The sequence below is a fragment of the Macrobrachium rosenbergii genome, chromosome 31 (genome assembly GCF_040412425.1).
Source record: "Macrobrachium rosenbergii isolate ZJJX-2024 chromosome 31, ASM4041242v1, whole genome shotgun sequence".
In the NCBI taxonomy this organism is placed as follows: Eukaryota; Metazoa; Arthropoda; class Malacostraca; order Decapoda; family Palaemonidae; genus Macrobrachium; species Macrobrachium rosenbergii.
Genome location: NC_089771.1, coordinates 26483358 through 26604370, shown reverse-complemented (window position 1 = coordinate 26604370; position 121013 = coordinate 26483358). Strand labels below are relative to the sequence as shown.

Here is a 121013-nt window from a genome sequence, read left to right as displayed (position 1 = left end):
CAACTCCAGCGGTGAGATATAAGAAAATAGGTCACACTATAATTTTCACAATATAAAATAATAAAACTTTGTCTCTGAACACTTTTGAGGAGATTCACCATATCCGAGATATTAATGATTATCTAATCGGCATCCTCAAATCTTACTGGAGTTAGTTCGAAAATGAGGTTTTTACTGTAATGTTTCTCAGAAAGAGTGTAATGTTTCTCAGAAAAACTAGTTCCCCATGGAATGATTTTCGATTTTGACTTATAAGGTTAGACAATACCTGTCCCCAACCCCTCCATAGCTAATATGGCAAAATTGTGGGTGTTTCCTCATCATAAGAAGTGGTCTAAAACGCTTTAAATATGAAAAATATTGCATTTTTGTAATTTTGACACTTTATGCATACGGAAGTTCTTCTGGATTCTGTGTGAAGTACAGTGCCTCACTTTTCTTTCTGTCACATACTACCTGGCGTTTGTGAAGTGATGGGTTTGTATCCAAAGAAAAATAAATTTTGATTTCACAAGTCGTTTTTTTATTTTTTCCAGAGTCTTACAAGCAGTCTTATGGCAGCCATTCGGAAATGCCAATGATAAAGGCAGGTGGAAGTAGCAAAAACAGAGTTGGAAGACCAAAGGCATGATGGTATTAAGAAAGAAGATTGACCTGAGTTATAGGGCACCATCTAGTCTGACCAGCTGAGGCTGGACACCATCCTGGATTGAATGTAATTTCTTTTTCGATAGTCTTATTTGCTTTTTTAATTTGACAGTTTTCTCATAATTGTTTGAAGTATTTTGTTCCTGTAAGAATACAAATCATCATTTTTATGAATACTGTGTACCTTCAGTTAAAGCTGGTCCAATCTTTGAAACTTGGTAAGAGGGACTTTAATCAGCAGGCAAGAGTGAGGGGGTTGGAGTAGTATCCACTCACTTGACTATCCTCATTCTCTTTTTCTTTGGTAACACAGTTGTTAAAATGTTTTTGCCGCTGGACATCCCTTAACATGGGTATTGATTTGATTTCTTTCTCTAACAAGTTATTGACAACTTTTGTTTCCTTTTGACTTTAATTGTAATTGTTCTACAATTAATGATGACTGATTCTCCCAGAAGGAAGATGAGGTACAGCGCTACCATTTCCCCTCTCTTCATCCTTACTGGGCATTCTTCTTCCCAGCTAGAAAGGAAGTGCTTATGCTTCTATCCCTCACTTGTTATAATAACGTTGCTCCCCTCTCCCTACTGGAGTACCCAAGGAACTGCGCAATCTTAGGGTAGTTATGAGTAACTGATTCCTATGTTTGGAAAGGAATCATGACCTGCTTTCAGCTCAGAACTTGGCAACTTTAGTGGCATTTTTGGTTTAATTACAGAAGCTGGTCATCTGGAACATATATAATTCATAATGTATTTCCTTGAAATCTTGTTTTGATATAGCAGCTAGTTTATTGTGTACATTATTAATTTTTTCTCCTGATCATTCAGTTATTTATTACCTGGTATCTCATTGACATAGTACTAAAATATAAGATTTTCAGTTTGAGAATAAAACTTTTCAAAGACTAGTAATAGTCAGGGGGCATGGTAGAGAGAAATGATATCATAGGGGAAATTTCAGAAGTTCCATATATAGATGAGGTAATAATCAAAGGGTGATATAGGTGGCTTTGCCCCCCTTGGAGTATAGTATGTGATAGTACTATTAGCCATGCTCTGGTTAGTAGAAGAACTGGATAGTTCAGACCTACATGGATGTAAGCTATGGGACAGGAAGCTTGAGAAGAGTGGAAACTTGTGAAAGTGAAAGCACAGGAAAGACAAGATTATCAGAATTTCAGAGGGCCCTTTTGTGCCATACAGCATTCAAAATGGTGATGATGATTATCATCACACTATTAACGTATTTGCATCAGTGATCCTAGTACAGTAGTTATAATGCTGGTAATTAATAATAAATTAAACAATTTTTCATGCTAAGTTCCCACCCCCCAACACTGCTAATCTAATTCCAAAGGCACAAGGGAGTGTGGCAGCTAGCTCAAAGTTACTGGTAACCTGCTATTTTTAAATAGTAGTGGAGCATTAGTTATTTTACTGAACGTGAGATTGGTGTCATTACAAATAATGGGTGTGTATGAGAAAATTAATTTTGTTCCTAGAAAAAAATGTTTTCCATTTATCAGCTGTCAATTTCTACTCAATTTCAGGTGGGTATTGGGAATGACAGAACTTTGTTTGCAAAAGAACCTGGAACTGTCGTCATGACCACAGAAAAGTTAAATCCTAACTGGAATAATAAGGAAATCAAGAGATTTTATTCTGAATATCAAGATGGCAGTATTCCAATTTACAAAACTTATTTCCACGTCTTGCCAAAGCCTCAGCATAAAAATTTCAAGCTTGTTGACCAAATTTAATTATAAGTATGCAAGTTAGCCATTGTGCATATATGTGTATATTACAGTGATTTAATAAATTGTCATAGTTAATGTGTTTTCTTTTGTCCATTATCTAGTGCTAAGTGTGTTAGTTTATTGTATTTGCTTTTTACTAATATGCATGCACCTTTCAAGTTGCCACCATGAATATCTTGAAGGAGATATGCTTCCTAGTATACAATAGATTTATCTTGACCTTGTGAATTACCAAAGGAAGAGCCCCAAATCTTTTAATACTGTAATCAGATCTTAAAAACATCATTCAAAGAGTAATGAGCACTGTTTGTTGCCTTGCTCTCCTTTATGATTATTTGTCAATCAGTTTTATATTTACAATTTCTATTGGAAAAGCTAAACATTTTTTAATATAAAATGGGGGCAAATACCCCGTTATTCACCCCACAACCCCCCAAACTCCACTGTGACTGGCGTTGTTCTCATTTTCCGTATTTTCTTGCTGTGACTTCATCATCTTCCTTATCACTTTTCTTACCTTGTGCTTTTGCAGTCAAGATTCAATTGACCAGCAGTAATAACAGCCCATGGCAAAACAAAAGTTTGACAGAGTTGATTTACACCAAAGATCGGCATATAGCCCTTTTCTATTTGCACTTGGTATGGATGTAGTGAGTGAAGGGATCAGGAATTAAAGTCTTTGGCAACTGTTATATACAAAAGATCTGGTTATTACAGCAGAGACTGACAGAAGGGCGAGAGTGATAGGAATCTCTTGAATGGAGGTTGGGGTTAGTTATGAAAGTAAATGTGAGGTTTTGGTTAGCAAGCAGGAAGGGGATAGATTATGTATACAAGAAAGAAGTGGCCTAGATCTAAAACTGGAAGAGAATTTAAAGTGCTATACTTAAGCTCAGGATGGAGGGTGTGAAGCTAACAACAAGAGCATCTTTGGGGAAATGGAGGAATGTGGTATGGTCAGTGTGTGATTTAAGTATGCCAAATAAACCAGACATTGCACCATAATCAGACCAGTGATATGTATGATTCAGAAACAAGGTTATTGAGAAGGAAGGAGGAACAGAAGCTGGAGCAAATTAGTGTAGGATCAACTAAGAAACCATTGTGGACAGTGCAACAATATGAAATAAATAAAATATAGAAACAGAAGGATTGAGAAAATATATAAAAAAAAAAATGAAAAAGATGAAAATTTATGAAGAGACTGGAAGGACTCGGAGGAGGAAGGAGATGAAGAAACTAAGGTTCATAAAAGTTTCCAGTAAAAATTAATATATGTATTAAAGAGCTTGAAGCAAAGGATGCTAGTACAGATTATAGTGAAGGTCAGGCGGAACATGGTCCTGAAGGCAAACTTCAGGGGGAAGTACGAGTATGAACTGTGCGATCTCTACAGAGCTGAAGAAGGCAACATTTAACATTTATTCTCTGCTGGGAGTTAAAGAAAATAAATGGTCAGGGCATAGCCTTAGAGACTAAAATATCTTAACAGAGAACTGGGGTAATGTATAAGACTAGTAATGAGTTCAGAATTATGTTAATCTGGAGAGCGCTGGCTGTTAAAGCTAAAACTAGGTACTACCTTAGTAACGTTAAAGCAAAAGGAGGTAAAAGTAAAATGGAACGGTGTTAACTATCAGTGAAATTGCTAGTAGGGTAGTAACTTGTTCATCTTCATAAAAATCAAGCGTAAAAGTGTAACTCTTCGGGAGTGGTGGACAGGCAAAGAAACGAGCAGGTAAAGGAATTTTTGCCTAACGAAAAGTGTAACTTTAATTACAGATCCAGGCGGTTAGGATAGTGTTTCGGCCGACCATGACGTCTCCATGGGTTTTCTTCGTGAGAGACTTCAATGGAATTAGACTAAAACAGACCTGATTTTAATCATTTTACTTTATGGTAAACAAATAACATTCACATCACATATTTCTTCATTCACAGGCATCAATTATCTATATTGTGTCTCTGAAAACATCGCCATTGTAATTCACTCATTCATAGTTTTATACAGGTCACAATTGATGCTCTCCACGACTGAATAAAGAAACATGTGGATCTATAATAAATGTGTGACATTCGTTCTAAATACCCCATAAAGTAAAATGACCAAACTGCGACTCACTTGGCTGGCAAAACGCTCTTAGGCGCTGACTAAGCGTTTGGCGGACTCTCGTCGAAGAAAACGGGAAGTCACCAAAGAAAAACGTACTGCGGAGACTTCCAGTAAGAAGTCAATGGCGCCGCCCAACACTAAACTGGCGCTGAATTGGTGACTTTACAAATACTCGCCCCACATCAGGCCTGAGTCAGGATATCCCGCATCGCGGGCCGCTCACTAAAGCTGCCGCCGTTTGCGTGCGCCGGGGTGGTCCGCCAGACGCGGACCTGGGACGTACGCCGACGAGAGTCAGCAGGAGGACATTATTGCCAAACGCTGGCCACTCACCTCAGCGCACAAAAAAGTTCCTCCTCGAGCTTGCTCCCTGCCATCGCCAGCGTTTTTTGGAGAAACCCACGCCACGACCTCGAGCCAAGACTGAGTCGGGCCGAGTCGAGATCTCGCTAATGGCCTCAGGGGCACTCCGGGGTCAACTCGCACTGAAGGTAAAGGTGTCGCAGCAGAAACGAGCCTGTCGAGGACCTCGCTGGCGGCACAACACCTGCTTATTACAGATCCAGCGGCTTTGCGGCCACTCGGCCGGTCGCGGCCGACTGACGCCCGGCCGTCGCCAGACAATGACCAAGTTGACTGTGGTCCCGAGGTCGAAACAATCAATGGTTCCGGATACAGTGAACGCCTGCCGCCCTGCTCGTTACAATACGAAACAGGGTGGCAGAGACACCGCCACATAGATACAGTCTTGAAAGCCTGTGAATCCGCGAAACATCTCCGTGATACACAATGTGACAGTCTTCAAGTCATAAATACCAGAAAGGAAAAATGACAAAAATGCCGTGACGGCCGCCGCAACCCCATCTTAGGCGGCTGACTAATTTAGCTTGGGAAGAAAACACCAATTCCCGTCACCAAAGAAAACAAGTTTCAGCGGAGACTCCATGAGCTTGTTGTTTTTCTTTGTTGACTTCCCGGCTCAGCACGCCGAAACACTATCCTGGCGCCATTATGTATGACTTTTCTTCAAAGCATCACCACTGTACTCTTCGAGGGTAGATGGACAAGGGCGTTCACTGATAATATACCTCAACAGGGCCATTGTCTCACAAGTCTGAATTTTTGGCCTGGATTTAATAAATCAGAAAACCTTTAATGGTTTCTTTGAATAGTAACACTCAAATTATTGAAGACTAAAGCAAGTCAATATAAAGATGTTTTGTAGGGTGATATTAAAAAGATTATAAGAAACAATAAATAACAAGGAAAGTGAATGTCATAAAGAGTGGTAATAAAAAACGAAGGTAAAAAGCTGGGAAATCGATTTGAAATTAGAGTTGTGCACCTACAACCCTAATAGTATAGAGAAAGACGAATAGAGGAGAGAGTAGAGTGCACGCAACTGTGTTTGTGGTCATAGATCCCAAGAACTTCAACCAAATCCAGGCGACATTTTAAAGAAGATCCTACGAGTGTCAAAAGTTTTAAAATCGTGAACGTGCGCGGAACTGTGTTCTTGGAGTAATCGGGAACCATATGTTTTTAGTGATAAGAGACTTTAAATAATGTCTAAATGTTGTCGCAGGCGTCTACTTTGACATAGAAGTTATTTAAAAGACATAGGTATGTAGAATTTATATATATTAACTTGTTTATTAAGTAAAATATGGCGGCTTGTCACCCAAATTCCTTAGCTCACGTAGCCGACCGTGCATTATTTTTTTTAATAATTAAAAAAAATTATATACTTTAATTTTTTTCTTTAATTTTAGAGATACACTTCAGACTCACAACGGGATCGAACCCTGGTCTTGATAGGCTCTTTTAAGAGTAAGCCTTCGACAATTGCTTGCTACACCCGCTAGGATATTATCATTGCTACTAGCCTAGCCTATAGGATAACTAAACTTAAATGCAGGCCTAGGGTAGGTAGGCTTAGGGTATTTTTAGGCTAAATTTTTCAGCTCTATGATGTAGGCCTATTCTACATTGCTGATTAGGCTTCTGGTAGTTTTATCGGCACATTTGTTTCTAAAGGAGTAAAAATCGTAGGCCTACTCTTTAGTCGTAGGCTATGTAGGCTAGGAGTAATCAGTAAAGGTACAAGATTAGTCATGGGCTATTTTCCAAGACACAGCGACCAAAAATTCACCTAAATTCCAAATTCTTGGCTGGCATAAAAGCGAAGAAAAGACATTTCAACAAGGACGCCGCCTAGGCTAACATCTTTTAAGGTAGCCTAACTTTACTAAGGGCGTCATGCCCTGGCCTGGCCGATGGCAGGCCGAACCCATCCTCCTTTATTTTAACATGGATACATAGTAATCTTCCTTCCCCTTGACTGATAAAACTGAAGACTAGACTGCAGCCTGGTTCCTGCTTGTCACCGACCGGAATACTTAATGTTTTGGGTTTATGTGCGTGTGTATGTTTAAATCATGTGGTAAGTATAGACAAAATAAGGGGATTACTGGCGGATTGGGGAGTGTTCTTGGAGAGGCAGTCTGCACAGATAGCCCCATTTAAACTGTGGATAAGTATTCGAAATTAGATTTGTTTCCATAAAAATTTTTGTACATAAGTAATTTGCTGTATTTTATTTACAGGATAAGAAAAACATGGCTCGTGGGGCAGGAAGGAAAGCAGAGTCTGCAAATGGCCCAGCAAAGACTAGAGGTGATTAAATAATCACATATTTAGCCATTATTTTTATGAAAATTTAAATAGAAACATTGAAAATAGGAAGAATTAAAGTCCAGTGGAAAAAATATTACCACATTAATTAACTTCAACTGTAAATGAGAACTAAGTTTTTGAAGTATTTTATTAACCTTTTGAGATTTTGAGGTTGTCTGAAATTTGCATGGTAAAACACACTTCTGGCTTATTGCTTATGAGGTTGATTTTTTAAATGACTTACCTTAGCAACATTAAAGTATGTGACATATTTTTTTTCATAGGTTGTGTAATTCAGCAATGTTTTGAATTGTATTTGTAATGAAAAAATATAAAAAACTTATTATAATACTCAAAAAACATTTTTTTTCATAAAAGTTACTGTCGTTACATTTTTATGTTACCAATTTGCTTTCTAAAAATATATGATTTTACATACTAATGATAAATTATATTTTCATATTTCTTGCAGTGTCTCAAAGGTCTAGAAATCATCTATCAAGAGAAATTAGCAAACCGCACCAAGATGAAGAAAGTGAACGTAAAGCTACAACTGAGAAAGAAAAGATACCCTTAAACTACAACAGTGTAAATCATAAGCCAGGAAATAGTCATTTACCTCCTGAGAATAAGCAACATAATAAAGAAGTGGGTCTCTCTCCAACAAAATGTGATAAAAAAATGAGGTATGAGTCATCGTGTACTCTAACTAGGAAGTCACAGGTTTTGAACGCTGAGAATAAATTAATTGTGAAGTCACAAATATCTAAAAAGTGTGATACTTTGTCTCAGGTACATTCCAAACCAAGAATAGTCTCAAAAGAATGTAGTAGTGAACCAAAACCAAAATGTGATTCAGACTTTGTGACGAACAGTGGACAGAAGTGTTTCTTTGGTATAGACAATTCAACATTAGTCTTGGAAATGATGTTGCATGCAAACACTATACTTTATGGATTATTGTCTATATCAACCAACCATTTTACAAAGGTAAGTTTGCTAGTGTACTTTGTTCTGTAATTTTCTTTTTTACTTATCTGTATTTGCAAATCTTTTTTTTTTTTGTTTTATTACAAACCCATCACTTTGGTAGCTGTAAATTTCACTAGCCCATTTTCCAGACATACTTTTAGAAGAGTTCCCACCTTGCCGTCTGCTATTGGGTTCTAAGGCTTCCTAACAGTTGTAAAATTGCTCCAAGTGTATCTGCGAGTATAAATGCACCCGTTTGTGTTTTATCTTTGGTGATAGTTTATACTTAAATTTTTTTCATTTATAGGCTAAAATAAGTGTGAAGGTATTTTGCATTGAGGTTGTTGGGTAACGGTTTATTAGCTGTTAATGTTAGTATATTCTTTTGTTTTGAATTGGCATTCTGTTCACTGTTGCATAATAATTAGGAAGGCGTAGGTCTCTGTTTTCATATCAACTCCTCTCAGGTATGTTTAGTGTTTAGCCTTGTAGGCCACTGTTTCTTTCTGACTTTGGGAGGTTATCAAATGAGTGTGCTTGTTGTGCGGTGAGGGGAATGGTCCCTAGTGCTCAGGAGGAACTTCTCGGTGTCTCAGGTACTGATGGCAAGTGTGTGGTGACACCAAATCACCTTTACCTCTTTCTGTGTTTGAGACGTCACCCACAAATCTTTGGATATTGTCTGCTGAGGGCCTGTGGTGGTTGCTCAACATGTGTAACTGTCCAAGCGCAGTTAGGACAGAACAACATTTACAGTGGTGAAAGAGCAGTTGAAAGAAAGATGACAAGAGAGGAAAGCATTACTAGCTATACCTTAAATAAGTAAACTTAGACCCAAGACTGTGGAGGGCCAAGGTACACAGGTTGTAGCACAATTCAAGGGTAAAGAACATTGATGTATTGTAACTATTCAACATACTGTAAACAGAGGTAACCTAACTCCCGTAAGATAGCAGCACAGATTTTTCCATGGTTATAGAAAACAAAATTCCTTCAAGGTTCTGACTATGTCAAAATATTTATACTGTAATAAGAAAATACTACTCGTACATTTTTACAACATGTTAGTTATCTTATGATGTTAAATCTAATGCTTACAATTTCTTTACAGGTTGGATTCAAACTGCCAGTAGCTGTGGATCCATTCATGGTGAAAATCTTTTATACACTTTTGTTAGGATTTTTAGCAGATTTTATATCACCACTCTCAGCACTTTTAATCCCCCAAGTGACTTGCCTTGTTACGGGACTTTTACTTAGTCTTCAAGTCTTCCCACAGTACATGGCATTCATTGCTGTTTACCTACCTCAGTTGAATTCAGGACTGATAGGTGAGTTTTTGTCAAATTCATGAAGGCATTACTATTATACGTATAAGATATCTCTTTTCAGACAAGATACTACTTGCATAAATAAATCTACATACAGTGCTGTACAGTATCTGTAATCGTACTAATGGCAGTAACTCTTTGGTTTTATTTCCCACTCCAGTTGTATGCAAATAATTAATCATTTGTGGTCTGTGATGTTCCAAGGATCACCTAAAAAGTTTATTGACATCAGTAAGTGGTTTATCGACATTGGTAAGTGGGTTATCGACATCGGTAAGTGGTTTCTTGGCACCGATAACTGGTTAACAGTGCTATTAAGTGGTTTATCAGCTCTTACGGCTTTGTAAATGCCATTTATTACCATAATTGTTGTGATGTTCCAGTTAACGACGATTTTCAGTTATTGGCGCTCAGCCGAGAACAGAACCCCACTGTTAACTGGAGATTGTCTGTAGTTTAAACAGATCAGTGAGTTATTTTATTTAGTTCTCACATGGTTTGGCCAAAGAATTTTTTTTATTAATTTTTAAGTTTGTTATATTTTTTAAATTAAAGCTTATAGAAAAAATTGGATCTGAGTATCTGCTCATTCACAAAGTGCCGCATGAGTTACAACTTTATATTTTGAAGGAATTGATTCATCTATATATTTAGAAAGTAATGCATTTGCATGAGAAAACTTACATTATTTTGAAAAATTATTTATTAGTATATTTGAAATTTCTGTACATTATTTCATAAAATAAGTTATACAGTAGATGCTTAACTTTCATTTTCCTCATTTTTAAAAATAATTTATCATAAGCCATATCTTAATCTGACTTCAAGCTAGATTAAATTGAAGTTCATTGAAAGTATGAAAGTAGCTAGATCAGCTGGTAGTAATAATGTGAATATATGTAAAAAAGTTTATGGTTCTATACAAACAAATTGAGTGTTTGCAGCACATAAATTGTTCCATCTTTCTGACCCCACATTTTTTTGTGGTCGTAGTAATAAGTCAGCTTATTTAGCCATTTCTAACCACAATACCTGCAATTGAAACCATGTGTACAATACTCCAGTTGAGAATTGTTCCAGTTATGCACTCATGGTTAAAGGTTTAAGACATGTGATTGATCAAAAGTGAACCTTCTTGTGTCTTTAAAGTTTTAGATCTTTTCATATTAAAATTGGTCAGATTCACTTGATTCTCAAGCAGTAACTGCTGTGATTATTAGTATCCTAAGTGTCATTCTTCCATAATTATGTTTCTAAATGTGATTGTGTATATATTGTATGAAAATAAATTTACATTATTTTTGTGTAATTGCAAATCTTTTTACTGGACAATGCTTTTTTTTTTATTACTTTTAATTGTTCTTCAGAATTTGTTTTTCATGTTGATCTTTAGTACCACTAAGCAAATGATTGAAATAGCATGTAAGTGTGTTAGATATATACAAAGATACTCTTAAGGAAAATGGTTTAGGCCTCCATGTATTTTAGAGAATTAGACCATTAGAGTAACCCAGTAAATGGTTTTGTTCTTATTTTCAGGAACACAATTGCTAATGAAGCTCTCAAAACCATCAGAAAGTTTTGCTGCTGGTTTATCAAGGATAAATTGTTTTTACTGCCTAACAGACCTCTTTAGTCCGTGGCTGTTAAAGGTTGTCACTCGGAATATTGGGTAGGTAATGTCAGTACTGTGTCAGATGTTTTTCATTTGGTAAAATTCAATGTTGACACATTATGGACTGAGAGAGGAACTTTAATAAATAACAATACAATAATATTTTAACATGAATGTACAATTAGTATCATATGTCGTAGTTAGTTAAGTAAAAAAAAATGTTATTGGCATTAGTCTAGAATGGCATGAGGTGCTTCAATAAGCTCTGATCATAGATCTTCTTGTTCAGGTGGTAAATACAGAATTTTTTTAGGGCACTCATCATCATCTTTATTGTTTTGGTAGGTTTTCTCTTGCAGGGGTCATGTGAGTTACTTCTAGTGTATATCCCTTGCTACTTCTTCACAAGTTCTGAATTGGGCCAAGTCCTTATCTATAATATTTCCGCATGATCGTCTGGGTATTCATGGTGTTTATCTTGCCACTACCATGGCTATCACTTCTCAGATTCTATTCCTTCATTTCCATCATGTGCCCAAGCCTTCTTAATTTAATTTCCAGGCTCTTAACAACAATGATTCTCAGCATATTGTGGTCTCATCTCTCCAGAATCTTCTCCATTTTCTTTAAAAGCACCCGTATTTACACTGCATAAAGAAACACAGATCATATGTGCTATAAATTTTTATTTTGTTCATCTTTGGGATACTCTTATTTACAGGACTAGTTATCCAGTTATCTAGTTCTGCTCTCTCTGCATTATTGCTTACTCTCTTTTATTGCCCTCTCAATACCAACCTCACAATCATGTGTATTGCCTAGGTAACAGAAATGTCTTATCTCTGTCAAGGTCTGCTCTCTTTCTTCATTGGATAATCCTTATCCACACTTTGACCAGTTGCTGGGTATCAAAAATCCTGTACTCCATTTAAACTTTGCAGTTCTGAAATAATCCTGTGATACTGTCTTGTACAACATACTTAGTATTGCGTAAGCCTCTTCACATCTCCTGCAGTATCCAGTTAGTAATTTTTTGGATTTCATCTTTGTTACTTCCTTTTTAGTCACTGTAATGTGGATTCAGCTCAGTTATTTTTATTTTTCACTTTTCTTTTTTGCTCTTCCCCATTCTTTAAGCATTTTCTAAGACCTATCCTTTGATTATTTGGTTAAGGTCATACAGAAGCATCAGTGTCTCAGCTGGGACCCTCCTTTACACAAATAAACCCAAAGATAATAGAATGAGAGGTAGATGATGATTAACCCAGATCTTTCTTGAGGCAGAAAGGCCATTTAGCATGGTGAAATCCAAAGATATCTTTCAGCATTAGCATCATACCTTGAAGATCATACCAGTAAAACAGTATTTACATAAAAATCCAAATTATATATCAAATCTTGTCATAAATATTTTCCTCTAGACTTGAGTGTACACCTGCATCTCAACTAAAAACTCTTTTGAATACTTAAAAGAAAAAAAGCTTTTCTTATCAGCATCATGAAAAACTCCAGTATAGAACATGAAATCCTCAGTAGCCTGCATTTCATTGCCAATGTCTTCAACTTTCAGAGCCAGCAATCTGAGAAAGTATGAAGCACAGTTTGATTAATTTCTTTATAAAAAAAAAAAGGCTTCTACTCTCTTTGTAAAAAATGGTTCTATGTTTACCGTATGATCAGTGTGCTGTGAGCCATTACAAAACTGTAACAAGCTCCAGTAATTTTCAATAACTAAGCTAGCTCAGTAATTATTTCAGAATTATTCTTATTTTATATTATAGATGGTTGAAGAGACCACTTTGCATTTTTCTTTCAGTTTTCTAAGCTTTGATCCTGAATGTTAGCTCAAAGGGGCACAACCATGCATGAAAAAATTGGCACATACTGTACTTGCACTATATGGAGGCAAAGTGTTGTCCTATTTCAACCTAAAGCAAAGTGCGTTCCTATTGTACTGCTTTGTTTAGGATGATTTTGTTTGTGAGTCAAGTAGATAGAGGCTTACAGTATGACATCACAATAACACCATTCCTCAGATTGGTTGGACTGAGCTACAAGCAACGCTGAACTTGGTTAGTATTTCAGAGTGTTCAGAAATGCCCAAATCCTCAGAATTATCAGCTTTTGTAGGAAATGTGATTGAGACCTTCCAAATTATCAGTCCTTCCAGTCCATCGTATGTAAATTATTGTATAGGCACTAAAAACCAGAAAATAGTAGTACTGTAATATTAAATTAAAGATGCATGATTTCAGTAGGAAGTGTATACTACAGTACACATAACAGGTTTAATTTTTGTCTTCTTATGACCTTCAGGTTGCCATTGCATAGTAATTTTAAGTAGCAATATAAGAAGAGGTGTTAGTGTTTATTAGCTGTAATTTGTATGTAACCTGCTTTGGTAAGCTAGGACTCCGCAATATTGCTTGGTTTTGAGTAAATTAATAGACATCCATAATACTTTATTGCCTTGAATTACTGATATCAAAATGTCATGAACTGTACAAAACCCATTATGTACTCAAATATGTACTGTTGGTATTTGATAGTATTTTATGTACTGGGCATATGTAAAAGAAAATTAAAACTTGTGTAGCATATATTTGATACTGTATTGAAATTTGTAAAGAGATATAAAATCAGTTGTGGTGCATGTACATCTACAGTATGTAGATTACTGTAGGGTAAATTTGATTTTGAATATAGAAATTTTCCCTGAAAGATCATTCACATCTTTGTTAAAAATATATACAATTAGTGTGTAAACCTCTTACTTTACTTATGCAATAGTGCTCATAGGATTGGTGGTTAACCAAGAGATCAAAACCATTCACAGTAGAAGAGCATGTGTCATTCTACCGAATCAGTATTTCATCTATTAGGGAACTTCCCCACCCCCCCATTCACCATGTGACAACACATCTATCTGTTTGGGTTATGCTGGAGACTAGATGTTATTTGTCAGTGGTGATATTGTATCCTGCATTCGGTAGGAGATACAGAATTCCATTCTTCTTAATCCTCATAACTGGCACCCTTGGAACCAAAGGGTTGCTGATGATTTGAATCTGCTGATTGCATGAGAGAGATCCCTCTGAAAACAATAGGCTAGACTTACACATAGACTCTTATTGTACCAAGTGTCCTCCTTCCAGCTCTGTGATCAGACCTGTTGTGTGACTTTAATTCACCAAGGCTCTATTTGTATGATGACTTACTTAGTAGAACCCCCTCCCCAGACCTTGTAGTATGGATATTCCTTTGGAATAAAGATATACAAGCTCAGCTTTGATCAAGAATGACTCTTGGTTAACAGGAAGGTCTAATAGCACTAATTCTTGAGTAAAAGGTTTTGTTGTTTCCTGACAAGCCTGTTACTTCTTCATAGCCTGTTCATGCATCTAAGCAAATTTCCAGGCATTCTAGTCCCAAAAAGAAGAAAACCTGATACTCGTAGGTTTGTGCTTGTACATCTGTTTAAGTCAGATTTAGAGAGGTAGGAAACCTCACAAGTTATGTGTGCATGCATGTGTGTGTATGTGTGTGTGTGTACTCATAATCTTTCCATGTTTGAAAAGCTGTGGATTGCCTGTTGAATACCTTTTAATTTGTGCTGAAGTTTTCATCTTTTTTGGTGTCATTGATTTTCAGTGAGTTTTTTTCCAGTGACCATAACAAGCTCCACCAGCTGTTATGTGTGTGTGTGTGTGTGAGTGTGTGTGTTACTGCTTTCTGTTGTAAGTGATGTTTCTTGCGGAAGAGTAATTGTGTATGTTGTGTATGTGGTATTTTGCTGAAATATTTTCTTGTTAGGTTGAAGTATTACAGTACTGTAGGATACCTTTTTCCAGGATGCTTTGCACAGGGGCGTAGACGTTGTAAGTAAGACTTGTGGAACTCTCTTGATGAGCTTTGATAGATCCCATTATTTGTGCAGTACAATATTTGTAGGGATCAAGTATGTATGCCTTACCTAACTTTTGTCATTCTTCAGATTGGTCTATGACTTGGTGGAATTTCAAACTTAGTAAGAAAAGATGTCACCCCTTGTTGGATGACACTACTAGCGAGTCTTTTGATGTCATGCTCATTGGCTTTTTTTTAACCTCTTGGGACCTGGTGGAATCAGATGCACATGTGTCCTACAGGGAGTAGCATAGTTTCTTCTTCTGGGATTGGAGTGTCTGGGGATTCACCAAGCTGCAAAAACAGGCTACATGGAAGCAATGGCTTTATATTGAAAACGTGTTTATTTGCAAACAATTTGATATTTTTCAAGCTTCAAAAATACCAAATTGTTTTACAAAATTTAAGGTTATTCAGATTTAAAATGTTAAGTTACATAGAATATGTTACACTAATTAATAATTGTTTTTATCAGGTTTACTCTTAGCTATCAGATAATGACTTTTAGCAGTTTCCTGGTTTTGGTTGGTGTACTGTACCTGTTCCATACTAACCATAGGAAAGAAGCTTGTAAGTACTGTATACTACTAGTTAACAAGATCTGGATTACTTCACTTCAGAACTCTGGTTAATTCATGTGCCATAACAACATCAAATTGCATTTACTGTGCTTGTTTAAGGATTGTATGCCCTTAACCTGTTTTATACGAATCCTAACGTAGTGCTATTTCCATGTTCAGTGATCTCCATGGAAATTCTTTCCCTTCTACTTTTATGGGATAATATTGGTTACTTGGAATTGCTAGTGTGTTATATTTTGGTTTATGGAGTATCAGTTGTATTGGGGCTTACAACCATGAAGTAGTAAAAAGATTACTTAAGCATGTCTATTTTTCAGAGTGAAGTAAACCAGAATCCATTAACAAAGTGGATAGTGTTTTCTAACGTAAGAGGAGCCCCTTTGACACTATGAATTTGAGAGACAAGAAAACTTACAATAGTTTCTTTTCACGTCTGACTTTTGTTTTGCATTTACTAAGGGTGCTATCTTTTTGTTAGTATGTAATAACATCATTTGCATGGTGAATCCCAAACACAGAAATAAAGCATAGAGATTTGTAAAAAATCAGTATAACAAATTCTGCCTTTTTGTAGGATATGTAGTCCCTTCAACTTCCAGGTTTATTACCTTTGCTCTCTTCTCACATGGGTGTCTAACCTCTTCAGCTTTTTCTTGAATCCTTTGGGAAAGTTGTAAGTGTCCCGAAATTTCCGTCATGGGTTCTGTTTAATTCAGGACATGATTATTTTAACCACCGATTCCTCATGGTGATGGATCATGCTTACTGGTTAACAGCTGTATTAGTTATATTAGATTTTGGGTTAGTGACAACTTCTCCACAATGCATTTGTATTTAACAGGTAGTTTTGTATAAGACCAACATGCACGCCTCCATTGCCGTAATCAACATGCTGAAAAACAAACTTACATTGTGGTAATTTATTATTAATCAATAAATGAATTAGAGCAAAAGGAAAATCAAGCAAATTAGGATGCTTCAATTTGGGAATATCACAAATGAGAGAAAATGTAGAGAGTGACTGAAGAAGAATAAAATGCATTTGTGGAAAGGTGAACACTTGTGCTAACTCTGGATTGTGGATCGTTTTATGAGCTGTTCAGAAGAAAACTCATGTTGAGTTCATTAATCAGGTTCAACAGACTCTGTAATGACAAACTAGCCATTGTGAAGGGCATCAAAATTGAGGGTTTCAAGATTTTAAACTTTCCACTTATTGTTTAATTATTTTTACACATGAAAGCCTCCTCTGTTTGCTAATTCTTTTCTTAATGTCACAGATCACCATCATGAGATGAGTTTCTTCAAGTCACTTCTTATCAAATTATTCTTCAGTATCCCAGTGGCTCTCTTGTTACCAAGATTTCAATGTAAGTAATTTGAAAGTAATTTGTTGATTCCAAGGAATCAACAGGAGCACGAGATTTGCTGGCTAACTGTACCAGAGTAAAGTATTGTTTCCATATTGTTAAAAAAAGTAATTGAAAGCTTAAAGAAAGTCAAGGAAGGTATACACTGAGATTTTTCATATATTTGGAAAAGAAAATCAGGGAAGGTATACACTACGAAATTTTGTCATATATTTGGAAGTTAATCATCCTTTCAAGGGGTTAATGAGACAATTACTTGTTCACACTTTGCACCCAATTCGTTACCTTGCTTTGGGATACAGTAGCCATAGCAAAATGCTAAGCTTATCAATGTTGTTGTATACTTGGCCCTCCAAATTCTTAGCTTTGGTCATTTATGCCTTTGTCATCAACAATTAAATGAAGAAATAATGTTTTGGTTGTTTGTGGCTGTTTTAATAGTTGTAATATTTTTGTTGTATGAATTTTAATCTTTATTTCAATTTTATTTTGTTTTGTTTGGGGCTCCAAGTTTGTGTCCTCGTTTTACAAAGTGCTGCTGGCCAATAAAATGTACTTGCTATGAATATGATTGTAGTGATGAAAATATACTGTACAGACATTTTGTATATATACATGCTCTCACTCTGCTGTCTTTTTTACGTCGATGCATAATTTTAGGAGGTAAACTAGTTTGTAGGGATTGTTCAGTAAATTCTGGGAAGGATTATGGTAGGGATTGTTCAGTAAAGTCTGGGAGGGATTATGTATGACTGTTGAACAAGAATAATTGCAACATGAATACTGAACTGTTCCTTGCTCTTTCAGATTTACTAAGGAGAGTTGGAAACCAAAATACTTTTGGATTGGTGACAGCTGCAGTACTGATTGTTCAACAAGTAGTGCTTGTTCCTCCATTGCAGTCCCTTTACAATTGTCGGAAAGTTGTCTGTGTCTCAGCTGCTGTGCTTGCCTTACTTTTTCTGTTACTGGTAATTACTTTTTGTAGTTTTAACTTATATAGGTTACGTTATAATTCATTCAAGGGTCTAGTTATCTATTTCAGTACTGCTTCATAGATTTTGATCATACGAGGAATTTTGCTAATTTAATCTCATGAGTAATAATCTTACTACTGCGTAAAGAATCAATGCCACTGCTTTACTATATGTTGTGGGTTAACACTCAGTATAATGAAGAGGATGAATGAGGTAATAATGCCCATTTTTAAAGGCATATAGGGTACCAAGAAGAAATGCCTGGCTATAATTTGTCATAGAGGAAGTTATGATATTAAAAAATTTGTGTATTAGACCACTTATTCTTTTATCATCTGATTTAGCATTCACATTAATCTAGATTCAACTTAATGTATTTTTTGGCATATTGTATAAAGTTTTTTTAAATCCATGTGCATATAATTTTAAATGAGTTGACCATCTGAAGCTGCAAGTATAGTACTTTTCTACAGGCGCTGTCCCTATAAACTGAACACCAGTGTAGGAATTGGCAAATGTAGCCCCATAATGGGGATCCCAGTACTAAAACATTTATCTGGAAATATAGGTGTCCTCTTTGGGTGATGAAGGGGACCTTCTTCGTTAATGCCTCTAGTAGTGCCTTCAGAGATATTCCAGGGACGTGTAAAGGAATGATTGACTGTATACATCCCAGAAATATCCCTGAAAACCCTGCTAGAGCACATGCACCTAGCAGGCTCCTTCCACCACCAGAAAAGACATCTGTACTACTGTTTTTAAAGAGTGGCAGTGGTATTGCATTAAGGTTCCTATCTGCCAATGTCTGCATGGGCATTGTTGAAGAAAAGATTTTTAACAGGATCACCCTTCCTTTACCACTAGTACATAGATGATATCTTTCTGAGTGGGAACATTGGAAACGATCTTAAAATATTACACTGGACCTTTGGAGTGCTTTGTATTTTCACTTGTGAACAAAACACTAACAGTATTGTACCATTCCTGGATGTCTGTGTGCAGCAGACACAATCCAGGTATGCCGCTTCCTTCCTTGTATTCCATCTCCTACAAGTACAGTACTGCTTGCTCCTAAGGGATCAATGTTCATTTGGTATAGGAAGAAGTAATTACTTGGTTTTGAACTCTTCTTGAAGTATCTTGAATGTTATCAGTGGAATTACACTTTTTGTACATTTTATTAAAGCTTGTACTGTCTTAGTACTGGTAGTCATGGTGTGCCATGCCACCATTGGTGAAGAGGTTACAAATTCATTTGCATCTTCACTGTTCATTCTTGGCACTGTCAAAATGTGGTCAGGAGGGTTTGCATTCTGGTTTTTCCATGCAGAAGACACATACCTGAAATAAGCACCTTGCTTTAAATCCTGTGGTTTTGGACTGTCCCTTTTATAAGTTATTGAAGACTCAGCATCTTAACCTCTCGTCTAAGTATGAATTTGGTGTGTGTGATTAATGGGGTTGTGATGAAATAAACTATGTTTTTACAACACAAAACTAGTTTTTAGAACATCCCCATTCATCATATAGTGCACACATGCCTCCTAGATCCTTGAATCATAGTTTCCTTAAAATGAGCCTGCTGTTTATTAATAAATAAATACATATAACTTTTTAAAACACAGTATGGCCTACTGTATTTAATTAATAGGTTTGTATGGAAATACTTGTCTTGTGTTATTAAAATATATTACATGTTGACTTACCTTTATTTTCGTTTTTAACATATGCACATTCTATCCTCTGGGAGCTTGCTTGGAAAGTTAATTTTTTTCTAGGCATCTTCAATAGGAATATTTGCTTATTTTGAATAGTAATAGTAATAATAACAGGGGCAATTAAAAATTAAATTGCTTGTTCCATCCACTCTTGCATTAAAATAAAAATACAAACAGATACAGTATATGATTAAAAATAAGGTTTCACCCATTTATACCAATTTATCCAATATGACTATATGAAAAGGTCATAATAATTTGTAAAAATCTGTAATATTTCCTTTAGCTTCCTGTTGCTGTACTTGTATTTTTCTTAGCCCATAATAAAGAAAACTTAATAATAATGTACTAGGAAGTCATTATTATGTATATTTTCTGTCACAATCTTAAACTGAAAATTGCAAATAGAATGATGAATTACAGAATGTTTAGCTTGAACATATTGTCTCTTTCATGTTGTCAGCTACCAGAACAACAGTAAATCTCAGTCATTCACTCCTGTGCCTTGAACTTATGAATCCAGCTACCAATAAAATATAGTAAAGAATGCTACAATATTAACCATGTTTTAGGCCAATTAATTTTGCACTTTTTATTATACTTAAATGCTTCAAATATGTGGAATAAAATGGAAACTCAAACCACTAATTTGAAATAACTTTCTTTTTCAGATGGTCACGGAAATATATGTTGGCCTTATTTTGCTCATCATGATTTATGGAATAGCTGGTGTTGTACAAAATTTTGTTGTTTCATTGTTTGTGAACTCTTATCCAGGTATGTCAGGCATTTTATTAGCTACAAATCTAATTCTTTACTTAGGTGTTAGATATTTTACTGCACAAATTACTGAAGGAATGTCATCCAACTGTTTTACGGAAGAAGAATGTTTGAATTTAACTTCATCCACAAAGAATTTGATGAATGGTAGTTTTTTCAAGAATCTATCAAGTTGGTTTATCAGAAACGAAGTATTTGATTCTGAGAATGTAGTCATGAATATGGTATACTTGATGAGCAGCATATCAAGTGCTGCTCTCTTTTTAATTACAAAGTATATTTAATGTACCTTCTATATCTAAAAATGGTTTGAAAAGTACATACAGTTAGTCTCTAGTATTTGTGGGAGGTAGATTCTGGGATTATGTGAACGGTTGTAATCATAATTAATCAGCTTCATGTAGTCATGTAGTCTGTAGTCCTTTAGTCTAAATAGTCTTGAGTAGTTATGTTAATGGTAACATGAGTTATTGCTCTATCAATTTGAGCATAGTTTTTATTAAATTTGATGAACTATATTATACTACATATTTCTTGATTAATGGACATGAAATATGCCCATTATTACTGAAGAAAAAGCAAACCTGCAAATACTCAGGGATATTTATAGTATAAGGATTGACCAAGAATCACAAGAAAAAATTTTATATATTCCTTTGTTTTGAAATTATATACAGTACATTTAATTCACATACAATATTGATAGCATTCCAACTGCACAGTTACATGGTTTCATATACTGAGAATATTTTGTTTATATTCCTTTTTTGTAATGAGTTCTACAACACTGCATGGCGTGGTGTGGGGTTAGCACAAAAGTAATGTGGGGATCAATTATACTGTGCCCTACATACGAATACTTATCAAGTGATATTCTTATCCAAATACATTGTATCTTTTTGTTTGAACTTACAGTTTTGAAGATATACTTAAGGGTTTGTACAGGGAAAGGTATGCTTTAAAGACTGTGACAAAGGTAATGAAATTTAGTCATGAACTTTGATCTCAAACAACAGTATTTTAACCCTTTGAGGTTTGTGGTGGTCCCAAGGTCATCCATAGCAATGCACTCTGACTGGTTATGGACACAACAATGTTTTCCTTTTATTGCTTGTTGTGAATGATTTTCACAGTATAAAGTTGTTTTTAACATCTCAGAGGGTTAATTTGTGATATGTTTAATGATATAGTATTATGTTGAATAGTGTGATCATAAAAGTTATTAGCCTTAGTATATTACACATGCTTTTATCTGGTAAAGGTACAGAAAATAAACATTTGCAAGCTTATGAAATTTAGAAGTGCTTATCAGCTGTAAGAGGGCAGTGGCCATGCAAACCAAATTTTGTCACAAAAAGGGGGACTTGTTATACAATGAAAATTGCTTTATGTGAACATTATTAAAATAGTTTTACCAGACCACTGAGCTGATTACCAGCTCTCATAGTGCTGGCCTTTATGTGAACAAAAAAGGATAAGTTGGAATTCTTTGAGAGATAAGATTAACTTGCAAGTAGAACAAGCATTCATAGAGACAATTTTAATTTCAAATTCACCAAAATACAGGAAAATATAAGGGATTTTTCTGTCACTGAACACTTTCTGTTAATGACCATGAGCAACTTTGTCATACTTCATTGTAATCCTTGGATATATTGTATTAAGTACTTCCGAAATATAATTTTCTTTTAATTGCACTAATATGGTAGGTCCAAGGAGATTTATAAAATTGCAAAGCTACCCCAAAACCCAAGCCCAGCCTTGCAGTTAGCTACCCTATTCACAGTAAGTTAATGGGAATAATTCCTGCCTTGTATGGTACTGTTATTGCTCCTGCTTCCCATAATACTGATGCGTCAGTGTGGGTTCCTGATCATGCTGCTATTCAGTGGTATCGTCCAATTGTATTGCTTCATCTGCTTTACTAGTTCTGATTTTTGGGTCAGGTTCTCTCTTGTACTATCTGTGCTTCTGCCTTGGATATGGATTCACCTCATCCTACTGGCATTTATGCTCCAGTTTACTAACTTTTCTAATAAGCACTTCACTTTGGTAGTGTCCATTACTCCAGTGTCTGCTGTTGATTCCTTCATATCAGTATCACCTGCTTCTTTGAGTAGTTTGCCCTGACTCTCAACTATTTTTGACTTCTGCAGTGCAACCATTACAGATCACTTCACCTGTGGTGTATGTCCTCGTTTCCTGCCATCACACACACTGAAGATGGCTCTAGCATATTACTGCAGACTCAGTCACTCTGTCACCAAGTGTGTTTTTTCACCCTCCTAAAGTGTCAGATATTCTCTTGTGCACTGCTTCTCCAGGGTCTCCCTCAATTAGCATTTCTTCTGCAGTTAGTATGCAGGTGGAAATTTACATTCCAGTGACCCTCAGTATTTTAAAGGATTGCAAGCAAGTAGACAAAATATAGACAAGAATTTTAGGAGGACATATAAGTGCTACAGCTACGAGGGTATCTTAGTAGGAGACCTAAAATGGCACACTGGAACTGAATGATGATAAGCAGGCAATGCTACCGGAAATATACACCAACAATAACCTCCTCCTTGGGAATTTGAATTATCGATCACTGAAACAACAGGCCAATGTTTAACACCCAGAGGAGAGCAACTTAATGAATCTAGAGGATACTCTAGTACTTTGGCTATCAGTTTCACCCCTTCCTGCCCATCAGCAATAATTCAAACAATTGTAGTACTTTACCGTGTTAAACTAACTTCTGTTTCGTTTTTCATTATTTTAGGTTGAAATGTTTGAAAACATAGTACCACATGTATGTATGTATGCTGTGGGGGCTGGAGCCTATTCTAGTTTGATCAGTTTTCCTATTGAATAGCATACCTATTAGTCTGTTGCATGAAGGCCCATCTCTCAACACCCACCAAAGGTATTCCTATAAAAGTTAAACTGGTTTGTAAGCTACAAGTTAGACAGTGGTCTCTCATTTCCCCTTTCTGAATTACTCATTTGACTACATAGATTAGTTCTGCACTCACAGGTAATTTACAACAGTTTTGAATAGCCTATTTATTTTATGCTCCTTCTGCAGATAAAAGCACTTGTAGAATATGCATTTGTATGTTAAGAAATATAAGACTTATTCAATGTCATAAACATCATTATATATGTATATAGAGTAGTGTGTTAGCTTTGAGGTAAGTAACATGTAGCATTTTTTAATATATCCTTTTTTGTGTGATATAAAGTTGTAAGGCCACAAAATGAATAAACTCATCTGATGAGTTCTGTAGCAGTATTTGAAGTGTTAATAAACTTTATTTTAGCACTTTTTTATAGCAGTCTGCATTGTTTTTATAAACAATGCCACATTTTTATTTTGACTATATAATTTTTTAAAATCTGTACAGTGTCATTTAAATGCAATAATAGATATTACTTCAAAAAGGTTAAATCTGGTGAACTCTTTTGGGCCATTATTATTTAGTCTTGCTGCAAAAATCTTCAGAACTTCGAGACGTAAAGATGTGATATAAGTAATACTACTGTTTCACATGTGAACTTTTATAAATAAAACTCTTTTTACATAACTCCATGCATGTAAGTTTTATTAACTAACAAAATTTCATAAAATTTGTACATCTATTAATTGCATTATTCCCAACTGTACAAAAAATATTATAAAACATATGCTAAAGCATAAAAACAACAAAATATACAAACAGCTTAAGACCTTCAACAACATTACATTAACAAGCATATTAAACTATCACATGAATCTCTTATTAACTGCATATATTATATAACTAAAAAATGTTTTCTATTGAAAGTGTTACTTTTATAATTACTTACTCAAGTTAAATATTTTCATGCAGTTTTTGCTTTAATACTCTTGATGCAGTTTTTGCTTAAATACTCTTCTGTGCAGACTTGATGAAATCCCTGGGGAGCAGAACACATTATTACATTATACCCTGAAAGGATATGCTTGACTAAATTATATACTAATTATTGAATGAACATGTTAGCCTTATCCTTCACTGTTGGATAAAATTAGTCATAAAAAATGTCCATTGTTTCATAAACTCATCATTCATAACTAGCCATAACTCACAGTATCATATCCCCAGATGCATTGCTTCTGAAGTGAGAACAGCTAGAAAATCAACCAATGTGTGACAATATGTGCATGCACACCTTTGACTTATAGGTAGAGGGAGACAGCCAGCCTCATTCATTTTTGTAAGATACACCAGACATGAGAGCTCTCCCTGGCTTTGTCAAGTTTGGAAAATAAATCTCTCATTTCATTCCTCTTTTAACTCTCAGTTTATTCATCTTTTCTTCTAGCAAATATTTTGCTGACTACTACTGTTCAAAACTCAACATGAGCTTTGGTACTATCACCAAGGTGGAGAGATCTAGATGAGAAAAAAAGCTGAGTAATAGCATTTTACTGCAGAGACTGAGAGGAGTTTGTCTCAACGAAGGTGGATGAGGAAGTCTGTGTTTTGCTGAACAGATGACCCTTCTACAACACCAACCACACAAGATGGCTCACTTTTCTTGTACACATTTGTGGAGGAACAACAGAAGTAGCCAGACTATCTCCCTCACAGCTCTGCAAGAAAGGCATCTCTCTCACAAGTATGCTGAATAACCTCTACACATGAAGCTGAAGGGAACATTGCCCTATGGAGCCTCTGAATGTGTGAATGACACAGAAGAGTGGACCAAGGAAGACTCTCTCTTGGAGCTTCGACCAAGAAAGTCAGAACATCTGAGCGCCACTTGGCTTGAGGCCAATGAGGAACCACCAGGGTCAAACTGAGTAGGGGGGGTGATGATCACTTGATCATCCTGCAAATCAGGCTGAAAGACAGGAAGGGCTAGATCTCTGACTTTCCCAGGGGTGTTGGAAAGCATCTACTATTACCCACAGATCTGGCAATGGAGAACGGAAAATTAGAAGCTTTCTGTTCAGTCTGATGGTGAACAGGTCAAGCATCAGGGACTCCCTGAGTCAGGACAACCTTTCTGCAGTGCAGGGATGCAGAGACCATTCCATCCCTCAAAACCTGGCCCTGACAACTGAGCTGGTCTACCAGACATTCCTCCTGCCTGGAATGTACCTGGCTGGCAGCTTGATGATGTAGTGAATCACCTACTTGTGGATCTGCACTATTAAAGAGGAAGAGGCATCATCCCTCCTTGCTTGTTGATATATGCCACTGCAGTTATGTATGCCCTCATCACTAGCCATGCTGCCTGCACCTCCAAAATTTTTGGAGAAAAGGTGTGTCCTATGCCCACACTTCTGAAACAGCACCAACATTCCTTCTATGCATCTGTGAAGAGAAGTGAGGTCCTGAAGAAGATTAAGTATACCTTAGTTTAACCAGACCACTGAGCTGATTAACAGCTCTCCTAGGGCTGGCCCAAAGGATTAGATTTAGTTAGCTGACCTGTGTTCCTTCAGCTGCCAATGAAGCAACCTTAGGTGGTTCCACTCATGTAGCATGTGTTCCAAGGATGACAGATAACCATGTAGCATGTGTTCCAAGGATGACAGATAACCAAGGAGCACCTGCCAAAGCCAAGCTGGTTGTTTCTCCTTTCTCTCTTTCCTTCCTTCCTGACTGTGGCTGGGGGAGGAGGACATCATGGTTCAGAAGACTCACCTTCCTTTTGAGAAGAAGATTGGGCTACTTTAGAAGGTGTCTTAACAGCCCTAGACATTGTAGACTTAGCCACACCTAAGGGCTTGGCTGCTGATGTCTTTGCTCCTGCAATAGGTCTGGACACTGCACAGTGGATTACCAGTCCCAGGACTCCGTTCTCCTCTCCTTTGACACCTTCACATTATTTCTTAGGTCATGAATGAGCGAAATAATCTCTTGACAGTGCTAGATGGGGTTCTGGAGGAACTGAGCTGTCCAGACCCATAATATCTCCCAAGAGCACGAGCTGTATCTTCTGCTTCTGTTCCCTAGCTCATTCGTGATCTTTTGGTGTTTGGTTGGAACTCATACCATGATTTCCACCATGAAACCCAACATTCACACCTTCCAAATGGTGTTTGGATCTGGAATCTATTGCCCTAGCACCCTCTCTACTTGGTAATGGCCTAGCTAGTGGAAGGTGCATGGAAACAAGCACATGCACTGCTTGGCCCACTCACTCCTGAGCACACAACAAACCATGAGCACTAAAAGAGGAAGACCTCGTGGGAAATCTATTCCTAGAATGACAGTGCTTGATACCTGCATGCTCCAGAGATTGCACATGCCTTGAGCAAGCTGGCAGTGCTGGCTTACCCAAGTATGCCCTAAATGAGGCACAAGGGGAAGAGCCTAACCTGTTACCTGTGCACTTATAGTCCGGAGACATCACACACACACACCAAATGAACAGTTGCACACACTCTTAAATATATTTAAAGGTATGAGGGGAGGGGGTGACCCAAGCAACCAAGTTCACTTGGTCCCAAGACTTAGCTTGCACAGAGCAAGTGAAAATAGCTGTTTCATCAACAGGTGATCCCTACGGACAATACCTGGAAGGGTCGGGAGCAGTCCTCTTGTCTAAGGACAGTATGCTGGTGCAGGGTGGCGAGTACCCTCCTTACCAGAGGCTGAATGATCACCTGTAGGTGACTGAAAAAACCCCTGCTTTCCTTCAAGAAGGGATAGCACTTACATGAAGTTTGTTGGGACTTATAGCAAGAGACCTTAGACTTCCCCTTCTTCTTCCTCCTACAAGAGGAAGGGATCAGTAATTTCCTCATCCACTTGTAAACACTCCTCTACCTTTGTTAGAATGTCTCATGACATTTTAGTACCATTATTATTACTAAAAAGTAGTTAAATGAGACCATTAGGTCATACTGATAAGACTCATATGGTACAACAAAGAATTTGTTTTTAATAAAATGAGAACTGAGAATGGAACCAGGAAAAGTTAAATTAATTAGACTGCTATGTGAGAAGAAACCAATGGAAATACTGTGGATGAGAAGTGCAAGGCAGAATGCTATGCAGCTGGGGCCAGAAGAAGGTGAACAGAAAGAACCATTTCAGTGTGCCATGCAAGGAACACAGTAAGGGCGAAGCAGTACACAGACCCAATCCTATAAGCAAAAAAGTGTCCAAGAGAATCTTTACAATCTGGGCATGTTTATTTTACTCTAGGATATTTTACAAAACTCTACAAAATCAAGTTTACATTAGCCAGAATTCTCTAGTTACCTGTTAACTGCTGCACTCAGCTTGACCAATCAAGAACCTTTTCTATGATTATTAAAATTATCAAATGGTATTGTCCAGATGAAATATTAAATAAAATTACAACTTGTCAGAATTTGCTTACCTTATAATTGATGTCAGTTCTGGAGCTTTTGCAATATGGTTGTGACCATACCCCAACTCTGCTTCAAACTCTATGAAACTAATGGGATGTTCAGGAGATCTTCCATTCTGGCCAGCTTCGTGTAACTAAAAGACATAAACACTAAATGTGTTCACAGCATATTTCATGAATGGGATTGAATTTAACAATATAGTAAAATCTGTGGTATACAGTAGTCTTTTCAATTAATATATATATAACTGAGACTTTGTTACAGATCCTCACCTGATTGGAAGGGTAGGTTTAGAGAATGGAAAGTAAAAATGCCACTTTCCAGAATGAATTTTTTTAAATATAATTACCTCCAGTCAGTGAACTGTGATAACAGTTAAGAAAATATCTCCTTAGCAATAAGGGTTTTATAAAATTCCTTTACCATTTTATGATTTATGTATATAACTTTCACCATACGATCATGAGAAATAGTGAGATATTAGATCGAAATACCACAAGATGAAGAAAGCTGATTATAAGAATGAAAAAAATTATATCCTCCAGAATATAAATAAACAGGTAAGACATTCCTTATCAAATCTTTGAACAGTCTGAGGAACGTAATCTGCACACATACAATAAAAAAAGAATGAATTGCAATTGACATTAAACTGAACAGACCTTATGGCACGGATGCACTACCCACTTGTCATAGACTCATTCTTCTTCCTTCAGGTAAGGTGTCAGGGAAACATTTCCTCAGAAACAAAGTGGCACCACAGGTTAAGGCTTTGTTATTGAACAAAACAGGTTTTACTCAAGGGAAAAAGCTTAACAACTCGCACTTAAATGAATAATCTACGCAATAACTTTTTAAACTAACATGATACAGGCATGACAATAAAGCAAAACGAATATAAAAAAGAAAGATGAAATGCAATTTTGCAAGTCAATGGAGTAAATATGAGAGCAACATGTTTCTCTAAAACCTAAAATTCAAATAATATTTGTCATATTCAACTGCACTGAACCATGAAATATTAGGGCATATGCAATAAGTTACAATTTTCTTACCTTTTTACCAAGATCAAATGGAATAACTAGGTCGTCATGTGCGTGAAGAATGATAAGTGGAGCTGTAATTTTAGTTATATGCACATCACTCTGGAACTGGACATCGATATCCTTAAGTGGTTCCACAAATGCCCAATCAAAATATGGTAAGCCTCGAAAGAGCTGCAAAAGAAAACAGCACCTACATTAGAAAAAAATTAGACAAGTAAAGTTATTGAATTTCCCAAATATATCAGATAAAATATATTTGTCAAAATATATTTTGACAATTACTACAGTGTTCCATTAGCCACAATCCCTATTCATATCCTTATGTATATAACCTACCATACTGTTGAAGCAAATTTGATGAGAACTAATACTAAAAGGTGACAGGCAAGTGGAAAATCTGGAAACCCCAGAGTAGCCTAGAACCCCATGGGAAGGAATAAAATATGAAGTACAGTGCTTGTTTCACTTTTCATCCTAATAGTAAATGTGTATCTTCTGTCAATTTTAATCTTGCCAATTATCATTTCTGAATATATTATTCATGCTAGATATCATTTGTAAATATTATTATTCATGCTAATTATCATTTCTCAAAATATAAAAAATTTGCTCAAAATCTATGTAAAATTCCATGACTAGTGTAGCCTATGATAAGCTACGCTAGCAGGAGTAGAGCAGGCCCATCCAACATTCAACTGCGTCACTATTCATGCTCTTCAGTTCAGTTAACTTTATACAATTAGCAGGCAGGAGTAATTTATAACAAAAACAGTTGAAGCTTATGGTAAAATAAAGGAATCTTGACAGCCTTAGAATGCACAAATGATACAGTTTTAATTTGCAAAATACCACATGAGTTACAAAGCTTGCTTAATAAAAGGCATCAGAAATCTAGAGAGATGGCACTAGACAGACAGAAATAAAGAGTATGCACAAGGGGGTGAAAGAACACAAGATGGAGAGAGGATTAATGAGGTTAAGTTCCAAAATATTTAAAAACAAACAATGTTACCCAATACAGATTCTCTTGATTTGGAATTTAAAGAAAATACTAAAAAAAGCAAATCAGAACAGCAGGCTAGATAAGTTTTGGAAATCATAAGATGGAAATTTCATACAAAAGTTAGATTATACATTAGCCTATTACAATCTGGTATTGTTGTATGGACATAAATCATGGTATGACAATGTAACTACATCTAAAAATTTTGTCAGTTTGAAAAAGCAGCTTTATGAAGAATATTAGAAGTCAGATGGCAGAGAGTAAATGATACCTAAGATGAAATTACAGAAGCCTCATATCTAGGTGACATAATGATGAAAGGGGAGATGGAGAACATTTTGACACATCCTTCGCACCACCCTGGGAAGAATAGTATGTGACAGTGTCAGCTGGCCTTCCCTGGCCACCAGAAGTAGTTGGAAGACCCAGACCTATTTGAATGAGAACTATGAGATGGGAGACTGGAGATGGACAGAGATTTGTGGAAGTGCTGGCACAGGAGAGATATAATTTGTGAAATTTAACAAAACTCTCTGCACTGCATGGCATTGAAGGTAATGACGAAAAAGCTCTTCATAACACTACTGCAATCTCTCTAACACTTTAATTTATATGTTCCTTTCCGAAAGGCACCTGCCTTCATACAGGTACAAATGAACGGCAGAAGCTGGTAAGCAGTGTAGCAAAAATCAGAGCTGGTGAGTTAAGAGTGTTTAATTGTTGAATAATCTACCAGACTGTTGTACATTTTATTTAACAAAAGTCAACACCAGATAAATGGAACTTTACAGTTAAAGGCAGAAGTATTTTTGTTTAATCTTTTATCAGAGGGAGATAGAAGATTTGGAAAAACTGTAAGGTCAAGGGTAGGTGTAGTTTTCTTTACCAAACAGTGATTAATTCTGCTTATAAAAAATAACTGATAAAGGATCTGTCCTAAATGACCCGGTAGTAATTTGTGGTAATCTCAATACAAAAAAATGACCCTTCCCCATCAATATGACAAAAGCAAAACCATAAGTTTAGCGTTCTTTTAAAAGAAAGAATCCTCACATATAAGTATATATAAAAACTCTTTAGTATCAAATATATCACATGTAACAACAAAGAAGGAAAATACTCAATACCCAAGATTTCACACAAAAATAAAGGAAAGGATACTTCAATTTTACACAAGCTACACATTTAACACTACTGTACTGTGATGTTTTTTATACAAATATTTTCTAATATAGTCAGTAACCCCTCAAACAAGTGCATTGGGTTTAAGAAAGATAACTAATGTAATTGCCAAGCCTTTTCGCGATGCAATGTATGTCGATCCTCAAAAAATATATTACCATTGCCATGGGATGACGACGAACTTCTTCTGGAATACTGTTGAATGGTGCTTCCAAGATTACACCACCTGGACATTTTTGTTCCTGACACAACTCAGATACTGAATGGCATGCTACTCTGAAAGAATATGAGTGAACTTGATAAAAATATACATGGAACAGTGTATCAGAATTAATACAGTATACCTATCTGTATTTTCAATAGTTATATGCCTGCTCTAAAACTATACTTTTTCAAATACCATGCGCAGAAAAACTTACCCTGTACCAAGAGAGTGTCCCCATACAAATATTAAACTAGCCTTCGTGTAGTTCAGTAAATACTGGAAAATTACTTTGGCATCTGTCACCAAACCAGTTTCGGTTGGAATAACTGATGATGAATCAGCATATCCTGTAAGACAGAAAATTGTGTAAAATGCTACACTGATCCTATTAGTTACATTTAAGAGACCTTGTGAATACTAATAAGAACTGGGTATTTTTCAATGTAAACTGTTGAAAACAAAAATCTTTATCTGAAAATTTCATGGAATCAGTCTGGTTACACAAATTACAATTCTAATTAGATCAATAAAAATATCATGTCACAACAACCCATCAGACAAAAAAGTGGCCCCCATTCATGATCTGAAAGTTTCTAGACAATCTTATATAGTCTAACTGCATTATTGTAGTTTTTCAATCAGTAACCCCTCTACAATTTCCACTAATGCATCCAAGAGGGTGTGAATACACCCAAATTGCAAGAAAAAGGCATTGTGAAAAGGCTAGTGGTATTAAGCAGGCATTACACCTCCTCAGGGACTGCAAGTGATCCATGTCAGCATTCACACAGGTAGGAAGGGTATATCCATTTGCACCTATAAATTTTATTTGCACCTATGCCATTCAGTGCAATTCAGCACATATCTACGGTTGCACTGAGAAAAACAAAATAAAGGTCATAGTGTGGGTAGAAGTACAAATGATTGAGAGATTGCTGGTTTGACTGAACCCCCTGACTAGAACAAGAAAAAATAACAATACAAGAGCTAATTCCCAAAATAGCCTCCAACTTTGCACAAATTATCACTCAAACTACTAGTCTTACTTACCACGATAGTCAAAAGTAATAATGTGATATCCCATTTTTCTCAACACATTATAGAGCTTGACTCGTCGCTCTTGTCCTCTTGAACCTTTATTTCCGTGCATATAAAATATCACAGGTTGATCATGTCTAAGTGTGTCTTCAAACCATTTTGCTTTCTTCTCTGATGAAACATCAGGAACAGAGTGAACCAAAGACTCTGGCAAAATATGCCTGCAATTAAAAGTTAACAATAACAAGGGTACCAAAGATGACATTTCAAAACTGTTTTTAATAGTACAAAAGTTTATTCACACTAACACAATCATATAAAATACCTTATTCACTGTCAGCATGGTTCCCAGACTCACCAGCCTTTTGTTTGTCAGACAGAAGTACACCTACTTCACATGCTCCCTGGATTTTCCTGTAGGCATCAGTCAACACAGTTTGGATTATTATTATTGTGCACACCATGAAAATCCTTCCCACAGTAAATGCACACTTCTCGCTCACCTTTTACTTTTCTTTGACAAGATGTATTTTAGTTATATTCCTGATAAGGAAAGCATCACCGAGATGATGGAATGTATGGCCCTATTTTGGTTTCGTGCAAATCAAAAATTAGTATCATTGCTGACAAGGGCATAGCATACCAATTACTGTACTCTTTAAATTTTTCTCTTCCCCTCAATATCATTTTGGCTTTTAGATTCCTTTACCTATTTTTCTTCAGAAAAATTTATTTATTCATCACAGAAAATGACAGCTGCTGTGATACAGTTTTGTGGGTGCAGCTCACTTATTACCACTGATTTCCTCCAGACCTTTCAATCTACTGCTCCTGGATGGTATCTGTGCCTCTATTAAAAGGATTCCATTACCTGGTTCGTTGCCTAAAGAATGAAATACTTATCTATGGATTTCAAAGATGCCACTGTCTTCAATATTGGCATTAACTAATTTCAACATTAATCATAAGAAGCTGGCTTGTAGAATCCATTACTTTAATCTTTTTTTTTAACATTCTTCTCCGTCAAAAATGTTCATCCTTTGTCCTGATCCTGACTGAACTGGCTTAGGAGGAAGATATAAGGTCCTTGTTGCTAACAATGAGCCCTTTCCTTTAACTCTGTACTCTTAAGCATGTTGTCATTTTTTATACTTGAAGTAGACTCCAGTGTTGGGGTTATATCATGAGGTCCAGGGAGTACTTCAGTCATTATCCTTTTAAGCTAAATCCTTAGTCGGGGTTGTTGTTTTTGACGAACCTGTCCAAAGTGTTCCCAATACTCTCTGAATAGGGACCTAGACAACATTAAAAAAGATAACACAAACTCTTTATGAAATTCACTCTCCACCAATGGTACTAATAAGTTCACAAGGGATAGCATCTACATAATTTGAGTGGCACTACTGTTTACAAGAAAGAATATGTCTAATGATGTGAAAAATATACAGCTCAAGAATATGAGGGTATTCCCAAAACATTAGATGAATTCTTTTGGCAACACTGAAAAACACTGGTAATGATAAATTACAATAATAACTCTAGATCTATAGTTAATTAAAAAAAATTTGATTCAGCCACAATTTCTGATGCTATTTTAAAGGACAGTTCTTCAAAACTTAGAAATAAAGAAAGACCAAAAATGAAAATGAAGCTCCTATATCACAGTTAAGAAGGTTAGAGTTTATAAAAGAATAGTGCTTTTCTTGATATGCAGTTATCTGTTTCCTGTAACACCCAATTCATGAACTATAGTACAGTCATTCATCATGAACTGTAATCAGTTTGAAATATTTTTTGTCTAATGCTGTCAGTAAACAAAAAAAACGTTTAATATGCACAAATCAGGATAAAACATATAACTTGTACAGATTATGCCTTATGAAATGCTGCAAAAAAATTAATGTACTGTATATACAAGTGGATAAATAGGCAGAAAAATATCTCGGGCCTTCACTACATACTGTATTCTGAAAAGGTATCAGTAGCTTACCATACACCCACGGAAATATTTTCCTCAGTTTCTACATAAAAGTTTCGTGTGCCAGGCAGCCCAACGTCCTCTGGTTCACTAAAGTCTACATCATCTTGAACTGAAATTTGAGACACCAATTTATAATTAATAAATCTCTCATATTTCCTGAATTAATAACATTGTCAATAACTTAAAATATTTTAATGTTGGGCTATAACAAGCATATGTAGAACAGGTGGGATACAAGAACTTGGGGGTAATCGTATATGCTGGCAAATTAGGTAGGTATTTGTTTATAACAAATAAATAAGGATATTTCACCACCATAATAAAAATTATAACTTAAAATGTACAGTACTTTAATAAAATTCCAAAAACAAAACATGTACACTGTGGCAGTACTTAGTTTTAATTCTATACTTTTCTCAGTCCTTTTCCAAATTTAGTAAAATAAATTTATTTTTTCCTTGTTTATTTTATGACAATTACTACAAAAACTATCACTTGTGACTTTTTGTGGACACAATCAAGAATTTTTTAATTTTTCAGTTTATATTATTCTATAAATTTTATAAACAATTTGCAAATTAAGTACATAGATTCACAAACAAATTCCACTACACAAAGCATCAGAAGTAGGAAGATGATAAACTTACCACTATTAAGGAATATAAAATATCTTTGTATTCCAGGAGAATATCGATACACAACTGGAATTATGACAAATAACACAAATAACAGAACTAATGTTCCAATTACTGCTACCCTCAGCCATCTGAAAATAGAATGATACAAGCAATAGCATAAGTTTTCTTAAGAATAAAATTGTGAATTAAAAGAATACTTTCAACAACAGTACAGTATACAGTACCATAATTGGAAATAAAATATACTGTATTCTAAGGTCTTGAGTCACTAGTGTTCATGTTTAATATGTAAAGCTATAGGAAACTGAAATCTGTGAATGAACTAGATGCAAATTTAATGTTGGTGGAATTGTGTCAAGATAGTGAGGGTAATTACCTACTACTGTTACTAATGCTTACTTTATATCAACGGCACTAGAAATCACTGTTATTGCAGTACTCCAAAGCAATAAGTGTTCTTATACAGAGAAAATTGCGCATCCTGATCTGCAACAAACTTTAACCCTCATATGAGTGCAGTGACTTTGATACATTACACAAAGAGGGATGATTAGTATTACAATTGGTGTACTTTATAAAAATATTCAAGGTACTGTGGCTAAAAAAAAACGATCTTGCAACATACTGTAAAATGGTGCTGGGAACTCACAAACCTGTAAAATTTTCCTCTTCTGCCTGATCGATGACGAAATCTTAATCGAGAAAAAAACCCAGCCATAGGCTCCTGAGTTCCAGAGCCAGAAAGAAATCCCGTTTCCTCGTCCTCTCGGTTGGCTGAGAAAATAAAAGCACGAATACTGTGCTAATACTTTCAGTACATCCACACTTCCTATTTTAATTTGATTTAACTAGATTTCCTGGAGCAGAGTATTCTTCACACAAAAACTAGCCAACTGTTTTTTATGCATATTTTGAGTGAGAAAAAAAACTGGTGGATAACCAATATTCTACCAATATCAAGCATCATAAGCATCACAGAACAAGATTTTATATTAGATATATATCAGATATTATCAGAAATTCATAATTCCCAACTAGGCTTCAGTCATCAGTATGTAATTTCTGTATTCTTTGACAGGCAGCACTATGCTAGCATACAGTTTACCATCGGCCTTTTTAACTACCCAAAACTAATTCATAAAACATAAAATGTCAATATTCAAAACTGATACCTCATAGTGAATAATGAGCAGCTGATCAACCAATTACTGTGAATTAAAACACAAACTGTCCTAAGTTCCAGTATTTGTCATATGGGCTTCATCATGTTTTGTCCCAAACATGTTTTTAAGACTATCGACTATCCAAGGCTAGTATAGAGTAGCCTACACAGCATTGGTAAAATTTTACTTTAAACCATTATTGTATTTTACATGTGAAAATATAATTTTTTAACTATTCTAATGTGTGCTTCGGGTAAAACCGAAGAATACCACCGCAGCCTGATTCCCGCCAGTCACCAACTGGAATATTTACCTCCATTTGTTTATGCTCTTGATTATCCTTATGTCTTCTGTTTATGTTTATGATATTTACTGTCTTTCATTTATGCTTCTACCTTCATCCCCAGGTGCTGGCACCAGACACAGTAGCCATGGTAATTACTGAAACTACAGGGGTGCAGTAGTACTCTTCAGTTTTACAGTATTTTGGACCTGAAAATATAATATTTCTGTTCTAATGTGTGCTTTGAATGAATCTGATGTTCGTTTCATCAGCAAATGGCCTAGCCATACACACCTAACCTAAACTAGGGTAGCCTATGAGATCCTTAGCCTATTGAATACTATAAGTTTGAAAATATTTAATAAATTTACCATATTCTAATGAGAAATATCAATGGGATTAAATTTCTTGTAATTCACTCATTTCCCCACCCCCAAAACTCATACGTCCCCATTTCCCATTGTGGTCCGCCGAAAAATAAGATAGGATATAGGTTACCCTAAGGGTGGGTTCCACTATCTCCCAAAGTACTCATTTTCTAACAAAACAAATGTCAGGGACATTGAAAACACATTCATATACAGGAAAAATATATTTCAAGTCTTAAATCTAATAGCATAATGGTTTAAAGTAAAATAACACACGTAACCGACACTACAAAAGACTATGTCTTCAAAACAATTGTTTATCTTAAGACTTACTTGCTTCACCCTTGTGTGTATCTGCCATCCAAACGGTGCAAAAGGTTACTGTTGGCCGTTTCCTTATTTACTTTAGCCGATTAACTTCATGGATGACAAGATTACTTTAACTACAGTACAAGGCGGGGATACAATACTGTGAAGTGTCAGTCTCAAAGTAGTAGTAGTAGTAGCAGGACGTTCCCTATGCAACGGCTCCCTCCTTCGTTTTGGTTTACCATCGATTGAGTTCGTTTACCTTTATTGTGTTAGTGGTATTGTACACTTTTGATAAATTCCTTTTTAACTTTAGTTTCTTTTCTAGAAAGATCTGTGAAAAGTACTGTAATATAGTAAATATTAGTTAATTTCCATCTTTCTCATTTGCCAGATGCACAAAACAAAATCTGTTCTTTGCATTGTAGTGTGGGACAAAGTAGAAAATGTAAAGAATTTAATTTACTTCTTTACAGTGTTTGCATTCTTCAGCCTTTGTTATAGATTTTAATTTACTTCTTCACAAGGTTTAGATTCTTCATTGTTACAGATTTTCACTTATTTCTTTACAGCATTTGGATTCTTCATTCTTTGTTACAATCTTAATTTTCCCCTTCACAGTATTTAAATTCTTGCTCCTTTTATCTTTTCCTATTTTTTTAGTGGGTTCAGTCATGCTCTGCTAATCACAGTCTTTTTGGTGTCATTATATCGTTTCCTCTCTTACGCTTTCCTTACTGTGTGTATATATATAATGAATACTGTGTAACAGGAAAATTAAAACAATGATCAGATTACCATTAATTTTGAATAGTAGCATGAGTCTGTGATGGTACCTCACTTCGCATTTGCAGGAAGCCCCCTTTACCTACATTTTCTATGAATTCCATTTTCTATGCACATTAAGGTACACTGTTGTATCATTAACCAATCATGCAGTATTATGTAGTGCTGAGAATGTGAAAATTCAATTGCTTCTTGTTTCTGATTGTGTAGGGTGTTTGTAGTGCAAAGTCCTAGGGCCCTCATTCTGACATGAAAGTCATTATTGGTACTATTATTCTTTATAGTAGATCTACACCTTTTGCTGGAGGGGAGAATATAAAGAGGGGACCTATACATTTTATGTTGGTTTTTGCAGGGAAACACTCACCACCTCAACAATTATGTTGCTCCCCAAAAGAGGTCATTCATGGTCAGATGCTTATGATCTGAAATATGTTTTTGTATGGCTCTGTTGTTTTGTTAGGATTGTGGTCACTTCTTTAAGATTGTCATGAAGTGGCAAACATAGCTTTAATTTATGGGCTTGATTTCTTTGGTCCTACAGGGGAAATACAGTTCCTTATTGCAAAGGGACTATCTGGTTGGGGCAGCTGAAGGTTGTCAGTGAGTCTTTCTCATAGGACACCTTCAGTTCCACTCTGTTAATTATCCTATGACTAGCATTTGCTTCCTGACTGTAAGCTGTACCAAAGTCCAATTCATGGTAGACTGATATACTTCATTTGACAGCCTCTTTTAATATTCTGGGTTTGTGAGCAAATAACTAACATTTTTTTTTTAACTCTACACACCCTCCCTTCCCACTAGGCCTACCTCCCAGGAGGTACTGTTGGAGGCCAAGATGGTGGAGGTTCTCACCTTCCCCACCTACAAGGGCAGCCAGATGAGAGGACAATGTCTGCCAAGTATAATAAAAAGGGCTCTAAATTCAAAACACAGACACTTATTCCAAATAAATTTTATTTGTAGCCTTGCTACACACACACGCACACACACACATATTACTGGAAATGTCCAATAGAAAATTTAATTTAATGTTCATAATTGCTTTATTCCAGATTGGAGACAGTTGTTTATTGCTTGACAAAAAAAAAAAGACAGAAAATGACAAAGGCTATTGTAACAATAAATGAGGTAGCTATTCCAAAATACAGACCTCCCATTTTTCAAAAAGTAGTTTACAGTTCACTTCCTTATCTGTATCCTAAGGAACCCTAAGAATAATAATAATTCTTTGCACTTAAAGCAAAATAATACATTTCAGTAATAGAACCGATAACTTATCTCCGCTCACGATAGCGACGTTCACGACTTCTTTCTCTTCGATCGCGAGTTCTTTGAAGAAATTCGTCCACACTGCGATCGTAAGGCTGTAAAAAGAATAAATAGGATATAAAACAGCTTCCTCATCTGTCAGCTTTTTTAATAAACGCAAAAGAAGCAACAGGAGTACAGTACTGTACAGGACTAGTATCTAGGTGTTATCTTTTTGCTATAAAAAAAACATTTACTTACATCAGCAGATGGTCTTTTTTCAGAACGTGATCGAGAAGATGATGGATATTCAGGTAATGGAGGTCCATCATAATATCTTGGTGGACCAATCGGATCAAATGGAGGCTGTAAAGATTATTCAAATTAAATCAAGACAGAAATGGGCCTAATTTACAATATAAATTATCACAGGCTCACACCCGAAAGCATCTCCCAAGTTTCAAAGAATGAAAATTTATTATCTTACCCAAAAAACCACAGCTAAGTTTTATTGTTCTTTATTTAATATAAATATGTGAAACCTCATAAACTTGAAAATGCCACTCTAATTAAACATGAACTCACTGATGCTAACATAATAAGGAATATATAAATATATCCATACATATGATACTTATGCATATTCTTTTTCTTTCTTACCGGAGGCGGAAACGCCATAGGAGGTAGATTACTGGGAGCTCGTGTGTGAAATTCTCGCATTTCTCTCATGAAATCTTGATATGTCTGAAAAGAAAAGCAAATCACAAACAATAAAACTTGCTTTGATAGGCATAAATTCTTATAAATTACTCTGTTCAAAATCAGTACTATTTATCCAACCCATGAATAAATAATACACATTATAAAATTCAGCAATGAAAGAGTAAGATTATAATCATCGTATGTAATGAGGTAGCCAATACACCATCTGCCTGCCCAGACTATATAAAATCAGTGCAGAGTAAAGACACATTCCACAGAAAATGTAGAATGAATGAGAAAAAGGTTACTACAGCAAATACTAGTGCCAATAACTATGCTTTTGCAAAATATTGTAGCTGAAGTATAATATTTCAAGTGAGGTATACTCATCTGAACTGAATACAGTACTGTATTCAGTTCAGTCCTGTGCTGCAACTGCTTTATTTATCAATAACCTTACAGTAATCCTGACTTACACCTCACCATAAACAGTAATACAGTACTGTATAGCATAATAGCATAAATAAGAGCTAAGTAAATTATAAAGAAACAAAATGGTTTCCACCAATACAAGCAAAGTTGCAAGAAGCACAGACCCTCTCAACTTTATTAGTCATTCCTAATTTAACTTTAAATGTATGGTGTGAGAACTCACTCTGCTTCAATACTCACCATCTTATGACTACTGTTACCATTGTATGAACTTTCCCGACGCTGTACAGTTCGGTACTGTGGTGATCTTTCCCTTGCCCTTTCACGTGTGTATGTGGCTGGAAAAATGTAATTTCATGTACAAACTCTTATCAAATGATAAAGTTTAGTATCATTACCTATATACTCATGATAAAACATGAGGAAATATCAAAACAAAATTAAAACTATTAAAAAATGAGACTTAGGCAGTACAAGGTACAGACAGATACTCATAATGAATTATCTTCATTAGAAGCAAAAATTACATGACCAACATTTTGGCAGGGATTTTAAGAGGCTGTACAAACGAATTCATATTGTAACATGGAATACAAGAGTTAAAACTTATAAAACCACAATCAAAATCAATGCTTATGGATGGATACAATGACAAAATCCCTTTTTTTTTAACCAGATCCAGCTACACCGGAGAGATTTTCCCCATTCGTAAAGACTGGAAGGTTGGTTCCATATATGAACAAATCACTTTCATATCAAAACAAAATTTTCTAAATATATTCCTTTGAAAGTTTCATGCTTTCTCTGATATTTTAGGATCAAATGCGAGATAAAATTAGAATTAATAAATGCTTGGGTGTAAGAAAATGGTTATCTTAAGGGGTACAGAAACAAACAAGAGTAAAATGTATGACAAAACAAGTATGAACTAGGAAACGGTATACTGCAGTACTTTGAACTGTTAGTACTGTACAGTACATGAAAAGTTAATGTTTACTGTATGTACATATGTCGACACATATTACAGCTTTATTTCTGTATCCCTCAGTTTCTTAACACAAATTTAAAACAAGGAACAAATAAAAAGGGTTGGACACTCACTGATAAACTTACTTGGCTTCTCCGTTCTTCCTCTTACATTCTGTGGTCCTCTCAACCGCTTTACTCTTGGCCCAAAATCTTCACCTTCGTATCTGCGCCGTCTACTTCCTCCTCGGCTGTTTAAGAGGAAAGGAAAGGGGCAAAGTATAGAATCTAAAATCAGTGGTAATGAAGACATAAATTACAGTAAATACAAGAAACTAAAAAAAAAATATTACTTATTATAGGGAAATCAAGAGTTCACTACAAGTACTAGCTTATTAAAATAAAACATTCTTGTTAGTAAACAAACTGCCTAGATAACTGAAAAGTGATTCTGGGCCCAAAGAGGAGGGGGGAGGGGGTGAAGAAAAAACTCTTGGTCTTAGCAAAATTACAAAAAAAGCAACTCATCATACTCAAAAGTAATCCTCCCATTAACTTATGAAGCTCCAAAAACCTGTGTCGAACAAAGTACAGCACAACTACTCCTTCCTGTGAACAGAACCTAACAGAGAATTTGTAAAGACAGTATTAAAAAAGTACATATCAAATCAAAAGCAACCTTTGAAATCTACGTCTACAATGCATACAACAAAACATGACATGAACTGGCAAGCTGTAGAATATATCTTACCAAGCCAATGACTACAAATGTCTTGAAAAGCTTCCCAACTTAGTGGCAATTAACCTCACTGAACTACATATTCTGTTTGACTGAAACTGAGAGACCTATTATAGGCTGTCACTCATTATACACCAATTAACCTTCAAAGCATTCAGAAAGACTCTAGTAGTTGTTGTCTACTGTATATCGTCTACCCAAAATGATATGGAAATTAAGGTTTGGTGCAGGTACTGTACTTTTATTAAATCTTAAAAATCAAGTTATCCTCAAATAAGTTATACCCCATACAAAAAAAAAGCTAAGGAACATTCAACACACACACGCACACACACACACACACTCACACAACTGCTAGAGAAACATGGTATGAGAACTAAACAAGTGCCTCTAGTGAAACTTGCCAAATATTTGAAAATTTTTCATTGCATACTAATGATCATTTGACATATGCCCTAACTATGACAAGAAGTTATTTGAGAGCATGCATCATTCAAAACTGATTAAGCGTTACCATATACATATATGATACATAACAAGGTGAGTGTAGGCAAACTAAGCACAGCTAGTATAAATGCATTTCTTTGTGACACAACAAATATAGTATTATTGTAAAATAAAAGACTAAATTAGGATTTTATATTTTGCATATTACTGTAAATTATACACCAGTCCCAAATAAATACAATGGTACAACTTAATTCAAAATGTGGTGGAATTCCAATAAAGTTTTATAAAGAATTCACTTGTTCTTGTTATCAATTAGATACAAAGACTGCTTTATTATGAAAACTGCCAAGCTAGGAAAGGGACAAAGAATGTTAACTATGGATGAGATCAACAAGCAACAATTTATTATTGATCCTGCAAGAATAATATAAGCCTATCAGTGCACTTCATGGAAAATCATAAAAGGTGTCACTGGCAACAGACCTGGGCAAACTTAATATTGTACTGATGTTTTTGAGGTAGCCACAGCAAAAGTAGACAAGCTGTTTCTCAGACAAAAAACATTAGGTTTAGGCAGTCTATAGAGCCTCTTCTAAGTTCTACCAAATAGGGTGATGATTGTGTTGGAATGAATGACAGAATTTCATAGGACTGTACTGACAAAAAGAAAAAATGCTATGAGTATTCCTGACACTATCTTTGCATGTATTTTTCCTGACAATCCAAGATTTCAGTAACCAAATGCTTGCAGCTACTTACAGCTTCACACCAAGAAAGCAACTCAAAACAGCATCTTCGAAACAAATCACAACTTATTGATTCAGCTACAATTGTTAAAATGTCAGTACTGTATTTATGGTAGAACAACATACCTATACATAAACTCATAGAAATCACTAAAATCCCTACCAGATTAGGCACTGTTGGTTGTCTTATTATGGCAGAAAATGTTGACCACGATGCAACTGTTTTCATGGGAAGAAGCTTTGAAAAATAAACAAACACATTTCTTGATCTGAATAACAAGTGTCATCATGCTTGTACAGCAAACTTAATAATTTTAATTTTGAGACCATTACTGTTTGAATACCCTGGAAATTAAATGTCCAGTTTATACATAATCATATTATAACATTCTTTTTCTTAACCTACGAGAGGTATGTAGTCAAAACTGCACAAAAAACCTACACACAGAGAGTATCAGATTGACTAGTATTCTCATCCTTACTGGATTGTCAGGTTTTCTTATTATGGTAAAAGGGATTTTGACAAAGGAAAAATCTATTTCTGGGGGAAGACCTGTGTCACCCAGTGAAATTGGTTCCAATTAGCACATTTCTAGGTATAAGATTGCTATATATACCAGAGAAAAAAGCTATGTAGAATGCTGGAGTTACTACCTCCAGTTCGATCATCTCAACAGATGTCGATATATACCAGGGGTGAGCTATTACGCTTCCACAGGCCTTCGTCCAATAGACTTCTCAATTCTCAAAGACCCAAATTGGATGAGCCGTTACACACTTGTAACCCAGAATACTCATTTCAAGGATTTTTTCCACTTCTCTATCTTGTGTTTTCTTCCTAAATTCTTATCTGGGCTTAGATCTCATCTATACCCTTTCTACAGATCTGAGCTTCCTACCAACTGACATCATTCTACTTGCAGTGTACAATATATGTACACAACTTCAACTTGTTGTTCCTCTTTATTTCTCATTTACTATATCAAAATGCTTTTCTACCTGTGAACACCAGCTTTCTCAACTACTTCCCCATATAATTTTCTAAGGGCCTCTTTCATTTTCTTTTAAAACATCCATGTCACCTTGTACAAAGTTAGCTGCTTCCTAAAGCAACGTCTTATTTGCATTAAGTTTAGCAATCTTTTGCTGCTTTACCTAGGCTGTTTCTAAGGTTTTTTTTCAGCCTTCTCAATTCCATACTCACAGTCTAATGTCTGCAAGGTATCAGAAATGTTCTGCCTTTATTAGGTTTTCTTTTTCTTCACAAGGACTGCTAAGCCATTACAAACAAGGAAAACTCCTTGCTCCATTTAAACTTTGCCATCTTGAGCAACTATGACACCATCTATGACATTTGATACATGAAGTAATCCTGCATTTACCCCTAAAATTCTTTCCCAGACTGCAAATGGCCACTTTCTAGAATGCACCTTCATCTTTAATTCTTTCCAGCTACCATAACCTAATTTTAATCATATTCATTCAATGGGTCTCCTTTTCTTAATCCTTTTGTACCTCCCTCCATTTTGATGACACAATAGAGGCTGGTCCTTGATAGGCACCAACATTATTTTAAAATCTTCTCATATCCCTGCCAATGTTTCATTAATCTTGTCAAGGACATCATCACCTGCTCAGTAGCCTCTGCCTTTCTAATGCCCACCTAATACTTGTCCTGGTGCTCTGTTGAATCATTTTTTTACAATCCACAAACGTATGGCATAACTTGACTCGTCCTTCTCACAAATTACCTCTTGTGCTTGCATCATGAATACTGCTGCTACTGTGGTCAACTTTCGTGGTACAGAACCAAATTATTGTTAATAATAACAATTATTAAAAATATTTCTTCCAATAACTTTCCTCAACTTTTGTTATACAAAGCTTTAGCTATTGTATTCTAATATATTGCTATAGTGATGTGCAACCATTTTCCCTTTCTGTGGCAATATTGTCGGGCTTCTACATCTTCTGGCCACGAATCCTTCAAACAGTTTCCATAAATAATAGTAGACTCTCCAATGACCAATTTTCCAAAGATCCCGGAGTCTTATCACCTTCAACTTAATTCATGTAACCTCATCTTGTGTCTCATATTAACAGTGTCCAGCCCATATTAATTCTCCTCATTTAGTAGTTTATAAAAATACTGTTTCCATCATTATATTTCTCCCTCCAGTTTCCCTGTCCCCATCTGTTATATACTTTAGCTCTTCCACACTGTTTCTTCTAACTTTCCTCATTCACTTTAATCTTCTAACCATTATTTTATTCCCACTGTTGGGTTAAGATTATAATTCTATTCCTTCCACACCTTCCTCTTTGCAAGTTCCAGTGAATCTGAGTTCAGTCAATTGCAAATGTTTATTAAAAATGTGGGGTTTTTCATTTAAGATTCCACAAGAAAAGCGGACGACTTTAATCGGACTGCTGTCATAGATTTAGATATTTGCCAATTTTTACTGTTTACATGTTGAGTGTAGCTATCATCACCTGGATTATTATGATTTTTATTACTAAATAGTTTAATCAAACACTAAGTTGACTATTTTCACTGTAACGAAGCTAGACCTAAAGGTCTTAATAAATATCTTTTAGTTGCAGACCAGACAGTCACAAAGAATGTTTGTTAGTGACCTGCAATCTGGTACTTGGTCATTGGGTTATTCATTAAGTATTCATTAGGTTACTCATTAAATATGAGTTAAAAGTGTGACAAATAAAAAAAACATTGAAAAACAACAAAATCTAACACTGGATTCAATCATTTGGGTGGAGGCAAATGACAATCCTGAAGGTAACCCTCGCTGATTTCAATGATAAAAAAAATTATTTCCTCCAATTCTCAACCATTGAATTCCAATGACAAATTTACGCCATCTGGAAAAAATGAAAAATTAATTTATGATATTCTGTGTATAAAGCATCCTTTGCATGATGTACACATCTTTACACATTTTGTTTGTGAAATCCCACCCAAAATAAATTTTCTATTACAAAAAATATTTTTATAATAACCGCTCAGAGCACTACTACTAAGATGGTACACAACAGACCGTCTACAGAAGATGGCAGAAAATCAAAATACCAAGAAAATAGAAACCAAACCAAGAAAATAGAAACCCAACTATCCAACAGGAAAAAAAAATACCAATAAAAAGAACATCAATGAGAATTTGAACCCAAACCATGAATACAAAGACAGACCATCAACTATAAAAGAAAATACAGAAAGACACTGCTACACCTCAAGACCCATATACCAGACTGACTACCAAAAATAGTCTTATTACTTTACCTTTCCATTAATTACAAGTTACTTTTCTGTCTATTCTAAACAACTTATTCCCAAGTCCCCATGACCTTAATGTTCTTAGTTGGAAATGCTGGAAAATGAGAGGTGCACAGTAGCTTCCGAAGCACACTGCAACTTATATGGATTAAACCATGACACTGCACCATCTAAATGAGCTTGTTTGTCAATTTTTCTTATTATTATTATATTATTCACATTGGTTTGTGATCCATGGTTTCTATTTCATAATATTAGAAACCAGTTATTTGGACCTAAACAGATGGTCTCTTGTTTGTCAATTTTTCTTAAGTTATATTTTAACATAGATCTCTCACATTCACAATTGATCCATGATCCCCTTTTCTTGCTGAGAGAAACCAGATTTGCTAAACAGCAGCACCATTATACAAGTCTCCTTGTATTTTGATAATTTACTTGTGGCAATGTTTCACATAAAGAGACCTCCAACTGAATCAGCACTTCAGTTACAGAGTTCATTCTTCTAAAACCACTCTGGACAGTTAAGAATTACCTTCACTTTTGATGAGTCTTCTGTCTTCCACTGACCATGTTTTCCTTGTTCTTACACTGACAAGATGTCAATGCAACTGGCCACTATAGATTAGCTAGTTCCTAGCCTACCAGATAACTGGTATCACACCATATTCTATTGACAATATTCAAAGGACACTGTCCTCAAACATATTTTCATGCCAATTGTAATTTTATCAGGACTTGGGGCTGTGTCATTGCTGAAATGAACTCTTTTCTGGTAAAGGGAAGGTTGTAAAATTCCTCTTTTCTCTTGTAAACACTCAAGTTTCCTGTTCTCGATTGTACTCAGGACTGGTGTCCTGAGTCCAATTCAGACTTCCAATATGCCGGAAAAGTGATCAACCACAGCATTAATCACCTCAAGTGCACTAGTCAGGCATTTTTGCAAATGCCTGACTAGATTTGGAGTATAACTGCCTGTTTTAATTCCTCCAAAAAGCAGATGATGGAGTTCTACTCTTTAGTGAAGAAATAACAGGATGACAAGACAGATGCCTATCTGCCTTTATTGCACAATGGAATTTTAATCTACATTTCTATTATGTAAATATACCGTATTCACCCCTGTATGCCATCTACGACATCAAGTCAGAACCCTTCTGTACCTCTGTACAAGTTTATAAGTTCTAATAACCACCACGGTACTGTTCAGCTTTGGAACAGATCTGAAGTTTTGGGGATATATTTGACTCTGTGTGAAAGGTAAGAGTATGTCAATGGAACTGTCTAAGCTTCCCTTAACACTTGAAACTTTTTCCTGTCTGCTTTTTGATGATTAAATTTTGATGACCTTTGAAAGGATGGGCTACTGATAATGGTAATAATACCTGCTACATGGTTACTTGTAATGTATGCCAGTCATCCAATGTTTTCCAGTTAAAAGCAATGTGCAATTGAAAGCTGCAAGTGCAGGTCTGAATATGAAAATGTGTGGGCTCTTACTGGATTAAAGAGTCCAACATCCTCTCTTTCTACACCTATAATCAATGTCTACCGTTCAAATCTAGGAGTAGGAGGAATGGCTATGATAGTTGATGAAATACCTCAACTAAATCACCATCTAAAACATTACCATTTGAAAAAAATACAGGGGCAAAAAGTATATGTTTTCCTTTATCAGTTTGTATAGCCCCGTCTGCAGAGAAATAAATACACTAATAGACATGTGGGGTGCACCACAGAGGATTTATTACCGACTCCCACTATGACTCCACGTATGTTGATCATAACAATTCTAAAGGTTTTATAATCACTAGGCCGAAGAATATTTGTTCTCCTGTATACAAACAATTATGGGAAAATTCATAGATGAGTAGTTTTTACTCGTTCATTCTTAGCCCTCAAACTCTGACTGTCCACTGCAAGACAAGAGAGAGCATATTACCTCACTTACTGAGGACTTGACATGAAGTTTTCTCATAAAAATTTTCAGGTTTGTCAGGATTCCCTGATGTCTTTGGGGAAGGTCTTGGTAGGTTGGGTTTTGTATCCATCTTGGTGTCTTGTGATTTCACTATTGAGGGAAATGGTGGACCTTGACAGGGATTTCTGAGATATTTAAGTCTGATGTTTTATCTACCTTGTTTGATGACAGCACGTCCTAACTAATTGATGCACGTACTCTGACACTTCTTGTTGATGAAGGGGGAAGAGAAGGAGGTCCTCCTCTTTTTTTTTAGTAAAGGTTGGAGAGCTATTAAGAGTATGCACATTCTTCATGACTGGTGCATCTAAAAGCTTTCTAAAAGAAGGATCCTTCTGTAAATCAGGCAGAGACACTGCCTGAGATAACAACCTGGGGCTGCCTATCTGAGATGGGGAAGATTCTGCAGAGTGAGCCAGCATAACTGTGCTAAGGGACATGGCTTCTATTATGAGGCAGACTATTTGCCTTGAAAGCTTTTTAAAAAGTCTAGGTAGCGTCATATTTCTTACCAAACGTCTAGTATCATTAAATTTTAAGGCCTTAACATAATTTTTTGCTTGTTTAAAAGTCTTCCCACATTTACACGTTTTGCATCTGACTTTTGAAGAGCGGTTTCTATTTGATACTGCAGACACTACCTGCTATTGGTTTTTGATTCAGGCTACATTTAGAGAATTTTGTAATATATGTATAAACTTCATGTTCTGGAGCAGAACAATTATCCAACACTTTTACTTTTGCATACCCAAGAAGGATGTCCAAATCAGCAGCAGTTGTAGCACTGCAGAGATTTTTGTTTGATGAGGTACGCTGGTATTCCCTCATTTTCAATATGTATGTGGGATATTACATTTGATATTATATTATGTGTGGGCGATCATTGTAGTTATAGAGACTCATTCCACACTTCCTAAGGGCACATATCTATTATTTCCTCACTAAAATCAAACAGGTTCCTATTGAAGATCACCAATGTTTCATAGCAAACATTCAAATGTGGTACAGTATCTACCAAAATATCTATATGTGCATTAGCATGTAGGACCAACTTTTATTTTGCATGAATAAAGACTGATTTCTTCCTTAGTCAAGAAACTTCTCTGTGGTCTATTGTGCCTTCTTTCTTCTGTATATGCCTGACAAATTTAAAGTAACCATAGTCACCTCCTCTTGCTGCTGCAATACTTCACATTAGTGGCTCGGCTATTCTTTCAGGTATCAATTTTATTTTGGGGGTCAACCAATTAATTTTCAGCCCATTAAGTTGGGTGATACGTGTCTTTCTAAAAGCTGCATTTCATGTGTCTCCATTACCACTGTTGATTTTCATTTCTGAAATATTGCAGCTTACATTACAATGATCCTCATGATTACTAAAGAGATCCAATTTGTATTTCTGATATTTTTTCATTATATTTTAAATTCATTCATGTTTGTTCTAAATGTCATTCATACACTTTTGTAAAGGCAATCAACAGGTATTTGATGGACATGAACTTTTGCACATCTTATCTCAGCAACAATTTTCTACTGGGTCTGAGTTATCCTTTAGAGCCAAAAATTGTCAACCATAGGAGGAAACTGACATGGTGTCTAGAGAAGACACTACTAGCCTTTCATGAAACTCATTCCTCATCAGACACCAGTAAGAGCCAACTGCCAGTGTCCACTCCCAAGCCTACAGCAAATGGATAGTTACAACATAATTATGCAAAACTCACTTGAAGGAACTGAGAGCACTACACAAACACAATCTTCCCCACTGTAATCAACAGTGTTTCATGAATGTGATAATCCATACTCTAATCATCTTGGCAGGCAAACTGGACAGAATGCTAGAATCCCATCCCTGAGATCTCGATATGACTAGTATACTGATAACTATCAGACTCCAATATTATTGAGTTTGATATTGAATTTAGTACCCCCAGCAATGGTATCCTTTCTTGATAATCGGCACAGTTAAAGAGGAAGTTAGAGTGGTTGGGCAGCAAGATGAAAGCAAGTTGATAAAATCTGAAAGAGGTTAAAGTAATAATGAGGCATAGATAAAGAGTATGGGGGGGGGGCATTTAGAACTGAACATATTCTATAATGAAGCTATGTGACTTAAACATGCCATTCTCTCATTGAGAAGATTCTGACACTGTGAGAAACATTGATAACTTCTTCATGGTAATAACAAACAATTGATAACTTCTCGGTAGCAGCAAACAGCATCTCACAGGCCAATGCTACAACTAATTAGCATACAATACAAAATCCAGCCACACTAACTACTCCCTACTTCCAGGATAGAACCCCAGGAGAGGACATCAAGTAAATTAACCCTTCTCAACCAAGAAGAATTCAGCTAAAATACATATCTGCTTTCCATTTAACCCCTATGTTTAAATACCACTGTTCTTACATGTTTGCTTTTAGGTGCTTAGATAATGACAAGGTTAAGGCAAGACATTAGTTGTAGAATATATTCAAGCTGTGGTTTTTTTACTTTCCCCAAAGACAACTTGTTGCCATAATAATTAGCAGTCCTTTTAATAAATTTTGCCTGAAGGAAAGGTTACCATCAAAAAATAATATTAGCTTCGAAGCAAGCCCTCTTTGTGAATTTTACTGAAGCTACTGTAATTGATACTTCAGTACAATTTTGTTTACTGTATACTGAATCTTTTCTATTTTTCCAATGATTATCCTTTTTTCAAGACAAGATTAAATAACATTTGAAAGTTTTCTGAAAAAATAATTTCACAGGTCACTGAGGCCGCTAAACTAAATCATTCTAACATAATGTGGCAAAAAAAGCAGCATACAGTAGTTATGGGATAAAGATTCCAAAAAATATCTTATTTAAAACTCCAAAATATTTAAATAGTTAAATTTTTCTTCCTTTTAAAACTTGGTACTGAAATTTTCAACTCTGTGATCACTGTTACTATTCATGCAGCTACAAAATCTTTCTGGTCTTCATCAGCTAAACTTAGTGACCAGGGGTATCAGACAACCTTCACAAACAGGACCACAGAGCCCTCCACCCTTTACAAAAAGCTTCAAGTTAGTACAGTGTGACCAATCCCTAATCTGCAAAGAATTACACCTTCTGATCATGCCATATTCCTGTATTTCCAAGAATGGGAATAATTTACAATTTCTTTCAATTGCTGATTTCCTAGTGCCAAACTCAAGTTCCATACATCTGAAACTACTGAGCAAATTACTGTGTACATGTTTTTCATATATCGAGAACAAATTTTTCTCCTGCTATATCTATCACCATGTCCATGTACTTCATGCTTAGGCATGAACTCTGACCTCTCCCAGTTTATCATGATCCTCTGTTTGTGACAAAATGCAAGGAGGCAGTCTCTGTTCCAGAGTAACTGTACCTCAGACAATGCTAGAACTACCCATCCGTCCAGGTAATGCAGCCAGCATATACCTTGCGAACAAGATCAAACTAACAACAGGGGAACACTTTCATGAATCCAAAGTACAGGTAAAGAGCCCTGTTGCAAATAAAGAAGTGCTTCCTGAAGAACTGATGGACGAGTTCCTAGAATTATGCATCCTTTAGATCCAAGAAGTCACTCTCTCTCTTATGGAATCGAACACAGATGTGCTGTTCCCATCTTTAACCAGGTATGTATGACGTACTAGTTCAAAGGGGTGATATTGATGACCAGTCTCCAGATGTCAGTTGCCTTCTCTAACAGAGACTGACTGTAAAAAACTGTTAAGTGGTTGTCTACATCTTCCAATACAATATTCTCCACGTAGCTTGCCTGATCTTCTGGGTAGCAGACAACCTTCTGATTCACAGCTCAGATCTCTAACATGACCCAAGGCACCACAAAGCAAGCAGTATCTGGATGCACTGCCGAGTACACTAGCAACATGGTGGGCAGATAGAAGGAAAAGTGGATACTGGCAGTCCCCGGTTATCAGTGGAGGTTCCATCCCTGACAGCAAGATGATAACTGTAAATTGCCAATAACTGCAAAATCAGCAATAGCAGTGCCAATCCCCCTGTTATTGGCGCCGATAACTGGGGATCGGTACAGAAAATCCAGTTATCATCGTTGCTAGACAAGCGCCTAAAACCAGAGCGCCAATAACCGAGGCTGCCGATAAATGGGGACTGCCTGTATTTCCCCAAAATCATTAAGCTCATAATGAATGGGCTCTGAAAGAGATGATTTCTTGGGTCCTACCAGATCCTCCAAAACAAAAGATGGATCTTTTTCCACAAGAGAGAGACTCGACACATCAGTCTGTCTTGGTGAGTGCTCTCAGACCAACAACACAAACAATTGGACCTAACAGTACCCACTGCTCTAAAGACTGGCTTGCAACTGCTCAAAATCATGATCTACATGCCAACAGACTTTTACCGGTACAGGCAGTCCCAGGTTATCAGTGATCCGGTTTTATGGAGCTTGTCTAGCGACGAAAATCGGCAATTTTCGGCACCAAAAATCACCGATTTCCGCTTATTGGCGCCGATAATTGGGTATTTGTGCCAATACATACCTAATAGAGGTGCCAATAACGGAAATTCAGCGATTTTCGGCACTTTTTGGTTACTGTCATGCCGTCAGAATGAAAACCCCCCCTCCAATAACCGGGGACTGCCTGTATATGTCTAGTCAAAACCAAGCTAAAATAAAGATGAGTGCTTGTGTATGCTACTTCATATACACACAATCTTGACAAACTAGGAACACTACAAATGTCTACATGATCACACATACAACTCACCATTTTTTATCAGATACTCAACAGTACAATAATATGGTGACCTAACTTGAGTGGACCTTCCATTGGATGCACATGATCTAGGGATCATGTATACATATACAGCGAGTTATGGACGAACCCAACATCACCTGAGGGTTTACACAATTATAAACATACAGACTGATATGATACCCAACAGTATGGTACAGTGGTGGTCTCCTGTCTGCATACGCACACTCTGGGGATCATACATGCACCAAGATAGAAGGCAGTATTGCCTCTCCCCTACATACCTCAGCAGAAAAGGGGAAGCAACGAAAAAGTCGCTGAGTTTTGGAAGTAAAAGGGGTGACTGGTTCACAACCACACTAAAGAGAACCCTGTGTCCACACTATCTAAAGCAAACACTGAATCACATGCAAGAAATGCAACTGCCAACCCCCAAAATAAGGAAGGCATTCTGTCAAAGTCCAACAGAGGTTCTTATGAGAGAGCTACCAAGACCTGTTCTTCTTCTTGTTTGTGAATGTTTCATCATGTAATGGCCATATCCACAAGATGTCCAGCTCTCATTCCTTAGCAAATCAGGGGAGCAATCATTACTCTTTTTATCTTTCACACAAGCCCAGATAAAAAAGGGAGGGTTGAAGTCCACAAGGACAGCTACCACAAAACACACGCCGCCAAAACAAGTTATGATATGGCCCACTGGAAAAACCTCATTGAGGAAAGCAACCTTGACTGAAGAAGAAGAAAAAGAAGAACAACAACAGCAAAGAAGAAGAAAGAATGAAGAAGGCACAAGAAGGAAGAAGGCAAAAGAAGAAAGAAGAACTACATTAATGTGGGCTAAATTTCCATGCATTTTATTTTTTCTATTTTTAATACAATGTCTTTTTCTTTGTTATCTTGGAGTTCCTTATATCCTCCGAAACTGGGTTGTCTGTACCATCATCTACCTTTTCTGTTAAGGTGGTCATCTAATTAAGGTATTTGAAGGAACTATGCTAGCAAGCCAAGATATCTTACACTTAACAGAGGTATCAGCCAGCCTATCCCAAGTAGCTTTGCATGAGATGTGGTTTAAGCAAGGAACTCTCTTACTATGAATGAGCTGCCTCCCTTAAAGTAGGTGTGCAATGATCAGTGGCATAAAAACCCCTCTTACTGTTAGTGTTGATGTCTGCATCTCAAAACCATCTACAAATATAAAAGCCTTGGAACTGGATCACCAGCACCCCTTTCATAAAAGATTGAAGTTGGCACTCAAAGAGGTCTGGCAGAAGTCAGGGCATCAAGTTCAATGAAGAGTCAGGTTTAAAGTCATCACTAAAATTCATTTAAAGAACAAACGGGGAAAATTGAAAAAGAGGATCAACAGAGGCCAAGCCTTTGTCTAGGTGCCATGAACTGGCCTTAATGGTACAGCAGTACCTTGCAGGGTTGCACAAAAACCCTATCATCATTGCCTAGTTCTTCCTCCCCCTAGGACAAAATTATATATCCTGTCAAATATCTAGAAAGTTACAAATAAAACTGGGATTTTTCCCCTTACCCCAACCCAGCAGAGCCCCATAACTACCACATAATTCATAGAGGGCCCTTGATAACTGCCTCTGCATCCTCAGTGTGCATTATATATACTGTACAGTACTGTATGTCTTGGGGCTTATGCTATTCCCTAGCATCAAAGGAATCTTCAAAACTCACAAGTTTCAAAAACACTTCTCCATCAACTGCATATACCATTAGCAATTCTGAATCTATCTACACCTCTGGAGGTTATATGGGTTTACAAAAACAAACCACCAATCATAAGTTAACCCCATGATTCACTGTGTCAGACCACTCACCAATCAATACCCAGCAATTGAGAAACCTAGGATAAGTACAGTAAACCTGCTGTATTAAGATTCTCCCCCATGGTTCATGTGGACTCACGTTAGCTGGGTTTCTCTGTGGAACATATCTAGCCATCATTCGGAGAAAATTCTGCATTAGCGGTATTTTTCACTAGAAATATTCAATAATTACTGTTTCTCATATAATTTTCATGAATAAATGCACTTTTTGTGATACAACTATTAAAATACCCAGGTATAAAGCATTTTACAGGGTTTTTCTTGGTTTAAGCTATCAAAATGGGCAGTTCTAGTGTTTTTAGAGGTTTTAAGCATTGTGGATTTGACCGCCCGCAAAGGGTGGTGGGACGATCCCCGCTAATATGGGAGTTCACTATATGCCAGATGCACTTAAAAATGACTCTCCCCATTAATCAAGTGTTTGTACAAGCCTAACTTTCAATGTGTTCACTGTGATCATGTCTTACTGCAAAAGGATGATACACTGTCCTGTTGTAATGTTTGTTTTTTCTAAAATTAAAAAGAAAAATTTCTGATTGTGTTTTTAACCAATTTATGAAATAGTGGCGAGCTTTTACTGAAAAATTCGGTTTAATACAGTAAACCCCCATTTCGTGTTCTCATGGTTGCGGACTCACATTTGGGCTTCTCTGTAGAACATATCTAGCCATTTTTACGGGAAAATTCTCCCATTCGCGTGTATTTTTCACTGAGAAATATTCACTAATTACTGTATTCTCTTATAATTTTCATGAATATATGCACTTTTTGTGATAAAACTATTAAAAATACTCAGGTATAAGCAATTTTCAGAGGTTTTCTTGGTTTTAAGCTATCAAAATGGGCATGTTCTAAAGTGTTTTTTTAGAGGGGTTTTGGCATTCGCGGATTTGAATTCCTGTTCGCGGGGTGTGGGGCGCATCACCGAACACGGGGTTCACTGTATAAAGCTTAATTCTCCTGAAATAGTAATTATCTTCAATGAAACTTGCATTAATGAAGGTCTCTTAACATGAGACTGAGGTCCCTTGCGGCATCATGAAACAGTGGCCACAGAAATCCTTACCGAAGCCCTGACCAACTAAGAGCAACAAAAAAGCTAATGGAAATTTAACAGATATCACTACAGTATACGAAGGACTGTGAAATGGCTACCCTCTTCATCATTAGCAATATTGAACACTGTACTCATTTCATCTTGATGCCATCCATAAAGAAATAGAGTACTGTACAGTACAGGCAGTCCCCGGTTATCAGTGGGGGTTCCATTTTGACGGCGTGATGTTAACCGAAAATTGCCGATCACCAAAAATTGGCGATTTTCGGGGTTTTTTTGGCAATTTTCAGCGTTTATCGGTGCCAAAAAGCACTGAAAATTGCAGATCTTCAGTTATCGGTGCCTCTGTTAGGTATGTATCGGCGCCAATACCCAATTATTGACACTGATAAGCGGAAATAGGCAATTTTCGGTGAAGAAAATTGCAGATTTTCGTCACTAGACAAGCACTGTTAAACCAGATCGCTGATAACCGGGGACTGCCTGTATTTACATTTTTTAACAAAGAAATAAAACAAAGGCATTTAGCTTCAAAATGACACCATTACTTGCATTATACCAAGAATGATAAAACTGCACCAAGCAATTAAAAAAAAGTTATGCCTAAAAGTCTCGTTTTAAGGTTAAGTAGTTGTTGGGTATCTTGTCTGGATGATTATAATGCTACTGTTTGAACGGACTGTACCATATAAATTAAAGGGGATAATATACATAGATTGGAAAACATCAGTAATAAGTTCCAAAACATGTTATTTATAGCAATGTCCAATAAGAATACAAAAGACCATTTGTTAATTCAACCTTTGTAAATAAAAACATACATTCTCCTTCAGTAATGGAAAGATTACCCAGAAGAATTCTAAAAAAAAAACCTACGCACCCTATAAACGACCAATAATGATGCTAACATCATCACTGTCATAAACTTGTGTAAAACAATGTAGGCGACCTTTTTTACTATTAATTTTTAAGGAATATTGTCATAACATTGAAAAAGACTTACTTTGAAACAATTTAAGGTGAGGTATGACTGCACTCAGATTGCAGTTTCAATTAATAGTGAAGTGACGGAAGAGGATTACGTTATAGTGAAGAGGTAGACTTTGGAGTAAAACAATTGTTCCTTTGGTGACACACTGGATTATGGGGGTGAAATTTAATGGGCATTAGTAAAGAACAGCCTCAGTCTCAGTGGAGCAAAACTGCTGGACCACTGGTAAATATGATAATCCCACTGGCAAACAAAACTTTTTTCTTTTTTTAAATATGATCATCCCATTGGCGAACAAAACTTTTTTTACAAGCTCGAAAGACCACCACTTTACTATACTGTACAGCAGACATATGGGTAATTACATGGAAAAGAGAAATTCAGAGAGGATGAACAGCAACTATACGTCTTGTGTTCCATAGCTGGAGGGCAATGGGAAGTTAGTATGTACTGTAGAAAAGGAAGTGTTTCAGAAACATATGGTAGTATCCAAATTTGAAAAGTAGATTGAGATATCAGAGATCATGATGGCTGGAGTAAGTGACAAGACAGAGAGTAGCAATTAGTGGAGTGACAGATATGTAAAAAATAGGCCACTGACCAGTGGCAAGGCTCAAATGATTACGATCAATGGCATAGAAAGGGACCTACACCAAAATGGAATTCAGGCAAAAAAAAAAGAAAGACATGAGAATGGAGACACCCAATCTAATGCTGACCATAAAAGGAAGATACTGCCCTGTAATTTCTGACATTTTCTGGTTACTACCAACCAGACTTTCCCATGAGATTTGTCAAGGGAAAGGCTCTTATGGCAAAGCTGCATGTTTCACTGTTAGCCTACCCTAAAAGCTACCTACATCAAAATGATAAATAGCATCTAATCTAAAAATTTCTAAGATGAATGGGTGTTTTGCTCAAACCTTCCAACATCAGCAACGTAGAAAAAATATTACTTTTTCTTGAAATGCCACTAATATTGATGCTGGCCCAACCACCCTTATATATAGGGAAAGCTTCTACAAAGAAACTCCCTAATATGTGCTGGCCCAAAACTTTATGCATGGATGTGCCTAAAAAGGAATATCTAATATCTTCCCCTTCCCTAGGTGATATCAACTAAAAGTTAATTTCTTGCAACTGCCATGGAGGAACTGGTGAATGTCTGAATGACAACAGAGTCTGCTATACTTAATTTATCTGGAATCTTTGCTCTTACAGGAATGGGGCATGGGATTTGGAATGATCTCTGTAACAGGCCACAAAAAAAAACTCTGATCTTTCTTTGACAGCAGTTAAAGATCTATGAACCTTATTCAGCTACATACTATTGTACTCTGGTAGTGAAACTCCAGAAGCAGCTGAAGGACAAGCACCTGCTAGTCCAGCCTGTGGAGAGGCAGAATTGTCAGCAGACGATGGCATTGGATCAGCATTCATCAGTCCAGTTTCCACAGACGCAGCTGCACTAACAACTGTTAGTGTTCTCACATTTAGTGATGGATGTCTCACTGCTGAAACCTCTCAAGTCTTTGGCACTCTTTAGCTAGATACTTGGTTTCTACCATTAAGATAATACTTGGTCTGACAGACCTAGCATTTAAATTTATTCATTCATGTCTAGTGGTAGTCTTAAGTAAATCATTTGCATCTCCACTTTAATTGTTCCTACTTGCATTGTTAAATCCAGTACTTCTTACATGGTCTTGTCTCTCAATCTTATTGTCTGAATTCCTTTCTCAAACTAGTAAATACTCCACTTGTTTAAAGATGAAGAGTGACCCTCATTGCCATATGAACCATGGTCTTCCTCCACAATTTACAAATGCTGAAGGTTTGCTATGTAAAGGTATTTTTACCTACATGATATATAAGTGTATGCCCTAAATTTCTGGCAGTAGAAGCCCCTGGGTCTTTAAATATATTTTTTTGTGAATCTGTGCCATACAACATAGAAATGCTCTGGCAGTCTTTGTGTCCAGTGTCAAGATGAGATTTGGTTGAGGCAAACTGGCATAACTTTCTTTTCTTTCTCATTTTCAATCTTCATTAACCCTTGATCTTCAAATTATTGTTGGTTTCTTCTTGGATTAGTTCATAAGCTAAGGGGTATAAACCAATTTCTTGTAGAGATGAAATTACGTGGTGTGCAATCAACTGTGACTCCACCAAGAGAAGATAAAACCAATAATTCTGAGCTTCTTTCTGGTGATCCCACTTCCATCAGCCATTTATTTCTAGTTTGAGGATATATTTCCAATTGTCGTGACATTTAATTGTACCTCGGTTGATTTCAAGGATATCTACGTTGCCATCATTCAAGTTTGACACTTGTGTATTCAGTATACAGAGAGGGTACAGAGACCCCATGAAGTAATTTATATTCAATCTTCTTTTACTTGTAATCATATGATTCAAAAATTATACTATAAGCAGTCCCCAGTCAACAGCGGGGATTCCACCCGAGTTGAGTGCCGCTAACTGACAATCGCCGATAATTATGGTAACAAATGGCATTTACAACGTTGTAAGCACCAATAAACCGCTTATCGGCGCCAATAAACCACGTTACTGATGCCAATAAACTGCTTACCAACGCCAATAACCTGCTTACTGACGCTGAAAATCACTTACAGTTACTGAAAATCTGGTTAATGACAACGTTAGCCAGGCGCCGTAAAACTGGAACGCCATTAACCGATGCCACTGATAAGTGAGGACTGCCTGTAGTCGAACCACAGAGGAAAGGAAGAAGTTGTTATTATTTAATCCTTTGCTTCATTTTCAGTCACTGCTAATGTTGATCTGTTGTCCAAAGGCTCAAGGGACTAAATCTTTCGTGAGGCATTTTCACAAGTAAAAACTGAGGGGAAAAACTTCTTTAAAATAATACCCGTACTGTCAAAGGGTATCACAGGACTTTCACAAGGTTGACTTCACCACTACTAGGCACTGAATCCAAAATGTCTAGCCCCTACAACACCTAGAAGTAATGGCACCTACATAATATGAGTGGCCTAACCAAATTGCCAAGACCAACACTTTTTCACAAATACTGTACAATCATCATCCCTCCAATTACATTGGCGGACAAACAGGACAGAAAGCCAGGTGTTCCACCTTATACATTAATCCAGCCTTGAGGTTTGTTCTGCCTGAAGGGTAACAATATTACAAAAAGAGATATTAATACCACTTGGGAGATTATCAGAGATTATCAATCAGTAGACACTCCCATCATAGTCATTTTTGGTCCAAATGCCTGTATTATCAATACCAGTAGACTGACAAAGTATACTGTATGACCTAAAAAACAAAAAGTCATCATAATTTTATACAGGCTCCCAGTTAATGGCGGGCTCAAATATGAAGGGCTTGTCTAAATGTGTAAATAATGGGTATTGGCTACTACCTCTGTACATGCAGAAACCACCGTGCTTTTGGTTAGGCGATTTTCAGACATCATACCCTCAGAATGGATAACTGACTACCTAAGTATTCAAAAGCAGAGGAGAGAAAGAAAAGAAATGTAGGTCAGTGACCAAGATCTAGAAAAGCCCAGAAAATGGACTAGTAAACAAGTTAGTTACTGCAGACCTATAAATAGCAGGATGGAGACCTGTATGAAAGCCCAGAAATCTTGAAAACAAGGACAAACGAATACTTAAGCCTCCAAAAACTCCAGGCAGAGAGGTAGGACAACTCTAACCCCATAAAGGGAAAAGCTGATGTAAATTAATTAAACCTCATAAGGGGAAAAGCTGATGTATAAATTAATTAATGATGATGATGATGAATGGTTAGGTAGTGACCAGAGAATAGCCAAAGTACTGTTTATATTTCTGTATAAAAAATGTCAAATTCTTTTACTATTAAAAACTTATAATTTTGTTTAGGTTAAATGTGTCACACTTCATGTAAGTTAAATTTGCCACATGCTAAATACTGCTCTGTACAATTTGACACAGCCTTTGCACCTAATTCAACTCTCAAGGTCCAAGATTGGGCTTTTGGCCAACAATAAGTGGAAAAATTAATGTACAATTTTTATGAAAACTTCACTTCACCAAAAAAAACTACAGTATATAATGTAAAAAATGCTTTTCACCATAAAATTAATAAAAAGTTGCTTTACTTATTCTAATCATACTAAACTTAAGTATCAGAAAAGAGGACAACTTACTGCTTATGTCCAAACACTCACATGATGCTACATTACTCCTCAATCCATTTCAAAACACAAACATGACACAATAAGTTGGGGCAGAAAGAAGAGCAATGCTACTATGACTAATTGGCTTTTATTGAAAACCATCTTTTGTGTTGTAAAGACATTTTTTACAATCCCATCAATCTTAAGCTACCTGAATAATAATTTAGGAAGAGGGATGAAATGGTGCCACCTAAAGTGGACAATGATCTGGAAACAAGAAACAAATAAAAAAGATCGTACATATATCAATCCTTCCATTCCAAAAGTGTTGATTAGTAGAATAAAGTCTGGAGGTTGTAAGACAGTTGTCTAAGAAGCCAGAATTTAACAGTGGTTTGTAGTCAATACAAAAAGGATTCAGACACCAAATACCCAATCTATCACAAAGAATGAGAGTGCCACTGCCTCTGTCATACCCAAGGCCAGTGCCAAATAACTTACGATGAAACTTAGAAACATGGCCCACCATTAAGGCCAGTCCCAAAGAAAATACATCCAAAAGTATTGGTACTTCCAAGTGCCAGCCCAAAGGATGGAAATGAAACCAAGGTTACACTTAACAGCTACTGAAAAGGACTGCACTTTGTAGCCTTAATTCTCAAACACAAAAACATCAAAGGAGTACGAATGCCAGTCACTAATTCAATGCAGATTAAGTTTCAAGACTTCAAACAAGACAAAAAACAAAAGGCAAGACTGTGAAATCCAGCACATATGAAGAATGCCACTTGGCCATGGAGTCTGCTAGAAAGGAAAAGCTCACAAAGGATCAGTTCTTAATACTGTATAAGTCCTACAAGCAGTGATCCTTGTCTTGGCTATAAGAATGTAAACCTCAGTAAAAAAAAGCAAGCGGAAGCTCTAATAAAGATGATTGGGCGCTCTACCTTTCTCAGCAAAAAAAAAAAAAAAAAAAAAAGCCCAGCCCAAAGCATCATCATTCCCTTGAGAAGCAGGGTGGGTGGGTGGGGGGGGGGGGGGATTTGAACTTTAATGGAAACCATCACTGTTACAGGAGGCAATGGAGGACATGAACTGTGAAAGCTTCACCTCCTGTCTGAGAGAAGGGCCATATTTTGTCACAATATTACACTTGTGTCCCTAGTAAATTAAGTGTAAATTATTCTTGTACATACATTATTGTGCTGGCCTTAGTAGCACTACAACAATAAGCTTATAAAACTGAATTCACAGGTAGAGTTCTCCCTATTTTCTGAGTTTTTGCAAGCCTAAGCTGAGAAATTATGCTGAGGTGACAGTGAATTGTCCTTGATTATGGGAATAAGAAACTAAGTAAAAGATTTAAAAAACACCCTCAATCATCAACAAGGAATCTATAGTCTTAACATGTACAATGGCAGCAAGAACTTACACAGGTATTTTCAGCCCTAAATCCTGATTCGCAATCATTAACAGCCATTCAGACTCAAGTTTGAATAAATATATCTCAAATATTTATGAATCAGAAAGAAAACAAAATACCATGACATGAGATGCAAGAGGGATAGGAGTCCGACAATCTTAACATGACAGTGCATGCCATCAAGAGATGGACTATAAGTGTGGTGCGATACTGTATTGTTGATCCTTATAAAATGAAAGTATTCCAGTATTTTTTTATAAGGTTCACCTTTGTGCTTTACCTTTCCAATAGGGTAAATGCTAAAAGTTCCCAAAAGCCTCTGAAGACCTCAACTGCACATAACTATATACTGCAGTTAGCCTAACATAAATACATCCCCTGTCTAACCCTTGTCATATAACGAATGATTTTCCTTCTATCTTAATACTGCACTGTATTTACTTCCACTCTGACCAAAAAATAACAATCCAAGATGGTGAACAGAGAAACAGCTCTCAAATCATCACTCACCACTGTATCAAATTTTCAATAATTAAAACTCAATAGTCAATTAAGGTGAAAGAAGCTAAATTTTACCAGCTCCACTTCCATTCAGAATAAACAAAAATACTTTACCATAGCTCAAAAAGGTTGTCATTCTGTGTGTTTTTTTTTTTTTGGGGGGGGAGAGGACTTGCGACTGACCCCCATGCATTTCCGCATTATACTACTACCATTTACCTTTTTGCTGTAGTACCAACGCATGATAGAGGGATTTATTTGTATATTTACTTGTGCATTACTATCATTCCTTTGATGTAGGGGATTAATTTATTTGGTCACAACTAAATGTGGATTTTGACGTTACATGTCATATTATGAAAGCATGTGAGGTAGAAATTTATTTCTACAGCACAAGTGATTGTATTAATTTAATTTGCAACAAGCAAAAATGTTAGATATGACTTTGAAAATGGATACAACAGCACAAGTGACTGTATTAATTTAATTTGCAAAAAGCAAAAATGTTAGATACGACTTTGAAATTGGATACAAAGTGCCTGATTGAGTTAGAGTCATGCCCTGTACTGGGGTAAAAAGAAATGACCAATTGTATTGCATCTTAGTTCATCAGTTAAGAAATCAAGTAAACTGTCTGGGTTATTTTTAGAAAAGTGCAATGCTTCCTAAGAAAGATTGCGAGGTAGAGGTCGAGGTAGAGATCTCTGAACACTGGTTTTAGGATTTCCATGGAAATGAAGAGCAAGGGCTTCTGTTTTTAATGGGTATGCCCATAAACCTAAATTCAAATCATATTTGATTCTGTGGATGTTCATTTTTTTAAAGTATTTGTGCCTCTACTGGCTGCTGCTCAGTTTCATCACTTTCAGACCAGTTCAAGTTATACAGTACTTTTTCGTGAAGCTAAGTTGCACTTCCTCAAGTCAATCTATTTGGTTCTCATTAGTTGCATAAGGGAAACCATAATTGATGAGTAACAATGTACAGGCAGTCCCCAGTTTATGACGGGTCCGGGCTAAACGTTCGAGGTTACGACGCTTTTCAGATATATTCACTGGGAATTATTTCGGTTTAAGACGCATGTTCCAGGGTTACGACGCATCAGACGCCCGATCCACTGGAAGAAATATGGCTCCAAAACGGCAGAATAAAAATTTGGAGAGTTTTTTGATGAAAAACTCAATGAAAATGCAGTTTACATCGTTTTCAATACACCCAGAGCATTAAAAGTCAGGTTTTATTAGGATTTTTGACGATTTTCGATGATTTTTCGGTTTACAATGCGGTGTAAGAACGGAACACCCGTCGTAAACCGGGGACTGCCTGTATTCTAAAACTGGTCTAATAATATTACCCATCATTTGTGTGTATATGGCAAGAAGATGTCTTTTTGAAAATGTCCTCAGAATCCAAGCTGACTTTTTATGACAGTCTGCTATGATTGCCAGCATGTGCTGATCTCATTAGGTCATTAAAAATGATGAGACCCATGTCTCTGACTTGGGGCTTTATTGTTATGACAATTATATTTCAAACTTGAGAGTCATCAACAAAGATATAATTGAGCTAAGTAGTTTCCTATGAATATCACTTATCATGAAGGTGTACAAAACAGAACCCACAACTGTTCCTTATGGAACACCTGGAATAGTCTAGATAGTTCTCTCTTAGCTGAAACCTGAAGCACAAAGTTTGAGAGGGAATAGTGTAACCAGGATGCTATGAGACCACCTATATGCTTTGAGCTTACCACATAGTAAAAGCTTTAGCAATGTCAAGAATGATAATTGTTTATTTTACTGCCTGATTCTACAATTCTGATGATCAATTCTTGAGTTTGATTAACCAGTTGAGATACTGTAGATCTCTGAATAAAGTCATGATGGTTACTGGGATATCATTAACAGTTGTAGGAGGCTTTACGGCTGCTTTCCTTGTGATTTTCTAAGTGATCTTTATACTGATATAGGCTGGTAAGATTCTGAGATAACTCTCATTATTGTATTTCAGTGCTAGGCCAGAAATGACTTGTTTGATGATTTCAGCAATGTCATCATTTATGAAGATGTTGGCCATAAAGAAGCATTGTTTTCTATTTTTTTTTATGTTTTTTAACACTAGGGTAACTGGTCAAGTCCTGCTGCTAAGTTAATCCTAAGAACGTATATTTCCTTTATGATTATTTCTTCAGTGAATCAATATAGTATAATGCAGTGTTGGAACATTCATTCCCAATCAGTACTATGCTGATGGTTATTTGCTTATTTCTTCAGATGTGAGGAGTGTTTCAGTTTATTGTACTTTGTGCAAACCAAATCTGCTATTAACCTACCAATGATTTACTTACATTTGTACTCCTCAGCTGGAAAGGATAATAGTAAGGTATTCTGAGTAGTGTTGACAGAGAAAGATTGGATTACCTGTTGACTGGTTTTGCCCTTTTCAGGGTGGGAAGTACCTCTTTGAGGCCCTTCATGATTTGGACATTTTTTAAGTTAATGAAAGAAATTAAGGTAGATCTCAATTATCCCATGCATTGAGTTCACTGAAATGACATGTGGTATTGCACTTTGGCTCTGCTGCAATTGTATCAAAGAACTTTGCCTTATTTTTCAAGTTCAATACATGCACAAGCTGATTAGTGATGGCTGAAATGCAATAAAGGCTATAATTCTATTATGCTAAGTTGCTGGACTGGGTTGACAGTGTCTAGAGCTAGTTCCAAGATTGTCTTAGAACTGAAGAGCACAAGTCTTTAGTTAATGTGCCAGTCAATTTGGGACTGTGTGCTCTTTGATTTTTTAGGTGTAAAATATTCTAAGACAATTACGACCATGCCGGAAGGTCATGCAAGTTGCATAGTATTCCCTTGCACTGTTCTATTTGTCTTTAGGTAGTATGGTGTTAACCAACATCACCTACATAGGTATACCATACATATCTTTGAGAAATTTTTTCTGAAACCATGGTAACTGTTTATGTCCATTCACTATATTTCTGTCAATATGGGCTGGCCATATTAGGCCATCAAAAATTAAGACTCAAAGGAGTTTTACTTGGAGCTTCATAACACTGATGTTTTCTTTTTGATCAGGATTGTCAAAGCAATTTAATGATTACTAACGAAAGTCTGTGTTCAATCATGTCCATCATTAAAGACTGCCTTGTTGCCTTGCAACCAAAGATAAACTGCAACATCTGGCTCAATTTATTAAACTGTCTGCAGTGTTCTCAAAGAGTATGACATGGGTAATAAGATAACATTACACTATAAATTGTTATTTGCTGGTTGTTATCAATATCACTTACATTAATTTTAACAGAAGCCTTTGGAAGGTCAAGAGAGAGTCAATTCTCCCCCTAATTCTCATTCTCTACTCTAATTCACTGATAAGCTGAGATGTCACAGATCCCGTCCTCATAAAACTATGTTGGTTAGTTGGGAGGGGAAAATGATCAGTTAGACCCTTTGCAACTGCCTTTTCTTCTGATTTTCTCACAGAGCTTAATAAGGCAGGCTGATAATGGTATGGGCCGATATAATTTTCTGAAATAGTTCCACTACTGAATTCTAATGGTGGGCAAATGATGTTTGAAGATTTTTACAATGTCATTATTTGTTATAAATTTTTGTAACGAAAAAGATACAAGGATTTTCAAATTCTCGTTATCACTTCTAAATAGCACTGCAGTAAGTGGTATGGTCATGATCCGAGTTAATACTACAGTACTGTTAATTTCCTTTTTGAGGCTTTACTTAGAGAAATCAACATTCTCAGAGCCATTCACTGCCACAAAGGTCCAAAATGTAACTGAATTTTCCTTTTTACACCTTAAATCTAGGTTTGAGCATACAAATGAGCATTGCATTGATAGTAATATAAATCTTTATAAATGTAATAGGTGACTTGCTTACTTTCAGTTGCTTCAGTGAGCATGAGAAGTTCACCTTGTCTTTATAGGCTAGGTTTCAGACTTCTGAAAGCTACATGGATAAATGTGCCACTAAGACTTACTAGTCCATCCAAGGAGGAATCTTCAAAATAAAAGAAATGAATAACATGAATATGTTGATCACATTATCTAATCTACCCTTGAAATGGCTGGTTGTAAAGCTTTTCACAATCTCAACTGGTAGTCTGTTCCAAAATGAGGTCATCTTACGGTATATGTAAGAAGTTCCCACAATGGTTGTTGAACATTTTCTAGTTCTAGTTCCAATTTATTGGATTTAGTCTGGCTGCTAATTAAGGTAAATAGATTGCTACAAACTATGTTATTTATACCTTTAAGTGTATCTTAAATGTTAAGGTGCCCTCAAATACAGATTTTGGTAACTGACTGACTGGACTGGAAATAGTGTCCAAAAACATACTTATTGATTTCACAAATTTTATGGGCAAATCTGTAGGATTTCAACAAAGCTTTAAAGATGTTGTCATCAAATGAGACATGGCATACTTAGACCTAGCATGTCCTAAACTAAACCACTCCTCACTGTTTGTCCATCACCTCCTCAACATATCAAACTATTGACTGGTTCTTTGTCTCATGACTATGTACGAGTATAGCATCATTTTTTAGTTTTCTGTAAAAGGAAACTATTCAGATGGTTATTTGTCTGTCCGTCTGCACTTTTTCTGTCCACCCTCAGATCTTAAAAACTACTAAGGCTAGAGGGCTGCAAACTGGTATGTTGATCATCCACCCTCCAATCATCAAGCATACCAAATTGCAGCCCTCTAGCCTCAGTAGTTTTTATTTTATGATCGTGTGTCTGTCACCGCTATAGGTGCCAACAACACAGGCCACCATCGGGACATGGCTGAAAGTTTCATGAGCTGCGGCTGAGAGTTTCATGGGCCATGGCCGGTACATTTTTTACTTGTTTTGTGGCCGGCACATTTTTTACTTGTTTTATGGCCGGCACATTTTTTACTTGTTTTATATTAAGACCAAACTTGAAATTTAAGGTACTGTAAACACTTCTTGAATATAATCATTTGAGCAAATGCTGTGCTATACATAAAAAATAATTTGCCTCTAGTCTATCAGCACTGAGGTTAGATCTTTTCAACCATATGGACAGTGGAGGGAGTGTGGCTAAGCTGTGTGACTTCTTTTAGAGAAAGAAGCAGACAGTGAGTGATGTATAACAAGCAAAAGCTAAAAAAGATTTTGCCAAGAAATATAACAAAGATGCTTCCAAGTACAGTAGAGTTACTGGGACCCACAAATCTGTGTACAATAGTAGGAATGAAATGTGTGGTGATGTAATGGATGACTTTGTGTTTAGGCACATACCTCCACTGACAAGACATACCTGTTATGAAAAGACAGGAAAACAACTATTCTTACTACAAAGACTTTGAGGGTAAGATTTTCTTTCATAATTACAATTTTGTTAGTGGCCAACTAAAGCTGTCTTATGGCATACCAACCTTGAAACAACATAAGATAAAGCACCTTTATTGAAAGACAAAATATACATTAGCATATTTTGGATTATTTTGATTAATCTTTAAAATGCCATTTATACCCAATACAAGGAGAGTAGCACTGCCTTCTGGCCTTTCGTATGTGAAATTATTATCCCAAATTCTTCAAGGATCAAAAAAGTGGTGATTCTCCTCTATCTAGCAAACAGAGTTTTTAAAATACCATGTCTCCTGGTAGTGTCAAAATCAGAAAAGATGCCAACAGAAGGTTGCTTTCATACAAAACTGTAGCCTACATAAAGGGTTTCCATAGGCATATAATTGACAAACATGACAAACATACCATAGTTTTCTTTCAAATGCCACAGATATCTGAAGTCTTACATTAATCAACTTTTCTATAATTTTATAGACAATGTTAATATGATGGGTTGATAATTAGTTATGGCACTGACAAGCTATCTTTTTCAGGTTTACCAAGGATCATTATTCTCAGTAATTCACATGCACATGAAAATATGTACACTATAAGGATGATGTATGAGGTGGGTGTTTAAACTGAGGACAGTTTGTAACAGTACTAAACTGAGGACAGTTTGTAACTATTCTGAATAAGTCTTTAAATTACACATACAAAAATCTTATTACCACAACAAAATTAGAGATACAAATTCCTGTGGTTTGGTTGTACAACTCCAGGGGTGGGGATCACCTAACTAACAGCCTCTCCTGCATGAAATCAGTCATTCCTTGTCATTCCTTAAGGCCCCAGCTAAATGTTTAATCTTGGCTCAACATAAGTCTGTCAACTTAAGCTAACCAGATAGTCATGAGAGATGATGATTCCAAGTACTTTAAGAGATCTTACATACAGTAGCTGCATTTACACTGAGGTTATGACAGCGAGTGAAATTTCATTATTATGTACCATAATTATGTGATCACATCGTTTTTTCTCTGTCCACAGATCATGTCAATAAATAATTTTGAAAATATAGTTTTCTAAAAAAAAAAAAAAAATGATGTGGCTGAGATGGTGTAATTGTGGAAATATAAATATAAAAAAGCTTTGCATGTCGCCTCATGGATTACAATAATCAAATAAATATTTAGCTGAGATATTCCATACTTCCCATGGATAAAGCCATGGTTGGTAAGTGAGAAGAGAACGTTATCTGTCAGATGTTGTACAATTGCTTTCACTACAACTTTCTCAAAGAACTATATGGTGGAATGTCAGTGGTACAGGCAGTATGATTTTTAAAGACAGCTTCACTATCACATTTTAGTGCTAGGCAAATGATTGCGGGTTTGAAGAATTTTTAAAACTATTTGCTAAGGAATCTCCCTCCCAAAAATTGATGGGGTTTTACAGGTCCATCTTATTGATTAATTTTGAGTGTTGATTACTTTTTTGCTTTTTGATCTCTTTAATTAAGTACATATCTCGTGGAGCAAAGAGATTGTTGCTGCTTTGACCAAGGACTGCAGCTGAAACACTATAATTTGGATTCAAGGTTAAATATAGGTACTGTATATTTTGGAACTTATGCACACCTGCTATTATATAAAGAAAAACTGACAATATTGTGACAAGACCATTAACGTGATACAAGGGCATCACAAAAATAAATATACTTCTATAAAAAAAAAATCCTGCTAACACTGCAGTCCTGAATCACTGTGCACTCCCTCTGTATAAAGGTGACATGATTATCAACTGATCTTTTTAAAAGAGAAACGGTCTACTATTGGAATGCATGAACAGATATCTTACGTGTTACTCGGAGAATAAAAAGAGATGTTTAATAACTGTAGCATGAACATTTTGCTAATTAACATAAACTACCTAATACAGTTACCTATCATGTAACTACATTAATAGGTTCAAAGATGTTGCAGAAAGGGGGGAAAAATGCAGATGTGGGAAATGTCCTACACCCTTACCAAAGGCTAGCTTGCCACAAACCTTAGCTTAATTTGGCAATTTACTTCGCCTACTCAATGCAAAAATTTAAAGCAAAATATTAACAATTCAGTGTACTTCATTTACCTTAAATTGGTAAATGTGTGTGTGTGTGTGTGTGTGTGTGTGTGTGTGTGTGTGTGTGTGTGTGTGTGTGTGTGTGTGTGTGTGTGTGTGTGTGTCTGTGTGTGTGTGTGTGTGTGTGTGTGTGTGTGTGTGTGTGTGTGTGTGTGTGTGTGTGTGTGTGTGTGTGTGTGTGTGTGTGTGTGTGTGTGTGTGTGTGTGTGTGAAAAGCTGATGAAACAGCCTGGCTATCCTAACTACACTAGACAAAGCTAATAAGCAATTCATGTGAATATTTTATCACAAAACTGCAAGAGCAAAGCCTTCATAAACTAGTGGGCAAAGAGTAGGCTTTGCTTACACCTACACACTATAATAAGTGAACTACAAGAATCATTATATAAACTTAAGTACTAAAAATCAGGGTTTAATACTTGGTAAAGCATGCACTTTCGAATTCATATCTGTTCATGAAGAAACAAGCTCATCTGTGTTTTGAAGAAAAGAGCAATAGCCTACTTGTTCCAATCCCAAATTATGAAAAAGTTTTCAAACAATTTCTAAATATCACTAGTACTCCAATCCATAACAAAATAAACAATTTACCATTTGGATAAATATACAGTGTGACAGTGACGAGAACTAACAACACAAAAGCCAAGAAACTGAAACAGAAGAAATGTGGTTCAACTCCCCAAAACAACAACAAAAGTAATATGACTAATACTTCCCTCCCCAAATTTCCTAAACTTAATTCAGACAATAAACACACTGCATCTGGATTAATCAACAGAATATGTATACAGTAATGTTCTAATGGAAATAGCTCAACTGGAGGAGCTTAAAGTTGTTTCATATTTAAATGAATCTTGGGCAATTTTGTGCCTGAAGTTCATACACCCTTTGGCACAGAAATGAATGGGATTAGGAAATTGTGTAGTTATGAATAAAGGGGCTAAATGAGGTCCTGCATTAGGATACATAAGATATTTGCATGTGTAATCAAAACCAAACAAGAAAATCAAATAGTACTGAGTGCATTCGATCTTCAATGTGGTTATGTGGAAGTGTCACCCCAACAGTGGGCAGCTAAATATGTCTGTCTTCTAGGATAATTCTAAAATGCAGCAAAACAAAACAAAAAATACTAATACAGGGCTTGTTAACATTATAGCCAATGACAGCGACCAAAGTTCTTACTAAATGTGGAATTAAACACACTGAGAATCCCTATGCACCAGAGGTCCATGCCTAAACAGCAAGGTATACAACTGGACATATAAATGCCAATAGGCACATACCTGTTACTCAACTTCACCACAAATACAGTAACCCCTCACATATATAAATGATACGATCAAACACATAGGAACCACCACAGACAAAGACATCATCGATATAATTAACAAATCCCTTTGCTGATAGATATAAAATGTTAAAACATAAATGCCCAACTTTACTCAGTGATATTGGTGGACAACTGCAATTTGAAAAATCACTGAAAGATACCAAATAAACGCTGGAAAATATTTGAATATGCTGTACTGGTACTAGGAAAACCAGAAACCTGAATTCCTGAGCAACATCAAAGAGACCTTTCACTTTGATCTTTTATCTTTCACCATACTGGTTTTAAAGATTATATCCATGTCAAACTGGACCATGATTGATGCACGTGTTTTATCAACTAGGTAGCACAGATCATGGCTGCCTTCTGCTAAATCAGGTCCATTTCTCACTATTCACTAAGACACTGTCCATGAAATCATCCACTGGAGTGCAGAGACATGAATAGGTATCTGGCACCTATTCATGAGTAGAGAGTAGCTTTGGGGCATGAAGCTAACACTCCTAAAACTAAAAATATGATAGTTGATCCAGAACACTGTTGCCTTTGCATCTCTGATTTACATTTAAATGGCATGATTTTTAGTGTCACGGACTTTTAGGACTTTAAATGTAATTGCTGATAAGAACTTGACTTTTGACTTTTGAGAAAAAGTATATACAATACTGTCTTCCTCTTGTTTCTTAAAAGTTATCATCATGTGGAAATGTTCTTGAATGCTTCATGAAGAAAGCTATTACAGTACCAGTATATCTAAAGTGTTTTAACTCTTCCTTTCTTGTCTAGTACTGTTCTCCGAGTGTGGTCTTCAGATGCTGACTCTCACCAAAGTCTTAGTGTTATTTAATCTGTCAAGTTTATTCTGCCAACTCTTAATGCTGACTTGTGGCACAGGCGTAAAGTGAGTCGCAAAGTGTTGTTTTCTAGCATAATAATACAGGCAGTCCCAGTTATCGGCAGTGTCTGCGGTTATCGCGATCTGGCTTTTAGGGCTTGTCTGAAGTGTTGAAAATAGGCAATTTTGGCCTATGCACTGATACATACCTAACACAGCGCCGGTAGCACCGAAATTGGCAATTTCGCCGCTTATCAGTGCGGTAATTACTGAAAAGCTCCGAAAAACGCTCATTTTTCGGTTAACAGCGATTTTAGAAACATCGTCATGCTGTCGGAACGAACGCTGATAACCGGGACTGCCTGTACTAAGTTTGTTTAGAGTGCTATCTTGGATACAACTAAAAATGTGGACCTAGTCACTTAGTAAAGTTGTGAATATTCTGATCTCAAATGTTTAAACAGGAGCAAAATCTCACTGCACTCTCTCTCTCAAGGGCCCTCTTGAGTTTATAATCTGTTGACTCAACAAGGGTTTTCAGCTGGAAGATCTAAAGACAAATAGAAAAGTCTGATTTCCTACAGTGACAGAGTTGAAGAGGATTTGTATTTGCCACTTTGTATGAACTGGTGCTCGAACCAGAAATGTATTATGTATTTCCCAACACTTTGGCATTTAACAAGCAGACAAAGTGGTCTCCTACCATTATGGCATATGATTATATTTCCATGGGAAAGTCTGCCTGGTAATTTACAGCATTTTCTGCTTACTACCAGTCAAACTCCCATTTCTACTGCCAGTATTCCATACCATTTTTCTTGTTGATAAGGAAAATAAATCCCTGTATGGCAAAGCAACTGCACAGTGCAGGTGTCCAGCAAAAATTTACTTGCCAACTTCTAAAATGCCTGCAACTAGTACAGTGAAACCTCCCTTTAACGAAGGAAGGTCGTCCGTTAAAGTGAAGCAATGTTTTTCGTGCCTTAAGTGATGTTTATCGGTAGGCTAGCCTCAGCCTCAGTGCGATGACCACCAACAAACATGAAAAGATTCATATTATGAAATAAAACTGATAATAAAGGTAATAAACCCCTTTACCTTATATATTACAGTACTGTATTATGGGTCGGTTATTTTGTAGAAGACTCAGCCACCTCAACGTTATAATTATATTTTCTTGTAAAACACACAAAAACAAAAAAAAAAATTCTTCTCAATACATAAACAACTTAAATGCTTAATACAGAGATAAAAATAGTTAATCAAATTATGACTCATAGGGTAAGACAATATCAGACCCAAACCACCCTCCATGGCTCATATGGCAAATTTTAACCAGTAAACACCACTAGGTTACATTAGGTTGGTATTTTAGAGTTCTTTTAGTACCCTATCGTTTCCTAGCCATTTTTGCATGAAAACCCAAAATGGCTGTGATGTTTTGAAAAATGACTGGCTGGTCTAACAAAAAATTACTAAGATATATTCATAATAAATAGACTATTTGAGGAATAATTCCACATCAATGAAATCAACTTTTATCAATGAGGCCAGGTGACAAAATGTAAAGATCAAGCTTATGGTTGCGCTAACAGCAACTCTTATCTTTCGGTAACCTTTCAAAATTTTAATAAATAGTCTATTCGGACGAATAATTGCATATCAATGAAATCAACTTTATCTATGTGCAAGGCCAGCTGACAAAAATGTAAATGCTGTGAGAGTTTGGTTGTGCTCACGGCAATGCTTTATCTTCGCAACCTTTTCAGAATTTTAATGGCAGTGTAATTACAGTAGTAATAACAATTAGGATAATATAATACAGTATTCATTTTTCATACAAAATTTGTACCATTTTGGTAGTAAATAACTATTTAGAACAATTCGGTCATATAAACAATAATTATAAAAATAATTATTGTACATTGTTGTGTTAAGGGTTTGTAGATTGTGATGAGACGTAAACAAAACAATGGTTCCCTTTTAGTAGGTGTGGGAAAACATGATGCCAAAAGCGGCTTTGTTATTTTGTTTATTTTGAATTTCTGGGGATACAGTAAGTAAGTGAAAAACAAGCATTTGTAATAACATCATCTTTACACAGCAGTATTTCATTAGATAGCCTTTGTTGCAAAAGCTAGCCTATACAGTGCTCCCCAATTTTGACGTGGGGACAGGTTCCAGAACCTACCAAGGAAATGCAAAAATCCCCTCTAAATGCTTATAACTGGCTTATAACTGCCAAATACTCTGTACCCTTAAATAAAATGTGCTTATAACTGCCTATTTAACGCTTCACTGCTTAATATGATCGTTCAAACAAAAATATACCTTAAATTATCATAAGACAATTTAATATTTAAAATAAAAATACACCCCAAAACACCCAAAGTAACCTTACATTAAAGTACTCTCCTATTACTGTTACTCTTAAGGTTACATGCACCCATAAAACGCTTATAACTGCCTATTTTAACAGTTCATCGCTACACTTGACAGTTGAAACAAAAATATATTGTGCCTCAAACTATAATCCCAGCACACCCTAATATCATTTCAAAGTCTTATTGCAAAATTAAGTATACCAGTCTACAACTGTTCCTCTTAAGTATCCCCTATCATTCAGACACACACGTTTTCTTTGGCCTACGTAACTTTCAGTATCATTCTGTGCATACTGTAATGCACTGGGCATACATTTTACGTATATTGATATTTTCCTGTGTTTTGTAAGATGATTTTTGAAACATATTTACTGCACAGGTATGTATTTTAGGGTAGTAGTAGTACTGTACAGAGCATCTAAAATATGTGGGTAGCTTAGAATGACAGGACGCATACCTCCAAACAGAATGCTAGGTTTTTAACGTCATGGTAGTATTTTCATGATTACATACAAATACATTTATAATAAAAAAAAATGATTTACTACAGTAAGTTCTCGGTTTACGTCATTTTACAGTTAGACCTCACCGTCTCCCACAAATTTTTTAAAAAATTCTTGTGCCATCACTCTCTCTCTCTCTCTCAGTATATGTACACTGAGAAAACACTGCAAAATATCTATAACACTTTATTTCACTTACAGAATCTATTTATACTATATTGATCTAATCACCACGAAAATATTTAAAATCCTAAATTCATATGTAGGCTCCAGTAGCAATTTTTCTGTGACGTACATCAGTACTGTACTGTACATGTTCTTTAATGAGAATAATATCAATTACTTTACCATAAGCATAAAAAAAAACGAAAATAAACAAATCCAGCAATTCATGACAGATAGACATTGGTAGCATTGCCGTATTTTTTGCTTTATCGGATTTATTCTACCATATTTCATTACAAGTTTAGTTGATTATGATTATCACACATATTATAGCAATTTCCAAAGAATATTTGATCACTGTTGATGTTTCATCCCTTATCACCGTCATCTTTAAACCCAATTTCATGTTTAGACAGAAGTCTCAACATTCTCATCCAATATGAGTTTAAGTGCCAGCTCTCATCCCAACAAGTTACAGTACTGTACTTCAGTATGCGTATAAACTTAGCTCTCTCTCTCTCTCCCTCTCTCTCTCAAGTCTCTCTCTCTCTCTCTCTCTCTCTCTCTCTCTCTCTCTCTCTCTCTCTTAACAGTACTGTATACATACTGGTATGTGCTTTAATGGAAAAAACAGCAAAAATATCAATAAAGTTAGTTATTCACTTGTAGAACCCATTTATAATAAAGCTTAGACTCTCTTCAAAACCACAGTTCTCTCTCTCTCTCAAAACAATATAATATCCTTTAATAGAAAAAATAGCAAAATATCAATGAAATGTTATTTCACTTACAGAATCCATTTATACTGTGCTTAGACTTCAATGTAAACGTAAAAACCACATTCTCTCTCTCTCTCATATTTTAATGAAAAATACAGTAAGTGGCTTAACAAATAGTGTTGCTCTATGAAAAAACCAATTAGTGATAATTTTGAATGTAGCCCAAAAAAAATCCAAATTAATGAAATTTCCCCTGGACAAGTGGAGTGATATGTTCCACAAAAAATCCCACAAAGTGAACCACGGAAAGGTGAAACGTGTAAAACTGGGGGAGGGGGGGGCTGTACACAAATGGTTTTGTAATTTAGGTCATCTTGGACTACAGTACATACGATAAATTCATGAAAATTTGCCATAATTTTCGACCTCGTCTTATCTCTTATCTAAAGGTTGTCTTATACACAAGAGTCACTACCATTAAATCCGATGTCCGTTGGTTCCGGGTCCGTTAAAGCAAGGTTTTACTGTACATACTCCTGAATAAAAGGTCCTAGGGTACCCAATGCACTCCTTGTATCACTAAAAAAAATGCTAAAACTTTTCAATGAAAGTTCAGCTTTTTCCACACCATTCCCATACCTCAAAACTCAACAGTAAAAATGGATGCTCAGTTCAGAAGACAGCCACTACTCTCCATTTAAAATAAAAAAAAAAAAGCCCCAAATCCAATGCCAGCACCAGAGAGCCATCTGTATATATCAAAACTGAATTACACTACTAAGCTCTGCAAAATGCTCTGAAAATGTCAAGACATAGTGCTTCATCAGACATCCTTCTTGGATGAACAAAAATACTGTAACTACAATGACTAACTTTAGGTAATTTCTGAGGAGGAACAGCAGAAGGACTAAGTGATTATACTCTTCCAACTTGGCTATTTAAATCATTTAAAGTCAATTTCACTCCAAAAGAGAAGGAATGCAGCACTTCAGAATGATCTCTGTAATATGGGAAGTAAGTTTCTTTCCTAATCACAAGACTGGTCACAGAAGCAGGGAGTCTGTGAAACCCACACCAGTTAAATGTGGTTTGTAAATGAAGCTCCAAAGGATCTCTTTCACCATCCATAGCAAACTCTAAATGGGAAAAGATTTAAAAGCTTCTGTTGCTATTCTGATTCCTTCATAAATTTTCCTTCATAAATTTTAAAGTCTTAAGTAGGTGACAGCTAGCTATAGCTAATGTTAAAACCTTGCATTCGTATGTTAGCTGTGAGAGAATCAGTGCTTTATACAAATATTAACAATTACGTACTTCCTATACACACCCCAAGATGTTTGTGAAAGAACTTTAACAAATACAAAGATTTAAAACATCTAGCTTTCACAACAGCCAAATGAGAAGCCAATGACAATTTTTTATCACATATTACTCCACGGAATCTGGTTCTATGACACAAAATTCTTTGACTTTTTACACAAAATTCTCTGACTTTTTATAAGTGAATTACAGTCCAGGTGAACACCCCTTATATGGCACAAATATATCACTGCAGTTTTTGCAGAAAACTTGAAAGCTGTAATTTTGGCCTCTTTCATTACAGTCAGTGGAAATATGTAAGTAGGCTACAGCTCAACTAATATGATCTTTGAAGCAGTTAAAGATAATGAAAAGTCACACAAAAATAAACAGTAGTTCTCTTCTGAGATAAATGCTGTAAAACCTTTCAGAATGCCATGCCTCCAAGCTCTTTGCTCGCAAAAGCTTAACAAACATGACTCCACTTAGACTAAAACATCAGTGGTGAACAAAACTGCCCAGCAGACACAATGATCTGCTGAAAGATAGTTGTTTGGCTTCAAGTACCACATAAGGCGGTGATCATCTTTCCCTTCATCTTACAAAGAATGCATGTTAGAGCTACTGGTCAATAGCCAGAAGCCAACACGTTGTGCATTCTTATTTTTACAAAGGGACTCTTGCATTTCCCCAAACATGAGGACAGATGCATTCTATAAAAATTCTATCTATATAGATTGTACAGTACGTGATAAAAAGTTTGGTGCACAATGGAGCATGCCTTATCATGTCATATGGAATGTCACTGGGGACAGGAGCTGAATCTTTTGAATCTGGTCAGATTCTCTCAAGTTAAATAGCATATTGTATGGTTCTTCCCTATGTAGGGTGCAAGCTATTAATTTCTGCTCTTCTCTCTGCTTATTGTCAACAGGTTTCTGTTAAGCCTTACTCCTAAATGAATTTGCATTGTGGCCAAAGTTTAGGTCTGGGAACAGATTACAGGCAGTCCTCGGTTATCCGCGAGGGTTCTGTTCCGGGAATGTGATGATAACTGAAAATCGCCACTAACCGAAAATTGGCGATTTCTGGTGCTTTTTCAGCAATTTTCAGGCTTATCGGCGCCAAAAAGTTCCGATTTTCGGTTATCGGCGCCTCTGTTAGGTATGTATTGGCGCCAATACCCAATTATCGGCGCTGATAAGCGGAAAAAGGCAATTTTTGGTGCTGAAAATTGCCGATTCTCATCACTAGACAAGCACCATAAAACCAGATCGCCATTAACCAAGCCCGCTGCTAACCGGAGATTGCCTGTACTTGATCTTGTACCTGCGCCATGCAGCATTCACTACTTCAGAAAGTTGCTGGTTGTCTCTCTTGTGGTTTCTTATGTTATTTTAATAAAAGATACCATTTACATGCTGACTAGTCAACAATGCCACTAAAGGGGCAATCAGAATTGAAAATATATGACGGGAAAAACCACGTAAATGGAGCATTCACATATATGTGACATAGCTGATGTCTTGACCAGGTACACCCTAGGTTTAACACCCCATTACAGCAAGAAACCAACGATTCTCTGAGTATGATGGGTATGTGTTCACTGTCACGTGTTACAAGAACAATGGGTACCAGATACAGCATTCACCAACAATGGGTACCAAATACAGCATTCACCAACTTTCTATATAAAAATCCATCTTTAGCTATAGAACTTAACAAGATGAAGATCCATATCCTAGAACAATAAATACAAAGAGAAAAGACCTTCCACCTCAAAAGTGGAAAGGGAAAAGAATTTCAGCCTGAACAATAACACCATTTGTGAAGAATAAACAACTACACACCCTATCTTGGAAAGATATGAGAGATGTCACCAAGTGTTCCACACTGCTCAAACAAAGGAATATCACTGGATTGTCAAAATGAATGTTGAACTTACTATTAAAAAACAAGTGAAGATTTTAAAATATACCTCCTACATGAGAGGTGTTATTTGTGTGCATTGTTACAGTGCTTCACACAGTTTTCTGCAGAAATCACTCAAGTGGTGGAATTTTTTGAATTCTGGAATTTGCTATAGAGAAAAGTTTCATCCTCCGTGTATCTACATGAAGACAATAAGACATAGTATAATAACTCATCATCAGCTTCAGAAGGAGTTAGAAAATGAATTGACAAACAAGGTAAGGAATAATGTTCAATATGAAAGGCAAAACACTCTGGATAATGAACAAAGATTAAAAGGAAAACTGCACACCACTGGCAAAAACAAGGCATTGCATGTGGGAAGAGACAGATATGAACCTCATGGGCTTAAGGAAACAAAACATTACTGGAAAGCTTGCACCAAGCGGACTTCCATGCAACCCAAGTGCTTTGAAGATTATCACGTGGAGAGATTTCCAAAAGAAATATACTTGTATATTTATTTAATTCCAGTACATCACTGCCTTGCCTGTGTCATTATCCTAAGTACTGAACTTTGCCCGAATCAGTTTGTTATCATGTCATGTCTTTAATTTAGATTACAAAATGAAGATAGATGACTGTATGAGACTTCAGCTGTCCTACGGTACAGTATTGGGAAGACTGAGCATGTAGAAAATGAATTCAACAGATAGGGACTGGACATCTTAGGTGAATTATGAAGTGTACATTTTATTCAGGAAGAGCAGAAGGAACTGGTAGGCAGGATCTTAACACCAAAAACAGAAAAGGCACTGACTGAAAAGCAGTGAGCAAGACAAAAATCAAAACAGTAAAAAACGAGTTCAGTATTATAGGTGCTATGCACCAACAAATGAACAATGAAGAAATAAAAGATGAATTTTAAATGCAACTGCAGAATGTCATACAGTAGATGAAATACCAGAAAGAGGTATGAGAATTATTGTTGGTAACATGAATTCCAAAGCTGGTAAGGAACAATGAAAGTTTAGGGGATGCAATATATACGAAAGGCCTGGGAGAGACTTCCTATGAAAGTTTTATACTGCAAATACAGTAATTTGATCATTGGAAGTGCTCTTATCCAACATATGGGCAAACCTTTAGCTTTTGATTCAGAGACATAAAGACAATGAGGAATGTTAGGAGCTACAAGGGAGCAAAATTTCAGCTGTGATAAACTTGTCATTGCCAAAATAAAGTATGAAATTCAAAACATCCCAAAAAAATCTGACAAGAGTGTCTGTTTGATACAGTAAAGCCTCTAGTAGATGAATGTCAAGATTTTTTCAACTGTACTATGTTGAAACAGATTTGCAGTTCTACTAACCATTTCTAAAGAGAAATAGACAATGATGAATGGTTTTTTGATATCAAGAATGTACATTTATCTGCTAGTAACGAACTTCTGGATATGGGGTAACAAGACAGAAACCCAGGTACAGTATGAGACCTGGGATACAATAGAGAAGATACAAACAGAAAAGTGTCTTGTACACTATTAGGATCTTTGGTTGTTTTATGGGCGGTTCGGTAGTTTGTTTATTTGGCTAATCCTCCCCTCTCCTCTTATTTTCACAGGAGTGTTTACGTCTGTGTTGGCGTGGCGCCAACCTTTAGTCAGGTTCGGGCAGCAGAGCGAACAGGTTGTTCTCTTGGGAAGAGAACTTTTTGAGTACCAGCAGCAGTTCGACTTTGAAGGCGTTTCTTGGGCAGCCGATGTTTGGGCCCAGGCTGGAGCAGCGCACCTTGAAGATGGTTGTTTGTTGGCCGCAGGTGGAGACCCTGTCGGCAGTTTTGGCTCGGTGCAGTGGCCCGTGTCCTTTGTATTTTGGCAAGATGGCAGCAGGACGTCGTGATATTACGGCCTGTTGTGCGTTGGTTGATGGACTTTGCTGGAGATGGCTTTTTTTTTGTATCGACTGCTGCTGGTACTTCTTTTTGATATAAAGTAATATTGCTTTATTTTTGTGTTGGCCCGGACCTGGCTCATTTTGTTATGGCCTTTTTTGTTTAAGATTTTTATTAACTTTAATATTAATAAATCTATTTTTATAGCAAACTCCTGTATTTTTGTTATTCCTCCTCCTTTGTGTGTGTAGCTGTCGATTAGCCAGAGCAGCCCCAATAATATTCCATCTAGATCCTGTGTTTTTCTTAAGGGCCGAAAACCTCGGTTCGTAACATACACAAATGCAGAATGGAAAGTAGAACGAGCTAAGTACTTGAATCTTGATAGTGACAATAAACAAAGATCAATAAGATATACAAGACTTTTAGGATAAACTGGCTGATAATGTTGACATTGCCATGTATTCAGAGTGGTATTGGTGTCAGGGTAGCACACAGAATTATTAAAAAAGGAAGGTTGGGTCAATAGTAACATCAGAGGGAAAAACATTGGGCGGAACATTTGTCAGGTTGATTAGGAGACGTCGTTATACCAGAAGCTGACAAAAACTTGAATGCGGTTAGGAATGAATTCACAGTTCTTGAAGTGGTATCAATAATACAGAAACCTACAAGATGAGAAACACCAGGTTATGATGGAATCTCTGTAGTTGTTGAAACTGAAATACCATGTATACTAACTAGTACAGGCAGTCCCTGCTTATTGGTGGCATCGGTTAACAGGATTTCAGTGTTATCGGGCTTGGCTAGCGACGTCGCTAACCAGATTTTCGGCGTCGGTAAGCAGTTTACTGGTGTCAGTAAGTGGTTTACTGGTGTCAGTAAGAGGTTTATCAGCGCCGGTAAGTGGTTTACTGGCGTCGGTAAGCAGTTTATCAGTGCCGGTAAGTGGTTTATTGGTGTCGGTAAGCGGTTTATCAGTGTCGGTAAGCAGTTTATCAGAATTGGTAAATGGTTTATCAGCGTCAGTAAGCAGTTTATCAGCATCGATAAGCAGTTTATCGGCGCTGTTAACCAGTTTATAGCGCTATTAACCCCGATTTTCAATTATCGTGATTTTCGATTAGCGACGCTTGGCCAGGAACAGAACCCCCTCCATTCATTAACCGGGGACTGCCTATACAGTACATTGTTTTGTTAAATATGGAATGAAGAAACTAAACCTGAGGATTGGGAACAGAGTCATAGCTAAGATATCAAAGAAAGCAGACCTAACTGAATGCAGTAACTACAGAGGCAATGTACTTACATCAGTTGTACATAATCAAAACATTTTGTATGCTTTTTCTAAATAGACTTGAGAAATAAACTAATATAAAGCTCAGGGATGAACACTGGTTTCAGAAAAGACAAGAGCTGTAAATCTCGTACAGTATTTGTTATGTTTTAACACAAATACTTTATGTGATCTACAAAGCTCTTGTCTTTTCTGAAACCAGTGTTCATCCCTGAGCTTTTTAATAGTTTATTTCTCAAGTGCAGCAGTGTATGGAATTTCAAAATCCCCTTCTCATGACTTTTGTTGGTAAGTGAAGGCATTTGATACCACAAACACTGTATTATGGACAAATTTGCTTCACTATCGCATCCCCATGAAATATGTAACTGATACAGTTTTAATCCATAAATGCAAAAGATGCAAGTTAAGGCTGACTGGGTCTCAACAAGTGAATTTGCTACAAGGAAATGTTATTTCACCTTTGTTATTTGCCCTTCCCATGGATTTTTTACGATAAAAGTGGACTGTGATGGAAGAGAAGGTTTAGATAGGAGTCATAATAAAAAGTTAACACTTAGAAAATGGAAATGATGCTGCTTTAATCAAGAAAGCACCACAAAATTTACAAATATGCTTAACAGAATACTACATCATATATCTAGAGAGCGGGGACTCAAATCTAAGAAAAACAGCACATATAATTAGAAGAAAGATGCGCACAGGGGTGAGTAACATTAAATGGAGAAAGCATTAATGAGGATGAATCTTTCAAATATTTGGGAACAACAATACCCAGTAGGCAGTCTCCGGTTAACAGCAGATAACTGAAAATTGTCAATAACCATAACATCACAGTAATCATGGAAGTAAATGTATTACCAGATTGCAGGAAAATTCTCGCCAAAACAAAGCAGTTATTGCATAATTCCGAGCACCGATAACCGAAAATCGTCGATAACCAGAACATTACAGTAACTACGGTAATGAATGTATTATCAGATTGCAGCAAAATTCTCACCACAACAAAGCAGTTATTGCATACTTCCATGCTTCAAGTTTCATTACATCACTGCAACCTACAGTATTTCACTGCAAAATGTGAATTTATTACAGTGACATTGTCAGGGGCAATTTTTGCAACAATAACTAAATGCAATGGTTTCTCAATTTACATTATACCAACAATTTACTGATGAGACTGCTGCTCATATATTTGCATATTTCATTACATTGTGTCATACCCGAGCCCTTTACTTTAAGGGACCAATGATGCTTTTCACTTTCTGATGTTTGCATTTTTAAAAAATAAGTAAAGCATTTAGTAATTCTTAATATTCTCTACCACCTGATTTTCCTCAACAGATATGTGAGAATAAATGAGCTGTTTGATTCCCTGTACTATTTCAGTGGTTCTTCTTAGGGTATGGCCTGAGTTTTACAGTGTCAGTCTTAGAAATTTCATAGTTTTTCCTTTCCCAATTTAAGCTGGGAATTACAGTGATGTGCTAGTTTATACTAAATGGGGATTTTTATATCTAGGGCAGAATCTGTCAAACTTCTCAAATATGTTTTATATGATCTGCAACACCTCCACATATAGACAGATTTCAATCTTTTGTATGTGCAGTTCTTCATCAACTTGGTCTTCAGAGCCCAGAGCTACCCCACAATGGAAGTTGCAACTTGCCACAGAGATGAATGTTACAATCTAGCCACTGGCCAAGGCTTCGCACCCACAGCATTAACAGGTAACTCAAGAACAACTGAGACGCAGAAAGGTAAACAATTCTCTGCTGGGTTATTATGTAGAATAGGCTGCGGAAGCAACATCTTATGGTCATGGATATACTGGTAAAGTTGGAATACAATCCCAATTGATCTGCACAGGCTATGAATATAAATTTTAGTGTCCATGACTGTGCTGGAAACCCCAACCTCCTCTACACGCTGCTAATATCAGGAAAGATCAAGCTGCCCATCATCATCATCACTGCCTACAAAGCAGCTTAAAGCAAAAGGGCCCCTGTGATTCTTCCATTTTGTCTTTCCAGAGCTTTGCCTTTGACAAATTTCCAATCAGGTCTGAACCTTCCTAATCTTCTGGTACCCACAATAGCCCACCTGACACTATCACTTAATATTTCCCCAGGAGTGGCACAAAGGACATGTCTAAGCCATCTTCATCTCCATCTTTTCAACATTATCTCATCTATACATGGAACATGAGTGATTTCCAAAAGCTTTTTATTTTCTGACAAAATCATTTAGATATCGTTTCACTGTCAAACCATAAGTCATGTCCAAATGGGTAGGCACAGTTTAGAATATGCCTCCAGCCTCAGGAAAATGAGGAAGCTAAGAACCTCCTGGTATATGTATACTAATGATAAGCTGCAAATAGGAAACTAGAATGCAAGAACCCTCAATCAAATGGGAAAGATTGAACAGGTAATGCATGAATTCAACAAATATAGACCAGACATCTCAGCTGTCAGTGAATCACATAGGAGAGGCATGGGGAAACAAAAAGACATTTAAAGGGGTAATGTACATATTTCTTTACAAAGAACTAATAGAATTAGTTGAGGCGTAGGCATGACCTTGACGTCAAATACAAAAAATGCACTGATTAATGGGAGAGCAGTGAGAAGTAAATTATGCTGACAAGATTTAAATCAAAACCGTGCAATATGAGTATTATAGTGCACTATGCACCAGCAAATGAACTCTCCAAAGAATAATAAAAGTGTCTTATATGCTACAACAGCAGAACATTTTAGATGAGATATCAAAATGGTATGAGAATTGTTGGTAATGATATGAATGCAAAAGACAGTAGGAGCAATAAAGGTACTAAGGATTATTGGTTAAGAAAGGCCTAGGGGAGACTGCAAATGATAACAGGGTACAATTACTAGTTTTTGTGCTGCAAATAATTTGGTAACCGAGGTGCTCTTTTCCAACAAAAGGACATCCACGAATATAGAAACCAAACAGATCACAAATATTAATCAAAAAGTGAAAAAGAACACTAACAGACCACATCCATTACTCAAAGGTAAAAAAGAACACTGAGGAGTGTTACAAGCTACAAAGTAGCAATGTCAAAAGTGATCACCGACTTCTTGTTGATAAGCCTGGGCTGAAATTTTTAAAAAATCAAACAAAAAAGAACAAAGAATTTACGTTTAATTCAGTAAAGCTTCTTGAAGATGAGTATCAAGAAGCCCTTGTACTGAATGTTGAAAGGGATTTGCAGTTCTAGAAACGTTATCAGACGAGCAGCAGGCAATCAATAAGGACTACATTGTCATCAAGATTTATCATTTTACTAAAAAAGAAGTGCTTGTATCTGGGGTAACAAAATAGAAACCTTGTTAACCCTTAAGGGATGGTTGGACTCTTTTGATCCCCAATATAACTGTATATGAAATTCTCAGGTTCAGCTCATATGATTTTGTACCATAATATTTGAAAGAATTTTGAGCAAAACCATTTCTATCACTTGAAAGGGTCATCAGTGACTATATGGCAACACTCACACCTCAGATCAGGATGCAGTACTGTACAGTATAGGGAAATCAGTGTGACTTGAGATTTTTGGGGGGAATGTACTACATTTCCCTGTCCCTGTAAATCTTTTATATATTTGCCCATAAATAAACCCAGGGATTGCTTTTGATTATAGTTCTTATCTTTTACAATAGTATGTCAGTTGTAACTGTAATTTTTATAAAAAAAAAAAATATTGGAAAGAACATTTATAACTCACTAAAAGGAATGCATCTCCCGATCCCAGCGCATCTCATAAATATTTTACCATAAATGTACTTGGGGATTGTTGCTGATTTTAGTTCTTATCTGTTATGATATCATGAGCTGTAATTGTAATTTTACAAAATAAAATATAAAAAATTATTAGAAAGAACACGTATAACTCACTAAAATTAGCGTATTTTCACGAGTGTCATGGAAAAGAGCCCCTCCACAGGGTTGAAAATATTCACTTTTAACCTCCCATGGAATGTGAAGAAAATCTTTTAGAATATCTTTTTAAACCATGTGCATTTACATACCATCCTCTTTCCTGTGATTTTCTTTTTAATTGGCCGACCTTAAAGTTTGCCAGGTCTTGGGGTGTTGTTAATGTATGTTCACCCTAGCCCATAAGGGTTAAGCTGAGGTTGGTAAGAAAACTGGGTCTGCTGCCCCAAGGAATTTTCCTTAGTAGGTTATTTTTGAAAGACCATTCCTATAGCAATCCATGATAAGACAGTCTAGGCTATAATGCAGATCAGGGTGATATGTTAGTATGATGGCTAAACAAAATTAGATTATATGAACTGGCCGCATATGCATATATTATTATTGCACTCCATGTTACTTTATATGGGCAATTATTTCTGATATATAACCCCTCAATTTGTTTGTAAACATAGTTTGACATACATGAATAATCTTTGATAAAAGAAGCCAGCTCCTTTGGCTATTTCATGTGGGTGACTTACAGTGAAAGGACACAAAACAATTTTCTTTATATGCAGACAAAAAGAAATGAAGAATTAGTTGTTCCTGGATTCCACTGTCCTCATTATGAGGCCTTCTAGATATTAACATGAGTATGTTGTAGGGTTGTGTGCATCTTACAAGGGGGTCAGATGAAGGTAACTAGGGGGTGTGGGGAGAAAGGTTTGGATGGTGCAACAACAGGGTTGGATGAGTGTATGGGAGTAAGCTGGAGATAATGTTTGGAAATTCGAGAGGTTAAGATGGGTGAAGAGGGCCTGTATTTCATAGTTAAGCACTATTTGGAAGGTTTGTGAAGGTATTCCTGAGCTGATGATGTAATCGATGCCTCTACCGTTGTTGCCTTTCCTCTTCCAGGCACTGACAGGAAAATTAGTGAGGAGGGGTTATTCAGGGATTGTACAAATGACAATTGTACGGACAGTGGGAGGGGGAGGAGAGCACATGGTGATGGGACACTGAGGAGGAGGAGGCAGTGGAGTGTTGGGGTGGAGTGGAGGAGAAGGGAATGGGTGTGTGTGTGGGGCAGAAGAGATGATAGATACATTACTAATTTTTGATACTGCATAACACAGTTACTTTCACAGTTCACAGTAATATGCTGGGTGATGCTTCTCATAATATTTCTTAATATATCCAAATGGACCCAAGATAGCTTACAAATTTTTGGCATACAGCTGAGAGAGAGAGAGAGAGAGAGAGAGAGAGAGAGAGAGAGAGAGAGAGAGAGAGAGTGTGTCATTGCATTTATTTTTCTTTGCATTTCTTTTACATAATTCATAACTTTTTCACATGAAAATTTATCTACATACCAACAAACAAATGCTTAAGTAAATAACTCGGGTAATTCTCTCAAGACAAATACTTTCAAATGCAGCTATTTTTAATAAGAAAGTAATGGTCAAAGTCACTATCTCTTTCTTTGGTATCACTTGAAATGGCTTCATTTGTGAGGTATGCATCTGTCTGTCAAATAGTTCAACAGTTATGCTAAGTTTTCATTTGTGAGGTATGCATCTGTCTGTCAAATAGTTCAACAGTTATGCTAAGTTTTCATTTGTGAGGTATGCATCTGTCTGTCAAATAGTTCAACAGTTATGCTAAGTTTTCATTTGTGAGGTATGCATCTGTCTGTCAAATAGTTCAACAGTTATGCTAAGTTTCAAGTTCAATGCAGAACTTGGAACCATATCATATTTTACATTTGGGCAAACTCCATTTGTAAGTTTACCTAGGATCCCACCAGTCAGTTAAATCTGTGATGAAAAGGTAAGTGTGACATACACGCTGATAGACAGACTGATGGACACAGACAAAAGGGAAAAACACCATTCATGCACACCTGTCTCAAGACAAGTGCCTTTGTATCATTTCAAATCCTTTCAAAAGTGTAGATGCAATGACAAGTAAGTGTGCCAAGGTAGACAAACACAAACAGATGATCCTCCTTCACACACACAAGTCCATGCACACTGTTCTCCCTCATGTAACATGTTCGAGTGAAATCTCTTTGACACGATGTGCGTTGCAGTGGCAAATTACACCAGACAGACAAACAGACAAAGACAGTGGGATTGACAGATTACTGCCTGTCATGAAAATCTATGTGCCACACCTTTCCAATAAGTTTGACTGAAATTCATGTAACTGTGGGGAGGGTTGTGAAGACAAGATAATTAAGACAAGACACACTGATTGACAATCTCCTTTTCAGACATGTACACATCAAAGTTTACATAAATCCCTTCAAGAGACCCATGAATGGACAGAAAGAAAATCTTTACCCCATCCCAACTTTTTTGTCATGGGATTAATACACGACCCCTCAAAAATAAAATCCTAATAGAGCCGAAGACAGCGGGAGATTTAACTCTGATAAGGTAACAACTGCAATATGTCCAAACATTAGTCTATACCCGCCTACTTCACACGTCTGCTTAACCTTGCAATTTACATACCATGTGGAAATGTGAACTTTATTAGTAACACCAGAAAATCCAGAAGCAAGAAGATAGCACTACACTATAAATACAATCCAATAAAGTTTTTACTTGAACCACACACAAATACAGTACTGCACTTTAGTAGGCAAAATGTTTCAGTTAAGACCAAAGTATATAGAGGGCACTGTGAAAGTGTCAAACAATACTCAATACTGATATGAAAAACAATAATCAGCATCAGAAACATAAGATGAACAATGAATTCACCTGTAGGCTATCATGTAAACATGGCTCAACCCTTTATCGGGCTAGTCTACTAGGAACCACTCTCCTCTACTGTGCTTAACCAAAGCAGAAATGGGGTTCCTATTTCACTCTTAAGGACACATGAATCACTCAAGCCAAACAGCATGCAAGATTCAACTCTTCATATGCTTAAGATGGTTCATCGAGAAACAGTTGTAGCTCTGAAAACTTCCACCTAAAAGTGCTGCACACCCACTTTCGAGCTGACTCAAGGGTGCAACTGGGAATAGGGTAAAACTTCCAAGAGTGTACCTTTAGTTTTACGTACTGTAATAACACAAATGCGAAAAAAATATTACAGTAAAACAATTGAATAAATGTATGGTCTTTTGATTGGAACTTAAATGGCTTTAATTAAGAGAAAAATATGGTATTAAATACGATAATGTAAGGTATGAACAAATACTGAATTCGCGACTAACAATTTTAACACTGAGTCTTCATAACTGCCCAGTGTGGGTAGGTTCTATATGGTAACCATTTTCCCAGTGGTCAACCATCATGACTTAATTTCTTTGTGCAATGTCTTATGATACTTTCAACTATTGTATCGACAAATGATGATGATTAGAGAGAGAGAGATTGTATCGACAAATGATGATGATTAGAGAGAGAGAGGGAGAGAGAGGACTGGTGGCAGGTGGCAAGGATTACCTGAATGAGGCTCTCCCATTTATAAACATAAGGCATACATTTTGAAAGGAGTAATGATCACTCACATTTATTTTTCTCTCTCTACATCCCAGCAATGTACAAAAGTTCTCCTGCTGCAAGCGAGGGAACATAGTGAACATGGAATGCACCCTGTTCTTTTCTTTATCATTCAGTGCAAGGAATATACACTGGACATTCAGCCATCTGAGCTTACAGAGAGAGAGAGAGAGAGAGAGAGAGAGAGAGAGAGAGAGGTTCCACACAAATGGGGTGGAGATTACTTGCTGACGCCCTACAATTGCTGTCTTATTGGTTTAAATTATGATAAAACAACACTAGTTTTGAACTTTCTTTCTATATCCTCTCTGCATTCCTGGCATCAACTAATCAGGTAAATAATACATTGCTGAGGACAAAACAGGCAAAAATTACTTTCATTTTTTTTGGCAGCGTGGTCATATTTATAAGTTTCTGCAGAGTATGGGTGCTACAACATACAGCCTTTGTATTTTGATTTTTAGATTAAAGTTATGCTCACTACATTTTAGATTTTGAACTTTTAGTAACAGCAGACAGTTTTGTTCACTACATTTTAGATTTGCAACTTTTAGCATACAGGCAGTTCCCAGTTGTCAGGAGGGGTTCCGTTCCCGACGGCGTGACGATAACAGAAAATCGGCAATAACAGCGCTTATCGGCGCCGATAACCTGATAATGGCACCGGTAACCAGGGATCGGCACTGATAACCAGAGATTGGCGCCGAAAATCTAGTTATTATCGTCGCTAGACAGGCTCCGTAAAACTGATCACACAACCGAGTGCGTCGCCAACCGGGACTCCCTGCAGCACTGAAAGCGCTAAACTGATTTTTCTGCTTCAGTCGATGCCATTTCTACATGGAAGAAATTCACACGGTTAAGCTAATAACTGATTCTTCACTTGGTAACAGAACTATTAACAACATAAACATTATCCTTTGGGTAATGTTTATCAAGCAATTTTCTGACTGGCTGTAGTGTCATTGTGGTTTCCACCTTAACCTCAACTGATCCTATAAAGGTAATCAAAGTTCAAAGTTGGATGTAGTCTGAATTTTTAGGTTTAATCTTTTCCATCAGATTTTCCAAAGGCCCTACCTGTTTGTCTGATTTTGATACTTCAAAAGGGGCTTAAAAGATCTGTGCTCATGCTAAAGATCTTCATAGGGGAATAATTTACCTACAGTAGAATACATTTAATAATTCTAGTGCCTTCGGGGTTTTCAGATAATTGATGTCACCCAAAAATGGGAGCCATGTATGGTCCACTAACAAAGATCAGTCATAACGACATGAAAAAAGAATACCTGTACAAAGGTAAAAGAGGGCTAAACCTACTAATCTGGTTGTCAGCTAGTACAAAGCTGAATTAAGAGATGTAGATGTGGGTAACTGGTCTCTGGTGAGCCCCCTTAACTAGGGGCTAGGTGTCTGAAGAGGGGGAATAGAAAAATGTGTTTATTGGGCTTGCTTATTTGTTTTTGAGTTTCAGGCAGTACTGTATGTACATATAACATAAAACTGCATGTTGTACTACTAAAGCTTAGCCCGTGGCTTTGGCATCGACTAGCCTTGGCTACTGGTTGATCATGGGTGTGCATTTAATTAGATTTTGTGTTTGCCCTGGTGTTATCGTTTCAAGTATTCAATACGTTTAGTCCCTTATTCTACTACTCTCTGTACATACTTTACTTACTGACTGTGAATGGTAACAGATGATCATAATACAGCAATATTCAGAGTTACATGACAAAGGTCCTGTGAAACGTTTTGCTTGCTAAATTGCTGCATTTATTTCACAAGTTTTACTGACTTTGTTAAGTATTTACATAAAGTATATTCAGTAAATTGCAAGGTAAAGCTAAGGTTTGGACCAGAAATGGCACATGGTCAGCTATGATGGCTTGAACTGACTGAATATAGGAAAGGTTACCATATACTTTTACAAGCAGCAGCTTCTCAAAGGGACAAAGCAGTCATTAAAAAGGCTGGAATTGCCCTCCCATTAAAAATCCATGGGTAAATAAAAATGAGTTTGACTAACTCTTAGACTGCAAATGGCTCTTTCCAATCTCAACCCTAGAGAGGGAAGGTACAAAATGTTTATGACAATGATACAGATGAGAAAGCAATATGTATAAGAGATAAAGAGGGGGAAATTAGTGCTGAAAAGAAAATAATGGAATGGAAGCAATTTTTACAAAATCTATGTATGAACATCATGAATACAAAATGAAAGGTGCTCTGGGATGACAAAGGGACAAACAGAGAAGGTGACAGCTGAGGAGGTTATGAGTCCTTGGGAAGAAGGAAAAGGGAAGAGCCAGGACCATCAGGAATTACTAGCAATTTGCTATCAGAAGCTGAGACCACATGATCTCACAATGAATATCATAACACTCTACAGAGGAAGAAATGCACTTCTGTACAGTGAGACTGGTATAGAGGGATAGGACTGCCTGAGAAAGTCATAGAAGCATTAAGGTGATGGTGACGAATTATCGCTAATATTCAAAAGCTGTTAATGGAGGGATACGAAAAACATCATCTCTCATTTAATTTTTCCGTTTTGAAATTACAGCTACATTTTCCACCGCACTCATTCAAGAGTTAAGCCTAAGATAATTCTAAAGACTTCACTCAAGAGCAAAGTAAGGGCAGGAAGAAGAACATTACAATAAAAACACCCTCGAAGAAACATAAGAGGTTAGTTTACTCATGAATTTGAGAAATGATACGAAGTATTTTTTCTGGATAACTTCCTATATGAAATTACTGTATTGCTTATTCATTCCTTTCTTGTAAATCTTATGCAAAGCCTACTGACACTGCAAAAAATATTAACTCTACAGCATATTTATACTGTTATAAAATCTTCCACATATAGCACAGGATGCTTAGGAAAATTAGTTTCATACAAGATACCATATAGTATTTGCAGGATATCAAAATATATATGTACTGTAAATGCTATTAGTGACTAGGCTCTTAGGTACAGTATCAACAACCTGGAGGGCATTCTTGTAACAGGGCAAAACCAATAAAATCAAAACTTGTACTTGTTTCCAGTATCTTAAACTCAAGATATAATCTTTCCCTGAAATATTATGACAAATCAGGACTAGGTCCCACTCGTTTTGAATTCACTCTTTTTCAAGGACAAATTTATTTATAAAATCTCAAAATCAGCTTTCCCAATCTTGTGCTTCAACATAATGACTGTTGTACATACTATGGGAGAGAAAGGTCACAAAAGCTCTTAAGCTCCTGTTATTGGGGGTTTTATTTCTCCTTAATCCAGCCACAACATGAAACACTGTTCACAAACATTGTTCCAAGCTGTTTCTCTGCTGTTTGCAAAATTTGTTTTTGAAATATATGCAAACAGCTTGCAAACCAACTGCATTGTTTTTAAACTAAGTTTACTCTCCAGACCTCAGTAGTGCACAAGATGCTAACAGCTTCACACCTTGTGCCACATTGACAACTCATGTTACTACAGAACTGCTTTTTTTCTAGTAATCTGAATAAGATCACAAGCTTTGTTTTTTACCGTAACTGATGAAGGAAAAAATTCAACTTAGTTTGCAAACTGCTTTTAAGCTGTCTAGAAATAGTCAAACTGTCCACAAAGTTGATATAAACTCTCTGCTATCCAAGCTTGGATTGGACTTTGCAGAGGAACTTGTTAATGACAGAACAAACTAGGATTTATTAAAGATTACTAACATTTTCACCGACAGAATAGGAAGCAAAAGTGAAAGGTAATTTACATGTTAACAAATATCATGGTCTACCATACAGCAACCCTGCCTAAAGGTTGAATTACATAAAAGATGATGATGCCCCCAGCAGCATCATTTTCTGCCCTTTATTTTCCATCCATTTGCCTTTGGTATTTTCACAGCAAAAGCTTTATAAAGCTATAAAGATACTGTGCCTATGCTATATACAACAATCAATCCCTTGAAGAAACTGAACTGTACCTATGCTATATACAAAAGTTAATCCCTTGAAGAAACTGAACAAAACTAGAAAATAATAGCTCTTGCAATTCCAAGGAAAACACATTCGAAATCAGAAATAACAAACCACCTTGGTTTGATGATTTATGTATACAGATATGCAAACAATCATCATATTAACTTTGTTCACATTATCTTGTCACTCTAAGGGACAAGACAGGATACTGATTCTTTTAACTCTCATCTTGTCCTCTACATTTTTTGGCAAGAACTCCTGTTAGGATTTAGTCTTCAAATGGCCCCTATTTCAGTCATTTTCTGGCCTTTCCTACTGGTCTTTTTCCTACTCCATAACTAAAGCATTTCTGTACAAGTGTTCCTAATCCTTCCCCTTGCAAGTCCCGACAACCCCAATCTTTGATTTCAAGTGTTTTCCAGCACCTGAAAACATCTCTCCACTGCTTCCTCATTCATAGCATGATCTTTCTACAGCGCTCTGGGTATGAATCTCAACATTCTATAGTCTCAACTTTCCAAATTCTCCTGAATTTCTTTGTCAGTGGCCATGTTTCCGCTGTATAAATCAGTTCAGGTGTTCTGTCTGCATCATGTCTCTTATCTAATGGGGCATTTTTATTTGCCAGTAGTCTAGCATTCTCTTGCCATTTAATCCAGACTGCTGCAACTCTGTTTTTCTTCCAGACCGTCTTTCTGTTCTTCACAGCCTAATGTTTTTTCAAGGTACAACAAATGGACCTTTTCTTCTCGCACGACTTTCTATGTTCTCCACAATATTATCTTCCCCCATTCGCTCTTATACATTTCGGGCACTGAAAATCTTCTAATTCATGTTAATTTGCACTTGAGCACCTGTAGTATTTATTACAGTGTTTGGTAGCAATATCACCCTGGCACCTTTACCACAAGTCGCCCTTTGGGAATGTTGGAAAGCAGACAATCCCAGGGACCCCATTTAGTAACCTTATTGCCCATAGCAGCCACAGAACCAATGTCTTCAAATCTTGATATTTACCAACCATAGCCTCTCCACCATGACAATTCACACTTGAATTTTAGCTTTCCTGACGGCTCCACAAAAGTTCAATTTTCTTTCACAACGGTAACTGTTTTAGCATTTAATCATAATTTTATAATTTTTCGTTTTTATTATAGTGTACTGTCTTTTTGTCTACTGTTCCTCTTATGCAATCTTGTTAATTGTATACCATATATTTAGTTCTATTTGTTGTTACTATCTATACATTTATTTAATTATACTAATTTTATTCTATGATTCCTTTTTTCCCAACAGCCAGTCTTTTCGTGGGAACTTGGTAAGCTCTTATCCCATACAAATGTATCTATTTGGCATTAAAATAATAAAATGTAGTACTCAAAAATGTAATGATCAGAAGGGGTTGGTCTCTGTACTAATTTTTTTATGATTATATTTTCTTGAATTGTTAAGGAAATAGAGATAATACATTCTACAATATTACTCTACTTAAACATTTGCCACATAAGCTTAAATAGCCTAAGTGTGCTGGCTAAATTCAATGGCAAAATTTCATATCCAAGACATATTTAAATGACTTCTCTATAACTGATGGTAATGTCTGACTTTAAAAAACACTAGTTTTTAGGTCTTCTTATCCGGTACTTTTTTACTTAAGAAAATTAACTTTCAACATAATTGGTTTGATGCCCAGCGACTATTAGGCAACCCTACACAGTACAACTATGTCTTGTCTTAAACTTGCGGTGCAATTAAATCATTTTAAGCAGAAACTTTAAAATGAATCATTTTGTGGTGTTCCTAGAGCCACACGTATTTGACGACCACAAGAGGACCGTGATGATGAACGAAAAAACTGTTAACAGGCGGGCTGCCATTACTGTGCAGCAAGAACCCCCATATGATTAGATAAAGGTAATAAAAGCTATCAACACCCAGTGCTCCCAGAAGACTGCTACAATCTCAGATGTGTCACAATCTTGAATCAGCTTATAAAACTGCACAAACTTGTGCTTTCTTTCCTAATTTCCGTAGTAAGTTCAATCATATGAACTCCAATAACGAAAAAGCAAAAAATATCTCCCTTTGATATTAGGGTGATATGTATTGAAGTATCACACACCTAGTGGGTATATCGTAAACACAATAATAAGAGGTGGTATCTCTATACAAATCATTTTCTCCCCTTATGCTGGCAGACCATCAAGAAGAAATCATAGCATTACTCAACTCCAAATGCTAGCACCAACCTTACTGCATTAAAACCAAATATCACACGTACCACGTGAACAGCGTAACTAAGAGACAAACTAAAAAATTACCAACAACAGATAAGTGACCCAAATATCAATACATTTTTCAATCTTGACACCAAAAATGAAGCTGAAATTCAGACAAAATAACTTACCAACATCCAGTCACTGCATTTATCACTCACTGCTTCAAACTGGTAGTTAGTTATTCTTGAAGATTTCATATGCTAAACAAATAACTCATGTATTTTCTTTTCAGAATTAGTAAGTATGGCTGGCTTCAGTATAATTTTAAATTTTCATTTGTGGATACTTGGTTTCAGTGGTTTACTATTCATATGTTACAACCTAAAGTGTAAAAATGAATGGCACAGGCATGCAGATTAAAATGATTTTCATTAATGTAAGTGTTCGTTACTAAACATGGTGAGTGAATGAAGACTCATAAACAAGTTAGCCAATTAACGATTCCTTCCTTTTGACATGCATCTTAGAAAAAGTTAACGCCATGGTTGACTGCTCAAGAGAACCAAAGTAAGGGAGCACATCATGAACGTGAGCAGAAAAGATCTTGAAAATGAGGATGACTTGCATCTGATCCCATATCGAGGGACTTCAGTGGTACAACTAAGCAAATGCATGTGCATTTGAAATTAAAATTTTCCTACTAATGGAAATCTTACATTTTCTGAATAGAACAAAACTGAAATGTAAATGGTGTATTTCTTAAATAATGAAAAAGACTTTATATTAATTTTTTATCAATAACATTATCATGCTTTCAGCTATGACCTATTCACCGAGTTAGTTCTCATAAGAGCAAATTCTCATAAGGAGCCCAAATCTATTTATCCACCCAAGAATACATAAAATTAATGCCACTTGGAAATTCCTGTAATTTTACATCAAGAATGCAAAGAGGGATTGTGCACACTGCACCTTCTGATTAGAAAGTGAATCACAATGATTTACTGACAAGAATATTTTCCACTCCAAAGTGTGATTAATCTCCACAAGAAATTTAAACAAACTTCACTAACCTACTGGTTAGTATTTTTATGATACAGTAAGCAAGTCTTCCTACTAATTCTGAAAAGAATGTACACCCAAATGTTTTCAATATACAGCTTTCTGCATGAAAGTCACAAAACAAACATCAAATTCTCAAAAACATGCCAACTATGGCAAAATTAAAAAAACATATAGTATAATCTTATTTCACTTTCAGCTGATACTACCTTCTACCTCTTTCATGTGATCACAGCACACACTGTAATAAATATTTAACAGTAAAATGCCTTCAGGTTAGATATGCTTTACATAATATATCTGCAACCACTTTCCATATATTACACAATGTGATTATGTATACTGTAGTATAATAAAACATGAGCTTCGAAGTTACCCTACTTCAGACCAATGCTAACTTGGCGTGTTGCTAACTGAAATGATACAAACAAGTCAGGAAAGAAATCCCAAGAGATTAAAAAAAAAAGCAAATTAATTCACTGACCAAAGATAAGGAAATATTCTGTACTCACCACCCATGCCGCTGACCAGTAGTGCTGATACCAAGCTTGACGCTGGTCGACACTTGTAACTTTCTTGATTTTATCACAAGGCACTATTTCACTAAGATAACACTTGAATTTCTCACTTCCACTAATCACTTTTCACTCTCACCAAAAACCCCCACACTATCTCACTAGCCAGGCAAAGACTCTTTCAATGACAACTAGGAATTAGCTCAAAGTCTGTGGTCCCCTATGATACTTTTTATTATTATGACTTTATATGGTATGAACTTTATGAGATCTCCAACACACTTAGTCCTGAACGCTTGATTACAGTCCATGCAAACACTACCTTACCAACAATGTTTTTATTAGCAATACCTTACAGCTAATCAAGAGAGTAGTCCACATGGTGGTGGTTGTGGTGGTGGGTGGGGGGCCTGGCTCTGGACTAACCTGCTAGTGAGTGCCACTCCCCTAGACCTGCAAGGTCCACTACACACTACTTTCACAATTAAGTCCTTTATACTACTATTACTTTTAAGTCCCTCAAATATTCATAAGAAAAGTCCACAAATTTCTATATTACTGTACCATGATGAATTGATACTTTTTTACGAGCTAGTTCTAATTACCATACCAGATCAAATTCCTAGTCTCTATACCTGCTTGTTAAAAGTGGCAAAGTTCTGGAATACTTTATGAAAGAATAGATGTAAATCAAAATCACTGCACTTATGTTTGTTTAACAACTGTGTCACTCACTAGCCAGGTTGCGAGAGAAAAAGGGAAAGAGTCTTGTGAGAGGAAGAGCAGTGAACTAAAATCCAGACCACTTGGGGCCTAGCCCAGTCTGACTTTTACCATCATACCAGGAGCAATAGGAGTAGTAGTAGTAGTAGTAGTAACAGCAGCAGTAGCAGCATTACACTGCCACTCCCTTTGGGTAGACTCCTTGACTGAGGAGGAGGCAGAGTAGCAGAACAACCTTACCTACTGACTGCCACTGTTGCCAATGCAACCTAAATACAGCATCTTCTTCACAAATTCAACATCTTCAGAAGTCTGGGACCTCTTAAGCTGATGCATCTAAAAGTTCCTGCTTATCTTCAAAGTTACTTTCATTTGATGACTGTGCAAACGAGGAGGAATCTGTTTATTTTCTTCCCACTTCTTTGAAATGTTTTCTCTTCAAGAAAATAATAAAATACATATAAGTAAATAAACGTACTGGAAGAAGCCATGTGAAGCAAGATTATGCATTTGGCATCAGTGGCAGCTCTCGCAAGCAACAGGTGTCTCTGCACTCAGACTCAACCCTGTTGATAGACGCACCTGAAGCCCAGGTCTCCCCGGCCTCTGAAGCTTCCACGGTCCCTGGGTCGTCCACGCCGGTCCCCTGGCGACTGAAGTGGTCGTCGAAGGGGACCCCTAGCTCGTGCAACTCGTGCTGCTGTCTTGCTTTTGTGTAGGACTGGGGTTAAATTGACACCATCATCTTTAGGGAATAATCTGCATAATTCTTCAGCTACTCTTGGTTCTATCTCCTGAGGCAATAAAAGAGAATGAATAGATTTCATTCATTGTTACGGTGAAGTATTATATGTCCAACAGGTTACAACACAGCACTACAACAACAACCACTCCAAAATGTCTGTAGTAAAACAAATGACAAAAAAAAAATGATCCACTGCTATGGAGGACAAAAATCATATCGACTGTTATCATTCCTTTCAACATTTAACCTTGTGCAATGCAGATTAGAAAAGGGTACATAAGCTTCATCACAGCGCAGTGCCTAAGCCAATTCCACGTTTTTCTGTAAAAAAAACTTATATGTTGATCATTATCTAACAGATCACTAAAACAACTAAAAAACTCTTCCATGCAGTCCTCTCCATTAATGTGAGGCACATAAGTAAGTTGATTAAATGTCTACAAACCTGCATATCAAATAAATCAAACTCGAAAACCTTACTGATATTAAATTTATCCTTACAAAACCACTGTGGTATATCAAAGACCATAAGAAGATATAAAAAAATTCAGGTAGCTCCTTTGTGCATGTGAAAAACTCATGTAGCTCCACAGTGCAGTGTGTGATTCCAAGCTTTTTTAAGTGCACATGTAATTAAGAACAATTTATACTAAAAATCTACCTGTTTTGTATAATAGGTTTGAGATACAAAATATTTTAGTGGTCAGTGGTTACCATATTATAACGTAAGAAAAGAAATGAAGAAAGATATGGGTACATAATTTTGTAAGTGATGCAAGTTTGTTGGAGCTATAGAAAAAAAAAAAATGAAGACTGGTCACTGTTTGTAAAAAATAAAAATGTGAAAAGCAGTATCAAGAAAAACAATGGTAGCAGTAGTAACTATAAAGGAAGCCTCTAACCAATAAATTACCAATGTTGACAGAATCACTTTTCCTTTTTAAGGTTAGACATCTGAGGAGTTCTCGCTTATTTCCAACATTGATCCAAGTTCTCATTGATACCCTATCCTTTGCCCACGCCAGTATTTTAAGTGTCCAAACCCCTGTTGTGTGGAGTGCCAGAGGTTCTATACACATAACATTTTACATTTTAGGCTTGCAAGTATATGGCTTATTACGAACCAAGGAACATTACTAGGGTACTCTTTTCTAAAAATCTGGACACTTTCCATCAGTGTTCTCTTTACTGCCCTCCACAATAAGCTGTAGGTCCCGTTGCTAAGTAACCAATTGGTTCTTAGCCATGTAAAATGTCTAATCCTTCAGGCCAGCCCTAGGAGAGCTGTTAATCAGCTCAGTGGTCTGGTAAAACTAAGGTACACTTTTCTCATTCACTGTTTACGTGCTCAACAAGAGACAGCTCCAGCTGTTTAATTTGCTATGATTATGAGGTTAAGGCCATGAGGCCAATTGTTGGAACTTATCTTGGCTATTCAGCATTTTTTTCATATTCAGATTACCCCCAACATATCAGGGAGCTTTAATATCCCGTGAGGCTATTTACATCTACATTGTCATTTAAAATTTCAGAAATGTTCTCACCATCGAAACAATAATTCCTCCTAAATTGGTCACATCTGGAACAAAGTAAAAGAATGTGCTAAACAGACACACTACCACAGCATATACACTTGAGCACTGGCTCCTTTCAAAACAAAATTACGGGTTAATCTAGTATGCCCAATTCTAGAGTGGGTCAGATTTTAAACCTCCTGTTCAGGGTATAGCCCAATCCCCAGACGTCTATTTCTTGTCAAATCTTCCTATATTTTGTTAATTGTACAAGTGTTGACCACTGGTGATGCCATATATCCACGAAATAAACTCTAATGCCCACCAAAAAATCATAGTGGGACCTTTGCAATGAAAAATTTATACCTTGTAGAAACTTGAGTCCTGCTATCTGATAATTCATTTCTTGTATTTCTGTATGAGTAGTAACCCAATTAGCTGTAGTGATTTGAGCTGCTGCTGCTGACATTTTCTGAAAGCCTATATGTATCTTGCATTTGTTACAAAGAGTAATATTCTGGGATCCCTGCAGATTTTAGGCTTCATGTACTTATGATGTTGGTCTAGAGTGCAAGATGATAAAGAATGCAGATGATGCAACTCCTGTTATTATCAAGGAATTTAACTAGACCACTGAGCTAATTTCTTTAGTTCTCACAGGGTTGGACCAAAAATTTGTTTAGATATTAATTATAAAGTTACAGCTCACATTTACTATACTTGGGTTAATTTAAAATAATGGAGAATCTGCCAAATTTTTTTGTTTCCAAAGCTTGGCATCTGTTGCTATTTTGGCACTGGGTTGTGCTTTGTATTCTGTAGGCTAGGGTGTGTGTGTCTGTGTGTGTGTGCAACAGAGAATCTAAGAGAAATAATTCCTGCTTAAAAACGGATGATACATTATTTATTGTACTTACAGCATGTTCATTGCTTTGTTTTCTAATCTTTATTTAAACTAAATCACTTTTCTACTTCTATATCTTCATTTTCTTTTTGCAAACTTTTATTTCAGGATATGGATCACTACTGTTAAATCCTTTCAGGTCTGTAAGAAGGGCATTAATTTACAGTTTTATTTCTTGATAATATTTTTTAAAGTTCTGTATCAGGCAAATTATAAAAATCATGTTATCCAATGATATGCTATTACACTCCGTATCATAGGGTTTCACAAAAATTCTACACTGACAGCTACTTTTCTGTCTCTAAAAATAATATGGAACATTAAAACTTTTGATTTTAATGAATAATAAGACATTGTCTTATATATCCCTCCACTTTAGCTCAAAGTGATAACTGCATACCCACACTTATTAAAGGAGAAAATTGGGCTCACTAGTTGGTGATCCCCAAGGAAAGATTGGTATTCATTTTCCCTCTCTTTGTCCTGCTGTAAAAATATCCTGTTCTAACTCATAGTCTAGACTACAACCTAACTTTTAAGGCTTAGTTATACAACGACTTCGAAGTTATTGCTTTGGCAAGTGTATGGACGATTCTATGACAGACGGCAAATAACTTCAAAGGGTTGCATCTTGCCTTCTCTTCTGGATGGGTGTTGAGTCAGCCATTATAAAATGACTTGTTAAAAGGTCTACAACCTGGACTGTCTGAAAGCAACATGCACTGTACAGTACAATGAAGATCCGGCACAACAATAATTGATACCTTAAAGAACAATTCTCACGATTACCAAGTCATACTTTTCTTACAAGTTTGACAAATCTATGACATCTTCCGTGTGTCTGTATTAATGGAAAAACAATATCAAGTAAAAGCTTCATTCACTAAAGAAGATATACGTACTACTATATTTTACTTTATTATGGCATTTCAGTATGTATGATAAACCCATGGAAAAGGAAAGATGTTACAGTAAGTGCTCATGAATGATAAGTAAAAACAGAAGACAATACAGCTAAGGGGAAAAGGATGACCCAAGAACAGGAGACAATACAGTTAAGGGGCCAAAGGATGACCCAAGAACCTTTCATACCACTCAAACAGCACTTGGGTACTCTCTGAGAGTTCCCCTTACAAAAGAAATTCGTATCACAACCCTGTAAGCACTTTTTTTTATTCTTCTTTTACAACATGGTTATGCCATTATCACTTCAAAACTAAAATGAATAGCTATAGGATTTGTTTGCTAAAACCACATGGACAAAATATAACCTTTAACAACAACATACCTGGCCATCTCTACCAATCTTAACTGGCTTTCCATCATTCCATGGATTGTATAAATGCTGCGTTTTTGTAAATGACAAATCTCGTCTGGAAAGAAGGAACAACAGCTCATTAACCTTGAAAATATCTGAAAACTTGGATAATCCTTTAGAAATCTTTTCTAAGTCATAAATATTGCCAAGTAATATGAAAAAGATACCCATATTTGTTCCCAAAATCTAATAACCTGTTACCAATCATGAGTTCCACTTCTGGTAAAATTTTCATAACAATCCGTACACAAATGTTTATGTAACTTTCCTCACGTACAAATGATGCGAGTAGTACAAGTAAATGGTTTGCATTAATAATTATCTATTTTCTGCTACAAGTAAATGGTTTGCATTAATAATGATCTACTTTTAGTAAAAACTAAAATACAATATACAGTGCTTTCCAACACAAGAAGGTATACAGCAGTTTTTTCACTGGACCATACTTTATATCCTTAAGACTATCAACGAACACACACAGACTAACCTCGATATCCAATCCAACTCAAATATTCCTCCCAAAGCTCGTGCTGATAGACCTGGTGGAAGCTCCCAAGTTACTGCTGGGAGATCTCTCCGGGACTCACCAGCTAGACGGGCAAAACCTACAAAAAAAAAGCAGACATAAACGAGCTTCATTAAACAGATGATCATGTGTATAACTGAATCACGAAAATATGGAATGTGATGAATATGTAAATAAAGACATATATGAATTGACAATCAGAGTTCTGCACTTGATAGTCTTCTTACTTTTAGATATTCAGGGTAAACATCAAGTTTCAGCTTTGTGAGTGAACCATTTTCAAGAACACAATGAAGAAGTGAATTTCTGATGTTTTTTCATAGTCTTCCCAGTGGAGAAAAACTGACTGATTGGAAATCCATTGGCAAACTTTTGTGGCAAGAGCTAGGCTAGGATATCTTTCAATAAAATACTGATTGTTGACTAAAATTAAATACGATGACTTCTGAAGTTACTACCATCAAAACAGGATAATGACATCTTTTCTACCAACACCATAGTTAAGCTCCATAGGCTTGAAATCTTGGTCCAAGTTACATTTCCAAAAATCAGTCCATGGTCAGACTGTTCCAGAACAAAAAGTTTTATAACTACACTTTTATTACCCCTAAATTTTTCAAATAACTTCGGTTTAAAAGAATTTCACATACAGTTAGACTAAACCTGTCCAAAAGATGGCATAAAAACTTTTTTTTAATATTCAAAACACCTGTAGATCAAATTTTGACAGTTGTTTTGGTAACAGTGATAATTTTATTTTTCAGTAGTAATTAGCAAACCAAAGATATTCCTAAAGATTTTTCCCACAGGGTTTGAAAGTTACTAAAGGAATTCATGCAGGATTGAGAATGCACTTCTTGGTCTTAAATTTATTGCAAGTATAAAAATTATACAAATAACTGATAAGTAAAGATTTTCATTCCTCAACTGGTGATCACCCATAAGATCTATAAAAAAGAAAAAAAAATTATGTTACTAGCATTTATAAATAATTGGTATAAACTGCAGCACAAATATTCCTTACCACAAAATCTCCCACTTTCTTTGATGGAAAAGACTAAAATGACATTTCTGGCTTCCCTGAAGGCTTGATTGAGCTTTGCTTCATTTTGTGGCGGTGTTGACCATACACCTTTCGACTTGGAGATCTGAATATTCTCAGCATTGTTACTCTTCATTAGGAAGAACCTTGCGTCTCGGAAGAGATAATTTACTTTTGTTATGTAGTCGTATTTCTTTTTGGATGAACTTTCCTTTGGTTTCTTGGGAGCTGGAACAAAATTAAAAGGTATAAGCAACCAAAAATATGCCTAAGTTACATGCGTAATATATCAACACATTAAACATGGACTACCAACAAACAAGGAGCCATTAACTTACGTTCTTCCACACTTTTCAGTGATGTGTCAGAAAGACTGTGCTTCCTCTTCCTATCCTCTTTCTCTTCTTCCTGGGCTTCTTTTCCTCCTACAGAAGACATTGAGATACAATACTTAAAAAACTTGTGCAATACTTGTTCATCTTTTTAAATTTGTTTCATAAAACAACTTGGCTTCTTAACAGAATAAATCTTTAACAACAATTGCAGTGAAATTTCCATTACTCAAACCAATCAGTCTTACAATAAGGACATTCTTTAATTTGTCTCATTCAACACTAATCACAGTTCAACCTCCCAATATAAGACAATTTGAATTTATATTTTTATCCCAAAAAGAACTGTATTAGATGTATTAGCGGACAAAGCTAATACTGTAAGCAACATTTGAAACAGAAAGCAGCTACTGTCATGGATAAAACTTGATCAGCATACACAAGGTAATGGGGCTCACCTATCAAGGAAGGCTTACAGGTTGTACACTTTACCTAACAGTGACCTAGAGGTGCTATGACTGCAATAAAAGGCTAACCTTGCTCTTTCCTTTAGATGAAACTTTGCAATTGGATACAGGATGGGTTAAAAACCAACATTAACTAGAGTAATACATAGCTCAAAAGATGAACTCTCAAATAAATTAAAACGCAAACTTACCTGAAGATTCTCTTGAGATGGATGATGCTCTAGAAGCTTCACTCATGGATGGCTCATCATCTGTAAACTGGTGGTCGGAGGATGCTTCAGAGCGTGTGTCAAATTCCATGTCCCCTTCTTCACCCATTTTATCCCCATCTTCTGTAAAGTTACAAAGATCAACAACATTTGCCTATGTTAATATGCATAACACCACATATTCAATGAAGATTAAAAAGTGTCCTGTTTTGATTACAATGTACTGAAGATGAAGTTAATATAATGAAAACAATATAAAAATGACTGAAACCTTAAGATTCCCAGAAACCGTGGTGAAAATATGGATCTCTTTATTATGCCCACCAAATAAGAAGTCAAATAAGGTGTCAGCCTTTAGGGAAAATTGGGTGTAACCCAACATGCCTGCCCATTTTAAAATCAGCAATACATATACAAAAAAAAATTTACCACTCCCCTATTTTATTTACCTTCATTAGCATTTCCTTCTTGGACTTCATCTTCTATATCAGAAAGATCTTCCAAAGTCGCTATATCAGCAGCATTATCCAAGATAATGGTGTCAGCTACTTCCCAGAGAGACAGAAAGAGAAAGGGAAAGAGTGAGTGACAGACATGAATACATAAAATGATTAAATTTATAAAAAAAAAAAATGTAAGGATAAAATTCATATGGCTTTTTTTAAACAAACATACAAAACATTACCTTCTGGCCAGCTTTTACTTTACCTGAAAATAAATTTCACTCTGCATTCTAAGTTTTCTGAGGCAAAAGGCAAAATGAACCATTTCTAGAACTCCACAAGCACAGAAACAGACCCTAGGACTTAACATCTCGATAATCAATCCACTACTATACGTCTGTAGCTATTTTAAAGCTTGACTTGAACTCGTACTTATAATCTAATCCCACAGCATTATCTAAGAATAAATCTTTCGCTGATCTATATAAAATCTCTACAAATCCCTATGACACTGCTTTCCCTTCTAACAAATAAAGCCATATGAATTCTCCCACATGACCATAAAATGAATTTCTGTACATGTCTGTCTGCTTCCTATCACTGCTCACTCGTCTCTTTTCCTTCCTCCATTCAACCTTTTCCCATGAGAACATCTAACTACTGAAACAGTTGTGTAAATGAAGTAATGTTCACAACTGCTCTTGACTTTGCAAAAACAGTATGAAGGCTACATAGGCAAAGTTGGTATCCTCACATGCTCACAAATATACGTAAGATACACGTCCCATAAGGTAAGTTAGATTCAATTTACGCGTATTTAGGTTTGGTCTTTGCACTGGCAAGAACAAGAATTACAATCCAACAAAACATGTGCACTTACATATCAAGATACATATAAAGCACTATACCTGTACACTGTTATTCTTTGTAATACTTTACTGATATTTTTATAAAGATGCTGCAGTTAATCAGATAAATATTCCCCTTTACCCAAGACCCAAAAGCTATGTGCAATGAAGCTTTGAGAAACTAGCACGTACACAAAACTAAGGTAAATTTCACATTTTTCCATTAAGTAAAATCTACTCTAGACTATCTTTAGTAAGTTCTCATAGTAAATGCTAAAAAGTAAGGGATAATAGACAACTAAAGTAATTTGTGGTACATAAAGAACACAGTACAGTAGACAATTCCATTACACACTCGTATCAATGACTGACAAGTAGTCTTCATATATAACTACTTGTCAAATATTGCTAATCTGTGTGATATCTTCTTCACAATCACAATTTTCAGTGGAAATACAAGTCACACTTACAGTTCTAGGAACACTGTTATGTGGATGAATGCTACTTGTAAAACAAAAGTGAAAACGATCACCCATCAACATCCCCTCCCCCACAAAAGCATCCATTCAACAACATAGTCTTTTTTAAGCTGACTAACATCCACAGCCAAACAACCAATGTCACTGAACTTCAGCCCTGCTTCAGGTTGGCTGAAGTACTGTAGTAAATACACCTCTTCATAAATGTTTAAAAATGATGTTATTGTAGTACTGTAAGTATTCAGAAATATCTGTTAGGAGTCTCTAGTTTCCAATGATTCTGCTTGCTTGCAATGTCTGTCCTGGTACAGAATCAGGAATAGGATGAGATTTAGTGGTAGCTTGGTTCTTAAGGAAGCAGCTGGTTTCTGATATTCTGCCCACTTTTGCCAACCATCATTAGAGCAGTTCTTCTTGTAACACAGCCAATCTCCAGAGCCTAAACATTGACAAATTCACAAATTATTCATGCATACAATTCCTGGGTCCCAAGGTGCATGAGGACTGTATACAGGCATCTCTGCAGCATAGCCCAGCCCATAAAGTGACTGCTGCAAGTAGTGCATTTTCTTCTATGAGTGATTACTCCTCAAGGCCGTTAGTCAAGGAAAGTGACTGGCATAACCACTGACTGTAGCACATTCCTTGCTGTGAACTTATTCCCAATGGCCAACAGAACACTGTCTACAGTGATCAAGGTTACTTCAAGTTTGTTTATGAAGCTACCATGGATACCACATTCTCGACTGGAGTTTATCCTTCAAACAGGAGTTCATTCAAGTCCACTGTCACAAACATATGCTTTGGTTATTAACATCCTTGGTAGGAGCTGCAGCTGATCAGAGCTACAAATCCCGATGAAGATGACCACAGGTGTGCATGGAACTCTGGCCACTTTCCATCCTATGTCAGTCATTTATATGCAAAAAACCCCAACCTTGTCTATAACTCCTGGTAATCATTTCTACTGACAACAATACATCTGTCATTTATGCCCATTTTGTTCTATACAATGCCATATTCCTACTTCTTAAGTAGCCCAGTAGCACATCTATGATAACATGTAACTAATATTCTCTTACTACTTTCAAAGGACACAAAGCATTCTTAAATACCAAATATCAAACAGGTAAAGTAACGGATTTTTCTTTTCTAAAATACATGCTGAATGCTTTTTCTTCATTTCTTATAAACAATTACTTTAAAAGGACACAAATATACTAATCACTTTCCAAGAAACCTGTATTATAAAAGCTGCTATTGACAAATCCCTTCAAGGAAAAGGAAAAACAGTAACTGCCACATTCCAAAGGTAACCGGAAAAAATAAAGGAAAAGGACATGCAGGATAATTAGAGAAAAGATAACACTTTGTTCAGTAATTGCCTCAAATTTTATCCTAAAGCAAGAAAGTCCACAGATAATCTAACCCTCAATTTCTTTACAATAATTCCACTGTTCTATTCTAATCACCATTCAGTGCTAAACCCATTACTACCTGCAATCAAACATTCGACATGAGAAGTCTACAACATTTCTTAAGTACAATACATCTCTGGTGTTCCTGACAAGTACACACTTATTTCAACAATCATCTTGCAGAAATGTCCTCATTTTCAAATATTACAATAAGCATAGCAATAAACTGGTACTTACCACCTTCTCCTTCCTTCTTTGGAGGCTTCAGCTTCTTCTTGCTTTCTCTCTTTGCTCGTGCAGCATCTTGACGTTCCTTCAGCTTCGCTCTCTTGGCAGCCAAATCCTTATTTTCTTCTGTTTTGGTGGGTGAATCTTTTGTTTCCACAGCCTTCTTTCGTCTTTTATCTACAAGAAAAAAATTGAGAAAATTTATACAAGCTGATAACTCCCAACACCTAAAAACAATTACTATCTTAAAAACAATTACTATCTTAATAGTAATGTAGTGTGCTATGTTAAACCTTACAAATGCAATACCAACAAGTACACTTAGGGTTAACTAACAATAAAGCACTGCACTGAAGACTTACTTGCTTTGTCATCGGAAACATCATTAAGTTCATCAAAATTGTCGGCAGAATCAAGCAGTTCCTCCATTAGATCCACTTCTTGTTCTCCTGAAATGAGACGAGAAATGTTATTCAACTAAGCATCCATACTACGAACATTTTCTTTTACTTTCTAAAAAGCTAAGCACACCATACAGTAAACCCTCCATCTTCGCGGGGGATAGGTACCATACCGCCTCTGCTGAATAAGCAAAATCAGAATACTTTAAACCTCTAACAGCACTTAGAAACTACAATTTTAATGGTTAAAAAAAAAAAAACTTAAAAATGCTTATACCTGAGTATTTTAATAGTTTTATCACAAAAAGTGCATTTAGTCATGAAAATATAGTAATTAGTGTATATTTCTTAGTGAAAAATACTGCAAATGGGTGAATTTTCCGCATATAATGGGTATATACGTTCCACAGAGAAATCCGCGAATAGGTGAGTCCGCAAATACGGGGGGTTTACTGTACTCAGTATCTTTTGCATTTTTGGACTGTGGTACCATACGAAATATATAATTCACCACACTCATGGAACTACCTGTGCAGATAATATGTGCACCCTACCCACCTTGCCTTAACCAGCTTTGCTTTGCCAATCATACACATGTCCCTTGTACCTGATATGTGGGGCTTAAGCCTGTACTGATATAATTTTACAAACAGGTCATAATCTCAGACATCATTCAGTATTGTTTTTCCAGCTCGCCAGTTGCAACAGCTTTCTATCTGTATGTATTTTATTGCTAATGCACACTTACCCAGATATGTAGAAATTATAAACTTAGGTTAAACTGTACTTAGTTTCATGTGATGTCATCTGCATACTTCCTATACCTGCAACATTTACAATAAACCACTGATGAATGATCAGGGTATAGGGGTCTAGGTTTAACGCAGCAGTGAAGGAGGGGTCTCTGGCAAGACCAAGATATGAGCTCGTCTCCATAAGGTATTTGAGGGTGCCCGACATGACCGGAGCAGCCAGCGAAGCAGGAGCAAGAGGTAACAGACCACATACATGTACAGAGGTCTCCCCGAGAGAGAGCTCTGCATGCATTCCAGAGCTGAACTGTCACTGTCAGAGGTTGCGTGCTGGGCTACCATCTCCAAGCGCACATTTCCCTTAAACTAAGAAAGAGGAAAATACGTGAGAGGAGCATGTGGAGAAACAAGGATGGTCAAGCAGATGGGAACCAAAAAGATTCAGCTGTGTCAAAGGCAACGTGCCTGTGCGAACTACAAATGCTTCCTGGCCTTCCTACGTTCATTCTTAATTTCAAATCTCTTCCACTGTGAGAAACCAGTAAAATCACTTTTAATGTGAGGGAGACCAGTAGTCACATCCTTAGTAGGGTTGCAAATCTACCCTTACAGACAGGAAAAACCAATCAGGATCAATTCTCAAAGTAGCCACACACACACACAAACTCACATGTGCATACACACACATGCACTTATGTCACGCACACCTTTGTTGCCAAATCACACACACACTGCTACTCATTAGCATTACCCATAATTCAAAATCCAAGCATAAGCTGCAGTAACTGAAACTTATATTCAAAAGGCTTAAAGAAACCGGCGCAACATGGCACCATTCTCAACAACTTCAACATTTCCAGTTCCATAACAGCCAAAGGTTAGTACTCCCATGAGGTCAAATAAGTTTCTTATTTGTTCATTATAAATTTTTTTCAGTGCCTTGTACACTTTATCTGTGGTACATAAGCAAATTTTAATTTTGTACAAATTATTGGTAATTTTATATATTAGCTCTGTGCCTGTTTTTACCTTTTCAACTGTTTTTTTTTTTACACTTTTAGGGGTTCTGATACTGGTGGTGCATCTGTTTGTTTGTCCAAATAGAATGTCCCATCATGCCATGTTTAGTACTGGCCGGGGGTTTTGGGTACCATCGTTAACAAGTTATTGCACTTGCTGGACGGGATATAAACCGTTCGAAACAGACGTACCCATGCCCTGTCTTGTGAAGATTGCGTATGGAAACCCCTTGTTGGATGGACTTCAGGGGTTAATTACAGGTTAATTACACTCGAGCACCAAAAATTAAAGGTAAATTCATAATTAGCAACCAAAAAACTGTAGAAAAAGTTAAATTAGAAGGCAGTCGCCGACGCGGAGCTACTATATAGTTCTACCAAATTATTTTTCAAAAATGATTATTCATCAAAACAGTGGTGAATTATATTATTAATATAATACTTTAAGGTTATCTGGAATTAAAAAAATCTACATTTGCTTTGGAAAAACTTTCACGAATAACAAATTGTAACCAAAGCCTAGGGTATGTCTGGTAGGACCCAGCACCATTAGTTATATTAGGTATGAGGACAGCAAAGATTAGGATGCAAAGCCTTACTTCCATTCTTGTTGAACTCAAAAGGTTAAATAACGTGCTACACATTATCCAAATCTAAAGAAATGCTAAATTTGTCAAAATCACAAACTAGGCTACCCTACCTACCGGAAACACTAAAAACCGCTTTGGTAACATTATGGTTTACATGATTTCTTGACTTATATTAAGGACTTTACAAAAAATTACCAAGATTTTCTACATAGTCCCAAAATTAATATGACGGTCGGAAGTCCCGGTAGGATACGCTTAGGTTACGGTAGCTAAGCTACCTTACAATGCATCGTCATATCCGCTGGTAAAGGCTACGTCTAGGTGGTGAAATTACGACTGAATGGCTTCCTAGCGAGTATATCTTACTTCTAGAACTAAAAATAAAGTAAGAGTAGTTTAATTAGAATCAATAACATCAACCAAACAGACCATAGAAGCCACAAACCCCGATCGTAAACAAAACGGTGGATCAGGCAACACCTACAAAAACATCCATTAACATTACTTAATATTACGCTTATCACAATCCAAAAACATTTACCTTTAGTCTCAGTATTTTCTTCATTCATTGCAGAAATCGCCCTCACAGTTTGCGTTCTCGGTTACTCATACACGACGAGCAATAAACAAAAATAATTTATTAAGACACAGTACACGAAGACCCGTCATTGACGGATGGAACAACACCTTCCCTGGACGCTAGCGAACAACTTTAGCAGGCATTAAATGCTTCATTCGGCGTCTTCGAGACACCAAACCACGCACTGAGATCAGGGGACACAGTTCGAAACCGAATGTTTTACCTTAGTTATTTCCATTAATAGTTGGTATAAACATATTGTTATTGAATATATGACAAAATGGTAAGGTAATCTCTTATTTTATTCCAATTTTTATGGATGAAATTTGTGTACATTAAAAAAGAAGAGGTCTTTTTCTAAATGCTTACTCGATCAAAGTTCAAAGCAGCTCGAGCAAAAGTTCATTTAAAGTTTACATTGCAGACCGCCCTATTTTAGCGAATTAGATGAGTATCAGTAATGTCAAATAATACCCATGAAGTTCAGAAACATCATACTACTATTTTAAATCCACCTAAGACCTTTTGGCTGTGCAAGTTTTCATTCATATTGGCAAGAATGTGAAAACAAGATGATGACTGTTTTTCTACCATTCGCAATAAGGAATTTTTTTCTTTTTGTTTACCATTTGCACAGCGCGTGTCTTGAATGCTAAATATGAATCACAATTGCAGGTAGTTCGCACATAATTATACTGTGTTTTATGGATAATCGAATAACTAACATCTCTGAGAACTCGTAAAAAATTTTTAGACTGCTGGAAGTGATTAACACTACTGGAGAGTTCCTCGTATTTTTTCCTTTGAAAAACTCTTGAACACTATATTTATCATTTAATTAAGTTAAAGATAGACTGAATACAAATTAATTTCCATGAAAATGTCTTGATTAAAGTTAGCAATGTAAAGTCCTAATGGTACATTACTACATAATTGCTTAAATATTTTCTCTAACTGAAGCAAAAATCTCTCCATTCACTTTTTGTCAGTTTACGTAGAAAACATGTAACCAAGCAAAGCAACTGGAAAATTGGGTAATAAAAAACACATAAGAATTAAATGCAAACATAAGCGAAAAGTAAATACATACTTTTTCAACAATAATTATTTCTCCTGCGATGTGATGTATCCCGGGTGAACAAAAAGGAAAATCACTACCGTATTCATAATCCCTCTATAATTAAAACTAACTCTCGTTCAGTGGATGTTGAGGCCATTCCCTCTCGAAACACGTCTCTACCATCATTATTATAAGCAGACCTGCTAACCAGTTAGGAAAGGCAAAATTCTTCAGCAGCGAAAAATAAAGAAAAGAATAATAACCTATAAAGGGTGGAAATGCCCAAAAAAATAACATAAAGCAATTCAACTATAAAATGAGACTCGTGTAAGCATAGTGAATGAAAAAAGAAATAAGGTTCAGTGGCATGATTAGGAAAATCATTCCATAGAAAACTGTTGTATTAAACATCTAAAAATTCACTTTTCTTCGAGAAATTATCAGTTCTCGATTCAGCTGCCAGTGGTTCAATTTTCTTCGCAAGATCAACCTTGAATCAACGTCTCGGGGGGAAAAGTCACGGAGTCGTCATTTTATGTACCCCACATATTTTTTTAATTCATCGATTTTTGCAACTCTCTCAACAATCACTTTGTCTTGTAATCCCCTTTTCATCTTCAACACAATTATGGCATTCTGTATTTAATCTCTAGCTATTCACTGTTGATAATGCACCTTATCGAAACATCATTGCAGTAACTCCCGTATGAGTCTAGAGTTTGCGTCATATCTGCAGTGGCCTCCCAGGAAGGAGTGGTGGACTGCTTTTTGCTGTAAGATAATTTGAATTGAATGAGAAATGTTGATGATATATACCTGTTTGCTGTCTTTATACCTGAAATATGTGTTCTTTTGATATATCCATTAGTCATTAACCGGCATTCCTGAAGTTCTCATAAATCCATAATTGTTTCAGTAACACTGGAATTGTTCCAAGACTTCAATGCATGTATATTATGCTGACGCTGAATAAATAAATGTTAATGAGGACTCGTGTCGATGTTTCCATTACAATGAACAATAGCATCCTGGTTACATCCTCTGAAGGTTAAACATCATATGAGGCCACATCACAGGCTATGTAGTAGATACGGAAACTCCATCTATACTTCAATGAATGTATATTATATTGACGCTGAATAAATGGATGTTTTTATTACAATTTGCAATAGCTTCCTGGTTTCGTCCTCTCAAGGCTAGAGCAACATATGAGGCCACATCATAGGCCTTGTGGTGGAATACGACAACTGAGACTGAGAAGCATTACTCCCAAATGTCAAAATCAGGTGAGTCAGCCCAATATGCGATCAATGTCATCCACACCCTTAATACTCAATCGCCACTTTTGACACAAGGTTATTATGGTCAATTTCTTTGTGATAAAGTACTCGCGACTCCATTTGTGTAAAGTGAGTATTGAATTTTCGTTGTATCGTTTCTCAGGTAGTTATTGCTCGCCAGAACTGTAGTAACACACGTGAGTTTGTAGGGCAACAAGTCTGTTGTAGTGTGACCTAGCCTAACCCAGTTATCCACATTCCTTTATTTTTTTTGACAGTTGGCCCGTCGACAAGGTTCTGACGTGTATGTTTTACAGAGTTATTTAATCAGACATATTTTAGTTGCAATTAGATCACGATAGAGGCTTACTATTGCTGTTCTCCATTGTAGCAGTCCAGCCTTTTGATTTGTGACCTATTCTACACCAGCCTATGCCTTCGTAAGGCTACAGGCTTAGAGTTAGACTAGGCTCGGTAGGCTAACGAGCGTGTTTTATAATTGGGTGGTTATACTCTTTATCTATGATGTTGAGTAAATGTAGCCTAGGCTTGACTGATGGGGTAATATATTGAATTTTTTTTTCATATGCAGCCAAATATATAATTATGTTTTTTCAACTGGTTATTGTATTTTTTGCATTGCTAACCATTATTATTATTGCAAACCACATTTTTGTATTTTCCCTTCCCCACTAGCTTAAATCTTTATATCCAGTAGTCATGGGTTACCCCAGTGGGAAACCAGCTTTTTTGTTTTGGGGGTAAACCAATGACAACTGCATTGCACCAATCAGAAAGTTATGAAAGGCATTAATCACAATATTATCAGTTGATAAAATATGTAGTTAATGCTTATTAACATTAAAAATCTTAAAAATAGTGTGAAAATGTGGCAAGAACATTTACCGGACTACATCATAAACCTAATAATCTAATCCAAGGCTGCTGGTCTTTACTTGATCAAGAGAGGAATCCCATGTTAAGGTGACAAAGAGCACCATAAATCATAAATGAGAAATACAGGAATTCATTTCAACCTAACCCTGAATACTCCTGACATTTGTGCGTGACATACTCCTTTCATTGAAGTTGAGAAGTAAACAGCTAGAGGGCACACATTTCCTCTTGTCCCATTTCTAGTCTTGGTTATTGGCTCTTTCGTTCAAAGTTTATTTTGTGGAGGAAGGGTATATTTATTTGTGGAAGGGATTAACTCATTGCCAGATGGACAGAGTCGTTTAACATCTATGATGTACTGTATAACTTAGGATCTCCGCCAAAATCACAAGGCCGCCATTATTAAACTGAAGACTTTGCCTTGAAGTCTTGGAGGATTAATAAAACATCCAGATACTTTAGAACAAAAATTTATTTAGTTTTAGTTGGATGAAAATGGTATTTAATTATTACTGAATGGAAAAAGCAAAATGTCTTTAAAGTCAAAATTGTTTTAAGCAGGAAATGGTATTTAATTACTGAAAAAAAGCAAAATGCTCAGATACCAATAGCTCTCTTTTGGAGGTAAAACAAAAATTTATTTAGTTTTAGTTGGATGAAAATGGTATTTAATTATTACTGAACGGAAAAAGCAAAATGCTCACCAAAAATTATACCCCCAGGATATCCCTAATGTCATGATTTAATATGCATTGAAACTGAACTCCAGCTACCTTTCACTGTATTCCCCTTTTATAATTCACGTTTATAAAATTTTGACAGATTTTTAGTAGAGAAAGTGTATGGCCCTAACCTTGTTTAAAATGGTGGTAGAGTACTTTTTTATTTCTTTTTAAAAATAATATATGTATCTTTTCAAAAATATTCTCATATCTCTTTAATATTTAAGATGACTAATGTTATACGATAGAAAAGGTGCAAGTATTTGCATCCAATGTCCAAGATCCACAGTAAGAATAAGAGTGTAAAATAAAACCCAGACTAATGTTATACGATAGAAAAGGTGCAAGTATTTGCATCCAATGTCCAAGATCCACAGTAAGAATAAGAGTGTAAAGTAAAACCCAGTTGTGGTTTCACATTTGTTTGCTCCTTTGAAACCCTGAAATAATTTTGCTTTTTGATGAATGCAGCACCTTTGGCTGTTTTAGTAAAAATAAAAAGAAAAAGGAAGAGAGAGTAAAATTCCTGTAGCCTTGTCTGAAGTCAGAATTTGTAGGGCTTGATATCTGACTCACTTAGTGGTTATATTTGCACCACACCTGGGTGCAGTGAGGAGGTACAGTAATGGGTAACAGCATGTGTGCTCACAAGAAATTGAGCCAGTTGTGTAAACATATTGGGGGATAGAATTGATGGATATGCACTGGAGAAATATCTTTATCTCAGTGGATTATAGTCAAATGAGCATGGGACGTTTTGGCCACAAAAAAGTAGCCATTTAAATGATTAATGATATTGCATTGAAAGAAAGTTAACCATTCTAGACAATTTTCATAAACAGCTCTCCTTTTGTAAATACAGTAGTCAAACTATAGATGTACAGTAATGCATTTTTCATTTTTCCCCAAATGCATCTGCATGTTATCTTAAGGTTATCTGTGCACTCATTAGCAAGGATTTCTTTGCCTCTTCAAGTACAGTATCAGTCTTTCAGGTTCTTGAGCCTAGGTACTACCATTTTACTATACTGTTCCCAGCCAGCTGAAGGAGAGTGTAGCAAAAGAAAATTATGATTGTGTGCTATGAAATACTGCTATAAAATAGTGACTTTTACACCCAAAAATTAGTTATTCTTGTCTTATAAATTATGTAATATAAATTTTGTAATAAGTAATATACAATATAAGGTGAACACAGCCAAAATGTACACTTTGCCCTCACAAATCCTTTGTGTATACAACTTATTTGTGGACACATCTCACTGACGTTTGTGATACTGTTTCTGTCAACTTATGCTTGTATCCCATTTCTTCCAGATTGTAAGAGGCTGTAAATTTTTTTACTAAAATTAGAGCATAATGTCAAGTATAGCTTCAAGCATGAATAGCAAAGGAGGTAAAAAGAAGAAAAGTAAATCTTCAGCACCACCTGGTTCTGAATCGGTAAGCTATATTGTCTTATATTTTCCCTTCACTTCTCCTTTGTGCAGATATATTGTATTTATTAACAGAAAATTTTTTTCCATTAGGTCTTAGTTGCAAGTTAGAGCAGGCTGGCAGTATACTCCAAGTCTCAACATTAAATGTTACAATTTTGGTGTTGAAGAAAAATTAGGAGAAAGTGATCAAAGTATAGGCAGTCCCCGGTTAACGGTGGGCTTGGTTAATGACGATCCGGTTTTACGGGGCTTGTCTAGCGATGAAAATCGGAAATTTTCAGCGCCGAAAATCGCCGATTTCCACTTATCAGCGCCGTTAATTGGGTATTGGCGCCAATACATAACTAACAGAGGCATCGATAACTGAAAATCAGCGCTTTTCGGTGCCGATAAGCCTGAAAATTGCCGTGAAAGCGCCGGAAATCGCCGATTTTTGGTTAGTTGTGATTTTCGGTTATCATCACGCCCCCAGAACGGAACCCCTGCTGATAACCGAGGACTGCCTGTACAATATGATTTGAAATAGAAATATCCTTTCCAACAGAAGAAAATTTTTTAGCAAAGCCAACCATTTAAAAATCGGACTGTAGAAAGATGTGAACTGTGGCAGAAAAAATTTCCTAGAAGCAGGAAAACAGAGGCAAAGTAGATATGGCCTTCATTTCCAACCAGCTAGTTAATTCAAGACTTGTATTTGTCTAAGAAAAATAACACCTAATGGGATTGAACAACCTACATACTGATAGTTTAGCATAGATATTGTTACAGTACGTCAGTCAGGGAAAGACGAGAATTAAAAGCCTTATTTTATAAAGTTATGTCTTTAGACTATAAACTTTCATCATTATTGTTCTGTAGTAAGTGATGTCTTGAATATTACTAGAACATTGGTCTAGGCTCTGCTTACCTTTGATTTATTTTCAGGACCAGAGTGTAGACACTAACAGTTTATCAGCAGAATCTCAGGAGGCGGGACGATCACCAAGCAGTGCACATAAGTCAAGTAAGAAATTTTATTTTTGTTTAGTGCTGCTTTATTTGTGTGTTTTTCAGCTGACTGATGGTATTCAGAAGACTGTAAATGACTGGTTTTTTGTAGTTAAACTCAGCTGTTTGGTCAGATGCCATAGCCCTAGGATATTTTGAAATGGCTGCCCAGCATAATGATATTGCTGCTAAAGGCTTAATTCAGATTTTTATAGAGTACTAGATATTGTTGTTTGTTGTGTTTCAGAGATATATAACTATATAGTTAATGTAAGGTTTCATAACATGTTGTTTAAGAGAGTCATATTATTTATCGTATTGTTTTAATTATTAAGTATTTTCATCAGACTACAGTACATGGGTTTCTTGAGAGATGGTGCTATGTATGCATGCATTTTTCATATTTTTTTCTGAGTAGTATTATAATTATGCAATATTATCTTTTCAGCAAGGAAAAAAGGAGAATGGGAAATATTAGAAGGTCTTAAAGAGGGCCAGAGATTTGATCTTGTCCCACGCAAATTTGAGGGATTCTTGCTCAAGCGTCGAAAATGGCCTCTCAAAGGCTGGCACAAGGTAAGTTATCCACTCATGATTTCAGATTTTATTTTGTACTTAGCCATTAACGTCGAGACATTTTCCTCAACCATGATATAGTGATAGCGTTACTCTGTCTCTTAGCATGTTAGCTTTTTGTGATTAGTTCCTTTAAATACCGTAACGTGGCTTGTTATTTATTCATGGATAGTTGGATCTTTGTACTTGTGAAATCCTATGTTTTTACATATTCATGTGCGTTACATATTCATATTCCGTAGTTTTAGGTATGTTTTATTTTGTGACCAATTTTGGCAAGCAGACAAGTGGAAATGCAATGAAAATTTTACTACAATGAATATAACCAAAACTGATGAAAATAGAACAGGCCCAAAGAGTTTTATGCAAGTAAAAGTTACAGAAGACCTTGGAGGAGATCAGCATGAATGGGGTCCTCGAAAGAATGAGAGGCGATAGGCCTGAATGGTTCACAGAAAGTCATGGGAGACGATGGACTGGAATTTTTAAAGTTAGTCATTGTTTTTTGAAGCTTTTCACAGCATTTAAAAGCTTTTCAGCACTTTTTATACAAAAATTTTAGAAAGGATAAAGGATAAATTCACACTGCACCTTGTGCAGAAGATTTACAGATTTTCTAGGTAAACTATATCTTTCAGTGCACTGATAAGTGGATCTACAACTTGTGAGTTTTTGATGTGGTGTTGCTGTACAGTACGTGAGATTATTTGCAATTTTACTAGTCCACATATGGTAAACTAATTGTGGCCTATGCATAATTACACATGTATAGAGATTAGATGATATGAGATTTGATAGATAATTCTTGGAGAACATATGAAATCTATCTTTATAAATACAGAACTAACAAGGCACAGTGAATTTTAATTTCAGTTCCAAAGATGGAATGCTTTATATGTTATAGTCTAGTTTCTGCTAAATGTAAACTAATGATATATAAAATTAATTCATGAGATGGGATCTCACTCGTGAATGTCTGTGACAGGAAAGTTGCAGACACTTGGAATTTTAATAACTGTTGGAACTTGTTGAAAACTTACTCATGGGCGTAGAGTCCAGTAGATTAATAGACATGCTTTTGTAATTTTTAAATGGGCTTCAGTTTTGATTCTAGTTTTTAAATTTTTAAATTAAGTTTATATTCTACTATATCATGTCACCATGGCACATGAACACAGGACTGAAAGGAATAACTTAGAATTATTTTGAGACATCATCCTACTAGATGAAAAGTTTCTCATTTTTCTTTCATTCTAGTTTTAGACATTTTTTTAGTTAAGAGCCGGGATTCTGTTTTTAGACTGGGATAGATGCTACTCTGCCATGTTTTCATAATGTCCTTACCAACTAATTTTACAAGTACAGTATTACTTCAGTCAAATTTATCTA

At 36.2% G+C, this 121013-nt stretch overlaps 4 protein-coding genes across 17 annotated transcripts in view; 2 read left to right on the top strand and 2 right to left on the bottom strand.

The window, feature by feature from the left end:
- The first annotated feature begins 5826 nt into the window (after window positions 1-5826).
- Window positions 5827-24022, top strand: LOC136855451 (uncharacterized). 4 transcript variants are annotated; one of them, XM_067132509.1, is made up of 9 exons: window positions 5827-6143; window positions 7127-7196; window positions 7669-8186; window positions 9280-9499; window positions 11039-11171; window positions 15496-15590; window positions 16882-16971; window positions 17779-17942; window positions 20338-24022. In XM_067132509.1, exons 2-9 carry the CDS (start codon window positions 7139-7141, stop codon window positions 20728-20730), a joined length of 1671 nt encoding a protein of 556 aa, XP_066988610.1. In that variant the 5' UTR covers window positions 5827-6143; window positions 7127-7138; the 3' UTR covers window positions 20731-24022. The 4 variants fall into 4 exon arrangements, 2 of the variants coding, with proteins under 2 accessions (XP_066988610.1, XP_066988609.1); XR_010858040.1 differs by lacking the exon at window positions 15496-15590 and having other exon boundaries at window positions 5965-6143; XM_067132508.1 differs by lacking the exon at window positions 5827-6143 and having other exon boundaries at window positions 7050-7196.
- Window positions 24005-37240, bottom strand: LOC136855452 (lysophosphatidylserine lipase ABHD12-like). The gene is made up of 10 exons (XM_067132510.1): window positions 37026-37240; window positions 35532-35652; window positions 34888-35006; window positions 34250-34349; window positions 32272-32480; window positions 31436-31568; window positions 31175-31292; window positions 28841-29002; window positions 27794-27918; window positions 24005-24367 (listed from the first exon to the last, which is right to left on the bottom strand). The coding sequence occupies exons 1-10, from the start codon at window positions 37051-37053 to the stop codon at window positions 24334-24336; spliced, it is 1149 nt and encodes a 382-aa protein (XP_066988611.1). The 5' UTR covers window positions 37054-37240; the 3' UTR covers window positions 24005-24333.
- Window positions 37241-38729: 1489 nt separating this feature from the next.
- Window positions 38730-112800, bottom strand: Ythdc1 (YTH domain containing 1). 6 transcript variants are annotated; one of them, XM_067132497.1, is made up of 15 exons: window positions 112625-112800; window positions 109684-109770; window positions 109331-109498; window positions 106355-106450; window positions 105888-106028; window positions 105236-105322; window positions 104880-105125; window positions 103817-103934; window positions 103300-103384; window positions 99431-99642; window positions 41277-41392; window positions 40416-40513; window positions 39702-39785; window positions 39303-39407; window positions 38730-39157 (listed from the first exon to the last, which is right to left on the bottom strand). In XM_067132497.1, the coding sequence occupies exons 1-15, from the start codon at window positions 112650-112652 to the stop codon at window positions 39068-39070; spliced, it is 1761 nt and encodes a 586-aa protein (XP_066988598.1). In that variant the 5' UTR covers window positions 112653-112800; the 3' UTR covers window positions 38730-39067. The 6 variants fall into 6 exon arrangements, with proteins under 6 accessions (XP_066988598.1, XP_066988600.1, XP_066988599.1 ...); XM_067132499.1 differs by having other exon boundaries at window positions 41289-41392; window positions 112625-112790; XM_067132498.1 differs by having other exon boundaries at window positions 105888-106025; window positions 112625-112789.
- A 2188-nt stretch (window positions 112801-114988) lies between these two features.
- Window positions 114989-121013, top strand: part of LOC136855447 (oxysterol-binding protein-related protein 3-like) — a 41699-nt gene continuing 35674 nt past the window's right edge. For 5 of the 6 annotated variants that reach the window (XM_067132496.1, XM_067132495.1, XM_067132494.1 and 2 more), the window contains exons 1-4: window positions 114999-115132; window positions 117940-118065; window positions 118986-119064; window positions 119497-119624. In XM_067132496.1, coding sequence (XP_066988597.1) covers window positions 117982-118065; window positions 118986-119064; window positions 119497-119624 — 291 coding nt within the window. In that variant the 5' untranslated portion in view covers window positions 114999-115132; window positions 117940-117981. Of the gene's footprint in view, window positions 115133-117939; window positions 118066-118985; window positions 119065-119496; window positions 119625-121013 lie in introns of all 6 variants that reach the window. The other variant, XM_067132491.1, reaches the window with a different exon arrangement.

Bases quoted from the DNA above. Each gene is read 5' to 3' on its own strand.
- Ythdc1 (XM_067132497.1), bottom strand. From the start codon at position 112,652: ATGAATGAAGAAAATACTGAGACTAAAG. The intron at 106,029-106,354 runs GTAAATAAAATA...GTAACTTTACAG, and splicing joins AGAAGGAAATGCTAATGAAG to AAGATGGGGATAAAATGGGT. The intron at 39,408-39,701 runs GTAAGAAAGAAA...TAATCTTTACAG, and splicing joins CTATGGCGTTTCCGCCTCCG to CCTCCATTTGATCCGATTGG.
- LOC136855451 (XM_067132509.1), top strand. From the start codon at position 7,139: ATGGCTCGTGGGGCAGGAAGGAAAGCAGAGTCTGCAAATGGCCCAGCA. The intron at 8,187-9,279 runs GTAAGTTTGCTA...ATTTCTTTACAG, and splicing joins CAACCAACCATTTTACAAAG to GTTGGATTCAAACTGCCAGT. The intron at 15,591-16,881 runs GTAAGTACTGTA...TTAATGTCACAG, and splicing joins TAACCATAGGAAAGAAGCTT to ATCACCATCATGAGATGAGT.
- LOC136855452 (XM_067132510.1), bottom strand. From the start codon at position 37,053: ATGGCAGATACACACAAGGGTGAAGCAA. The intron at 35,007-35,531 runs GTTTGTGAGTTC...TTCTATTTTCAG, and splicing joins AGAAGAGGAAAATTTTACAG to ATGGCTGAGGGTAGCAGTAA. The intron at 32,481-34,249 runs GTAAGCTACTGA...TTTTAATTGCAG, and splicing joins AATATTTCCGTGGGTGTATG to GCATATTTTGCCAGAGTCTT.